Source organism: Barbus barbus (genome assembly GCF_936440315.1).
Source record: "Barbus barbus genome assembly, chromosome: 38".
NCBI lineage: Eukaryota > Metazoa > Chordata > Actinopteri > Cypriniformes > Cyprinidae > Barbus > Barbus barbus.
This window is the reverse complement of record NC_136716.1, coordinates 10,378,249-10,509,915: the sequence shown is the minus strand read 5'-3', so window position 1 is coordinate 10,509,915 and position 131,667 is coordinate 10,378,249. Positions and strand designations below refer to the sequence as shown.

Sequence of the window (131,667 nt, the reverse complement as noted above, 5' to 3'; positions counted from 1 at the left end):
GCCCTCCTGAGTTCCCGCTGGTTCCGTCCAGCCCAGCTCGTCAAGAGCGTCCCCAAGTGGCTGCGCTTCAAGAGCGTCCCCAAGTTTCCGCGCTGCAAGAACGCCCCCAGGTGTCCGTGCTTCCTGAGCGCCCTCCCGTGCCGGCTCCTCGCACGTGCCCTCCCGTGCCGGCTCCACGCACGTTCCCGCTGGTTCTGTCCAGCCCCGCGCTGCAAGAGCGCCCGACAGAGTCCGCGCTGCAAGAGCGCCCGACAGAGTCCGCGCTGCAAGAGCGCCCGACAGAGTCCGCGCTGCAAGAGCGCCCGACAGAGTCCGCTCCTCTGTGGCTCCCAGGGGGGAGCTTCCCCAAGAAAATTTTGGGGGGGGGTAAGAGGGTCACAGCCTGTGTGGCCGGGCCAAGGGCCAAGGCCACACGACCCGAAAAAAATAGGCCGTGGCTTCCCGAGTCCCCTGACCCGCCCTGGCCTCCCGAGTCCCCTGACCCGCCCTGGCCTCCCGAGTCCCCTGACCCGCCCTGGCCTCCCGAGTCTCCAGATCCGCCATGGCCTCCCGAGTCCCCTGACCCGCCATGGCCTCCCGAGTCCCCTGACCCGCCATGGCCCCTGGAACGGGCACCGCCCTGGAGGCCTCCAGAGCGCCCACCCCCCCTCCCCATTGGATGGTGTTAGGCGTGAGGACACGCCTTCCGGAGGGGGGCGTAATGTCAGTCCTTGTCTTGTGTTTCCCCTCCTCCTGTGCCCATATTTGGCCTTCCTGTTCCTGTCCTCGTTTGTCTTCATTAGTTTAATTAGTCCCTAGCCCTGTGTTTTGATTAGTCCACACCTGTTCCTTATTTCCCTGTGTTTATAAGCCCTGTGTTTCCTAGCCCCTGTGTCCGGTCTAATCGTCAGTGATGTTCGTCTCTCCCCATGCTCCTCGTTTCCTTGTGTGTGCAATAAACGGCTTATTGGTACTCCTACGTCTACTCGCTCCTTGTGTCCCGAGAGGGAACGTGACACTTCCGTACTTCTCTACTCTTGTGAAAAAAGAACACACTAGCATACCTAAAAAAAGAGTACTTACAATATGCTTGTAATTATACTTACTTGTACAATGTAAATACTTAATTACTTTTGAACCACATAAGTGGGACTTACATCGTTATCTATTTTCTTGGAAATATGGTTAAAGCGTACTGCAAAACGTATAGACAAGCATTTATGGTAAACTAAAATATACTTTATTGTAATTTCTGTTGACACATGTAGAATAAGTGATATATTTAAATGTTTGTAAGTACACATTTGTAATAATATTAGCAATACTATTAGAATATTTAAATATATTAACTTTAAATATAACAAATGTCAAATAACTTTCTACAGTTCAAATTTTTATCAAATACAATACATGTGTTTTAGTATATTAGTCAAAAGCATGACAAAAGATTATTAAAACAGATTTAAAATGTACTTTGAAGTAAAACTTTTAATTTGACATTGAAAGAAACATTGTCATGAAAGTGTACTCTCTTTAAGTATACTTAAGTGGTCTTTTATTGAATTTATATTATGTGCAGTACAGTTGTTTTTAAAGTACATTACACGTGCACATTCAGTAAAATTTTGCACACTTCTTTTTTCACAAGGTTAGCTTTAGATCAGCACGTGCTTTGAAAGCATCAGCCATGGTTCCACACCATAACAGATGCATTTCAAAAGAAATTCATGCATGAATTGCATTCCTTCAAAGCAGTCCTCACAAAACATATTTGTCATTTGCCTGTGGCAAGGTGGAGGTTTTGAACACATTTCCTGTGAGATCATATGAAATTTGTCCAAAAGCTTGACATTGGTAAAATCAACAGGACTGAAAAATGCAAACAGCTGAAAGTTTGTAAATGCATTAATGTTACTCATTCTTGCTTCATGATCAGTGATTGTAACATTTCTAGTGTATATCAAATGGGGTAAAGAACTTAGGGTTTAGGTTTTGAGAAGTTAGTGTCAAGTTAAAGCACATACAGACCTTAAAGGGATAGTTCACCCAAAAATGAAAATTCTGTCATGTGGGAAACAGAGCAGTTCTGGGGCACCATTGACTTCCATAGTATTTTTTTCCTACTATGGAAGTCAATGGTGCCCCAAAACAGCCTGGTTACAAACTTTCTTCAAAATATCTTCCTTTGTGTTCGGCAGAACAAAGAAATTCATACAGGTTTGGAACTACTTGAGGGTGATTAAATGATGACAGAATTTTCATTTTTGGGTGAACTATCCCTTTAAAACTCTAAACTCTGGAGCAGAGCCATTTGATCAGTTTGCGTCCTTATTGTGTGTCCCATGCTTTAGAAACGATGACTCCCAAAGCATAGTTCTCACGGTATGATAATAACCTGAAAACTAAGTTAATGCTGCATGTTAAACTATGATTACACTGAAGCAGATGGACATTGCTTTAATCTATTAATTAAGAATAAACCTCACTCAGTGATTATTTCCTTTCTCTAGCTCTATAAAACATAATTTTATTCATAATATTATTCATGTACTGAGTCTTGTAAACAAACCAATTTGTCAGGAGGAGTCTGTGTTGATGTCATCCCTCATTCATCAACTCTTTTGAGCTCAGTGCCACAGTCAGAATCAATCATGTACTGGTGCTTGATGAAGCAGCACATTTTGGCCGTGCCAGTGCCGCAGGCACTGAGGTGGCGCTGTCTCCAAACCAAACCCTCCCTATAATAGGGTGCTTTGTGACTCCTTATATACAACCCAGGACGTTATACTCAGAGCTGTTTGCGTCCTTAGTTTCAAAATTATGCGATTCTGTGGCACCAATATTTATGCCTAAATGAATTTGTGTAATCTGAGTAATACATATAAATAAAACTGCAATACAAATAATAGTCATTGTGCAAATGCATTATTAAAGTTATTGTATAGTTTATTAAGTTTTGGCCAACTCTGCATCAAACTGTGTTGTATGTACAAGTACAAGTACAAGTCAGAGTTCAAAGTTATATTTATGAGGATATAAATGCTTTTAACAAGTCAGAATCTCTTAATTAAAATAAATCTGTCATGAACGCACCTTTAGGTACTGTATAAACTGCCCAACACAGCCAAATAACCAATAACATGAGTTTGGGGGCAGAATTTGTCTTACCAATGGGAGTGTTCAGGAAATCTCTTTGAAAACAGTCTTTTTTCCCTTTAAAATGATTCAAATCTTGAATTAAACTTATGAAAAATGACACTCTTCATTTCGGGATGTGCCTGATGGGTGAAATAGTGTGTTCACAAATTAGTATGTTGTTTATAATTTATTCATATTATCAGTAAATTACAGCAGCAATGTGCCATTTTTATTAGTAAAATCCTGCACAGCGTAAGAAACATTTACAGAACAATTAATAAAATGCATGCATACCTAATCTTCATTCTGATGACTGCATATCTCAGAAGGTCTGGTATAGTGAGTGCTAGCCACTGGGCTAAAATATGTTGCCCTGGAAAAAAAATACCCTGACCTTTTACGTGGACTTGACACCTCGGAACACACAGGACAAGCGTGACCAGGCAAATCATCCAGATGTCAAAACATGGTATGTGTCACATGTGATATGGGTCTGCATTTCAACACCATCCATGTGCTATATGCAGGAGGTAGAAGAGAGTTTGCCTTGTGCCCCAGTTCACAATAAACAAGCTTTTATTTTGTTTTGGTCAAGCCCAGCTATCTCATGCTATCCCCTGGCTAGGTCACAGTGCCCTTGGTTTGTTTGAGAAAACAAAAGGACATTGTAGAGCATTCTTTGTGGAGTATGTTTTGAGACAGGTTTCAGTTATCACATTTTTTGTTCAGTTTACAAGCACAACAAAGTTTGGGGTAGGTGTGGAAAGTTTTGAACCCTGTATGCCCTGCCATCATCAGGTGATTTTCTTTGGCATGGCTTTGTGTTGCCCTGTGTGTAAAATACTATGGCGATGAAGAGATTTTTTCCCTTAAAGTAAGGATTTTGGAAGCCTCTGTGGAGCATGCCTCTAAGAAGACAAGAATTCAGGAAAGACTTTCACCGCTGAACTTTTCAATTTCCGTCTAATCTCCAAAAGATTACAGTGGCCGGCCGTTTTCAAGATCTTCAAATATTTGTGTTTGTGAAGGAATTATGTTTTCTATTAAGGTCATGCTGTTATTGTTATGAACTCTGGTTGCATGCTGGAGTAACCTCAGTGTTAAAGTAGAAAATAATATTACATTTAAACACAAGATTCCAGCAGGGATAGTATAAAAAAGCATTTCCAGAACATTTCATTCTGTCGGATTCTCAAAGTCCAATTTCATGCAGGTTTCACTAGATCTTTCAAAAGCAAGTAATGCAGGTTAAGTTTTGGGGATTTGTTCTTCTCATTGCTCTCTGATTGTGTCACCATAGTTTGGTTGCACAGTATTTAAGATATAAGATCAACCCTGAGGGAGTCTTGACTGCAAATACAGATATATACCGATTTTAATTGAATCTCAAACACATACAATCAAAGAGCGCATAAGGTCAAGAAGTGAAGTGTGTAAGTCTTAGATGAATAGTTTTAATATCTAAGTCTCAAATTATATTACAAAAATGTATAAAAATGCACACACAAGGGTATTAAGGTATATTATTTTGTTTTGTTTTCCAGTTAAATGTAAAATCATTTGAGGAACAATGTGAAACTCAATTAAGAACAATTGATTTTTCTTGCCACATTTGCTTTTTTCTTCATTTTAAGCATAAGTGTAACAAAATATAGTAAGGTTTATGCTTAAAATAAAAATGATATTTATTTATTTGCCAGTGGTGTGAGGAAAATACATTTACTTCAAAGGTATATTGTCTGAAAACAACTTTCAATATGGTAGGTATTAAAAGTTGACAAAACACCATATATATGCTAATATAGTGTTTTGTCTGTAACAGTGGTCAGAGCATAAAGGGAGAAAAACTAGGGAGATAAACACTGGCCATAATAATCCCTGGATGTGTCCTACTTTCATGTGTTATATTTAATCTCTTATATAAAATACAATTATAAAATGCAAGAAATAGATACTGACAGTGAACGTTTTAGCTAAATACAGCAACATTTGCCTGACAGGTCAGAGTTATGTTGATTTAATTGATATAAACTTTTCTGAACCCTGGATCATCACTGATTAAATAAAGAACATTGGCAGGCTGATTTATATTCTTTACTCTACAGTAACCTTTCATGATTACAAATCATGTGGTGACAGCCAAATTATTGTCAATTCCACTTAATACTGACAAATTTTTCACTGCATTTGCTAAACCAATTTTTGAATTAAATGTATTATTTTTAAAGCTCATTAGCATTAAAAACTTCTTTAAAGGTATATTCTATTTGTTTATTTGTTTTTACATTTTCTTTTCTTTGAGAAAGAGAATTCCAGCTAATGTGCTGTATGTGTGAAAATGTAGAAATGTGAAAATCAGCAGCTCTGTATTCAAGCAGACATGTCTGTTCATGCCTGTCATCTCTGTAAAATTCAAGCACATTAATAGTTATGGCATATGCCACTGTGGTCAGCACCTCCCTTTTTTCACTGTAATCATCATTACATAACTACAAAATGTATTAAAGTTTATTAATTTATGTTTTTTTGTATCTGATTTATGGCTAAATATACCTATTTTTTTAGAGCACGCGCTAACCATAAAAATTCAGAAATGTTTGTTTAAAATTACCACTTGTTTCACACATCATCTTCTATTTGAGTTAAAATCTTAACTTTTGCAATGTTAATTATTAGATAACTGAGCTAATTGTTTTCAAACACAAAGCAAATTTAGCTTTTGGATGTGTGTCACATCTCAGCCTCCATTAATGGGTAAACACAGTGCCCTCCTCCTTTCTTTGAAAATGTTTCAACACTTGTACCACCTGAGTTCCACCAAATCTAGGACATGTCAGCTCCCAAAATCTAATCGTTTTGGTTGGTATGTATAGTCCTGCATTCATTGAAAATATTTCTGTTTAAATGATATATTGTAGTATATCACGAACTGACATTTAGTTTAGTTGCCGGCATGTCAAGACTAAGAGGTATGAGCTTAGGAACTAAAAATAGATATGATCTACAGGGAGCAACGGTTTCCAGCTCTCCTTACGCAAACACTTACCCAGCAGGCCAACACGTATGCATGGGATTTCAAGTGCTGCGTAAAACTGGACTCAGTGCCCTCAACTGGGCTTGTAAGCCTGATCTTGACCCTTGAAGTCATCCAGGGGAGTGGAAAATTCTGGAGTGCTTCCAAAAAGTTGTATGTTACCTAATGTTGATGATGTTCAGTGCAACACTTCAGACTAGAATATGCAAGATTACTCAAGATTCAACAAATTTACTGTACTTGACGTGCTTATTTTGTGCTAAATGTACCCATTTCCTCTCATTAATGGATTTTACTAACCATGGAGCAATATCACATGGAGGGGAAAAAAAGATCAAATGGGCGAAATAATTTTGTTTCATTGCTTTTGCTTACAAAATGTTTGTGTTGCCTTGAGAAACTTGTTTGCTTGCAAAACTTTTGCTTTCTCTCGCAAAAGCTTTCCATTTGCCAAAGAAATTGTCTTCACTCTCAAAAGCATTGATAGCTCATGATCTAATTTTTTTATCCATCTCATATCATTTCCATCACCAGTTTTGCATTCATTCAAAAGTTTTATTTTTTGCTCAAAATTTTTGTTCGGAAAGGTTTAGGGGAGCACAAAACATTTGAGAGTGAACGCAGAAGCGAGGAAATCTCATTTATTCAATCTCATTTCATATCATTCTCAGTCACCATGTAACATTAGCATCTCTGTAATGTACTCGCTAAAAGTAGCCAAATGTCTAGACCATTGTGCACTGCTGTTGTGCATCCCCCCCTTCCCTCCACAAAAAAAGCTGTCGCTAATGATCATTTTTATGCATTCAGTGAAGAAAAAAAGACTTGTTTACTTCAAAATGATTTGTGGTAGACAGCATGATGAAAAGCTGGAATCTTAATCAGCCACTTGTTTGCCAGTGTGTCTTGTTTAATCAGAGAGTCACAATGCTGTTGGTTTTGCAGGCATACTTCTGAAAGCGTGTTACATTAAGTATAAGAGAGACTATGAAAGAGGTTGACAATTTAGTTGATTTGACTCCAGACACCTATTAGCATATGTTAATGTACCTTAGCATACATTATTTGAATTGTTATTGTACATAAACCAAACATGCTTAGTAATAAAGAGGCTTAACTACATATATATGCTAATGGTGTCTCACTATCACTGTCACTAAACCGTCTGACTGATCTGTAGCGCTCTGCAAAATTGACTAGAATGATAGGACTAGTGGATAAAATGTTAAGGGCGAATTATTATTAATCAAAATGTGATCCATACTAAGCCATATAGTTATTGCACCGTCAATCATCTGATTAGTGCCTTTTGTGTAAAAGCCATTACAAACAATATGGCGGCTGCAGTGCATTTTTTGAAACAACTTGTGACTTTATGCAATTGTGATCCCTACAGTAAAGTTAATTTATTTAGTACTTGCTTTTATCCAAAGCAACTTACAACAGACGTATTATGAGGATAATCCTGCTCAAGGGTTCATGTCGCAGTAGTTATGGGAATTGAACCAGTAACTTTCTGGTTATTAGCCCTGTGTTTTAACCACCACACCACAATACCCTGTTAAAATAATAATCTATACCCCTATTTGTGTACATTATTAGATAACTATTATTGTTCCATCTTTTGACAAAGGTTTAATGATTTTGCATTAGGAGATTCAGCTGCTCTGGTTTAATGGCTGGAGACTGGTTTGCTCTGATGCTTCTAATGGAAGAAGCCTGTAATGCAGCACAGCGCCAGGCCTTTTTCAACATAGACTGCTTCTCTCTAATGTTCTTTTCCTTGTAACACACGATTTGAATTACTGCATCACCTTCATTGGCTACTCTGAACACAATACTATGATTGTGGAATAGTGCTTTGCTGCTTGTTTGCAATTTGGTTCAGTCCAGTTTTAGAATCGTAACCCTTTAGGATTGTGACTTCACATCATTTTGAAGTACAACCTGATTATAAAGCTCTGCATTTTTTTTGGATTCCAAGAATGATAATAGAATTGACAATACTTATCAGAGTGCATATACAGTACATCTTGATATCACAGACTTCGTTTATAAATTTGCGAGAGGTGATGTATGTGGAAGATTTTGCGCAATTCCAATTTAAAGCATTTTCAATGCATTTTTTTTATTTCAAAATGATATTTTCTGGATTACAATTTAAGTGAAATGTTGAAACAGTGTCTTATTATTTGTTTTATCCCTCTTTTGCATTAATGACAGCAGCCCCCAAGCTGTACTTCACATGTTTGTGTAAAGCCTGATGATTATTTTTCTCCAGCATGGCTTAAGAATGATCCATCTGACTGTCTGTACGAAGAGTCACATAATCAATATCACAAATTCACTTATTTGATAAGTTTTGGTATATCATTTTTAATTTGCAGGATGAGGACAAGCCTAAAAATTTAACAGGAGTCAGTAAACAAATTAGTAAGCAAATTGAGGTACTGAACACTAACAGCATTGTTAACACTAATTGGATTGTTAAAAGCTCTATATAATGTGACGAGCGTCCCGAGGATCTATCAACGTTGCCCTGGAAACATACAAGGAACACCTGCTCTCGCCCATTACGACGGAAGCGATCACACCTGTCCCTAATTGGGCCGCGGCTAGATAAGCCGCGTGAGCCTCACAGTCAGGGAGTCTCATCTCCAACCCACAAGAGAACTAACACGCTGTACTCTCCGTTTCCTCCACAGACACGAGCATTTGATCGACCCAGCCTGCACAGACGACAGAGCCGGTCCATCACGCCACGGACACGCACCGGAGAGCACGCCACTCACCTCCACACTTCCTTGCACTACCCGAGCCCCTGTTTGTGAATAAATCCACCCTCCGGGGTATTCTTTTGAGCTCTCGTTGTCGCGTGTTCCTTCCACCCCGCCACACTGGTGGAGAATGCGGGCATATTAGTGGAAGTTTACACCGACAAGCGATCTCCAACGAACTCACGTCACTTTTTTTTCCGTTCTGTGTTTCCCCAGGCGGCCCCTCCCACGGGAATGGAGGAGCTTCTCTGACAACTCACCGAGGTCAGCCTGCGCCAACAGCAAATTCTGGAACATCTCGCCACTCGGCAGAGCCAGGCTGACCAGGAGATCGCGGGGCTTCACATGACCGTCCGCCAGCACGTTCCATTACCTGACCCGCGGAAACAGGCCGCTCAACTCCTCCCCAAGATGACAGCGCACGATGACGTCGAGGCATTCCTCCAGCTGTTTGAAAAGACGGCCGTCACGGAAGGCTGGGATCCAGATGATTGGGCGAGCGCGCTGGCACCTCTCCTCACCGGCGAAGCCCAGCAGGCTTTCGTCAGTCTCCCCGCCGACGTTGGATGCCGGTATGAGGATGTGAAACGGGAAATCCTCGCCCGCGTGGGCCTTTCGCCGATTTGCGCTGCCCAGCAGTTTTATGACTGGGTATACCAACCTCGAGTTTCAGCCCGTACCCAAGCGGCCGACCTCACGCGCCTCGCCCAACATTGGCTCATGGACGGAGCCCCGACAGCCGCCCAGGTAACGGAACGCGTAGTGGTCGATCGCCTCCTACGCGCCCTGCCGTGGGGATGTGGAATCCGACCACCACCCTGGAGTTAGTTGAAGCGATCGAGCTGGCGGAGGCGGACCAATGCCACGATGCCGGGGAGCGAGGGCCGCCTTTTACCCGGAGGGTGGTCCAGGAGCAACGTGCGCTGGAGGGCACCGCGTGACCATTGAGCAGGGCGGCGACCCCTGAGCGGCGAGTCGAGTCCATGCCCACCACGCCACCTTCTCCAATATCTCAACCCTGGCTGGCAGGCTGTGTCGTACACCAAGCGCCCCCTCCCCGAGGCGCCCCAGAAACGGAGGTGACGATCAATGGCCGGCCCCACCGAGCGCTGCTCGATACAGGCATCACCGTCAGCCTCGTCCACGCGAGAGTGCTCTCTCCCCGCAGCGAGACGAAAACCCGGTTGCCTATCGCCTGTGTCCATGGCGATACCCGTGAGGTGCCCACGTGGCGGGTGACGATCTCCCCGGTTCCTGGCCCGTCGAAGTGGGCATCGTGCGGAAACTGCCAGTAGACGTGCTGCTGGGAACGGACTGGCCAGGATTCGACGCACTGCTAGCCGCCACCACACAGCCTGCCAGCAACGACTGTTAGTGGTGCCCCGTGCCAAGACGGAGGCGATTTTGCAGTTGGCCCACGCCCATTCCACAGCGGGGCACCTCGGTATACAGAATACCACGCAACGAATCCGTGACCGCTTTCATTGGCCTGGCCTGGAGGCCGAAGTCCGGCGGTTCTGCCAAGCCTGTCCGACCTGCCAGAGAACGGCCCCGAGACCGCCTCTCCCCTCATCCCTCTACCCATAATAGAGGTGCCCTTCGAGCGCATCGGGATGGATCTGGTGGGGCCGTTGCCAAAGTCGGCCCGGGGACATGAACACATCCTCGTAGTCATTGACTATGCCACCCGGTACCCTGAAGCAGTCCCGCTGAGGAAAGCCACCGCCAAGAACATTGCCCGCGAGCTCTTCCTCCTGTTTAGCTGGGTTGGCCTACCAGCAGAGATCTTGACCGACCAGGGAACACCCTTCATGCCCTGCCTAATGGCTGACCTCTGCCGCCTGCTCCGGGTGAAGCAACTGCGGACCACCGTATACCACCCCCAGACGGATGGCCTGGTAGAGCGGTTTAATCAGACCCTGAAACAAATGTTACGGCGCGTGGCAACCGAAGATAAACGGGACTGGGACCAAATGCTCCCATACGTCCTGTTTGGTATATGGGAGGTACTGCAGGCTTTCACCGGCTTCACTCCGTTTGAGCTCCTCTTCGGACGGCAACCCCGCGGCCTGCTGGACGTAGCCAAGGAAGCTTGGGAACAACAACAGCCCAGCCCACACCGGTCCCTCGTCGAGCACGTCGCGGAGATGCGGCAGCGGATCGACCAAGTTATGCCATTAGTGCGGGAGCACATGACCAAGGCTCAACAGGCCCAACAACACCACTACGATCGAGCAGCTCAGCCCCGAGAGTTCCAGACGGGAGACCGGGTAATGGTGTTAGTCCCCACCTCCGCCTGCAAGTTTTTAGCCACCTGGCAAGGACCCTATACAGTGGTAGAGCGCGTGGGTCCCATCACCTACCGGGTCCGACAGCCCAGACGTCGCAACACCGAACAGCTCTACCACGTCAATCTGCTAAAGAAGTGGGTGGGGACCAGAGAGCAAGCGGTCGACCTGGCCACCGTAGACTCCGTCCCCGTCGACGTGAACCCGGATCTCTCGGCCACCCAGAAGACTGAGCTCCAGCACCTGGTCGGTCAGTTCTCGGATGTGTTCTCCCCGGTGCCCGGACGCACCCATATCCTCCAACACGACATCAGGACGCCCCCAGGGGTAGTGGTAAAACAGCGGCCCTACCAGATCCCTGAGGCTCGTCGGCGTGCTATCGAGGAAGAGGTCCAGCACATGCTGAAGTTGGGGGTAATTGAGCCATCACACAGCCCGTGGTCGTGCCCCATCGTCCTAGTTCCGAAGCCGGACGGCACCCTCCGCTTCTGCAACAACTTCAGACGTCTCAATGAAGTGTCGGAGTTCGACGGGTACCCAATGCCCCAAGTGGATGAGCTGCTAGACCGCCTCGGAAGGGCCCGCTACATCACCACCTTAGATCTAACCAAAGGATATTGGCAGGTGCCCCTCACTGATGCTGCCAAGGCAAAGACGGCCTTCTCGACCCCAAGCGGACACTGGCAATACCGGACCCTTCCCTTCGGCCTGCACGGGGCACAGGCTACCTTCCAGAGGCTTATGGATATCCTCCTCCGCCCTCACCAGCAATATGCAGCAGCCTACCTGGACGACGTGGTGATCCACTCGGAGCGTTGGGAGGACCACCTAGACCGTCTGCGGAGGGTGCTGATGGAGCTGCGGCGGGCCGGGCTCACCGCCAACCCTGCCAAATGTCACCTGGCGTTGTATGAAGCAAAGTACCTGGGGTACCAAGTTGGACGGGGGCTCATCCGTCCCCAAGACAAGAAGGTCGAAGCCGTCCGTGCCGCCCCGAGACCCCGCACGAAAACCCAGGTACGAGCATTCTTGGGGTTGGCAGGATATTATCGGTGTTTTATCCCCAACTTCTCCTCTCTAGCCGCCCCTTTGACAGACCTAACCAGGAAGGCGCAGCCTGAACAGGTCCCATGGGGACCAGAAGAGGAGAAGGCGTTCCGGTGGATCCAGCGGGCCCTCACGGAGAAACCGGTACTGCGGGCCCCCGACTTTGGTTGCCCCTTCCTGCTACAGACAGACGCGTCCGAGACGTCCTGTCCCAAGTCCAGGAAGGTGAGGAACACCCCGTCTTGTACATTAGCAGGAAGCTGACGCCGGCCGAGCGAAACTATGCCACGGTGGAGAAGGAGGGCCTGGCCATAAGGTGGGCGGTCCTGGAGTTGCAATACTACCTCTTGGGCCGTAAGTTCGTCCTCTACACCGATCACACGCTCCTGCAGTGGATGGCGAGGGCTAAAGATACCAACGCCAGGGTGACGCGGTGGTTCCTCGCACTCCAGGACTTCTGCTTTGAAGTCCGCCACCGGGCCGGGGCCCAGAACGCGAACGCCGACGGTCTCTCATGGATCTGGTTGGCTTATGCAGGTCTGTCAGGGGTCACTCCCCACCCACCCCCAATCTCCCCCTTACTGTTACCCTGTTACCTTGTCTTTCCACCAGGCCCAGGACAACGCTTAAGGGGGGGGGGGGGGGGGGGGGGGGGTGTGACGAGCGTCCCGAGGATCTATCAGCGTTGCCCTGGAAACATACAAAGGACACCTGCGCTCGCCCATTATGACGGAAGCGATCGCACCTGTCCCTAATTGGGCCGCGGCCAGATAAGCCGCGTGAGCCTCACAGTCAGGGAGTCTCATCTCCAACCCACAAGAGAACTAACACGCTGTACTCTCCGTTTCCTCCACAGACACGAGCATTTGATCGACCCAGCCTGCACAGACGACAGAGCCGGTCCATCACGCCACGGACACGCACCGGAGAGCACGCCACTCACCTCCACACTTCCTTGCACTACCCGAGCCCCTGTTTGTGAATAAATCCAACCTCCGGGGTATTCTTTTGAGTTCTCCTTGTCGCGTGTTCCTTCCACCCCGCCACAATAAATAAAGGTGACTTGAGTTGACTTAATAGCAAAACGGAACGGACTAAACATTCGGCTAAACATACTGGATGTACTGACCAAATTTTCCCACAAAAACACATCACTAACTTATAAAAACATCTGGTAAATGATTGTCAAGTGTAGGCTAAAATAAATGTTTATTTCCAGCTGTAGCTATGGGAATAAATATTTGTCAGCAATCTTAACAGCACTCATTCTGTTATTAGAAATACACTCTTTGTTCATTTAAACATTTATGCTTGTTGGTCGTCTGCACAGACACATTTTTATTTCTTAACAGGTATTTATTCTCATTCAGGAATGACTCTAAAATGTCATAAACATGTAGATACACTCCAAATCAAAACATTAATTTTCATTAATTAGTACATAACAGAGGCCTGGTGTCATCGCATGGTGCACTCTGATATTGAAGTCATGTTATTAATGAGAAGCAGTTGAAGTAAAACATGACATATTCATAATAAAACACGTCCACTCATCATAGAAACATTAAGTTTTATTTCTAACAGGAACACAGAGTATAGTACAAGATTCTTTCAAACAAACATCTTTCTTTGCAGTAGAAAAATATGGAGGCATACACTGTGGCTTGTGTAGGCCCCTTTTTACATTCGACCTACATGATCCCTCTCCGCAATTACAGCAGCTCATGGTTCATCACAGTCCATAATCACCTTCGTTCAAGGCCTCAACCTGTTTTTCTATTGTAGCAGAAGAGGGAAAAACAATCATGCAAAAAACAACAATCTCATTCAATATTATCACTCTCCTTTGCCACTCTTCCTGACTTACTATGACCTTCATAGCTACATCCAAATCCCTCATCTTCTATCCTCCAAATAACACTGGAGAGTTTACACACACCATGGGTCATAAATCACAATGCAGCACACACAGTCACGCACAATACCATAGCAGCAAATGTTGTAGGAAAACATTGTTGTAGGAAAGTGCAGCTTTAAAAAAGTAGAACAGACGTAGGAAGAATCGGAAGTGCAACAGCAGGAATTTAGCACTTAATGGGCATTATTTTCTCTCATGGACTCCCTTATAATGCGTAATGCTTAGTGCATTCACTAGAAAGTGACAGATAAACTGATACTATCAAATGAGATGCACAAACTTCAATATGAAGCAATCTCATATTGTACCAGATTATTCCATAATCTGAAAATTACACACATTTTATGCACTGCTGTTAAATGGACAATTAAGTCAAAATGTAAAATTCTGAGTCTTTTAATCACCCTCATGTGATACCTGAACAACTTTTTTCTTCAGTGGAACACTGAATAACATCATTTGAAGAACTGTTTTGTCCATACAATGGAAGTCAGTGGGTCCATAACAACATTTACTTTCATTATATAGCCAAAAAAAAAAAAAACACTGATACATTTTATTCAGAATCTTCTATTGTGTTAAAATAAAGGAAATGCACACATGTTTGGAGGTTGAATAAATGACAGAACTTTCATTTTTGGTTGAACTGTCCCTTTTAAGGTGACAAATTATTAACGTCCAGTCACATTTCAAAAGCAGGATTCCCAAAATTCAGTGACTTTAGATAAAGTAACAAAATTATTACCCTTCAAGGTAACAAAATAGTATGTTGCAGTATCTATTTCAGAGCAAATGCTAGTTGTTCACTTCATACAAGGACATTTGGAAAGATATCCAAAACAATGTCATTGTATAAAAGTTAATCACAGAATAACACAAAGGAAGGCATCTATGTTATGAAAATGATTGGTTTACCCCATGTCAGATCTACAAAATTGTGTACGTAGTGTGCTAGAAAATTACATAAACCAACATTTTTCATTCTGAGTAACTGCCATATTGTTAACATGGTTAGTCTCAAAGTTGCATAGAGCCCAAACTTCTCATTTTAAACTAAACGTGTATCTCAGAATCTTACACCAACACTGAATTAAACTGGACAGTATGAAAGATGGCCACACATGGCCAAAAGGGTTTTCTTTTGAGGATATCATTGCTAATTTCTACTCTTCAGACTTTTCAAAAGTCAATTCTGAAATTATTTGCATTTGTCCTTGTTCCAACATTTACTTCAAGTTCATCGGGGGTGTTGAACTGTCACCAGTAGGGGGTGTTGTTTTCAATATGACCCCAACTCTGCCATTCGGGGAAGAATCCACTAGACGTTCTCGGGCTCCCAAATTGATCAAATTCCATCTCTGGCCGTTTGCCTTGATTCTTGAAATCTGTTGCCGTCTGTTGGGTTACACTGGTCTGGCTGGGGTCGTTCTCTGCATGTACCAGCTTGTAATTTTTCCCGTCGTTATTGTCCCAGTATGTGGTATCATGTGTTTTGTAGGATATGCAGAACTCCACCAGCTCATGTGGGGGCACAAAACTTGGAAGGTCGATGGAAAATGAGAAAGTGTCAACGTCCTCGCAACCATAAACATTATTCATGTAAGTACAAGGAATATCATCGTAGCTTTTCCAGGAATCAAATGTTATTCGCACATGGACCATTTTATCAAAGCTTACGTTGCTCACTTTGACTGTGCCAGTGAGCGATCTCTCTTGAATTATACAGTTTTCCAAGCATACCAGGCTCTTCTTTAGACGGTTTCGGAAGTCCAAATAGTCTGCAGCAGGCTGAGGGAAATCCAAAATCAAATTCTTTTCCTTCTCCACTTTCAGGCCCACAATGGCGTCCTCTAAGTCTGATAATTCGAACTGCAGGTCTAACATGGGGTCTTCCTCGAATTCCTTGAATACATGGACTGCTGTCAGAGACATGCCTTTGGAGTCAGCAAAAACTACTTTCTTTTTGTTTTTGGTCTCGGGACTCTTCCATCCTATGTTATCAGTGTCCACATCTGTCTTGGTGCTGATGCAGGATCTCAGAGGTTTGTACTGGTTGACTAGGCTCCTGGACTTGCAGTCCTCATATGAACTGAGGAAACTGCGAAGAGGCGGCGAATGTGCCAGACAAATTCTCATTGCCATATCCACAGGCATAATTGGACTTGGCATTGGCCTGGAGTTCAGTATCTGCAAAACCCTGTCATGAAGACAATAATGAAGAACACTACAGTGACCAATTAAGCAGGAGATATGACAGATTTTCCTCAGAATTTAGAGATTAAAGTGGTTAACAAAACCATAGCTGCAGCTAGTTTGAGCTATTTTACAATCCAACTATAGTGCAACAGCTTTTCAAATTAGAATAATGATCAGTTTTTATAAGTAATATTCATACTTCTATATTATATTTGTTATTACATATAATATTTGTATCATACTTTAATACATTACAAAATTAAGGACTGGGATAAATCCAAAAGCAACACATTATAAAATATAAATTCCAGTCTTTTTAGCACTAATATTCACCTTATTAGACAATACTTTACATTTTAACTGTTACTAGTCATTTTTTTTTTTTTTGTACTACTTTTAAGATTTTACCTAGAAAGAAGGCAGTCTGTATGTAATGACTGGCTAGTCATTAAATACATACAGTATGACAAGTAAAACTTTTATTGTAACTAGTGAGATAAGCAATATTACTATTAACAGCATAGCAGTGTCTCAAAAAAAGAAACTATTATCTAATACCAAAATAATAGTAAAGCTATAACAGAGACTAGTAACTAGAGAATGCCAGTACTTCAATGAATAGTTACCAGTAAAACTGGAACATGTACTACAGCTAAATCTAAACCACAGATCCCTGTAGTATTCATTGGCAAAAAATAGCAAACACAGTGGTCAACCAATGGTCGCAGTTGGTCTAATTACCAGCTATTAAAAATTCAGTACTAGTAACAAAACAGATAAGGTTAGGCTAATAGACGTTAAAACAGCTTGACATTTCCAATGTTCAAATAATACTTTAAACAAGCCAATATTGTTTTAAATTAAATCTAAGTCATTATTAATATTCAAAGGTCATCTTTACACTTTTTCAGCACGCAGTGACAAACCCACTCGATACATTGTGACGCACTCTGTATTCTTACCTGGTGCAATTCATTGAAACCCGTGCTTTGTTTCCAAAACGGCAGACACAGTTTGCTCTGTTATAGTTTGAACAAGTACAGTTTTTCCTACTTGCTTTTAAACTTCATTTAACAACGTGTCAACCATCATAACTAAAAACCCACTGACGAACCGTCGTTTGCAGTGACACGCCCCCTTCGCGGTCCAGCTGTACTGCAAAAGCCGACAGCGCTCAGCCGGAACATCAACCCTCTGCGCGCATTGGTTCACAGTGACTCATTCTGACAGCCAATGGGAGAGCAGGAGAGCGAGGCGCTCGTGCAATCAGCGCGCAGGAAAGAATCAGTCGGGGCCCGCGTGCACTGCAGTGAACCGCGAAAGAGAGGCGGGGGAAGAGCGTCATCCAAAATTAGATAGCCTGTAGACCTCTGACGAAGCTGTGACGAGTAATTTCTGGTTAAAAGTAATTTATTTTCTGTATTTTTTTCCTTTATTAATAATACTGAGGCTTTTTGATCGTGTCACTGTATCTATTCACATATAATGAGGTTGTTAGTTTGTTTCACATGTGGGCTAAGGTTACTTTTGGCACAAAAACAAAACTGGTTCTTGAGTTGTGGCACACTGGACATTTCGTGTGCTAACATCATAAAAATAGGCTTAGTTCATGGAGAAGCAGGTTTGAAACCGGCTTCTGCCATGCCCCATTTTCCCTTGCTCAGCTTTCATTCAGGTCCTATAAACACTACGCCTAACTATACAGGTAGAAATCTTCACAAATGGGACCCTGGACCAAATCAGTCATCAGGGTCCATTTAAAAAAACAATTGAGATTCATACATCATCTGAAAGCTGAATAAATAAGCTTTCCATTGATGTATGGCTTGGGATAGGGCAATATTTGGCCGAGATACTATTTATACTATTTCTATACCTGTGCTACTTATGACTGGTTTTGTGGCCCAGGGTCACAAATAGAAAAAAAAATATCAGGCCAGGAAAATGGAGAAAAAAGTTCTGGATTTTTATTTATTTATTTATTTATTTTATAGCCTAGTGAATTCAACATTTTCTAATGAATTTTGCAAGAAATTACTTTTTGTCATTTTAATCACTTTTTCGAATTATATATATATATATATATATATATATATATATATATATATATATATATATATATAATAATAATAAAAAACTTTTTCATCATGAATATCTGGAAAGCATGGAAGATCATTGGTCAAAATGAGTGGGAACCTTGTTCATAAGTGCAAGATCACATGTACCAATTGCAAGCTGTCATTTGTGGGTGTTAAACATTTATGAAGCTGTCATGCTCTATTGGTGTTAGACGGTCAAAATGCTGTTGCAATGACAGCAGCCTATTGAGGTATGTGACCTACATTAGCAAGATCCATATTGCAACATTTTACAAAATGTATAATGTATTTATGATAATTTCATGATAATTCCTGCTAACTTCTAAAGTCACTCTACAACTTGAAAATAAACACATATAATATGTTTTTTAAAGACAATTCATACATCTATAGGATATATTTATTCCATAGTGAATATTTTTTGTTATAGATAAATGTATATGCTTTGAATAAGTTCAGGAGCCAGAAAAGACAAAGCATAGTTGTATAAAAAGTTTTAAAATACATTGTCTAATAAAAAATCTCTAATAAAATGACATTAGAAACAGCACCCATTTAAGCAATAAATATATTACGACAAATTTGTGAAAGTACTTCAAATTTGGGTGCGCTGTCAGCATATTCAAAATAATATATTTTTACCTTTTTATAAGGTCTTCTATTCCTTTTGAGATGCCTGAGTTCGTTTTGCTGAGGTCTAATCTAAACACTTTAGTCTGTATCTCAAGAGTGGAAACTTCAAGCAACTATTGGTCCATTAACCACACTTGCAAAACAGGAAGCGTATAGACAGCCTGCACAATCAATGTAGCTACAGCTGGCCATCAGCATAATGATACAAAATACACTAATCAAATCACATTCTGTTTTCACTAATGACGATGGTCCATGATGATGATCAGTGAGAATTAATTTACGTCTATAATATAGAATCAAGCAAAGTGCTTGGTTTTCTTTTAACCAGGTGTTTTGCTAATTTTAAGTGGTTAGTGCAATTACAGATTGTTAAATGATGCAGTTTAGTATAAGCGGGACAATATATTTACAACATTTGGTGTTTTATTCAACATTTTGAGTATTGGATTGATTTATATGATTATTGTTTTCACAGTGAGTGCTGTTGATTATAGATGATTTCCTGAGGTCGGTTAAACAATACAGGGTGTGTTTGCTTGATATCAGCAGTCATGCAAACGTGTATTAAGGGAACAAGAGCGCTGAACAAGATAGAACTTGCAAGGATTTCTTCATTTGTCTGTGTGATTTTATCCATCTTAAAAAAGTTTGCTTGCATTAATTGGACTGTGCACAAATATGATTGTTGTTGAGTATGAGACACAACTGTGTTACAGTCTTAGGTTTTTACGTGCCACTTCCTCAGTGACCTGAAGTTGACCTGACTTTGACCCGCTGAAATGTGGGCAGTTTTGGCAATATTTACAGAGCTATTGCAAGAATATCAGTATTTAGAGAACCATCCAGTGAAATCTGATGAGAATGTGCTGCAGTACATGAGCCCAAAAATATTTGGTATTTTATGTGCTTATAAATGTTGGTTTCATATGATCTCGCTGATGTCAGTTCAGATAGAACACGCCCTCTTATTCGTGGACAGAAGATACTTTGGTATCTTTGAAACCATGAAACTTCTTAAACGGCAGTAAATGAATAATAATAACAATAATACAAATCTTTTTTTGTGTGTGTGTATTTAAAATGGTCCACATTACCTCATGATGCTCTGCTTGCTTTGTTTTAAGGTTTAAATATAGAACTAAAAAGCCTGTTACTACCATCTGCAGCTGGATGGCTGTATTACCAGTCACTGAGTCAATTCAACAAGAGCACAAGATGATGCTCAAGGTTTGTTGGCTTAAACATTCAAAGCAATATTTATTTGTTAAATGTGTGTATATGTAATATAAATATATGAAATATTCAAATAATAACATTTTATGTTTTGATGTTCTCTCTAATAAAAGAGAAATCTGAAAGAATGAGATGCAGTTTGTAATTTTTATTATAACAATTACATTCAAAAATGCTCCATATATTCTAAAAGGGCACACATTCATAACATTTTGAACAGTACTATATGGCCATAAAGATGTTAACATGCTTTATGCTCTTTGACTATAATGTAGAATTTGTCTAATAAACTACACAGACATCATACAGTCATCGGTTTGTTACAAAAACGTTGACAATTACAATTAAATTATGGCAGGCTGTGACCAAATACGAAATTTTAATTTTATTTTAGTATAAACACTGAAATTTTTTGCAAATATACAGTATGATATTTTACATCATTCCCATTTACATTTGACTAAATATACACAGCCAGCTGAAGATAACAAAGTTGAAGTTGAAGATAACAAAACAAGAGTTTCACACTAGATTGTTTGCCTGGCAGAAACCAGCTTCGACACAGTGAGTAAACCTGAGTCAGAACTGTCCTCTCATTGAAGTGGTCCTGTCCTCACTCGATGTTTATTTGTGCAGATCACTCAACAGAAATAAGGACAATAATTTTCTCCCACAGAAAACTAATTCTTTCAGCTATTAGTGATATATTTCTTGTCAGTGCTACTTCCATGCAAAATCTTATGAACAGAAATCTTCACCACTAGCGTAGTACAACAGACCTCAGTTTAAACAATTCAGACGGCACTTGTATTTTGCTTTGTATTACTTCAGTCGAACAGGATGAAACAGAAACTGGCAGACAGCAGACTTGGAAAGAGGCAGAGAGGTCTATGTTTTCATTACACCATATAAGTGAGTGTTTGAATTTAAGGAAGGAGGGAGGATCAAGATCGGACCCAGCTGGCAGGCACCCACTGCGGCTCCCTCTCAAGTCGCTCCAGAATATTCCTCAGCTCTACACAGGCACTGGCAGAGTCCTCCTTTACCAGGACCCTGTCCACTAGGTGGCCATATTGCTGGTCCATCTGCTCGGCTGACTGCCTCATGTCCTGCAGGTCTTCATCCTTTTCACAAGAGGATAGAGAAAGAGAAATAGAAGAGAGAGTTTTGTTCATTGTGTACAATATAAGAGTTAAATGAAAGAGATTTACTAGCTGCATTTGGTGATATAAATCCCGTCTCGTCTCACCGTGATGTGTCCGTTGTCACCCCTTCCTGGTGATGTGGGAGAGCTACGTTGCCGACATATCTCAGGGATGCGTGGCTTTACAAAAATCACATAGGCCTTAAACTCTGCTGTACAGAGAATTTTCAGGGCCTGGGATAAAAAAAAAAGATATAAATCATTGCATTTGTTTCAAGGTCTCTGCTGATGGCAAATGTTGTAGATACAAATCAAGATTAGGAAGAGCAGAAACATTACCACTGTGCAAGGGATCACCATTTACACATATTTGTTTATTAGCAAACACTTTTTGATTTAGAAATGAATACAGTAATATACCTGTATGACTTTTTACCATGTAAAACAAAGGGAGCTATTATCAAAATATCAAAGCTATTCTTTTTAATCCAAAGAAAATGATCACAATTTCAGTGCAATTACTCATTTATTTAAATGAATTGTGTATTACTTCACATCACATATGACCAGAGCTCAGAATCAGAAATACAGAGAAAAGCCAATACTGAAAATAAATACAATGACAGAATGTTATATTTACCTCAGGTTGAACATCTACCAGACATACTTTATTTCTCGCCAGGACACTCCTGATTGACTCCAGACTCGTCCCATATTGGTTATTCTTATATTCACCATATTCAATAAACCTGGGTATACACAATATATGTTGTGTGCCAATTCAAACAACAGTAAAATTAAATCTGTTAGCACAATTAAAGGAAGAGGGGAGCGCGGGGCACAAAGTAACTTGGGGGTTAGTTGTAACACGTTTTTTAAATATTTCCACACATGCTAGCATAACCAAATTTACAGTATTTACTAGTTACCATATCAACATTACATAGAGAAAAAAAGTGCGCCAAAATTAAAAAGTCTTTTGAAGATATCGCTGAACATTTATTTTACCATAGTAAAACTATATTTCTGGCTGAAGTAAATTTTTCATCTCAGTTTCTATTACTAATTTAAAATGAATCTGTTATTTATCAGTTTAGATGAGTTTTTTAATGCTTCGATAACCAGCAGAAGACACTAACTGGTTTTAAATGAAAAGTTGTGCAGATGGGGTAAATTGTAACACTGCGTTACAATCTGCCTTGCCGTGCTATTCTATGACATTAGAGATGTAATTCACACTATTTACTTTAATACATTTTAATGGGAAACGACGAGAAACAGGTGAATAAAGACTGACAATCATTGTTTAATGTTCAGAACTTCAAGACATGGAAAGCATTTTGGCTCGTTTATATGGGCCGTCCCATATATGGTTGCAATATGTTCATTGTCAAACTCTAAAATCAGATTACTTTTAATTATTAAAAAACGCCATTATTTTATTTCAAATAAATAATTGTTTCATTTTATTTTAGTTTGTCTAGTATATATTTTTTAATAAGATCAGATAACATTTTAGTCTGTCATATGGTCATATTACAACGTGCCCCTCAGCTGTTACAATGTACCCCACCTACGGGGCATGTTGTCACATTTCACTTCACACTTGAGGGTAAATAAAGAAAAACGTATACACTGTGTTTATGAAACAAAGCGACATATTTGTACTAGACAAGTGTGAAATTACTGTGGATAAAAAATTATACTCTGAACACGAAGTGGATTTACACAATTTGAGAAAGTCAAAAAGTGTTACTTTGTGCCCCGCTCTGCCCTAGTTCACCCGAAAATGAAAACTGTCATCATTTACCAAACCTGTATAACTACTTCTTCCTCAGAACACATAAGAAGAAAATTGCCATGCAGTTACAACAGATGGTAGCCAAAAAACGTTTTTGGGTGAACTATGCCTATAACAAAATGCCACACAGATGTTTTACAACACTGACAAAAAGCACACCCAAAATAGATATTAAAAACGTTTCATATAACATACTTATTCGACTGAATGTCAGCCTCAAAGGCCTGCTTGGAGATGAAGTGGTATTCTACACCTTCCTTCTCATGGCTCTTTCTGGGTCTTGTTGTATCTGTTAGAAAATGATGACACAAATTATACTAGCATTTCAGTTAATGTCACATGTGATTTTACAACACACAATATGTAGTTATTAAAATAAATAAAATGTAAAATTAGAAGCTTTAACATCAGGTCATCAACTTGATACAGCTTCTTGTATCAACCAGGACCTCCACAGTCTCTAATGTTGGGCTAATGGAAAATGTAAACTCACGTGGCACAGCGACACCATAGCGATGAGGATTCTCAACAATCACCTTCTGCTTCAGCTCATTGATCCGAGCACCAAGAGATCCTGCAGAAAAAAATGAAATGAGATTCTGAAGGCCGATAAAAGATTGACTCATTTAGAATGTCCTGACATCCCTTGTATCTTACCTATCAGCACCACAAGCCTTGGTTTGTCGTGGGGTCTCATCTGATATAGTGTCACCTCTTCATATATGAAGAACTCATTCTCTTCAGACTCTGCTGGACAAGACTCTTTGGTTGAACCCTGGTGATCCTTGCGGCTCAGTCTGAAGCTTCTCCTTAGACCAGCTGTGAGAGCAGAATGATTTGACAGTAGATCAACATAGGTAAAACACATCTAAAAATATAGAGAAAATCAGAAAGAGACATGACAGAATTACGTGAACACAAAGATCAGACAAAAAGACAAGGATGGAAAGAGGTATGTCCTCCAGACTAAAAATACCATGTGCCTCACACTGCTGCTGATTTTATGTAACAGCTGCATCTCAGGGGAAAATAGCAACACACTGTTCATCTGCTTTGTAAAATTTAATATGCAGTGAATAAGTTATTCTATTCTATTCACCTTACAAGTATGAAAGAAATATGGTACCTGAGTAAAACTCCCAGGAAAAGGCCTGGCCACAGGATGGTGCCACCGCCTTACACTTTGGAGAAACTACAACTAATGTTAGACCATCACACATCCAGCAAAGTTCTATAGAGACTATCACGAGCTATCAGCCATGCCAAAGCCTCTGTGAGCCACTAGCCAAAAGCAACAGTTCCTTGGCTATAGCAGTGCACATGTTGTTCATACTTAAAGGAGACATTCACCAAAAATAATAGTTTAAAGCCCACAAAAGTTCCTTCCCTGTAAAAGCCCAATTCCATTGCATAAGAAAAAAATGCTTTGCAAATTATAATTAGGAGATTAAAAACAAAGATACAAAGTCATACTTGAGATAAAAACATTACTATGAGATAAATCAAAAGATAAAAAAATCATGACAAAAATTTGTAATAATTACAACAATTTTACACATTATCACATAATTCCAAACATGTTATATGATATACTTGTCATATTGTTGATTTATATGCCATAATTTTAAATTGTCATTATTATGACATTTTATCTCATAATTTTGACTTTTTATATCATAATCCTAGCTTTTTATTTTTTCTTATGTGGTGGAAATGCACTTCCATACTTTTCTCCCATGGAACACTAAAAGAGAAATGCTGGCAGTTTTTTCCATGAAATGAAAAAAAAAAAGTGAATGAAGCTGTTTAGATAAAACAAAATGCAAATATGGTGCCAATGTGTCAGGTTTATGTCAATATAACATGGTAAATCACTGAAATGTGAATATGCAGATGTGCGGACTGAGTTTAATTTAATCTCATTACTTAAGTATTACTTTAGATAACAGCGTCTGCTAAATGACTAAATGTAAATGTCTATTCCTCACACAAAACAACTGTATGACTTCAGAATACTGGCTACCATATAATATTATTCAGTGTTCCTCTTTTTGTGGTCAGCAGAAGAAAGAAAGTCATACAGGCTCAACTCAACAACATGAGGTTGATTAAATTACAGAATTTTCATTTTTGGGTGAACTGTCCCTTTAAGCAGTAAGCACCAAAAACAGTAAGTGCATCAATCTGGCAATCTTCCTCGTAGCAAAAAGCACACACTAAAAACCACTAAAACTCAAAGAGGGAGTTGTCCGAAGCCGGCAGCAGAGTAGTGGGCTCAAGATGTGACCAATGGCTGGGGACTTAGGATGTGCCAAGCGTATGAGCTCTGTGGTGAAGTGTACCGAAGAACTCGCAACAAAACCAGACGATGTATAAAGCGCACCACACCACACAAAAAAAAGCATCATCCAAAGCCAAAGCCACGTGGAGTGCATTCAGTGTGTAAGGTGCCAGCTCTCACCTACGTGCTGTCCACTGACACTGCCCTCACTGTCACAGTCCTCTGGAGGGTGGGTGGGTCAGGAGAGCACAAGAGATGAAAGGGTACAGGCAGGAGAGGAGAATCAGTGGGGACTTTACAAGGACATTTCATAGGTCAGAGTTATTGGAGAGGCCAAGAGAAACACAACCGCAAAATAAAGCAGCAAGCACTGAGCGGAGGGATTTCAGCATCTGTACTGGGTACTCAGAGTCTTGTAGTTTCAAAAATTAAGGCGTTCCTTTCATGGACTAGCCATGAATATAATTAGTAACAAATACCTGAAATACCCATTTTACAGCTGTATTAATTAATTTGAAAAGAATCTACAAATATTTTGATTTCATTAGTTTACATTTTAGTTTACGGCGTCCTTGTCACAATACAAATAAGTACTAGGTAATATTAATTAACAACACATATTTACTATAGGGTTAGGGTTTATAGTTATCTGCTTGTACAGCCCCATTTCCTTAAAAGTTGGGACATTTTGTAAAATGCAATAAAAACTAGAATCTGTGTTTTGTTCAGTCTCTTTAACCTTAATTTAACTGACAAAAGTACAAAGAAAAATCTGTTTCCACTCACCAACAAATGTTGATTTTAATGGCTGCAACACACTCGTTTACATAATCTGTTTAATTGTTTCTGAACTGCTGTAATTTTGCAAATATTGGAATATTTGTATCTTGTTTGGTGTAAGGCTTTTCTGTGGTCATCATTGTTTTATTCTCCTCTACATGAAATGCTACACAATTTCAATAGAATACAGATCTGGACTGCAGACAGGCCAGTCAAGCACATCCACTCAGTATCCACAAAACCAAGCTGGTGTTGCACGTGCAGAATGAGGGCTGGCGTTGTCTTGCATCCTCAGACTGTATAAAGTGACAATGGTTTATCGTAGTACTTATAAGCTCATGCGGCTATATTTAATGCTTTCTATGCACATTGAGCAGAGATTTCCAGCGTTCCCTAGATGGTTTGAGATTCCCTTAATCTTTTCACAATATTACATATAAAATATTATAAATGTAAAATATTAATACCTAACTTCTTTGCAGTCTTGCGTTGATAAATGTTATTTTTTCAATGCTTTTACAATTCTCTCATTAAAGTGATAGTTCACCTCAAAATGAAAATTGTCATCATTCACTCACCCTGTTGTTCCAAACCTGTATGAATTTTATATTATATTATATTTGAAAGAATGTTAGTAAGCAAACAGTTGCTGGTAGCCATTGACTTGGCTAATGGCTACAATCAACTGTTTGCTTACCAACATTTTTCAGTTTGTGTTCAACAGAAGAAAGAAACTCATACAGGTTTGGAGCAACTCGAATTTAAGTAAGTAAGTAATTTTATTTGTATAGCACTTTTCATACATAAAATGCAACTCAAAGTGCTTCACAAGCATAAAACAAATATTAAAAAACAACGTAAGTAAATATGGCAGAATTCTTATTTTTTGGGGAACTGAGAATTTTTTTGGTACAAACTGGCAAGCCATGATCCATGTTTGCTTGCAAAGACTGACTTTTGGTGAATGATTTTTATACCCAATTATGCTACCCTTACCTATTACCTGTTCATCTGTTTAACTATAATCTTTTCACTTTTATTTTGTCTATGTCCAAATATTTTTGGAATGTGTTACAGCCACTGAAATCAAAATGTATTTATATTATCAAAATACAATTAAGTTGGTCAGTGAAAACATTCTTAGTTCTTATATTCATAGTTTTGTCAGTTAAATAAAGGTTAAAAATAATTAATAAATCACAATTAATAAATCACAACTTTTTTGGAAATGGGGTTGTAATTATGCATAATTCACCATTACTACTATACTAACTGTGTGTGTGTAACAAGGACACTATAATATAAAGCGTTACCTTTTAATTTTTTCATATGTAGTGACTTTTTTTTCAAAATCACCTACCTTTTTCACAAGTTTGGTCACCTGAGGTAAGCAGAGTGAGGAAACAAACACAATTGCTGAAACATGAATAAGTATGAAAAGCAAATGAATAAGGTATCTTGCAAGTATTGTCATTTGTGATAGGTCTAGGTAAAATATACATGGGCAATCTTAATTTATCCTTTACACATAGGCCTATCAGTTCTTAAAACTATTTCAGTGTATTTATACAGCACTTTCTTCAGACTGGGAGAGTTGCGAATATAGAATTTAATGCAATGCAATAACTGTGTATTGGCAAGAAACGTCTGAGCCTTATGCAAAAGCAGGTTCTTTTTGTGAATCAGAAACATACAGCGAGACCACGCAGCCCAATTCCAGAAACAAATAACTTCTTTCAAAAAGAGTGGCCTGTATAAGTTCCAGCATTGACAAGAAAGAATATATAATTAAAACAAAAAAAAAGAATCTGCCTTGATACGCTGATTATACCCATATCCAACATTTGAAAGCATCTGAACGTAAACAACATTTGTCCTGCCAAATAGCACAGCATCGTCTGGGTAACCTTTAACAGGATTGGACAAAAAGAGGAATATCTGACTATAAACCGATGAATATGTCTGAATACCAGAGTTTCCTTCATTCCGCTTTGGTACGATTCCATATTTTCTATAAGGGTTAGTCACACACCTAAATACGATGTGAGATGTTCAGCTGTCTGCTAAATAATTTCTGCATTTACACAGTGTTTGGTTAAATATTCACACAAAACTCATGTATTTAGTTAGTAGGTAACATGTTAACACTTTAGAATACTGATCCTTTGTTAATGAATAACTACACAGGAACAAGTCACTAATGCACTATTAACACTGTAGTAACTACTATTACCAAACAAGAAACTCTGATTATTGATTTAGTAAGTAATAGCGCTCAGTTGAAACTGGTAGTTCACTATTAGCTAATCAAAAACTACTATTTTTTAATATATCCTGGAGAACTACTAAGAACTACTGTATACAGGCTCATAATTAATGTGAATTATGCATAATGTATAATTAATTCTAAAATGAAGATGATGATACTAGTAATACTAGTAATGACTCAAGTGTTACTACATCCGTCAGAAGAAATAATTAGATCCAAATAATTAGTAAATCCTTCTGAAGAATTTGGTAATACTTGAGTCATTACAAGTGGGTTACCATGACCTTTACTTTAGAATTAATTATTCATTATGTATTATTCATATTAATTATGAACCTGTATACAGTAGTTCTTAGGGAGGTATGAAAAAATAATAGTTACTGATTAGCTAATCGTCAACTACCACATTCAACTAAGCACTATTACTTACTAATTCATTAATCAGAGTTTCTTGTTAGTTACTAGTAGTTACTAGAGTGCTAATATTGCGTTACTCATGTGTCCTTGTTTAGTTATTCATTAATGATGGAAGAAGTGTTACCGGTAACATACTTCTGTTAGCTATGCAGTAACTTTTGAGAACTTACATGGTGTTGCTCTAGGTGATTTAGGGCTCTGGTGTGTTCCCATTTTCATCCTATACAACAGTCGTCTACAGATTTAGGGCAAAAAGTCAAAATATAATTACAAAAAAATAAATCAAACACTTTGTTTTAGAAGACCTATAGTGGTGGAGTGTCACATGGAGATGGGGCTGAGTATTCTCAAATATTTATTAAAAATGAAATGATTAATTTACCTACTAACATTCATAACTCTAATGAACTCATTTAAAAGGATGTTTATTTCCAATATGTGATAGCCCATTAAACACCGCAAAAGGAGGCTGATTTGATTAAAAAAAAAATACCAATCAGAATGGATATTAAAATAATGCATACAGCATAATTTTGGTCAAGGATTTAATTCCTGTTCTATTAACAGACAATTAATATCAGACCTTTAAAGCCGGTTTTATTTACATTTTAATACATCATCAATCCTGCTTGTAATTCACATAAAAGAAGGAAAGAAATTTAATATTAATGTATCCAAACAAATCCAAATTGCTGAAGAATCAGCCTCTACTTAAAATCTGCTCTTGAACTACCATTGCATATTACAGACATTTGGTCTATAAGGCAATAATAAAGGTAAATGAAAGGTAGACATGATTTTTGTTGTGTACCTTTCCTGGAACTGTCTTGAGGGAATGAGGCCGGCACGCAGGTTGCTGTCTCTCACTCTTTTGGCCTGCCACCATGTTGGGTCGTCTTGGCTCACCACCTGCAGGATGTCCCCACGTGTGAAAGGCAGTCCTGCCTCCTGACAAGGTGTGGCCTTGTCTTCAAATGGTGTGTAATCAAACAGGGCTCTTAAATAGACCTTAAAGAGAGAAAAAAAAAAAAAACAGAGCGTATAACATTGCATGCATATTTTGAAGCAGCTGCCATCTGTTCTGTCCTATGTCATTCAAATAAAGCGATTACATTCACCTTACTCTCCTTGAATCTATCCTCCTCCTTAATGGCAGGGATTATCTTCAGAGTGATCGAGCCCTGAGACTGAGACTGCAGCCCGACAAATAATAAAGAATCAAAGACATTAAATCAGTTAAGTGCCTTTTCAGATAATGAATCTTATGGGAATGACTCAGCTTTTGTAAATCAGCAGAGGAATAGTGAACACACCAGAATCTGGCTGATCTCCTCAGGACGTTTGTGTATAATGAGATTTCCATTGACCTCCCTTAACTCATCTCCAACATGTACCAGACCTGAAGGGGAATTCAGTGAACAGTCATTGTGGTGCATTTAAAATACAGTGGGGTACAAAAAAATAAAAAAAAATTAATTCTAAGGATATAAGAATAATTAATTCTATAGTGAAAGTACTTCTATTTCATGATAAATTATCTTCATAATATTATAATATATACACTATATATTATCTTCATAATTCATAACAAATGAGCAAATATATTTAAAACTATTTCTTAAAAAAAAAAATACTATTCTATACTATTATATTTTATTTACTGAAATTGGCTCTCTAAATTCATCTACAAAATTATTCAACACCCAAAAGTTAAGTTTTATAGAGAATACTTTATTCTGAAACCTCTCTACTGGAATTTGGCCCATTCCACACTTGAAAAAGCTTCCAGATCACTGATCATTTTTGGTTGTCACGCTGTCACTGCTTTCTTCAAATTCATTGAAATATTTCTAGTAAATTCAGTAAATTGAGGGTTTTTCTCAGTTTCTCTGATCAAACATTTTATTCCACTTCAACACTCTCTGATACAAGGTTTTCTGGTACACTTTTTAAACTTTGCACTTTTTTTAGGAACTGCATAACACTGCATACAAACACTCATTATACAACAGGACAACCTAGCTTGCAAGGTACATGTCATATTTCAACAGAATTTCCATGGCAACCATGAAATCTGCTCTGTATATTTCCAGTATAATCTGTAATCCCAAAGCAAAGCATAATCTCAAGGATTTTAGTAAATATTTTGCTCGTGATAAGAAAAATACGCTGCTCAGAATGCTATTAATTTGAAAAAAAAAAAGATTCTGCTGTGATTACAGTCTCCCCTCTACTTTTCAAAATGTCGTTTTGGATACCTAATAGCAGAGATTGTCAGTAAATTCTTTGCGTAACATTTAAATAAATGGTTATTCAATTCCCTCTCTTTATCTCTCCATTAAGAATTGAGTCGTCTGCCATGGGTTTTACAGTCAGTTTTTGACTCGCATGGTCCCTGATTGCATCATCACAGATTATGTTGCATCAAATCTGCTGAGAGATATTTAGCTGTTGTCCAGCCACAGTGAAAAAAAAAAGTTATGCTGACAAGGGGAAGGACCAGGCTGTCACTCACCACTACGGTCTGCAGCTCCTCCCCTCATTATCCTAGCAACCACTACCGCCCCAGTTACTTCATCCCTGCGGATGGTCGCACCCTGAAGAGACATAATTGATTGCAGAAATTAAATATAAACCCATATTTTGTATGTCTTAATGATAATGGACAGTACATTAAGAATATTAGTCCATTTTGTTGACAAAACAGCTCAATGCTGAAACTCACAAGAGGCTCCTTGTTCTTCACCAAACGCACAATCTTTACCGATTCCTCCTCCAGTTCATCGTCTAGATCATCCGGTAGAGGGGGAAGCACAGGCTCAAAGTTCTTCTGTGCCACTGTGTCATGTACTGTTAGCACTGCCTGATGGAGAGAAAAATCCCAATAAAAGTTGACAAGATGACCCAATGGTGCTGTGGAAGAAAGGATATGCTTGTGTATGCACGAGAAAGAGAATTAGCATGTAGGTGTAGATCGCTTGACAGAGAATGGTACAAAACAGAGAAGAGGAAACTGATGCCCGGGGCAAATGAGCGAGTCTAATTAGAAGGCTGTAAAATGTAATCCGATTCTATTTTGTCATGCCGCTCACTATAAAATAGAAATTAATTAAGCTTAATTACATCAAGCTTCATTTAAATACTGATTTAACAGGAATTATTGTGTCAGCATTATATCTGTTAGAGAATTTACATACCCATGCTGTGGTTTTTAATTTGATTATTATAATATAATAAGGCAAGTGTTTATATGCATCGTTATTTCTGAAAATATTGTTAATTGTACTTTAGGGCAGTATAAGATCAATGGAGTATTTTTCTGAAAATTCACCACAAAGACATGAATAAGGAAAATCAACAGTCAGGAAAATCTCTACAAAGACATGGGCACAAGTGTGAGTTTTGCACCTTCACATGTGGAGCAGTAAGAAGTGTTAATAGCTCTCTCTCGTCTTCTTCTAGTGGTCCATTCTGTAGCTCCTCTGCGACCTGTCAGTGCAAACCACAAGAACGATATCATCAAAAATGCAAAAACATGGCAATGTTTACTACTACAGTGAAAAAAACCCCACACTTAATCACCGTTTTTATTTTTCATTAAAAACATCTAGCCTTAAAGATGTGTTGCTGTTTTACATACACTAACGTTCAAATGTTTTGATTCAGATTGTTTTCAACATGTTTCTTGAGCACTAAATAACCATATAATGAGTTCTGAAGGAACATGTGACACCAAAGAATGGATAAAGGCTGCTGAAAATTCATCTTTGTCATTACAGGAATAAATTACATTTTAAAATATATTACAATAAAAACTGTTAATATACTATATATTATATATATAGTATATAATATATATTATAAATATAAATAAAATAATATAAAATAATATTTCACAATATTACTGTAGTTTTGTTTCATGACCTGCTTCATAAAGTAAATGCAGTCTTGGTTTGCAAAAGAGAAACATTTCAGAAACCTTAAAAATATCACTAACATTTTGAACAACTTTTGAAAGGTTGTATATATATTAGATATATATTAGTATATTTATTAGGTTCTTTATACAAGTCATATGTAAGATATATGTGACCCTGGAACACAAAACTAGTCATAAGGGTAATTTTTTTCAAATTAAGATTTATCATCAAGAATAAATAAACTTGCCCTTGATATATGGTTTGTTAGGATAGGAAAATATTTGGCTGAGAAACAACTATTTGAAAATCTGGAATCTGAGGGTGCAAAAAAAAAATGCTGAGAAAAATCACCTTTGAAGTTGTCCAAATGATTTTCTTAGCAATGCATATTACTAATCAAAAATCAAGCTTTGGTATATTTACAGTAGGAAATTTACAAAATATCTTCATGGAACATGATCTTTACTTCATGGAACATGATTTTTGGCATAAAAGAAAACCAATAATTTTGACCCATGCAATATATTGTTGGCTATTGTTACAAATATACCCATGCTACTTATGAGTTATGACTGGTTTTGTGGTCCAGGGTCACATATAATGAATATTTGATTGTTTGCAGTCGAAGTAGAGATGCCACTTACGTCTTCGGCCAGACAGGATGCGCTGTGGAGCACTGGGGTCGGGCTCTGGAGCTGGAACTGCCTGAGTCGCTCATGAATCTGCATGAAAGGTCACAACATATGGATAATCATTCACAAAAACAATACTAGGATGTTAGACATTATCTCCAGCTTTACACACTTTCATAAGATAGCTGAGGCTCCTCTCACTGAAGACCTCCCTGAGGAAAACAATGTCCTCTTTGTGATTAGCATCTGGATGCAGCTGGGAGGTGAGGAGGGCAAGCATCTCATGCAAACCTGCAAGATAAAAAAAAAAAAAAAACTTTAAAATTGTACAGTTATTCCTTTTCTGTATACTTTTTCGAAACATAAATAATATAATAATGTTACATTGACCAATACACCAGGACTTACTGATGTCTATTAGTGTATCTTAATTTACCAATAGTATTGAAAAAGGCTTTAGTCATATTTAAAATATTCTGTCAGCCATTTCATAGTACAATGTTTCATAATAGGTGATTAAACAAATAGTATTCAATTGATCATGTGTTCTCAACATTTTCCAATGTAGGCCTAAAACATGAAAAACTTTTAATAGGCAAATGACTGGAATCACATGTGAATGTACATGATTTTAAACATTTTTAAAACTATTTCTTTATATGTACTTTATTTAATGAGGAAGAAATGACTATTATTTATTATGATGATCAAATGAGCTCATTTTTCAATCAGAGCTACTGTATGACGTACCTGTGGTAGGCGAGAGAACAGGCATTGCTGCTCATGAGACAGACAGAGACGAAGGAAAAATGGTTCTCCTCTTCTCTCAGGTCACTCAAAATGCGTGCTCATCTGAAAAGCCTGTTAGAAATAAAATGGCACAAGCCAACTTTAGGAAACCCTTAACATTACAACTGTTCTCTTCTATGGATTGCGTGGTAAATATCTGTTCAAAAAGGATGTGGCACATCAAATCAATGAGGCGGATCCTGTACGACACAATTAGAGGGTAATAATATTTTATGCTCATTTGATCATTTGAGGCTTTAAAAGCAAATGATATTTGCAAGGTGAGGTTTGCTGTGTTATGAAGTAACAAACCCCATCATGGAATTTAGCTTTTTTCTTTAAAGATGAGACACAAATAGACTGTACCCAGTCAACAAAATAAGCAGAAAGAAAGAGAAGAGAAAGGGAGAATGAAAAATATGACAATAGTCATTAGGCATGGCATTAAATTAAATTACACTCCAAGTCATCTCAGTTTAATCAGGATAGAATGTAGTTGTGAGTCAGTTGAAGGAAAGTATCTCTATTTAGAGGGGGATATAGATTCTGGTGGTCTGCACAGTTCACAGTAAATGAGTGAAGTAAGTAGAAATATGATCACTTCACTCGAAAATGAGTCCCTCAGGAAATATTCCCCATGGCAACAACAATCAATAATTTATCACTGTGTTTCATCCAGAGAGACATCTCATGAAACAGTATACTCTGCACTAAAGAAAGAAGTTCCTTTTTTATCTAGTCTGAAAATTATGGTTTTCAGTTTGATTGCAAACATAGTGTATGGTTAAACCATTTAGCCTTTCTGCAACTCAATACAAAATAGCCCTAAACATTCAATGCAATGCTTGAAAACGAGTTTCTTGAAAAGGCAGTGCACTTTAACATAGATTCCATTGGTGAACCTTTTTACGTCCCAATTATAACCTTTGCATGTTCCTGTGATCCCATTGGAGAAACGTTTAAGTTGTGTGACAGTGTGGATGTTTTATGGGATTACGTAGTGGTGTATGTCCATTTAAACTTAAACTTTAAAGCTATGTTGTGTAATAGCTGTATAGTTTCAATTAACCAGTCTACTTAAACTACCAAAATCTGTTCTGTATCATAAATGTATTGATAGCCATGATTATAATACAGGTGGTACAACAGAAAACCCCATGATGATTCAGAGTTCATCCTAAGTGGTCTGTTCAACATTGCCAGTACTCATAGACATAGGGGTAACACACATGAGACTAAAATAGTGCAATAAACATTAACTATAATAATAATGAAAAAACACCATGAGGTACAGTACATTATAAACTACAAAAAATGAGAAGAAATAAATATTTTAACAAAATATCTGGGAATTTCCTTTTACATTTTATTTTATTTTTTTACCATAAATGATACGTTAATTTGTAGTTATTACATTTGACAGTATTTTATAGTAAAATGACAAATTAATGCAATGTTAAACCATTTACATTTTTTCACTATATGGTTGGGTATCATACATTTAACCATTTAACTGTGGGTTTTTTCTGTAACATTTTTGTCATTTTTTTCTATAAAAATGACAGAGGTTATTTTCCAAACTTAAGGAAAGAGCCACTTAAGAATTTTGTACTTCCGTATTTCATGATTGAATAAATTGTACATTGGTAAACACAGGACACAACTGAAAACATTGCAGAAAAATGTGGTTTGATTGACTATATTTGTGATTTTAGAAAAACAAATAAAACAAATAAATCTCAAGCCCCCTGTCATACAAACAGAGGCCTATGGTTTTAGAAATCACATCCTTGTGCTGATGAAAGATTTAATCTGTGACACAGAGAGATATTTTGAATCTGTATATTTAACACACGGAGCTTAAACCCCCAGTAAAAGTGATGAAATATTGATGGGTGTCATGTTCAGAAATGTTGTTACGGCTTGTACCAGACAAGCTGTAACCTTACTACAGACTTTTGGTTTTCTAAAAGCCCTTCTAATCCATGCTGATTCTCTCAAAGGCCCAAAAGTATCTCTCTATTTCTCTTTCCCTTTCGCTCTGATTATGACGTGCGTGATGGAAAGATTATGCTGCTCTGTGTTTCTCTCCATCTTCCTCATATGCTGCAGCTGCATTGAGAAGATTCTCACCAGACATATGCTGAGATCAGGGTCATCTTGCTAAGTACTTTGCAGCTCAGCTGCCCAACCATTTGAAAATATCATTGGTAAAAATGTCATATAGAAAATGCCACAAAATAAACAAAACATGAATGGTACAAATGCCAAATTGCAAATGGTTACTTTTGGTTTTCAGTCTGAAGACCTCGGGCCTGTTCTGTCCGACCTTTTATCAGTCCTCTCTTTCTCCAGAAGAACAGGGGTTCTTTTGCCCAGTTCTCACCCTTACAGAATGATTCATGTAAAGCTGAAAACGTGCCCTGCTGGGGGACAAGGTCATTCAGACACCCTTCTGCCACCATCTGTCCCTTTCACTATCACGCATTGCTAAAGGCCACCATTAGTGCTGACAGCTCTATTTCTCTTTTGGTGTGCATTATATACATAAATGCTTGTAGACACAAGCAAACACATCAAACTAAATCTCTTTGGAGATTTATATATATATTTAAATATATATATATATAAATATCAACTGCAGGATTTATTGAGCCTTATGGGATAGAGCCTAATTAATTCAGATTCAGTAGATTATCAGAAAACAGTCTGTCCATCAAATCAAAACACATCATAATATTGCATATGAAAAACATGTTACAAGCAGGTTCATTAGTTGACAGGTTGCATATGATCTTGTATGCCTGTACAGACACACACACACACACACACACACACACACACACGTTGTAGACTTTTCATTGACTTCTACTGGTTTTATACAGAGCACATTATAATATCTATCCCCTACATCTTATATGAACCATTTTACATTTTTATATTGTCACTAAGACCTTTAATATGTTTATTGAGCATTTTTCTTCTTAAAACCCACAATGTAGATAAACCTGATCACACACACACACACAAACACAGTCATGACAAAACACAAATCACAGGTGCAAGGGAATACCTTCAAAACCATCTCAAATCAGAAGCAAACAGGAACAAAACAGGAAACACACAAAATACAACATTTAAATCACTATTTTTCAGTTCACCTGATTCAGTAATGCTCTTTGAATGCATTTACTGTGACAAAATAAAGGGATTCTGAGAGCTATTACGGTAGCCTATAATACCCAGCATCCCTCTACCTCATTCCAGCGGACGTGCTTCCCAGAGTCTCTCCGAAACTGTCCGTCAGGGAATGTGGCCAGTGAAAAATGCATCACTGGATGCTGAGATCCTTTTAAGTGCTGAATCCTCCCCCCTGCTGTTCACTCTGTCTGCAGAGCGGATTATACACCCAGCATGCAAAAGGGAGAACGCCCCCGTATGTCTTACCTTTCACCGCCCGTGCGTGCGTGAGAGCGTTTCCGCTTTCATGGAAAGACCCTCAGCATCTCTGTAGCGACTCCTGCTACACTGGCTCAGTGTATCTCGGTTCTTCCTTACCTCCCCACCCTCGTTCTCTCTCACATACAATCTTCAGCCCGCCCTTCTTCAATCTATCGCTCTATCACCATTCCCCACTGGTCCTCTTCCTCTCTCTCTCCTCTCATGATGCTCACTGTGATACGGCAAGAGCTGATCGGCAGCGCCGCTGAATCTGAACAGTGCTTGTACTTATGTGAGTCTTTTGCTTCCATCGAAAACCTGGTGTTTGTAACTTTTCATAAAATGTTTTTTTTTTTTGTTTTTTTTTTTTGTAGTAGATACATTTGGGTAGAAGACTAGGATAGCAACAAAAATGGACACTGGCGTGTTCTTTCTGACAAGCGAGTCAAGAGGATCATTTGAGATCGCAGGCTGTTATTATACACATGGGAATCTGGGTCATCATTTTCTTTCCCTCTTTGTGTTGTATTTTATTAGATCATATCAGCAATTTAATTAAGTTGATCTTACAAAAAAGTATCATGGTTAAAAATACTGAGCAGCACAGCTGTTTTCAACATTGATAATAATGAAAAAATGTTTGTTGAGCACTAAATCAGCAAATTAGAATGATTTCTGAAGGATCATGATACACTTTAAACTGGAGTAATGCTTTGCCAAATGCCATTTTAAATGACATACTGTTTTTAATGCAGCCTGATATACTTCTTTCATATATACATCTTGCTAACTTTTAAATGATTCAGTGTAAGGCACAGTTAACATTTTTTAAGATTACATTTTGATGAAATTAAAAATCCTCACAGATCGCACCCAAAAACATTTTGCAAGACATTATTATACTTTATTATTATCAAACGAGACCAAGCAGCATTGCAGTAATTCATACACATGATAGAAAAAAATTCACAAAAACATTCAAAGAGTGAATATGTCAATTAAAATAAATCATTGCAACAATTTACAGTCGTCTGAAGTATCTCAGTGCAAATCTTCATCTATAAAAATATATTAAAAAGAACAATCAACAAAACTATTCACAGTTTACGCATGTTTGTTGTCCAAAACTTTGTTGTAACTCCCTGCAAATAGAGACCTAAATCACATGCGAGTAGATGGATGCTATACTGCAGCCATAATTTACCAGCCATACATCTTAGCTGTTGAAGGGATTGAGAGCCGATCCTGTAAGATGCTCTCAAATTGTCTTCAGATTGTAGATTCTCCCTGGCTGTGTGTTCGTGGTGCATCCTGACAAGACACAAGAAATGTGTATCAGGTCTCTCTCCTCAATTTTAGACAATTTTGGACACTTCACCTCAAATTTAGAAGAGGTAGCACAAAGGTAGCAGAGGAACATTTCAATTTGACTTGAATCACTACAATATATCATCTATCTACCAAGCCGTTAGTTGCCATTAGTGCCTTTCGTTTCTGCTGATGTGGGGAAATCATGTCTCGGGTATGGAGGGAATGATAAGTGAGCAGGAACTAAGCAAAAAGAGAATGAATCTGCATTTGCAAAAATCAATCTCCTCGCAGATCTCGAAGGAGCAAATCAAGCTAGATCTGTGTCACAGCCATATTTTAAGCATCTGAGGGCCTGACCTTTCATTAGTCTATTTCAAATTAAGTATTTTGATCTAATTTTGAGACACTCAATTACAGTTCATGCCTCACTTGCTAAACAGTGGAGTATATTGACTTTTAAATAGCACAGAATGTTATGAGAATGCTTTGATAGCTGTTAAAAAATAGAATCCAAAAGTATCATATTCATAGAACATAACCATAGCAAATGACAGTAATAAAAGCATTCACGTTTGTAGTAATTAAGAAATTCATAAATTATAATATTTGCGAAATGTATATGGTATAAATATTTTTATACCATAAAATATTAAAATATATATTTTAAATTATATATGCACATATGATTTTAATATAACACTCAGATAATACAATAGACCTTTATATAATTAGTTGTATTTTATATGTTTAGTTATATATTTTATATATGCTCACAGAGGCTGCATTTATTTGATCAAAAATGCAGTAAAAATGTGAAATAATATTAAAGTGTAAAAAAAAAATAAGTAATTTATTCATGTGATGGCAAAGCAGAATTTTCAGTAGCCATTAATTCACTCTTCAGTGCCATTAATATGATGATTTGGTTATTATCAATTATTATTGGTTTTGGCAATTGGTATTACCACAGCCTTGGTGAGCATAAGAGACTTTAATCAAAAACATAAAAATATCCAAATATTCACCCTTAGTGTAAATTAAATTTAAATAATTTCAGATGATCAGATATGTCCTTTTTGTCTATAATCATGCTCTTTTCAGCAAAGATCGGTTTCATTTATGTCTACATAATAGATGCCTCTCTCAATCACTTTCAAGGAGACTTTCAAGGTCTTCACTTCTTTTATTTGCCTTCTTTATCAGAGAGGGAAATTCTGTTTCCCCAGAGGCCTTGACATGCCTTCACGAGCTGTTAAATGAGCCCCTCCTTTATGGCACACTGTTATAGCTTTCATTGTATTACAGCATTCATCTTTCTGCTTTCAGCAAAATAAGGAGAGAAGGGATGTCAACAGGGCTGGCTGTGTGCTTACATCGGTGAGCCAGAACTATATTACTATTAGGACACATCCTTTCCTCGTACATCAAAATGAAACCAATTCATGGTATTTACCCAAACCCATACACAGTCCCTCACTGAATGCATTCAATCTTTATCTCTTTTTCTCACCATATATAAGGGATTGTCGAACATATCATGCATATCCACCTCGCCCTGTAGCTGTGAAGTATCAGCCTGTGTAAAAAGGAACAAGAAATTAAGACACAACCTAGTGACTGACACGCTCAGAACTGACTGGCATTACGGGGGAAGTCGTGGCCTAATGGTTAGAGAGTCGGACTTGTAATCCGAAGGTTGCGGGTTCGAGTCTCCGGCCGGCAGGAATTGTAGGTGGGGGGAGTGAATGTCCAGCGCTCTCTCCACCCTCAATACCACGACTGAGGTGCCCTTGAGCAAGGCACCGAACCCCCAACTGCTCCCTGGGCGCTGCAGCATAAAATGGCTGCCCACTGCTCCGGGTGTATATTCACGGTGTGTGTGTGTGTGTGTGTTCACTGCTGTGTGTGTGCACGTTGGATGGGTTAAATGCAGAGCACGAATTCCGAGTATGGGTCACCATACTTGGCTGAATGTCACTAAAAAAAAAAAAAAAAAAAGGTTCAACTAAAACACAGATCTATCTCTATAACATGCTGTGAGGTATGAAGGTCACCTGTGGGTTAGTGCTGTTTCTTATTGATGTCTCTCTAACTCAGAATAACTCCTTGTGTGTGGGTGTGTTTTGGGGCGTTTTTTTTTTTTTTTTTTTGCCACAGTGCTTGCATGGCAGCACTATGTTGATATTGCTCAAACATTCTGTTAGGATTTGTTTGAAACCCCAGGACTTTGCCCCATTTACAGGCCTGAAACCAAATCTTACCTAAAAGTTTAACACTATTTATTTTAGAGGTGTAGTCGCTGCGGGATGGTCTACACCCTGACCTTTGTCAGGTTTTATGGCCTTGACATGCGGGCCACTCCAGGCTCTTCCGTCCTCTCGCCCTAGATGGGATACACACTGGGCAGGGACTTGAAAGTCTGGCAGTGTGGGTATCTCATTCCCCTAGCATTTTTGGACGCAGCTCAATTTCCTGAAGAGTGACGTCTCTGGGTTACGTATGTAACCCTAGTTCCTCGAGGGAACGAGACGCTGCGTCTCGAGGCCATACTTCCAGCATCCCTGCTAGCGCTTGCTTCATTCGTAGAAGCTGACGCCGGTTTCACCGCACGTGCTTTTATGCCAGCTGGTCATTACGTCACCCCGTCCGTGACGTCTCGCCCATCCGTTGGATAGGTTGCACACGATATTCAGTGCCGCTCACGCTGGAGGCGTTCCTTTGAGGAACTAGGGTTACATACGTAACCTAGAGACGTTTTTTCAGTATGCCACCATTTAACACAAAAAAGGCAATTTTATATTTAATTTTCACCTGCTGTACCCTAAAACATAATGAACTGCTAATTCAAACAGAGGTAAGTATCATTTTTGTGCACAGCTACACCCTAATGTATATTTGCTGCCTTGTGAGCGCTTTGGCTGGGGTGGTTGGGTAAACTTAATTTAAATGAATGAAGAAGCTAATGGTTCATAATTGCTTGCTCTCCTCCTTTATCTGAATGGTTGCTGGATTCTCAAAGGTCTGACCCAATAACACAACCAAACAAAGCAAGATAATTTCCAGGACAATAAAGCATGCATCATGTGGTTACTGTCACTTTGGCTAACCTTGCCAGGCTCAGTGTTGACTGGTGTGGCATCTGCTTTGACAGGGGTTGCACCATCAACTGGCTGGGTCACAAAGCTCAACTCAGCAGCATACATCGGGTTTTCAACACTCTCCTGAAACTAAGAGAAAGTAAGAGAGAGAGAGAGAGAAAAAAAAGCTTTTAAATGATTCAGTTCACAATTTCAGTCAATATTTAACGGGCAGTTCACCCAAAAGTCTGGGTGAAAAAGGAATAGTTCACCAAAAATATCCAGTCTAGAACTAAAAATGTAAAAATGTTTGACATAAATACAGACAACATGCAGTAAACCCATTCTGCCAGTAGAGGTCATACTTTGGCAGGCCCATTCATGACTGCAGTGACTACAACAGTAGGTGCAGCAGGAGGTCGCTGTGTATCCTCACTGTATGCTGGGTTCTCAAAACTGCTTCCTTTTCCCTCCACTTCTACTGATGTGCTGGATTCCTGATATTGACCAAAAGACAAAAGATGTTAACATGGCAAACAAACCACTAATTGACATGAACCTTTTGCCGTCCTTTTGCCCATTTTCTTATTATTAGTGTTTTGACAGTTGTGCTGCTAAATATTGTTGTGGAAATTGATTCTTTTTTAGTATCCCTTGATGAATAGAAATTTAAAAATGACAGATTTTTTTTCTTTGGAACGTTATAAATGTTTTTACTGTCACTTGATAAATTGAATGCATCCTTCTTGAATAAAATGATCAATTTATATATACCAAAAACTCTAACTGACCCAGGTAGTGTGTATTTATAATAAACTATACATGGTATATTTTGGATATATGTTTTAAAATACATGGTGAGAACAAACCTCTTTGGGAAAGTTGCTGTTGTCTTTCTCCGATTCAGATGGGTTGTTAAAACGTTCAGAGTTACCACCCCTAATTATATGAAGTAAAATCAAACCAAAGGTTTATTTTGTTATATACTGCAACTGTATACAATATCTGCACAATATCTACAATCATTATATTCTCTTTTTTTTTTTTTTTTTAATATTCACTAATATTTATTATACACTTTTTTTCATTCTCACCAGAAGCTGGGCCTACTGAAGTTAGATACACTAATAGGCAGATTAATGTTATGCAGAGTGTTCATAATTTTCTCCTTCTTTTTTGCAGAATATATCAGGCAAACCAGAAAAAGGGCCACGACAGCTGTAACTCCAAGAGCAATAGCAACTATGAATGGACAGAAAGAGAGACAGGATTTTGTTTGTTTGCCTTAGACAACAGCTTGAAAAGTTGCTGCATGATATCTTATTTGCTGATATCATGTACTGCTATAAATTTTACCTGAGGTTGTGACTACACCATAAACACTGGTCTCGCAGAAATCTCCTTTCCATTCAGGGGGGCAACTATAAGGGGGGAATAAACAGTTAGCATTACCACATCCACAAGTTTATCCATCCCTACTTTTTAAACACTTGTTTTTCTTATGAAACATGCATGTCAATATCAGATCACAAGCTTACATGCAGAGCGCCTTATTGTCATCAAAATAACAGGTTCCACCGTTCCTGCACTGGCATGGAGGGGGCATGGTGGGTTCAGGCTCAAACCCTATTAAATCAAACATCACAAAAACAATTGGATTTAGAGCGGAACAATAAAATGTGCCACACAGTCTTAGTGTAAGTACTTATATCTTTTATTATTACTGGAACCCGGAGACTGACGTCAACAGTGTTGGTTGTAATAGCTAAAATGAATTGGTTTATGGTCATATCGTTAAGATGACTATAAAGACAGATAAGGAGTCTAAAAGGCACCTGTGTCACATTCAGTACTGCTGCCAGGAAAGAAGCTGGTGCCCTCTGGGCAGGCGCAGGTGTAGCCTCCCGGCCTCAGCAGACACAGGTGACTGCATGTGCCCTTACAAGGGTTCTTCACTGTGGGGCAGAGACAGTTCAACCCACTATACATCTATAAAATCACTTTAAATGGCTACCAACAAAATCCTAACTACTATCATGACATTTTTTATATCAGCACAATAGTAAAAGTTAGCTTACATTTAAACACAGACTGGATTTTATAGGCCATCATGCAAATCTTGCTTTTATTGTGGTTACTCACAGGCTATAGAGTTGTATTTCTGCTGCTGGTAAACATTGATCTGGGTAAGCCAAGGTCCTGCTATTAGGAGTCTGGTTTTGGTGCCTTTGCCAAACTTGTCCTGTCTGAACACTTCACCCTTCTCCTGCGTGCTCCAGTACACATGGTCCTCAAATACATTCACACTGAAAGGGTTTCTTGCATCTGACAGTGAAGAAATGTAGTAAAAGATATGAATGTCCCTTTTATTTTAAAAGAATTTTCTAACATTATTTTTAAGACAGCTAATTGCATGTTAATTACAATTAAAATGTGTTCTAATTTAAATTGATGTTAAATGCAAATAGTTTAATTTTGAGTGTTTTTTTCACCTGCTCAAGTAGAACTTAAATACATGATTACATGTATTTTCAAAATGACTTCTATTGTCTTTAAATCATGTGGTTAAAGTCTAGTGCTGAATGAATTTAAAATATATTTATTTTTAAAAGTAATTTTGAATAACACTACAGTTAAAATTATAAACAAGCACTTTACATGTGCTTTCGTATATTAGTCAACACATCAAGATAAGTGCTTTTCTTTAAAGCATGACAAGATTATAAAAACAATTTAAAGAAGTAAAACTTTAAATTGAGTCAACTCAAACTTTTACCTATGAAAACTGATATTTGTCTGCTCTGTCCATCTGGTAGTATGGACTCAATGCGACTCTCCTTTGCATCTGACCAATATATCCGGTCGCTGTTTGTGAAGTCGACGGACAGGCCAGTAGGCCAACCCAAAGCACTGTCCACCAGAACCCTTCTCTCTTGACCATCCAACCAGGAGCCTTCGATACGTGGCGTGTTGCCATTGTCTATCCAGTAGAGCATGCTGCATAACAACATGACAAAACAAAATTCAAACATTTGCATTTAAATGTAGGCGAGCTTGAAGGAGAAATAGAGCTTTCTCATTTTTTTTGGTGCTTTTTTCTTATTTTCTTTATTTTTTGTAAACTTTTCCTTATATGCTCCAGAAATAAAATAACAGAATGTGGATTTGGAATGACACGAGGATACGGAAATGATACCAAAAAATTGGTGTGAACTATCCCTTTAAATACACCACAGCCAAATAGGATGTAAGTCTCACCCCAAACGAGGGTTTACAGCCACAGAATTGGGTTCTTGCAGGTCAGTCTTAATCAGATGCTTCCTGTAACGTCCGTCCAACAATGCCACCTCCAGACGTTTGAGCTGCGCATCAGCCCAGTACAAATTCCTGTAGAGTAAATTAAAATCTCATGAGCTCTTACAGGCTGATCCATTATTAGCTTTTGCCAAAGCCATTATTATTATATATATGTTTTTTAAATAATTCAGCTTCAGTGCAGAGTTTGAATATTTAGTTTAGTTTTTTACCTGCCAACCCAGTCCACTGCAATCCCGTAAGGCTTGGTGATGTACTTGATGTCCAGTTTGACAGCAACAGCAATGTTATTATTGTGATCATCCACAGCTGGCAGATAAGCTCTTTTAATAGCACCAGGCAATGCTCCATTTCCTTCTACTGTAAAATACACCATACCTGAAACACACAAGAGAGGTGACAAATCACATCAAACACAATTAATGCAATACTGTAACTCAAATTTCATTTTGATCAAATTGAATGTTATATACATTTATTTAGTAAATATACGTTTCTAATTCATAATTTATTATTTGTGTCTTTGGAGGAACAGCCAGGTGTTGGGCGTATATTACAGAGTATGGAAGGCCATTTCTGCCACAATGGAAAAAAAAAAAGTTTAGGTAATTCAGGACAAAAAAAGTTTAAATTATGACAGAGTCAAAATTATGAAACATTTACATTTACATGTATTCATTTAGCAGACGCTTTTATCCAAAGCAAATTACAAATGAGGACAATGGAAGCAATCAAAATCTACAAAAGAGCAATGATATGCAAGTGCTATAACAAGTTTCAGTTAGCTTAATGCAGTTCACGTAGCAAGGTTTTTATTTATTATAAAAGAAAACAGACAGAATAGAAAAAAGAATAGAGCAAGCTAGTGTTAGAGGCCTTAATATGTAACGTATTACATAAGTCAAACAATTTATATAATTATGATATATAATGTCATAATTAAGAGATAAGAAAGTCAAATATTTCATCATAATTATAACTATTTGTCTCATAATTATAATTTTTTTCTTATTTGGAAATGGGCTTCCATAATACAGAGTACAGGAGTAATGACATTTTTGAGGGGCTGAGGCAATAGAATTGAGTACATACTAAGTCCAGTGTTGTTGTGGTCCCAATCATAGTCCAGCGCCACAATGCGCTCCTCTTCCTGCAAAAAGTCATGATACTCCTCGGTCTGGAGGTTGTAGCGTCGGATGCGAATGTTCTCTGGCAGCAGGAGCAGTGGTCCAGGACCTAAGAAAGAAGAGCTTTAAGATGCTACACATTCTCAGAAATTCTTGTTTGTGGTTCCTTACAATTTCTATCCTACCTTCAGCCTCACACTGATTGCCTGTGCCCACTTTCCTGTAGCCCAGGGCACAATCACAGTCATAGCTTCCTTTAGTGTTCTTGCAGGCCTGTGGGCACGTGCCATACTCTAAACACTCATCTATATCTGCGGGGTGCAAGAGACAGGCATGAAAAACAGCAAGGTATAAGGCAGATGTACCGGCATACACAGGTGAAACTTTCTGTTTAAAGATTACAGATTCTGATTTTGAAAGAAATTAGACTAGCAGCTAAAACTTTCTCCACTCTGAAGAGAAAGAGAAAGGTACTTAATATGTCTGTTTGTGTCTACCATTGCAGCGGAAGGTGCTATCTGGATCCACAGCATAGCCGGGTTTACAAGAGCAGATGAAGCCAGTGCCGTTCAGGTTTGTACACTCGTGCTGACATAATTTCTCATCACAGTTGCGGTCATGGCCAAAATCTGAAAAGAGTCACTCATCAACTACCTCACAGGCACAATCTAAGGCAGTTCTCACAAAATTAAACTATAACTTAGTACAAGGATTACTAGATATGCTGATCATATTTTGTAATATTTGTTGACTTACTGCAGCCCAGCTCATCTGTAAGGTCTCCACAGTTGTCGTTGTGGTCACACACGTAAGGCAAAGCCACACAGTGGCCATTAGTGCATTTAAACTCATTGGGCGTACAGGGGGCAAGAGTGGGTTTCTGACCTGATTTAAAAACAATTCATACGGTCGTCATTAACCATGACAACAGTAGGTTATATTACACTAGATACATAATACAGTATGCAACCACACTGCAAATGAATCAGTATTGCTTTCTCAATCAGTATTTTTGTTGTTTTCTCAGTAAAAATAGATTTCCTTAACATAAAAACATAAACTACAACTACTCAACACGATAAAAATTTAATTTTGACTTACCTTATTGCCACATTGACTTTTATTATCTCACAAATTTTTATTGAGGTTGAAAAGTTTGGGGTCAGTAAGATATTTGTTTTTGAAAAAAATAAAAATTAAAAAGTGCCAGTAAAAGACATTTATAATGTTACAAAAAACTATTTCAAATAAATTATTTTCTTTTGAACTTTAGATTTTACCAAAGAATTCTGAACAAAAATACACTTAAAAAATTGTACTTTACTTTTTAAGTGCTAAGCAGCCAACAATATTCAGCATCAAGGGAAATCCTTCAATACTGTTCATCCCAGAATGCAACTCGTGTTTAGCCAAAGGGTTGCATTTTATATAAAAATATAAGATTTTTTAAAATAGTTTTCTTCAAATATGATACTTTTCAATATTTTCTAATGTTTTTATATAACATATAAAAAAAACTTTTAACTGCAGCCTTGGTGAGCATAAAAAAAAATCTTACCAACCCTAAGCTTTTGAAGTATTGTATCATGGTAAATTTAGAGAGTTTGATTTTAGTTGTTGTGAAAATACATGTGTGAATCTCTTACAGTTGTCCCCCTTTTCGTCACTGCCATCCCCACAGTCATCTTTTTGGTTGCACGTGAGACCACTATAAATGCAGTAGCCATTGTCACAGCGGAATTTGGCTGGCATTTCACATGTAATGTTCCCTGATCACAGAACAATTTTGACACGGTTAACAATTTCCTGCTAAAAAGACCAGCTTAAGCCAACATGAATTTCCAGGTTTAGGTTTAGACTTAATAACACACCTTAAAGAGACATGTATGATAATTGTACTGGTTAAAATTATCTATAAAAATAATAATTTCATTTTCTTATAATGTCTTACAGCAGAGGCTGAGTTGCTCATCTGAGCGGTCTCCACAGTCGTTGAAGCCATCACATACCCACTGCTGGCTCACACACAGCTTGTTGTCACACTGGAATTGGTTTGACGGACACCAGCGTCCTCCAGGATAACGAGTTGCTGTTGGGAAAACAAAAGGTACAGAATAATATCAAGATTTTCAGTATATGCAATAAGAAGATTTTAAACATCCATATATTTCAAGCGCAGCACACTCACGGCAGGTGGACTCATCAGAGTAGTCCAGGCAGTCAGCAAATCCGTCACATTTAAGACCTTCTGGGATGCAGTGTCCAGATGTACACTGGAATGTTCCAGGACGACAGGTCCGCAGCTCTGCACACAAAATAAATTACTGGTCAATCCAATAATAATCTAAAAAAAGGGAATCCATGTATGGTATTTTAGCATTTTTAATGCTCAATCTGTATACCTGTAGCATTTAGTAAACAGTAGCATACAGTATTTGTTGCCATAATGTCATGTATTTCTGAGTGAAACCGTATATTCCAATAAGTAAATAAATAATTAAAAAATGTGACTTGATGTCTATTTACATGTGCATGCATTTATGGACACTTTAAGAACAAAAGAAGAGATAGAAAACAAGTTGTCAATGATTCAACAATATTCAGACCTGTGCTGGTGGGAAGTTGAAAAGAAGGAAAGATTTAAAAGAGTGAATGGGTTTCATTTATGTTGACTTCAACTTACCACAGTCTCGCTCATCAGAATTGTCCCCACAATCATTGTCATGGTCACAAACCCAAGATCCTGGAATGCACTGCTGGTTGTCACAGCGATACTCGCTCTCAGAGCAAGGTCTTGGTTCTATGAGCACATACATGAAAACTCTGAGTTCCATACAGTACATGCCTAAGAGGTAATGGATGGCTCAACGCATAACTCACCACAGCTTCTCTCATCAGATCCATCCCCGCAGTCATTGTTCCCATCACAGCGCCAGCGAATGGGCACACAGCGGTGATTATCACAGCGGAAATCTCCCAGAGGGTCACAGGTCAGCTCATCTGCATGCAGCAAAATGAGGAGGTTGATTTTCATTTATTTCATAAATGTTCAAAGTAAATTAAATTATAATCCCTTTTATATAATCCATCAAAAGGGATATATGTTTATTGTTGAATCACGACAAAGGAGGCTCTAATATTAGCTGGCTTGTTACATTTTAAATCTAATATTTAAGATCTTATGCAAACAAAACGTTTACAAAACAAAAATTGTATTTTATTTTTTAAATAGATGAGTTTAGTGAAGATAGTAAAAAGCTGCCAAAGAGTGTCCTGCATGAAGACAACTCATTGAATACTGTTTAAAATCATCCCAAGATGCATCTCATGTTGGTTAGTGTGCAGCGCTGGAATCTAGACAAAGAATAGTGACTCTGAAGAAGCTAAAATATGGACGTTTGTATTAATATAGAATGAGCAGGTGCATCCAAACTTGTGTGCTGATTGGCATTATAGCCCATATTTGCTTTTATGCTGGCCTTGTTCTGGTACTGGAGAACTGTTTTGGTTGAAGCTTTTTTGTTTCTGTTGTGCGTCAACCTGTGAATATTTAAAATCATTATATGGGACTTACGGCAACTCTGCTCATCACTGTTGTCTAGACAGTCATTGGTGCCATCACACACAGCCCACAGAGGTATACAACGATAGTTTGTTTTGCAGGAGAACTCAGTGTCTGCATCACACTTATGATCAGGACCCACTACGAACAAAGACAAATATCAAAGGTCAGTTAACTGCAAGCTGTTAATGAATGGCCCATTTTCCCAAAGGGACATGACACTCACTGCACTCATCATACGGCTCATCTGATTGGTCTCCGCAGTCGTTCTGTGCATCACACACATAGCTTGGTGGTATGCAGAGTCCGTTTTTGCATTGAAACTGTCCAGGTTTGCAGGTTTTCTTAGCACAGCTGTCAGCTTCCTCATCGCTGCCATCTGCACAGTCCTGCACGCCATCGCAGTGCCAGGATATTGGGATACAGTGCTTATTTTTACACTGGAACTGGTTCTCAGAGCAACGATGGTCACCTGGGTACAAATGCCATGTAACCATTAATGTTAATAATTAGCAGCAGGACACAAACTATGCAGTTCAGTTACCGGATTCAATACTCAAACACAACCAAAAACTTTTCTGTTGATACAAACTGAAATAAACTTTTTCAAATGTTCTTGTTACTGTCATTATAACAATGCATAAAAGTGTTGCATACTGCAGAGTGCAGCATCTTCATCAGATCCATCTGGACAATCATTATGGCCATCACACAGGAAAAACGGGTAGGTGCAGTTCCCATCCTGACACTGGAAGCGTCCAATTGGGCAGTAACGTGGAGAACATGTCTGAGGCTCATCGGAGCCATCCCCACAGTCTGACTGACCATCACACTTCCACCATATGGGAATGCACCTGGAGACAAAAGACAATCAGAGAAGAAAAGTAATAGAGGAAAAGCTCAAGATCATTCAATTATCATTAGAGAATGGATTCACTTACTTCTCATTGTCTCCACAACGGAACTGAGTGCTGGAGCAGTCAGCCACACACTGTATCTTAAAGCCAACTGCCAGACCAATGAAGTGATCTGGACACTCACATCTGGCTGTCGTCCCACCCGGGCCAATCAGACACAGGTGACTACAGGTCAGGTGATGGTCATTGCAGGGATTGTCACCTAGGAAAATGTTAATAAAACAATCAAACAAGGATCATATAAGTTAACAAGTACAAGTTAATGGTGAAGTGAAAGATATATAGTCTTACTGCGTGGCTGTCTGTAAGGGTGGTAAATGTGGATGTCATTAGGGCGCTGTGTGTTGTTTCCCATTACAACACGGTTAGCACCGGTGTATTTGTGGGCTCTCTCTACGGTGTGGGTGTTCCAGTCGGTCCAGTACAGCAAATCTTCAAACAGGGTCAGAGCGAAAGCATGGGGCATGGAGCCTGTTATAGCCCTATGTCTGTTTTGTCCATCCATATCAGCATAACTGTTGGGAAATAGACATTAGAAGTATAGATTCTATACATGATGAACCGGTACCATATATATATAGCTGTGCTTATATAGAATATAAACCAGATATTTGAGGTTTAAACAACTACATTCTCTTAAACGTGCATTCTGTTACACTAAAACAGTAGGCTACTATTTGTACTGTAATTATGAGTTTGCTCCTTCACCATTGATGACTGCTGTGAGAAATGCTGAGAGACATGGTTCCCATGCTAATTCATAATATTCATAATACTGTGTGTTACATAAAGCAAGCCTGTCTGTTACTGTCTGAAGATCAGATTTGGTTTGGATACAGTACAGGATCCAACTTACTCAAGGAAATTGAGGTGAGCATCAGCAAAAAAGATCTTGTTGTTGGTGTAGTCGATGGTCAGGGCATGAGGCCACACTAGCTTGGAAGTGATGATAGCCAATGTGTTGGTTCCGTCCATTCCGGCCCTGCCAATGAAAGCCGTCCGTCCCCAGTCTGTCCAGTATAGCCATCTGACCGGAAATGGGAAAGGGAAAGTTTGCACACATGGTTCAACTGAACAAATAAAATAAATATGTGTTATCTTTAGCTCACCCGTATTTAGGGTTAACAGCAACAGCCCGCGGATTAGTGAAGCAGTATGTAGAGTTGGCATCAATGCAACCTTTCAGGAGTTTTTTCCGGTAACGTCCATCAAGTTCAGAGACATGAATGGCTTCCATAATCACATCTGCCCAGTATAGCTTTCTGCAAGGAAAAACCCACCCATAGATTAACCCTGCCCATTTGTTTTTACAACATCCTTTATGTAAATGAATGAATCAAGTCCCTCATTAACCTACCGGCCCACCCAGTCCACAGCCAGGCCTTCTGCTCCGTCCAGGTCACTCTTCAATATGACCTCCCTTGCTGTCCCGTCTAAATACATCCTCTCAATGCGCTGTGTGCCAGTATCCACCCAGTATAAACGCTTCTCAGTAGAATCAAAGTCCAGAGCAACAACGTTTGATAGGCCCTGCAGCACCACCGACGAGGATGATCCATCAGTGGTCAGGTTACGGATGTAGTAACGGTTGCTGTAGAGGAGGTACGGTGCGATCCCACTGTTCTGCCGGCAGGTGCGTCCATCAGGCTCCCGTATGTATCCCGGTGCACACTTGCAATAGAAGGTACCCACAGCATTCTCACACACCTGACTGCACACTCCCGGTTTCTCTTTGCATTCGTCTATATCCTCACAGGCCTTGCCATCTGGCATGAGTGTGTAGCCATCCCTGCAGGAGCAGTAGTAACCCGTCTGGGTATCTACGCAGTTCTGAGCACACTTGTGAATGGCTGGGTTACTGCACTCATTTATGCCTGTGGAGGGACAGAAAGCCAGATCATTACCTAATTTGTCCTGTTCATTAGTTCCATTGTAATTATAATTGTGCTATTTACAAATGAATTGTAATTTTTTATTAATTTATTTGTACAAGTGTCTGCTGTAATGACCGTATGACCTGAATTGGAATGCATGCAGGTAGAACTGTATGCGGGCAGGGATACAGTTCTATAATTCATAAATTCGTTACTCTTTTTAGCACAATTTTTATATAATCTTTCTATTTTCTCTTTCTACTTCATATTTCAATTTCAAATAAATGCTGTTCTTGAGACTCAATAAATGACTGCTAAAAAATCAGCTTTGCCATCACAGGAATAAATTACAATTTAAAAAATATATAAAAAAATAACAGGCTATTTTAAATCATAATGATTTCACAATATTGCCTGATTTACTGTATTTTACTTCAAATGAATGCATTACATACAGAGCCATATTGGCTTTACAGGCTCACCATTGTAATTTCAACCACATTTTAATAAAATGTTGCTTTACCCTTGTGATTGTTGGATAACCAGTTGAGTAAAAACACATAATAAATAGAATTCATTATTAATTTTGAAGTCCTTATTCTTGCCTTGCCAAATATTGTATTTTTTGGGCACATCCCTTAAGTGAGCCTTTTCCTAAATACGAGTGGTGTCTTACCACAGCCCTTCTCATCACTGTTGTCAGAGCAGTCCCTTTGATGGTCGCAGACCTTGTGGATGTCAATGCACTCCCCAGAATTGCACATGAATTCTCCAGGTGCACAGGTGGGTTCTGGACTCCTGCACAAGCCCTCGAGTTCATCAGTGCCATCTTGACAGTCTGTATAACCATCACATACATATGTTGATGGAATACACACTCCATTCTGGCAGGTGAACTCTTGACTGGAGCAAGTGCGGTACACACAGCCGATCTCATCACTGCCGTCCCCACAGTCATTCACACGGTCACAGCTGAGGAGGAGATTCAGATGCACAATATATATTTTAGATTTATATTTTGAGAAGGATTTGATTTGATACATTGTTTGGGTGAGATACGGCTGGAGGGGAAGAACTCACTGGAAGGGCACCAGAATGCAGCGACCATTAACGCAAGCAAACTCGTTCATGTGGCAGGTACGGTTGGGGCAGTTGTGCAGCTCATCTGCGGCATCTATGCAGTCTTTCTCACCATCGCACACATAACTCCATGGAATACAGCGAGGAGAGCCTGGGTACCAAGTGGGGCATGTGAAATCGCTGGGATTACAAGTCCTTGATCCTGAAATACAAAATAATAGTCAGACTAGGACTATTATGCACTGATATGCTGGTTTCTACCATCTTGAAAATGGATGATAGGCCTCACCGCACTGCAGTTCCTGGGCCTCATCACTGTTGTCTCCACAGTCGTTGTTGCCATCACATACCCACATTGCCAAAATGCAGTGTCCATTCGCACAGCTAAACTGCTGAGGGTTACAAGTACGAGCCTGATCCTCTGTGGAAAGAGACAAAGAAAGTATTAGATAGTGATTCTAGGATCTACTTCACAGACAGATGAGGGATTTGACATGTACCGCAGGTGGGTGGCTCATCTGTGCCGTCCAAGCAGTCTGAGATATGATCACACACCCATACCTGGGGAATACACTTCCCGTTATCACAGCGGAACTCATCTGCCGAACAAGTCCGGCCAGCTGTTAACAACAGGAGATGACTTTAAGGATATGCATGAGCATGCTTTTTTTTCATATTATTCACTTAGAAATGAAATGTCTATCATGAAGGACATCTGCAGGCAACAGCTAAAAGCTGAGAGCTTGAAACTCACCACAGAATAGTGGATTTTCATCACTGTTGTCCCCACAGTTGTTAAAGCCATCACATAGGCTACTTGAAGAAATGCAGATGTTGGTGGTGTCACATTTTACTAAGCCGGGTGCACAGGTTCTGTCCGCTAATAAATCAAATAAATATGTTTTTTCTCTGTTACAAGAAATTATACATTTCACTTTTATTATTAAAGCAGAGAATATTGTTCAGAGCTTGTTTTAGATAAAAAGGTAACTCCATGCACCTATAAAAGAAGTGTTTTCATTAATTAAAATAGAGCTGAAATAAAATAATTATTAGGTAAAGCTTAACCTTAAAAAAAACTTTAGAAATGTTGCATTGGCAACTAACTAAAATAAAATGTGTCTCGGTTGAAGTACTAAAATTAAAATTGAAACGATAATTAAAAATAATAAGACTTACTGTTATAGTTTTTAAATTATACTAAAATACTGCACTCACGGCAGTTGACTTCATCCGTGGTGCTGTTGTCTCGGCAGTCATTGATTCCATCACACACAAAAGCTGCACTGATGCAGCGTCCGTTAGCACAGGTGAACTCTGTTGTAGGGTTACAGGTTGGGAAGGGACAGCCATGCTCATCGCTGTTATCTCCACAGTCATTTGTGTAGTCACACACATAGTACAGAGGCACACAGCCTCCGTTATCACAGGTGAATTCCATGGGTGAGCAAGTGTGGAAAGCTGTAGAAGGCACATTAATGTTTGCATTTTTTAAAATTTAGGTATAAAAAAATTGTACAAAACTAAATTAAACAATTTTTTGCAAACTATTTAAATTAAACAACTGGTAAGGTTACTTACCACACACTCTCTCGAGCTCATCTGAGCCATCTATGCAGTCCCTGTAGCCATCACATTTCCAGCGCTGGGACAAACAGCTTCCATCCAGACAGGTGAACTGATCTGCATGGCACCGCTGCCCATTGTCAGGGATGCAGTCTTTCCCATTGTTGGCCAGATACCAGTTACCAGTGCTGGGACACTGACACTCTGGACCAGTTGGACCTGAGATAAACAGACGAAAGACATGAAAGATGTAATCTTCCCAAAAGAGAAAAAAAAATGCATACAGTGAGGTCCAAAAGTCTAAGAGCAAGTCATTTTTTTTAACAAAGTATATATTTATATCATACATTTTATGATCAGCATCGAAATATGACTGAAGAGCTTAATTTAAAAATATCAAAATTTCTTAATATTTTCTCTTTTGCTTTAATTACAGTAACACTCAAGCTGCATTAACTCCATGTGTAAAACCAGATGATCATGTTCTCCAGCTAGCATGACTTGAGAATGGTCAAAAGCACTTTAGTGGAAAAAGATCTGACTGTATGTACAAATAGTCAAAAGATCAATTACTTAATTGATACACATAATGCATCTTATAATCTTGTACTGCAGTTATATCTGATCAAATGTACATTATTATTATTCTTTAGCTTGGGTTGAACAAATAATTTTTGCTTAGATGGAACAGCAGCTACGCTAATTCTGTTTCTGCCACGGGATGTCCCGTGGCAGAACATTACAAAGGTTGAACATTACAGAAGCTTCAGTCTGGATCCAACCCTTAAATGATCTGAGATGACCGAACACCTGAGAAAAGATAATGCCAACCCCTCAGAGGACCTCAGAGGATGCCAACGCTCAGACAACATACAGAATTACCAAATTTTGCCATAAGTTAAATATATTAATGTTCTGCAATATATAAATATATTATGAAAACTTAATATCCTGTAGAGCTGCTTTGCAACGATTTGTATCGTAAAAAGCGCTATACAAATAAACTTGAACTTGAACTTGATTAGTGATACAGTGCAAAATCTGTTATATTATTTATTTGTTTAAAAATTTTAAATCTCAGACTTTTGGCGCCCACAGCATGTACATTCAACTTGTTCTTTAAAGCCAAATAAGTGCCTTTAGACCAACCTGGGACACAAACATGACTGCAGCCTCCGTTGAACAGCTGGCAGGGACTCGAGCAGCTCTCCTGCCTGCTGGCAGAGAAGACGTGGATGTCATTGGGTCTGTATTGGAGATCGGTGGCCATTATAGTCAGACCAGAACCGTCATTCTTGTTGGCGCGGTATACGATCCGTGTGTTCCAGTCAGTCCAGTAGATATCCTGCTGGAACACTGTCACAGAAAAGGGGTACTGTGTCTGACTAAGAATGAGCTCCCTGTTCTCTCCAGTCAAAGAGGCACGCTCAATCTTATCCCTGTGACAAAGAGAGTGAACCATTATTTTTACTGCAAACAACAAATATTCAACAAACAATACTGATGTAAAAATGAGGTCAGTATAAACTCACAGTGTTGCATCAGCCCAATACAGCAGTCGTTCCTCATAATCCAAAGACAGAGCATTAGGCTGAGACAGGCTTGTGTTTACAATTGGGATCCGAAAGTTTCCACCAAGTGTGGCTCGTTCAATTTTAGCAGGGGATCCCCAGTCAGTCCAGTACAAGTATCTGAGCAAGCAAAACCAGTTTTCAGAGAGTAATTCTTGTAACTATATTAACCTAATGTTAACAATTTGAACCCAGGCATTTTTAAAGCCCTGGAAGCGTCACACTTGTAATATTGAAAGGGGGTTAACACTGCATTGCGATACCAACAAGTATACAATTATAGTGTGGAGTGATGCAGTGTTTGAATATAACGGCCAGCTGTTTAGCAACAAACAACTAATCACAAACTGAACATCACAGAAACTACCATATTGTTTTTCATCTCAGTGTTTGAGGGAAAAAAAAAACAAAATGTCAAAAAGTGACAGAAAATGCACCAAGGTGAAAAAGAGTTATTCTTGCTGTTATGTGTCCGAAAAGTTAAATCAGGACAAACTGGATGGTTCAGTCAGAAAAACAAATCCCTATCACTAACTTTGCAATTGGATAATGACACAAAGCCATATTGTGGTTTCAGTTATGGGGTTTAGTTGAGAATTTTAAGTGTGAACAGTTCTTACCCATAGCAGGGATCCACCACAATGGCTCTGGGGCGGTCACCATGCGCAATGAAGGACCGGTTTTGGCCATCTATTCCCATAGACTGCACACTCCGATTGTAATAATCTGTGAAATAAAGACGCTTGTGGATCCAGTCATAGGCCAGACCTTCAGGATCATCCAGATCTAACAGATGAAAAGAAAGCAGAGAACACTTTAACATTGTTATTGGGTGGTTTCTGCTTACTAATTCTGATAATTTTAAAGAGTTAAACTCTACCACTGGCTATGGTGATTGGTGGGCTTATGATGCTGGTTGTTAGAATGTATCCTATTTTACTCCTGCCTAAACCCATATACTGGGTATAGAACACTCTCTTGTCCTGGAAGTCAAACTCTGTAGCTAAAACGCCGTAGCCCAGGCTAAAGGTGGGAAATGGGGTGCTGTGGTCTTCTGGGTCCAGCCTCATGCTGTTCAAGGTGTAATCGGTGGTGAAGATCAGGTACTCATCCAGGCCAAAGCCACATGAGACTCCATTGCTGAGAAGAGAACCATGGGCACAGGCACATTTGGGCTGTTGCTGCTCGGGCATTGCAAAACAAAACTGTTGACAGCGCCCGTTGTCCTCTAGGCATGGGTTAAAACCCACCAGGTTGGCAGAAGTTGGCTGAACATGGGAGTCAAACACTCCAATGTCTGTCAAACCATCTATGCCATCTCGGATCACCTCTGGCGTGTTTGTATTCCCAGGACTCTTACTGGCCTGAAACAGTTTGCCCAGTTTGCGATCCACCCACAGCATGTACTCGCCAAAGATGGCAACACTGTATGGCGCGGGGTAGCGACTACCGTAGCGTACAATCTGCCGCTGAGAACCATCGGACGCCATGCGAGAAATCATATCCAGTGTGTCATCAACCCAGTACAAGAAGTCATTGGTGTAATCGACTGTTAACCCTCGGGGGGATGACAGGCTCTCAGAGGCAAGAACTGTCCGATTGGTACCATCCAAAAGAGCACTCTCAATCTTGGGTGACTGGCCAGCATCAGTCCAGAAGAGGAGACGCAATTTAGGGCTGACGGTAAGATCTAGGGGACAATCCACTGAACTCTTCAGCAGGATAAGTTGAACGCTTGTGTTCAGACGTAACACCTCAAGGTATGTTTGAGAGGTATATGCATTAGTGAAGTACAAGTTTCCTGACATAAAAAAGAAAAGAATCAGCCTGATACATAAACACATACAACCCACTTTCACAGTATACATGGTGTCACTTTCACATTAATTTACCTGCGATCCAATCTACTGCCAAGCCCTGAATCCTTCCAGTGCCTAACTGACGGATGACAGTAGAATAGCGTGAGCCATCTGTCTTTGTCCTGTAAATGCCTCTGTAGGATGAGTAGGTGCTGTTATCAATCCAGTACAGGAATCCAGAGGCGATGTGCATGTCCAGCTTGCTGAGAACTGAATAAGTATCTACAGAATAAAAGCAGATTATGTTTTTAGTACAAAATGCTACATAACATGATAACATTTATTATTATTATTTACATTTATTAATTAAAAAAATATGTTAAATTGAATTAATTTACTACCTCTAACAGAGATCAAACTGTTTAGCATACTGTAATCATACTTACTTGCTCCCACAGGAACCATGGCCTCAGAGTGGTCAGAGCTGTTGATGTGGAATCCTCTAATAAATTTGGAAGAGGACACTATAGCATAAGAGTCATACTGTTCACAGTGAGACCCATCCTGAGATGGGATAAAACCTGTGGTGCAGGCGCATGTCTTTTGCCCATCAGGTTTTGGCAGACACAGGTGGGGACAGCCTCCATTGTTTGTACTGCAAGCATTGGTAGTACCAGCAGAGTCTGGATTTAAAGAATTGATGGTAAACAGAACAGTGAGTTCATAGATGACATCTCGCCACTCCTGTAAAATTATCCTTTATTTAAAGTAAAGAGCAAACTGTAATGCTTCACTCACTGTCTCTGGTATGTACTTTCAGTGCCCGCACCCCTGCCATGCCATTCCTCATCACCACCATGTCTGCGCCTGTGTTCTTATCCACTCTCTCAATGACCTCATAGTCAAGGTCAGTGTAGTAAAGGTAGTTTTGGTACACAGTGATGCCCCAGGGATGAGACAGGCCGCTCACGATGGTCACCCTGCTCACACCATCCATTGTTCCACATTCAATCTGCCGATCACAGAGAAGTTAAAAGCCAGGAAAGTAGAATAAGTGCATAATAACTTATTTCCACACGTGGATTTACGAACAAGTGTATGTTTCTCACCATCCCAGTTTGAGGGACACCCCAGTAGATTTTCATGGCCTCTATGTCTGCAGCAATGAACTCAACACTACCCAGGTTGCCAGTGTAGAGGTTTCTGAGGTTTCCACCATCCATGTCTGCACTTGCCACCTTTGGTGGAACTCCACTATCTGAACCTCTGTCTGTCCAGAACAGTGTCCTGCAGGATGAGTGGATGATGACAGTACATTAATAACTAATACTTAATAATTACAAATGTATACTAGTCACAAAAAGTGTTTACCCTCTGGCTGGATCAAGAGCTATTCCTATTGGCTCTCCAGCTCCCTCTGGTTTTCCGGTGTTTGTGATGATTGTCTTCCTGTAATGTTGAGATCCATCAACCCTAATGACCTTTTGTGGGAAAACAAACAAAAATAAAATAAAATGATATAACAATAAATAAACAACAATAAATAAATAATTTGAAATAACTTAGTTCAATTAATTGATATTTCATATATGATAAAGTGTGTTAACGTGCGAAGAAATGTTGTTCACCTCAATGGCCATAACAGTGGGATTAGTGTAGTACATGACTCGTGTTATCCAATCAAAAGCAAGACCGGAGGGGGAACCAATGATAGCGGCTGGTGCAAACTGAGTTCGATTGGACCCATCTGTCTTACTTCTATAAATTGAGCCCTGGGGAAAAAAAAAAAAAAAACTATATTTTCATGATAAACAGTACTATTTGATTCAGTTTTATTGTTTTTCTTTATTTTTATTTTTATAAAGATTTATTTTTGAAATTTTCATTTTCACAATCTTTCAGTATTATTTTGCTTTGCTAATTTGAATTAAAATCAGAATAAGCTTTATTGGTCAAGTGTGCCCAGACACACAAGGCATTTGTTTACTTTCCAGGAGATCTGGGTACATGCATACATACATATATAACACAAGAAAATAGAAAGAACGTGAAATAAAATGAAGAAAAATAAGTTCAAAACAATAAAGTAATATACATCAAGACTGCAAAATATTGTGTAATAGTTAAAGATATCTATTTATGAGCAATGTCATAGGTTAATTCTAAAACAATGTTCTAAGAAATTGTCTGATTAACTTACAGTGCCTTGCACCCAATAGACAAACTGCTCTTGATCATCAAAATCAATATCTCGGCCTTTTGTGATGCCTGAAATTGGTGCCATGGCATTGTTGGATGTGTCATTGGGGTTGAGAGGAATTCCCATAATTACTGTATCTCTGACGACCATCAAGAATGGTGTGTCATCTAGGAAAAATAATTATTACAGCATCATTAAGTCAAGTGAAAGGCCATTAGACCTCAAGAACTCAATTGGCACATATTAATTTTGCCAAGACTCTGACCTTTAGTACAAGTACGACCATCGCTGGCAAGGGTCCAGCCAGACTGGCAGTCACACCTGTAGTATCGTGGTCTAAAGGTTGATAGCAGACACAGCTGACTGCATGGATGGTTCTCACATGGGTTAAGTCCTGTATGGGATCCAGCATTTATGTTAGTCAACCAATAAAAAAAAGGCCCTCCATTCATTAATAACCTGCGTGAAAGCCTAACCTAAAGGTTGTTTGACGGGGTGATCCATGGCGATGCCCATGCACTGGTACACACTGGTCAGAAGTGTGGTGATGTTTCCTCCATGAAATTTGTTAGTCCTCATGATTTGGCTTGTGTAGCGGTCACTCCAGTATATGTTGTCTTCGAAGATGGTTATGCCATGAGGTTGCTGAAGAACCTGCAGACACAGAGACGGTAGGAAGTTATGAGTAAAAAATGCAACATTAGATAAACCATACTGTGCCTTATATTTTATGTAAAATCTAGATGGACTTTAAATGGTTACCATGTCACTTGCAAAGACTTGATGCCTGTTTTTGCCATCGTAGTCACAGTAGTCAATATATTTCAGGTAGGCGTCAACAAAGTATAGTCTTCTAGTTGTGTAATCCAGTGTAAGTCCATTGGGCCAGTATACCTTGCTAGTCACAATTGCTCTTCTTGCAGATCCGTCCATACTAGCCTGCTCTATTCGAGGGTTCTGACCCCAGTCTGACCAGAACATTACATTCGTGCTAAGAAGAAAACAGAAGGAATTCTACTTTTATGATACAAGACTTTAAAAACCCTATGTGATCTTAAAACAATTCACCCACATGCATTTTTATTTACCCGTGTATTATTCCAAACCCAAAAGACTTGTCTTAATCTTCTTAACACAATAAATAAATAAATAAAACCTGGAAGATTTCAATCCCTACATTGAAAACTTCATGAAGAGATTGTAAAAGTAATCCATATGAATCGAGTGGTTTCATAAAGTCTTCAGAAGAGACGTGATCACTTTATATAATGAACAGATTTAATGGTTGCACTTTATTTTACAGTACGTGTACATACATGTACTTACAGTGTACTTACCTAAGAAAGTACTGGTAATATAAGGTAACTACATGGGGTAGGGTTAGGTTTAGGGGTAGGTTCAGGGTTAGTACCTAGTTATTGTAATTACTATAATAAGAACATAGTATGTACATGAGGAACAGGACTGTAAAATAAAGTGCTACCGATTTAATTTAGGCTTGTAGACATATACAGTAAACATCCACATGCATAGATTGCATAAAATATGATCAACGGAAGCTCAGATGTGCTTGCTTGACACACAAGAACCAATGACTAATGAGGTTTGTTCTTGTGCATCAGTCGGTTGAGTTTGATTGAGCTTCTGTTTACCATATTATATGCCATTTCTTTTGAACAATAATAAATTCACAAAAGTCTTATGGATCTGAAATGACATGAGGGTAAATAATGACAGTAATGGGTGATGGGTGCACTAATCCTTTTAACAGCAAAATTACTGCTGCATTCTCTCAAAATAGAAAACAATCAGTAAGTATGTCAATATGCATACTAGTTGCGGGGGTCTAGAGCTAGTCCGCGAGGGCTGGTAACGTTCTTGGTTATCAAAACCTTCCGGAAACGGCCATCCAGAGTAGATACTTCAATGTTTTCCATGACGTAGTCAGTCCAGTAAATGTTTCTACCCACCCAATCCACTGCTATGCTTTCAGGTACCATCAGGCCTGAAGAGAACACCTAACATACCAGCATCATCAAATGAATTAATCCCAAATTGTAGTTGTTGAACATATCAGTAATATATGCATGACATGAAACGCATAAGCCATATTAAGACAACTAGACCTTTATATCTTTTTATTAGTTACCTGTTTTTTGTCTGTGCCATTCTGGAAAGAACTATAGATCATTTTCGAAGATGAATCACCCCAGTAGACTCGTTTATTGACATTATCAAAGTCTACAGTGACAATGCTTGTGCCACTGACAACAGGAAAAATAAGGGGTGGCCTGAAGTAAATGCGGTTAGCGCTTATCTGGCTGCGTCTGGCCACCAGAAGTAAAGCATCACCTGGAGCTGGAGCAGATTACACATTTCCTCAGATTTCAGGTTTTACTATCCTTGTGTCCTTATAATACTTATTACATATATTATAAGGATTTGGTGTTAGTTGGAACAGTGTGAACTAGCATTAAAACCATTGGCCATTTGACTAGAAATGCAATTCAGCAACATGTTATACTTTACAAAATCTTGGGCAGTCATGTTTGATGTGTGAGTGATGAAGATGATGCTTACAGGTTACTCTGCATGTACGTCCATTAGGCTCCAGCTGGTAACCATCTTGGCAGTAGCATCGGAAGGAACCACGCTCATTGTAGCAGGTTTGACTGCAGAATCCAGGGATCAGACACTCGTTTATGTCGTCGCAGGTCTTTGAGTCATTCAGCAGCTGGAATCCTGGTTCACAGGTACACTGAGCTCCAAATGGACCCTGAATACAACCATGACTGCAGCCTCCGTTATTTACCTGACAGTCATCTTCATCTGATAAGGCAAACAGTGAGAAAAAAAGAGACAAAAAAAAACAATTTGAATAGTTCATCAACAATATTAATACATAAATCTGTTTTCAACAGCAGTACTTACTGCAGACGGGAGACTCGTCAGCTCCATTGGGGCAGTCTCTCTGGCCATCACACACCTGAGCCTCTGTGATGCACACCTGGTCTGTGGGACACAACCACTGACCTGATGGGCAGCTGAATGGTGGTGTGGGACAGTTGGTTTCATCACTCATATCCCTGCAATCGTTATCCCCATCACAAACCCAGCTTTGATGCACACAGTTTCCATTATCACACTGGAACTGGTAAGAACTGCAGGTTCGGGGCGGGCAGCCATTGTGCTCATCAGAGCCGTCCTCACAGTCTGGATGGCCATCACATTCCCACGCTTTCGGAATGCAGAATCCATCAACCTGGCACTGGAACTCATTGTCATGGCACAGACCTGGCCCACGTGTGGCTGCACATGAAATACCAGTCATAAAGTCATCACTAGCATTATTTTATTAACATTAATTGCTAATTAATAATACAAAAATAGATTACAAACTAGATACACAGTTAATAGCTTCTATTCATATAAAAAATATGATATTTATGGCTATTGATTAAAATATATCAATTAAAAGAAATATGTAAAGACTGATTCACTTCCTGAAACATCACAGTTAAGTCACAGTTAACTGCAAAAAACTGAATTAAAAGCTGAAAAGAGAAAAAGAGCTGAAAGAGTACTTCTAAACACATATAACTTACGACAGCCGCTCTCATCTGAGCGGTCCCTGCAGTCATAAACCCCATCACAGCGGTAGCTCAGACTCACACACTGATCTCCACTGGCACATGCAAACTCATATGTTGCACAGGAGTACTCTACCCAAAACACAGAACATCATCCATGGTAAATAAAGTCATCATGAAACAGATGTGTAGCTACAGATCTTTTCTTTCATGTTGTGATGTACATTCAAGTGTAAAAATCTATTGACAGAAAAAATGTAGGGCCATGACTTGGTTCTATGCATTGATTGTTGATTGAATTTTGAGATGTGGGCATTTTTCTTAAGTGTGAACGTTTAAGTGGATTATATAATTAAGCGGAGTTTAAGTGGATTATATAATTAGAGAAGTCCTGCATACATCAACAGACAGAATTCGGTCCAATCACCAGAAGGTCCAATCAGACATTTTCAATAAATCAGATATTTTGATTATAAGGTGAAAACCTTTTTCTTTTAATGAAACATATGCACACATGAATTAGTCACAATAAAATCTACAACATGCATTTATAAAAAAGATTTTTCATTTCATGCCAACTAAGTGGATCTTTTGAGCATACCAATACCTCAAATTCAAATTAAATCACTGCCTTACCACAGTTCTTCTCGTCAGATCCATCTAAACAGTCCTGGTCTCCATCACAGACATATGAGTTATATATACAACGGTGATCTGGACACAGGAAGAAGCCAGGCTGGCAGGTGGTGACAGTGGAATCTGGAAGAGGACAGAGAAGAATGAGAGTGGTTAAAATTAACTGTGTACATGGGCAGTTCTAGGGGTGAGCTTCTGGGATTTTTTTTTTCTGGGTCTTTGCCAATAAGCATTGCTGCATATTCACTGAACCTTGTTCATGTATTTTCTGAATTTCCTCCAAAATCTTCAGTACTCACTGCACTGTCTCTCATCAGAACCATCGCCACAGTCATTGAAGGCATCGCACACCCATGTTTTTGGGATGCAGTTTCCGTTAGCGCAAGCGAATTGGCTGGACGAGCAGGTAGTTGGAACACGTGTGGGGCAGTTATCCTCATCGGTCCCATCACCACAGTCATCATGCCCATCACAACGCCATCTAGCAGGGATGCAGTGCTTGTTTCCGCAGGTGAAGGCATATGGTGAGCAGGTTGTTCCTGATTAAAAAGTTGAAAGGAGATGTTCATAGAAATGTTTAGGTCTTTAGATGGTGCTCAAACACACTCACATGTAAATACACACCTGGATCTGTGCAGTTGGCTTCATCTGTCTTGTCGGCACAGTCATTCACACCATCACAGCGGAAAGAATTCGGCACACAGCGGCCCCCGTCGCAGGGAAAGGCATAGTCTCCACAGTTATCATCTGGTGGGGGTTCAGTATCATCCTTGACACAGTCCCTCTGGTTCTCCTGCAGTTTCATTCCATAGGGACATCCACACACACGGTTGGACGCAGGCGTAGGGAAACAGAAGTGACTGCAGCGGCCATTTGAAATCAGATTGCATCTGCTTTTGAACACTGTACACAGCAACGAGATAACAGTAGCTGATTACCCCTTACTGCGACAAATAATAACTTACATCTAACAAGTACAAGGGTCAATTTTATGTCCTGTCTATTAACTTATTCAAAAATACAATACAAATTAATTCATTCAGTGAAATTAATAAACCTCTTCTATGAAAAGCATGTGTTCAATATCTGAATTAAAAGTCATTTTAATATTTTCTTGGAGTGTATAAAGTCAAAATGACGAAGTGATGCAACTGTCCTTGCATCATCAAGTAACCCCCCCCCCCCTACTTAATTAAAAGAATACAATTTTTGGATAAAAAGACAGCGGCTTTTCTGTTTCACTCACAGTTCTGGAGATCAGCTGAGTAGGCCTTAACGTTCATTATGCCTGAGATGCCCTTTCGTAGGATTATATTTTCCCCACCATCTCTCTTCCTCATTCGGAAAACAGAATTTGTCCTCCAGTCTGACACATACAGATAATCTAACAAATAAAGTGGAGGTAGATCAGTCAGTGAAAAAAATTTAAAATATGTATTAAATTGATTTAATTGAACATAATCCTAAAATCAGCATCATAATGGTCATGTGAAGAATGAAGAAATACAGAAGTGCCAACCTGTGTGTACTGTAAGCGAGAAAGGATGAGTGATTTGTCCAGTACTGGAGAAGGCCTGTCTATCTAGCCCATCAATGCTCACATGCTCAATCCGGTCTAGCTGTGCATCAACCCAATAAAGCCTATCCATCCTAATGAGCACAAAAATAAGCTTTTTGTTTTTTTTAAGTTCAAACTGATCCTTGTGTCAGAATCAACGCACAATGAAAAGTGAATAAACTCATCTCATTTATAAACAGAACTCTTTGAGAAATCAAAGTGTATAGGTACAGGAAACTATTGATTGTAAAAGGATCTACTTACAGGTAGTCCAAGGCAAGTCCATTAGGCCAGCCGAGTGTTGAGTTGATCAGTGGAACAGCATTGCTTCCATCGGTGTATGCTCTGGTAATCACAGCTGGACGGTACCAATCAGACCAGAAGAGGTATCTAGGAGAACAAAATAGAGCTGTCCAGTAAGTTCCATAAAAATCCATCTAATAAAATCACACATAAATGCTCAAATCTACAGAACAGCCATTATTTGGGTCTTATATTTAATTATGTTCCTCTGTATTTACAGGAATTGCTATAGATGTTTTATTTAGCATAAAACTTTATTCTGAATGTTGTACTCAAGCCAACGATGTCTCATACCCTGCACTGGGGTGCACGGCAATACCCCGGGGGTATTTTAAATTCTGAACAATGTCCCGTCTTGATCCATCTGTTACTTTAAAAGCGGAAACGGTGCGATAAGTGCTGGAAGTCCAGAAGAGGATGTGAGATGTCCAATCATATGCCATTGACTCCACAGAGCCCACTCTGTAACCTGTCAGGATCTCATGATCTGAGATATAACAATAGAAGCATGTTTAGTGAAAAAAAAACGTTCTGTATTTTACAGAACTGTATTTTGTAAGCAAATAAACTCTACTTCTCTGACACTGAAAAGTAATGAGTGAAACTAATTTGTGTTACACAATGCTAACACAGGACACAACTAAACCAATGCTCCTCAAACTGTGTTAGGCAGAAGTATCTGGAGTATATAGAATGCCCAAAATGGTTCTTGATAGGGTGGAGAGAGCGCTGTACATTCACTCCCCCCACCTACAGTCCCCGGCTGGCAGGGATTGTAGGTGGGGGGAGTGAATGTACAGCGTTCTCTCCACCCTCAGTACCACGACTGAGGTGCCCTTGAGCAAGGCACCGAACCCCCAACTGCTCCCCGGGCGCTGCAGCATGGCTGCCCACTGCTCCGGGTGTGTGTTCACGGTGTGTGTGTGTGTGTGTGTGTGCATTTGTTCACTACTCACTGCTGTGTGTGTGCACTTGGATGGGTTAAATGCAGAGCACCAATTTCGAGTATGGGTCACCATACTTGACAATACGTCACGACTTTACTTTACTTTACAACTATAAAGTGGTGTGAAAAAGTGTTGGCCCCGTCCTGTTTTTTTTATTTTATTGCATGTTTGTCACACTTTAATGTTTCAGATCATCAAACAAATTGAAATATTAATCAAAGATAACACAACTAAACACAACATGCAGTTTTTAAATGAAGGTTTTTTTTATGAAGGGAAAACAAAATCCAAACCCACATGAAAAAGTGCTTGCCCTCCCCGTTAAAACATACCTGTGGTTTATCACACCTGAGTTCAGTTTCTCTAGCCACACCCAGACCTGATTACTGCCACACCTGTTCGCAATCAAGAAATCACTTAAATATGACCTGCCTGACAAAGTGAAGTAGACCAAAAGATCCTCAAAAGCTACACATCTTGTTGAGATCCAAAGAAATTCAGGAACAAATGAGAAAGAAAGTAATTGAGATATCAGTCTGGAAAAGGTTATAAAGCCATTTCTAAAGCTTTGGGACTCCAGCGAACCACAGTGAGAGCCATTATCCACAAATGGTGAAAACATGGAACAGCGGTGAACCTTCCCACGAGTGGCCGGCCGACCAAAATTACCCCAAGAGCGCAGCGACGACTCATCCAAGAGGTCACAAAAGACCCCACAACAACATCTAAAGAACTGCAGGCCTCACTTGCCTCAGTTAAGGTCGGTGTTCATGACTGGGCAAAAATGAAAGAAAACTGCTGCTGAGCAAAAAGCACATAAAGGCTCGTCTCAGGTTTGCTAGAAAACATCTTGATGATCCCCAAGACTTTTGGGAAAATACTCTGTGGACAGATGAGACAAAAGTTGAACTTTTTGGAAGGTGTGTGTCCCATTACATCTGGCGTAAAAGTAACACAGCATTTCAGAAAAAGAACATCATACCAACAGTAAAATATGGTGGTGGTAGTGTGATGGTCTGGGGCTGTTTTGCTTTTGGAAGACTTGCTGTGATAAATGGAACCATGAATTCAGCTGTCAACCAAAAAATCCTGAAGGACAATGTCCGGCCATCTATTCGTGACCTCAAGCTGAAGTGAACTTGGGTCCTACAGCAGGACAATGATCCAAAACACACCAGCAAATCCACCTCTGAATGGCTGAAGAAAAACAAAATGAAGACTTTGGAGTGGCCTAGTCAAAGTCCTGACCTGAATCCTATTGAGATGCTGTGGCATGACCTTAAAAAGGTGGTTCATGCTCAAAAACCCTCCAATGTGGCTGAATTACAACAATTCTGCCAAGATGAGTGGGCCAAAATTCCTCCACAGCGCTGTAACAGACTCATTGCAAGTTATCACAAACACTTGATTGCATTTGTTGCTGCTAAGGGTGGCCCAACCAGTTATTAGGTTTAGGGGGCAAGCACTTTTTCACACAGGGCCATGTGGGTTTGGATTTTGTTTTCCCTTCATAATCAAAAAACTTCATTCTAAAACTGCATGTTGTGTTTACTTGTGTTATCTTTGATTAATATTTAAATTTGTTTGATGATCTGAAACATTAAAGTGTGACAAACATGCAAAAAAATAAAAAAATCAGGATGGGGGCCAACACTTTTTCACACCACTATATATATATATATATATATATATATATATATATATATATATACTAAATTTGATAAAAATGTTAATGAAAACAACATAATATATTATTTTAATTTATTTTGTAAATGCTTGTAATTTCAATTTTTATTTTAAACATGTTAAATTAATCTAAAAAATAATATTACATTTATGCAATTAATTTCTCCATGTTTAATAGTATTTTTAATCTCTGATTAAATTTAACATTGTTGTTTGGATTCAATCAAAGATGGTACTTGGCCATTTTAGTGTTTAACTGTTAAAAAACAAACAAACAAACAAGGTGTTGTGTTTTTCACTTACTAGTTCCATTGATGAGTGATTTGTAAAGGAGTTGTCGCATTCGGTCATTGTAAAACACAGTCTCCACTGATGCATCGTACTCCACTCCAGAACCAGAGAAGGATTGGGCCATGCCAGCGAGTGGCAGGGTGACATCTTCCTGGGACGAAACGTTAAGAGGAATACCCCTGACTGCTTGTGCACTTGCCACCAGTAAATAATCTCTAACCTCTGAAAGAGAAAATGTGTTTGTTTCAGAGGATCTGGTACAGTAAAAACTGAAAATAAAAATGTTCAATATTAAAATACACTTTCCTATCCCAGTATATGACCATCTAATTCAACAACAGTGAGTTTCATGATTTGGCAGACAGGCTCTCTCACTCACTAAAGCAAGTGTGGTGATCATCATGAAGGTCGTATCCTAGTCGACACTTGCAGCGGTAACCCAGCCCGTCGTTGTCAGTACGGTGACTCAGAAGGCAGATTTGCTGACACCCACCATTGTGTTTACCACATGGGTTTATCACTGCAGTCAGAAAAAGGCCAGGTATTATACAGGTCCTTCTCAAAAAATTAGCATATTGTGATAAAGTTCATTATTTTCTGTAATGTACTGATAAACATTAGACTTTCATATATTTTAGATTCATTACAACACAACTGAAGTAGTTCAAGCCTTTTATTGTTTTAATATTGATGATTTTGGCATACAGCTCATGAAAACCCAAAATTCCTATCTCAAAAAATTAGCATATTTCATCAGACCAATAAAAGAAAAGTGTTTTTAATACAAAAAAAATTCAACCTTCAAATAATTATGTTCAGTTATGCACTCAATACTTGGTCGGGAATCCTTTTGCAGAAATGACTGCTTCAATGCGGCGTGGCATGGAGGCAATCAGCCTGTGGCACTGCTGAGGTGTTATGGAGGCCCAGGATGCTTCGATAGCGGCCTTAAGCTCATCCAGAGTGTTGGGTCTTGCGTCTCTCAACTTTCTCTTCACAATATCCCACAGATTCTCTATGGGGTTCAGGTCAGGAGAGTTGGCAGGCCAATTGAGCACAGTAATACCATGGTCAGTAAACCATTTACCAGTGGTTTTGGCACTGTGAGCAGGTGCCAGATCGTGCTGAAATATGAAATCTTCATCTCCATAAAGCTTTTCAGCAGATGGAAGCATGAAGTGCTCCAAAATCTCCTGATAGCTAGCTGCATTGACCCTGCCCTTGATAAAACACAGTGGACCAACACCAGCATCACTGACTGTGGGTACTTGACACTGGACTTCAGGCATTTTGGAATTTCCCTCTCCCCAGTCTTCCTCCAGACTCTGGCACCTTGATTTCCGAATGACATGCAAAATTTGCTTTCATCCGAAAAAAGTACTTTGGACCACTGAGCAACAGTCCAGTGCTGCTTCTCTGTAGCCCAGGTCAGGCGCTTCTGCCGCTGTTTCTGGTTCAAAAGTGGCTTGACCTGGGGAATGCGGCACCTGTAGCCCATTTCCTGCACACGCCTGTACACGGTGGCTCTGGATGTTTCTACTCCAGACTCAGTCCACTGCTTCCGCAGGTCCCCCAAGGTCTGGAATCGGTCCTTCTCCACAATCTTCCTCAGGGTCCGGTCACCTCTTCTCGTTGTGCTGCGTTTTCTGCCACACTTTTTCCTTCCCACAGACTTCCCACTGAGGTGCCTTGATACAGCACTCTGGGAACAGCCTATTCGTTCAGAAATTTCTTTCTGTGTCTTACCCTCTTGCTTGAGGGTGTCAATGATGGCCTTCTGGACAGCAGTCAGGTCGGCAGTCTTACCCATGATTGCGGTTTTGAGTAATGAACCAGGCTGGGAGTTTTTAAAAGCCTCAGGAATCTTTTGCAGGTGTTTAGAGTTAATTAGTTGATTCAGATGATTAGGTTAATAGCTCGTTTAGAGAACCTTTTCATGATATGCTACTTTTTTGAGATAGGAATTTTGGGTTTTCATGAGCTGTATGCCAAAATCATCAATATTAAAACAATAAAAGGCTTGAACTACTTCAGTTGTGTTGTAATGAATCTAAAATATATGAAAGTCTAATGTTTATCAGTACATTACAGAAAATAATGAACTTTATCACAATATGCAAATTTTTTGAGAAGGACCTGTATATTTAATTTTGCAATGTGTCTTCCTTGTTTATAATTTGTGAGTATTTTACATTTTGCATTATCAACAATAAACTTTGTCTCACCAAAGGGCTGAAGAGCTGGATGGGAAACCACAATTTGTCCAGGTCTGTTAGTAGAGCGGTACAGAAAAGTTGGGTCACTGCCATTGAAGCGGTTGGTCCGAATCACACCCATCTTCACCCAGTCTGTGAAAAAGGCATGGTTCTCGAATACCGAAATGCCGAATGGGTGGGGGACCTGATGACCGCCATTCAACACTGTTTTCCTAGTGGCATATTTGATAACACAAATATAAATTTAAATTCAGTATTCAATAAAAAAATAAAAAATAAACACTATATCAGTGATTCTCAACCTTTTTGACTCCAAGGCCCCTAACTGTCCAAAGGCCCCATGACTGTTCCAGTTTTTCTTGATAGACTGGATAAGAATTAAGGATAAGGATTTAAAATATATATATTTCTACCTGATAAAATATTTTAGAGCTTAACATAACTATAAATATGTTATATAAAATATAATATCAATATGTCCATGGAGATGGAGTTATAAAATGTCATTAATTTACATGACTTTTAAATGTTTAGAACTACCACCTTTAAAATTGGGATTGATCCTAAATGAGAACATATGAAAATGTCCAAAATGTTTCATCAAACGATTTATAGGCCTTCTAGTGGGCTCCAGGCCCCTGGTTGAGAACCACTGATTTACATGTTTTGGAAAGGTTTTAATTGGTGATTTGTGGAGTACAATACCTCTCCAAGCCACTATATGTAACAGTCTCAACCAGGTTAAAATGGCTATCTGTCCAATAAACCCTCTTGGTGACCAGATCCAAGGTGATTCCAGTAGGGGAACCCAGTCTGGTCTTAACCAGCTCAAACCGATTACTGCCATCCATGAATGCCCGTTCTAGTTTAACATCATCTGTGTTATAGCCAGAGTCTGTGAAGAACATGTATCTGTAGGAGACAGGTTAGACCACAAGTAGATGAGTTCAATATTCCTTTACAACACAATAAATCTCATCCACAAACATACTGTACTCACCCCACTGTTGGGTCCAGAGCAAGCCCGTGAGGGGTCACCAAGTTTTCTGCGATCAGTGTGACACGGTTTCCTCCATCATAATCACATGCTTCAATTCTCTCCACACGTTCCTCAACAAGGTACAACTTAAAGTTGATCCAGTCTACAGCCAGATTCTGGGCATTGTGCACTGCTTCAGACAGCACCTCCTTCTTTTCACTACCATCAAAATTTATGGAGTAAACCTGAAAAATACATATAAATGTTTTTTTTGTTAAATATAACTGTTTTCATATGTACAATGCAATTTCACACTATAAACCATTAAACACCTTCTGAGAATTGGTGTCTGTCCAGAAGACCCTTTGAGTGTGCCAGTTGTAACCGACACCCACAGCATAACCTTTACCATCTGATTGGACCAGAAGCCTTACAAACCGCCCATGAATATCTGCCATCTTGATATCACGGCCATCTGTGAAGATCAGCTGTGGTAAACCCCCTGTAACGACAAAAAGGACAAGGGACATTACAATGTACTATCAATATTAGCTAAAACTATTCTATTTTTATCTGCATCATAGTACTATAGTGGTTATCATCTGGTGAAGCAGGCAGGCAGCATTGAAAAAAAAAAATTACGGAATGCAACAAACAACATAGTGTGCATTTTGCATAACAAAATACAATATTATTTTATGAAATTGTACTTTTCTGTACTTTGTCTTTATTACTTATTAGCCAATAGCAACTCTACTAAATTGCCCCTAGAAGTGCCTTCAATGTAGGCAGATGATGATTAACTGATGCTTTTAATGAGATTCATAGTAGTGTTGGAAAGGATGCTGTGATCCTGCACTAAAATAGATTCAAATTAAATTTATATGGACAAATACCACTAATGATGTATACTATTTGACACATTTAGCACATAAAAAAAGCATTTTCATTTCTAGATTCCACTCACCTGAAATATTGGCCTTGCAGACATGACCTTGCTCCAGGAAGTATCCATCTGCACAGCTGCAATGATGTGTGCCTGGGCGATCCTCACAGAAATGATCACAGATACCCCAAATTTTACAGTCATCGTAGTCTGAGGATAAAACACATACATGGGTCAATAACACGACTCATTACAGTTGTTCTGATGTAACCAAAAATACACTTATGCAAATGTCTAGATTGCACAAAAAAGAAGAAAAAAAGAAAAACTCTCATTAAATGGCTGGAATTCCTGAAAATTATTGTCTTAGTTTGGCATAATTATAATTTTTTTTAATAACAGTTCTCTAATCAAATAAGCAGTAAATCAGTTCTGTCTGAAAATATGATAAACATTTTAACATTTGTCCAGCAAATCACAAAAAAATGAAAACTGGAACACCTTAAAAATTACTTGAAAAACAATAATGATTAGGTGTACTCAAATGCATGAGGCATAAGATAATACTTTATTGAGTTTTATTTTATTTATAACATTGCAATCTTTTTTGTTGTTGTTATTTTTTTTTGTTGCTATATTTCAGTGCTTAATGGTGTGCGTGTGCCGTGGGATTTTTTACTTATCAAAACTGTGCCGCGGCAGAAAAAAAACACTGCTATAAACAACTCTTTTCACGATTAGTTCATCATGGCGGCTGTTATAAAACCAGAGAACAGTGGGCATTTAAATTGAGTTCTTAGTAGCAGACAAGCCCCTTCCAAATATACATTCAAATCAGAGGGCTATTATTCAGGGTGGAAAACTAACATTTATATCTAAATTATGATCATTTTTGATGAACAAATCCTAAGAATTATATTTGGATATAAGACCATACCTCAGGAAACGTTATAAAATAATTTTAAAATGCATGACCTTTAAAGAACTCACAAACTCACAGTGATTATTCTTTCTAGCATGATGTGACATTATCCAGATGTAGATAGAAATCTGATTTGTAATCAGATAATAAAGGGGTCTCGTGGCACTTACCCACACAAGTGCGACTGTCATTGGCCACAGTGAAGCCATCGGGGCAGTAGCACGCTCCACCCTGAGGGCTGGGATGACAGCGGTACTCACAGCTCAGAGCAGAACACTGGTGCAAATCTACAAGAGAGACAGTTTTTGTTGGTGGGCACTTGAGTTAACTCAACAATACACTACTTTAAATTGTCCTGTAATACTGACGGTTTCGTTGCGGTTATGCATTTTCATAATAGATGTACTGGCATCTAGTAAGTACTTTGTTATAGGCTGTTAGACTTGTTAGGGAACTTGCAAATGTTAACTTGTTAATGTTTGACTGATAACACATCATAATTACATTAAAATTTATGAGTACTCTAACATGCTGATCAACACAAAAGTGTTAACATTTAATTTAATTTACCACAGGTCAGATGTGCTGTACTATTGGTCTCATCGGTTCCACCAGGGCAGTCAGGATGTTCATCACACACTTTGTTTATGGGAACACACATTGAAGAGCCTGGACAGGGCCATTCGCCAGGGTAACAGTCTCGGATACCTGGGTCTGAAAGTATGAGCATTTAAGGTTAACTAATTTACCATATGCCTTACTGATTGAATCTGTTGCATATTGACAGGAGAGAGCTGAATCTCACCACATCCATTCTCATCACTAAAGTCCCCACAGTCATTGACGCCATCACACACCCACTGCTGAGGCATACAGCGTCCATTACTGCAGGTGAACTCTGACCCACTACAGGTCCGATACTCTGGAAGAAGACAAAATAGCAGTGCTTTATATGGCAGAAACAACTTTTAATCCCTAAAAGAGTATCTTTGTAACCCATGTGGCTTTGGTAGAATAGTCGAGATGTATTGTGGAACCCACCACAGTTTTGCTCATCACTGTTATCTCCACAGTCATCCCAGTGATCACAGACAAAGGGCATTGGGATGCAGTATCCACTGGCACATTCAAACTGATGCGACTGACAATGCCTTGCTGTTTGAGGAATGAAAGACAAAGAATATGAAAGGAAATTACCATGATGTACATGATCAAATGTTGAACATTCTTCTGAACATGCTTTACTGACATCTGATTGATCACTACACTATACACTCACTGCAATTGGATTCATCTGATCCATCTCGACAGTCTAGTATCCCATCGCAGTGCTGAGTGTTGTTGTAGCAAGCGCCGTTGACACATGTCTTATCTGTGCAGGCTGGGTAATCTGGATTCAACAAGAGGAAATTAGATGCATTTTATTGGAATTTCAAAACCTGATGATGGAGACAAAATCTGACAATTCCTTGGTAACTGATTTATCTTGAGATTTTTATGTGTATTGGACAATTTAAAACAGTCATACGCTTTTTGTCTCGTAAAGATAACATTACTAAGGACCTTTGTGGCATTCATTACAGGCCTGTTTGCAATTAATTTTCGTTTAAATTCTGGTTCAGAGAATATCATTAACATGTTAGATGTGTTATATCTGTTAACAAATAATATAATATTTTTTTCTAATGATATTTAGAATTAGATTTTTTTATTACTATATATTGACCAATAGCAACCTGTACTGGTAGTACTGCAACCATATTTATTTCAGTGTTTTATAGGCCTAGTCTGTACTTTTTCAATGACAGAGGTGCTAAAATAAACTTGCACAATTGTTACGAAACAGTAACAGATATTTAGATTTTTATTTAATTAAGGTTAAAATAGTAGAAGTGAATTATATACAAAATGAAATAAAAGAAATTAATAATTAAATATTATTTAAATATTATTGCCAAAATTATAAAAAAAGAAAAAAAGAAACATTAATTTTCTTAATTTCAGACATTTAAAAAAAAAAAAAAAAATGCATACTGATAAATAGGAGCCTGTTTTGTATGGAAGAAAGAGACATTCTTACTGCAGTTGTTCTCATCAGAGTTATCCACACAGTCTGATACATGGTCACATCTGTATTGTTTAGGAATGCACTGCCCTTCTCGACAAGTGAACTGGTCTGGGCTACATGTCAGCCCACCTTAGAAAACAAACAATAGGGTCATAGACCACCTCTGATAATACTCACATTTTTATTACTGAATAACTGTATTCTTTCTGTCAATTAAGGCACATAAATCATACCACAGGCTCTTTGCTCATCAGAGCCATCGGTGCAGTCCGGTTCTCCATCACATACAAATGCTAAAGAAATACACTCCCCTCCTGTCAGGCATTTGAACTGTTGAGAGCTACAAGTGGGTAAAGCTGAAAATATAATACAGAGATGAGAAAATGTATGACCCTTGTTAAGGGTCAATCCAACAAGCCATTGTTCACCTAGAGATACTTACGACAGTTCTGCTCATCAGAGTCATCTGTGCAGTCCTTTGTTCCATCACACCTCCAGGCTTGATTTATGCATTGACCATTACTGCACTGGAACTGACCACTGGTGCACTGACCTGCTCAGAAAATTATGAGTTTTGTCTGACCAACCTTGGGTAATCTAATTTGACAAAACATCACTATGCTGCAACTGGAAATGTGACAGATACGTTAATGTTATGTGTGCATGTTGATAGTGGGCATCGCCAGTTCATTAGAAGGTTGGTTCAATCTAGAAAAATGTCAGAACCTGAAGGTTGATGTAAAAGTAAACCTTATCATTAAGTCACAGTCATCTGTGAGGACTTAGGTTTATTAGGTAATTTAGGAGAAAAAAATCTTGGTTTTGCAAGGAATAATTTAGCAATGAGTAACTCTGTTTATGGGTTTAGGAGCTACTGTGTAGAATACCTGAACTCTACCTCATGTGATACCTCATAAAATTTGCAATATTAAACTCACTTTTGCAGAGTAGCAAACTAAAGTTGCAAATTTTTAATTGCCTTGTTGTTTCGTGCCAGCAAGTAACTTTGATTTATAAATTACATCATTGGTTAGTTGGTCCATCCATCTTTTTTCTCCCACATCAATCTACACTCCATACACCATAATGGTAAAGCAAATAACAGGTTTTTAACATATTTTCAAATTTATTAAAAATAAAAAACTTAAATGATTCTATTGCATAAGTATTCATTTCCTTATCTGGGACAGTTGAAATTTAGCTCAGGAGCATTCATATTGCATGTAGATGTTATAACACTTCGAGTGAAGTTAACCTGTGGCAAATTCAATTGAATGGTATGATTTGGAAAGGCACACATCTTAATAAAAGGTCTAACAGCTGATAATGCATATCAGAGCAAAAACCAAGCCCTGAGGTCAAAAGAACTGCCTGAAATGCTCAGAAACAGATTTACGTCAAGCCACATATCTGGGGAAGAGTTCGGAGAAAAAAAAAATCTGCTGCAATGAAGGTTCACAGAAGCATGTAGTTTCTGTTACCCTTAATGGAAGAAGTTTGAAACAACCAAGACTCTTCCTAGAGCTGGCCTCCTGGCCAAACTGAGCAATTGATGGAGAAGGGCTTTGGTTAGAGTGGTGACCAAGAACCTGATGGTCACTCTAGTTGAGCTTCATGATCACATGTGGTTACCTACATTTCACTGCTGGTTATACTCTGTATAATTGTGTATGTGACAAATAAAACTCTTGAATCTTGAATCTTGAATCTGGAGATAGGAGAAATTCACATAAGGACAAACATAGCTTCAACACTCCACCGATCTGGGCTTTATGTTGGTGTGGCCAAACTCAATCCTCTCCTCAGTGAAGACATGTGAGAACACACTTGAAATTAGCAAAAAAGCACCTAAAGGACCCTCAGACTGTGAGAAACAAGATTCTCTGGTCTGACGAACCTCAATTCCAAGCATCATGTTTGAAGGAAACCAGCTCTGCTCATCACCTGCAGAGTACCATCCCACAAGTAAAGTGTGCTGGTAGCAGCCTCATGCGGCAGGGACTGAGGGACTCATTAGAGAAGAAGAAAAGCTCAATGCACAAAAATATTGATATAGCCTTAATGAAAACCCAGTCCAGAGCATTCAGAAGGTTCAACTTCCAACAGGACAATGACCCTAAGCACACAGCAAGAGTGGCACTGTAAAAAGAAAAAGTTGAGCCAACCTAAAATTTTAAGGCAACCAGCTTCAGCAGATTTTTGAGTTCTCTCAACTTATTTTTGTAGGAGATTATCAACTTTTTGTTGTATAAACTTAAACAACAAGTTGAGAAAACTCAAAAGCTTAAACACTTTAAGTGTTTAAAAGAAGCTGGTTGCCTTAAAATTTTAACTTGGCTCAACTTTTTTTTTTTTTTACAGTGTAGACAACTCTGTGAACGTCCTTGAGTAGCCCAGCCACAGCCTGGGACTGAACCCAATCAAATATTTCTGGAGAAACCTGAAAATGTGCATCTGACCCTATTCAACCTGACAGAGCTTGAGAGGTGAAGAGGTGAGGAGACAAATGGCAGATAATTGCCAAATGATGATGATCAAACAAAAAAGACTTGATACTGTAAAGGTGCTTCAGCTAAATATTTAGATGAATACTTATGCAATGTACTTATTTCAGTTATTTTAATTTATTTATTAATACATTTACAAAGTTGTGACTATATATATATATATATATATATATATATATATATATATATATATATATATATGGTAACACTCTACAATAAGGTGTCATTTGTTAACATTAGTTAATGTATTAACTAACATGATCAAACAATGATAGTAATATAATTGCTCTTTTGAGTAACTTCAATGTAGTTAGCTACTTTTTGTTTGCGAAGTAGTTTTCCTGAAAGAAATTGTTTCAATTTTACAAAAAATATATAGTATTTACATCAGTTTCACTAATTTCATTGCTCAAAATGTTCACACTGGGATGAATTGGAAGCAGTTGAGAGTAGGCCTGCTGTAGTATTGTAACATTCATACACTCTCAAAAAAAAAATTTAAATAAAGGTTAGAAAAAGTTCAAAAGGTACACTTTTGTACCGTTTAGATTCTAATATGTACAATTTAAGATACCAGTATGGACCCTTTAGGTACAAAGGTATACCTTTCAAAAAGATACAGCCCCAGTGACAGCTTTTGTACCTTTCTTTCTAAGAGTGTATTGTTTGTTTAATAATCATCAACACCATACATTACAAAAAACCTGAATCTAAATACAATCATATTTGCAAGTGCCAATACTGTACAGCAAAATATTACATTAAAAATGCAAAATTAAAATAATTGATTTTCAGTATTACATTAAAACATACCTTGCACGATGCAGGGTCCATGGGTTAAAAATAACATTGCTAAAACGTAAAGACCTGATCTGTCCATTATTGCTTTATTTGGTCAAAACTTTTGCAAAGTTGAAGATAGCAGGCCACAGAATGAGAACGACTCTATTCTTCTAATTCTATAACTGTCTCAGTATCCATCCATGATGAGTTTGTTTCCGGACCAAACATCTCTTTGATGAGCTTCTCTCTTAATATAAGCAGGGACTGGACGAAGGAGACAAAGTTACAGCCTTTTATGACCTCGACTCTGTATGACTTTAATCTAATATTAACTTTTTTCCAGTTAAACTTGTCAGCATCAGCAAAACCTTCATTGTAATTTTTGTATAACAAGAGGACCAGCCTTTTATTTGCTCTTTATTGGTAAGATTTTGCAACTCCTGCAGAAACATAGCCAATAGAGTGTACTGACTGACATAAACGAGATGTTTCAGAATTAGTGAAAGCATTTTATGTTCAGTGTCAGATGCTAAAAAGAAAGAAAGAAAGAAAGAAAGAAAGAAAGAAAGAAAGAAAGAAAGAAAGTGCACATTTACTCATAACATTTTCATGAATGTTTAAAAAATGTAATATGTGTCTATATAATAATCCTTTTGGTTTGTGTTAGATTTTGTTTCACTACTGTTACTGTAATATGGCTAGGCCTATAGTGTATTTAAAATATGTGTATTTAAAGTTATTTTGTTATTTTGGACCACTTTTTCAGCACTCAGGGATGTAAATCACATTTTCCCACCACTGTGTTATGAATACATTGCAGAGATGTTTTTACATGATATTTGCTTTTTGACTATACAATTTGTATGTTATCTTGGGCAAAACAAAACAACAAAATATGGCCAAAGATAATACTGACTCAAGTTATATCTGTACGAATTTCATTACATAGTTGAATGTCATTGATTAATCTTTGGAATATAAATGGTTTTGTGGTTCTCAAGTTAATGATGTAACATTGGTGATTGTGGCAGTGCTCATTTCACAACCATTTACTGGAAAAGCACATATAAATAAAAAATAATGACAGGGATAAAAATCTGTGATAAATCGTGTTATAGGTTTAAGTTACATAATTTAGGATGTGAATTGTCAGAAAATAGAATGCAATTTACATTCATAATATTTTCTTATATCCACAGTCTGATACATATAATATTTTCATGATATTTTTTTTAATTGTGTTCCAAATGTATCTGAGACATATTTACAAAGTAGGAGAGGGTAATATAATATAATATAAGATAGCATATCAAGCAATGTTCCCTCTCATTTTTTTTCTTGAATAAAATGTTTCACTATTGTGGAACTTTTAAATTTAATGTGCTATTTATATTTGATTTGACCCTTGATGTAACTAAATGATGCACATTTCAGGTTACCTGAGAATTTTTTTTACAATATATATAATACAAGGCTGTTCAAAAGTTTGGGATCAGTAAAGTTTTTTAAAGAAGTTTCTTATGCTCATCATGGCTGTATCTATTTGATTAAAAACTTCTGAATATAATTTCACAAAATAACACTGTGAAATATTATTGCAATTTAAAATAAAAAAAATCTATTTGAATATACTTTAAAATATAATTTATTCCTGTGAAGCAAAGTTGAATTTTCAGTATCATTTCTACCATTTTCAGTGTCACATGATCCTTCAGAAATCATTCTAATATGCTGATTTATAATCAATGTTGGAAATAGTTGAGCTGCCTAATATTTTTTTGGGACCTGTGATATTTCTTCAAGATTCTTTGCGTTAAAAAGAAAGTTAAAAAGAACAGTGTTTATTCAAAATAGAGTTTGTGTGTTACAATATACACTAGCCTACTATTCAAAAGTTTGGGGTCAGTAATTTATTTATTTTTTTAAGCAAGGATGTGCTAAATTGATAAAAAGTGATAGATAAGACTTATATTGTTAGAAACAGGGACGTGCACAGACATTTTTAGAGGCAGGGGCTCAAGTGGATAAAAAGGGCACTTCTCATATTTATTTAGATGTTTTTCTAAATTAAACGTTAAATATATTAGGGGAGTGCGATATTGACAAAAAATATATCAATATTTTCTGGGATTTTATTGATAATGATAATTAGACGAAGTTTTACTGACTGTGTTATTGTGCTGGTATCTTTAGGACTACCGTGGACAGCTGACTCCTAAAAATTTTTATATTCTTCATATTCTGTGAGGTAATCAGTTCACAGCAGTGATAGAAATTAATCTTTTCCAATAAGTTTAAATTGATTTTTACCTTTTATGGGCATTTTTACCTTTATAAAGCCATTTTTTCTAAAAGTGTGCATCATCTTTTCAGTCAAATTCTTAAACTGAATCATCAGTCAATTAGAATAATAAGTCATTTGGGCTGTTACCAAGCAAATGAAATCAGTATTGACAAAATTAATCTTTGCAATGCAGATAAAACACAGAAGCTGCATTAGAAGTGGCATATAGATGCATTTACACACTGTTTAATGCAGGACATGAATGCATTTAACTTCAAGTTCAAGTTCAAGTTGGGCTTTATTGTCATTCCGCTACATCTGGGGACATACAATGGAACGAAATGTCGTGCCTCGCAGGACCACGGTGCTACATAAATACAGACATACAACAATGAAGTAAAAAACACTATAAACCTATACACAACTAACCTACTGGCAGATTTTAACTATAAGTATACTATAAGTATTTACCCTATACAAACTAAAAAATAAAAGATAAAAAATACAAACTATACGAATGCTTCACAAATACTGTACATGTTCAAAGAGAAACATTTTGAGTCAAGCAGCTGGTTTGGGGAACAGTGCAGGATGATTTGTAGTGCATGAGCATGTAAACATACATATATTGCTGAGTCTTTTGTGGGATTGTGTACACGCAGCAATGTGTGTAAAGTGTTTAGTGCACATAGAGGTGTGTTACTACAGGTGGTTTGTACAGGCCCACTCACCTGTGTGTAGCACACTTCAAATTGCACAAAAAAAGTTCTGTACAGTTTTTTCTTTGGTGTGGTAAGGTTGGGGGGGGGGGGGGTGTTTGGGGTGGGGGGTGGTCCATGTTTCAGGAGGTAGGGGTTTGCATGGGGTTTCAGAGGGGGTGGGGGGTGGTCCATGTTTTCAGGAGATAGGGGTTTGCATGGGCTTTCAGAGGGGGCGGGGTGGTTTGAGTTCAGGGGTCTCACAGCCTGGGGGAAAAAGCTGTTGAGCAGTCTGGCGGAGCGGGCACTGATGCTCTGGTACCGTCTTCCTGATGGTATGAGCTGGAAGAGACTGTGGGAGGGATGGGTGGAGTCCTTCACGATGCTGTTGGTTTTGCTGGAACATCGTGTAAGGAAAATGTCCAGGATGGAGGGGAGAGGGGCACCGATGATCTTTGCAGCTGTGTTCACTGTCCGCTGGAGGGTCTTGCAGTCAGCAGCACTGCAGTTCCCGTACCAGACAGTGATGCGGTCAGCACACTCTCAATGGTGCCCCTGTAGAATGTGGTGAGGATGGGTGGAGGGTGTAATAACTTTAGAACTATTGTTCTAATTTTAGCTTTTAGGGAATCATTCTTAAGATTAGATATTTATATGATTAATTGATATTAATCAAAATGTCCAACTTATACCTTATTAACCATACCTCATTAACGACTTGTCCAGAAAGCATTAAACCAGTATGCCTTAACAATTCAGATTAATTCTGTGGCCACAGTAATACTGAATTGATTAGGTAATGTTGACATTAGGTAAAATTAGCATAGGTAAATTTTGAGCGTAGGTAACGCGATCTTTGACAGATAGTTTCAGATTTGAAAATCCCAGCAACAGACAAGAGATTTCTTAATAGAATCAAAGTTTATTTCACTACTCTACCACAATACTAAGCTAAATAACACAAAACAGAATATGTAAACACACACACACATTGCAGGCAATGAATTGTTTTGATCTGAAAAGAGTTTTAGGTTCTAATGCTCGTTTTCAAGAATGCTCTAACTTCAACCTGAGGGAGTCACAAGCAGGGAACTTCACTATCTTTAAGAGTAAAGATGAATACAACCAGTTTCCAGCAGAATTAGGAAGGATTGTTTGATTTACTTGCTTTCAGCTGAGTTTCCGTTCCTTTGCTGTTCCGAGGGAATCCCGGTTTGGATTGGCTGCTGATGTGTCGTTGTCACCGGGGAACCCCTCTCGCAATTGGTTGGTTTCTCTGTGAAGTGATGACGCTCTCAGGAAGTTCGCTTCAGTTTTCGGCTTCAGGTGTTAAAGTTTCTTTAGAAGTTTAACTGAGTCTTGATAGTTGTTCAATGCTCGGCCATGATGCTAATGGCAAGAAGCGCTTAACAGCGCGATCAGAGCAGGAACTGAAGTTTCAAACAGCGCGTGAGCAAGCAGAGAGAGCCGGACACAAAGTTGGGTGTCTGTCTTTAACGGGCTGATTTGGGATCCACCCACGGGCGACTGACCCAATCTGATTCCTCCTGTGGAGCGGAGCCCCGCCCTGCACGGCTCCTTTAACGTGCATACATTATCTGTTCAGTTATTTTATCACATGAAGAAACTATTGACAGAAGATTTCTATTTGTGTTGTAATCATGCATTATGATGGGAAAAGTCAACTTTCATCCACACCAGATTATTGCTGATGAAATGAGCTTTCATTCACAATCAAACATCAAGTATTTTGCATACCCAAAGTACATATATCAATTGTATCTATTACACGTTTAAGCCATAGATGAAACAATCCTTAATTCTAAATAATCACACCAAGCATGTGAAACTAAACAATAGTGATCGGGAAAATTAGACATCAAAAGATTACAACAATACCATAGATTCCAATAACACAGCAAGCTTATAAATGACATGAAAACAACCTTAATATATTTTGTAAATATATTGTATATATTGTTTTTAAGCATAGTGCTTCAATAGCAGAGACTAGTATAATTTGTCCCTTTTAAAATGTTCTAATTCAAAGGTTTGAGTCTATTTGTCTGTTAATACGCAGAAAAGGCACGTTTAGTTTGGAATGTGGAGAGGGCAGAGGAGAGTTGTTCGAGGTCATGAAGATATCACGTTTAGGGAGACCTGGAGATTTTCTTAGCTCGGACGTCGGTTGTAAAAACCATCTCTCCTAGGTGATAACATCATTGAATTACTGCGTTAATGGTCAGGAAATCAGGGAGACTTGCTCTTTTCAGCCGGCGGAGAAAGTGTAGGCGCTGTTGTGCCTTTTTGGAGAGTGACATGGTGTTGGTGGTCCAGGTGAGATCCTCTGTGATGTGCACCCCCAGGAATTTAGTGCTGCTGACTCTCTCCACAATCGAGCTGTCGATGGTCAGTGGGGGGTGGTCAACGGAGTTTCTTCTGAAGTCCATCACAACCTCCTTTGTCTTCTCCACATTGAGGGACAGATTCTTGCAGTTCTTGCAAAATTGTAACCTGCAGTTACAGTTTTGATATTTTAAACATAAACATTGAATACTGATATTTGAAATTATTATTATTTTTAAATGAAAAGATAATTTAAATTTGAAATTAAAGCTGCCTGCAGATGGCAGCAAGTCATTGTTAATAAGTGAGTTATTGCGATTGAACCGACTCATTTAAACGCTTGATTCATTCAGGAACAAAACAGGGTCATGTTGCTCAGAGACGCAAATTGGAATTATATTTGTTGGAGAAATAGAGCAAAAGCAGTCAATATTGTGTCTAAACGTAAGTCTCTTAATATACATTTTATTGAACTGCTGTATAAATGCTGTATAATCATGCTGCTTTTTGGTGGAAAAGACGCCAGTCTTTGCTTGATGCTGATTAACTACAGTCAGGTCCATAAATATTGGGACATTGACACAATTCTAACATTTTTGGCTCTATACACCACCACAATGGATTTCAAATGAAACGAACAAGATGTGCTTTAACTGCAGACTGTCAGCTTTAATTTGAGGGTATTTACATCCAAATCAGGTAAACGGTGTAGGAATTACAACAGTTTGCATATGTGCCTCCCACTTGTTAAGGGACCAAAAGTAATGGGACAATTGGCTTCTCAGCTGTACCATGGCCAGGTGTGTGTTATTCCCTCATTATCCCAATTACAATGAGCAGATAAAAGTTCCAGAGTTCATTTCAAGTGTGCTATTTGCATTTGGAATCTGTTGCTGTCAACTGTCAAGATGAGATCCAAAGAGCTGTCACTATCAGTGAAGCAAGCCATCATTATGCTCGAAAAACAAAACAAACCCATCATAGAGATAACAAAAACATTAGGCGTGGCCAAAACAACTGTTTGGAACATTCTTAAAAAGAAGGAACGCACCGGTGAGCTCAGCAACACCAAAAGACCACGGAAGACCACGGAAAATAACTGTGGTGGATGACCGAAGAATTCTTTCCCTGGTGAAGAAAACACCCTTCACAACTGTTGGCCAGATCAAGAACACTCTCCAGGAGGTAGGTGTATGTGTGTCAAAGTCAACAATCAAGAGAAGACTTCACCAGAGTGAATACAGAGGGTTCACCACAAGATGTAAACCATTGGTGAGCCTCAAAAACAGGAAGGCCAGATTAGAGTTTGCCAAACGACATCTAAAAAAGCCTTCACAGTTCTGGAACAACATCCTATGGACAGATGAGACCAAGATCAACTTGTACCAGAGTGATGGGAAGAGAAGAGTATGGAGAAGGAAAGGAACTGCTCATGATCCTAAGCATACCACCTCATCAGTGAAGCATGATGGTGGTAGTGTCATAGCATGGGCATATATGGCTGCCAGTGGAACTGGTTCTCTTGTATTTATTGATGATGTGACTGCTGACAAAAGCAGCAGGATGAATTCTGAAGTGTTTCGGGCAATATTATCTGCTCATATTCAGCCAAATGCTTCAGAACTCACTGGACGGCGCTTCACAGTGCAGATGGACAATGACCCAAAGCATACTGCAAAAGCAACCAAAGAGTTTTTGAAGGGAAAGAAGTGGACTGTTATGCAATGGCCAAGTCAATCACCTGACCTGAATCCGATTGAGCATGCCTTTCACTTGCTGAAGACAAAACTGAAGGGAAAATGCCCCAAGAACAAGCAGGAACTGAAGACGGTTGTAGTAGAGGCCTGGAAGAGCATCACCAGGGATGAAACCCAGCGTCTGGTGATGTCTATGCGTTTCAGACTTCAGGCTGTAATTGACTGCAAAGTATTAAAAAGTGAAAGTTTGATTTATGATTATTATTCTATCCCATTACTTTTGGTCCCTTAACAAGTGGGAAGCACATATGCAAACTGTTGTAATTCCTACACCGTTCACCTGATTTGGATCTAAATACCCTCAAATTAAAGCTGACAGTCTGCAGTTAAAGCACATCTTGTTCGTTTCATTTGAAATCCATTGTGGTGGTGTATAGAGCCAAAAATGTTAGAATTGTGTCGATGTCCCAATATTTATGGACCTGACTGTATATGAAATTATTTAAATATATACATTTCTGCCCCCATATCTTTAATTTTGTGATCATTCTAAATGCATTTTAATAAACTGAATCACGCAGTGAAAGAACGCTCACTGGTCATACTAGCTTAGACTTCCTTTTGCCTTAGCTAAACTTTAGCTAACTTACATGATAGCTCTCATGAGTCATGGATGTTAGCTAGACAAATGAACTATATGTGGCCCTGGACCACAAAACCAGTCTTAAGTCACTGGAGTATATTTGTAGCAATAGCCAAAAATATATTGCATGGGTCAAAGTTATTGATTTTTCTTTTATGCCAAAAATCATTAAGACATAAAGTAAAGATCATGTTCCATGAAGATATTTGGTAAATTTCCTACTGTATATATATATATATATATATATATATATATATATATATATATAATTTTGATCAGTAATATGCATTGCTAAGAACTTCATTTTGACAACTTTACAGGTGATTTTCTCAATATTTGGATTTTTTTTGCCCCCTCAGATTCCATTTTTCAAATAGTTGTATCTCGGGGCTCAGCCAAATATTGTCCTATCCTAAAAAAACATACATCAATGGAAAGCTTATTTAATCAGCTTTCAGATGATGAATAAATCCCAATTTTCTTTAAAAAAAATGGACCCTTATGACTGGTTTTGTGGTCCAGGGTCACATATTTATATTTTGGATAATTAGCTGTAAATCCGAGGCACAGGTAGTTTAGTATTTTGTTCATCACCACTCACCTCAAAACCAAGTGTTGCATGTTTAGTTAGACTAATAATCTGCTGTTAATTAGTAATGTGTTTGTTACATCAATAAGAGATAAAGAGCGCTGGTCACTTTAAGAGTTTGGAACGAGCAATGACGTTGACCCTAGAATGTTTTCAAGCAGTTCAGTGTTCAGTGATACAGTTCAGTGATGTTAGAACAATAAAAAGTTAAATAAGTTCCAGTACGAGTCCTCTTTACAGACGTAACACCAAGACAAACACAACTGGAAAGGGAGGGAGTCTCTCTGCCTGTCTGTGATGTGCATGTGCCGATCCTGAAGAAAGGCATTGGAACTTGACAGTCTCAACATTTCCCGACCGATTTTTGTTGTTGTTGTGTTTTACAGGGAAAGCTGTGCGTAAAAAGAAACACACACACACACACACACATATACATAGGCCTATATTCATTTTTTTTTTTTTTTAAGTGCTCTCGAAAGTGCTCAATCCCCCTTTAATGTCTGTGTGCACGTGCTTGATTGGTCCAAATAACCAATTTATCATGAAATACTTTAATTACTTTAGATCACCCACACACAAGATACTCATAGTTGCACTGTGTTGCTGGTACAATCATTAAATATAGTTGTACAAAACACATGGTGCCGGTTTCATTATGGTTCTACACATTCATACATGTTAAAAGACTACAGAAAAGCACAGGCACTGGAATCATTTAAAAAAAAATCTGAAAATGATTGATGAAATAATCAATTCACAACATTGTTTTTTCAAATAACTTTAGATAAGAAAAATTTAGATAGGAAAAAGAGAAAGAGAGGGGAAAAATCTATGGTACAGTAAAATGTCAACTGGAGTGTTCCTATGTTTTCATCAACCCTGTCTTGTGCATTTGGCCATAGGTTCTCATCCACACAATGGATGTTTTTATTAGCTAAATATCTTAGAAAAAATCTTCTGGCATGGCAAATCCAGACCTGGCATTGGTCTCCTGTGATGCATTGCACACATCATCCATGGCCTGGAGAAGAGTGACTTGTTTGTGAGGGTACCTATCATAGACGATTCACCTCCATGTGTAGAAAAATTCCTCAGTCGGGTTCAGGGAAGGGGAGTATAGGGGTAAATGCAAGGTGATAAACTGTGGATGGGCCTGAAACCATGATTGCATGCAGTGTCGCTGTTAGGAATTCTGGGCCCTTTGCACTGATTTTGCTATGAGGCCCCCTCAAAATCACATTCAGAGAGGGTCAGTCAGGCTTCCCAGAGAACATTTTTCTGGGCCCCTCGGAACAACTCAGATGTAATGTGCGATTTGCATTTTGAAATAGTAATAGTTTGATGTTGTGTCATTTTGAACCAGTGATTTTAGTTCAGTGAACAAATGATCTTATAGGTTTATGTGCATTGTATCCAAGCTTTTGAAAAAAGTTTTAAGGGTTTTGAAAAATGTGCATTTTGATCATCGGTTGTGAATTATTTGTCTAGAGTTTTGAAAAATGACATGAAGGTTCTGATATTAATAATGATTAAATGCAGTATATAACTAGTAAAGTGCATAATATAGTATTTTTTACAAGTGTTTAGTGCAGTGCACTAGAATCGAATGGCAAAAAATAAATAAATAAATAATTAAAAAGATAACAGGAAGGAAAATTATAAAAGGCATAGCCTAACAAAAGTTGTTTAAGCTTTTAATGTCCCTAGTATTTCTTATTTTTGCTTGTCCTAAGCTTTCCACAAAGGTATAATACATGGCATTTGAAAAACAAAGCATTTAGATGCATTCATCACGTATACAAATTATGTGTCTGTTTCATAAGAATAGCTCATTTGTTTAAAATGTCATACACTAACAAAAGATACAAATATGTCTGAAAACATTATTTAAAAAATCATATGCTTTATTAACTCCATGCTATTTAAATACAAAAATACTATTTTTTTATTAGTTCTTCAAATAATTTGTAATAAAATACATCAATTGGCATAGTTACAGTTAGAACAGTTAATCATTATTTCTCTTCCTGAATCAATTATTTGTATTACTGCTTGAATATCTCAAAAGAAACACTGATTTGTTTTTATTTATTTTGTACACCTAAGTTCCAGCCCAAGCATTAACAACAGTAAAACCAAATAAAACATGTCAAAAATACAAACATTCAAATGTCTGACTTAAACAACCACTGCATTAAAAGCATGGATGTGTTTTAAAAATGCTTTGTTGGAGCTGAAAAAATTATATTAAAAAAATCAATGATTTTAAGGTTGTAAGATGGTAAAGAAAATAATGACTTAGAATAGGAATCAGTGTAACAGCTAAGGCCTCTGCAACACAGCTTCCATTCAACAGTTGAGGGATGACATTCTGTCTAACTAGTTTTAAAGCAAAGGCTTAGATCAAGATCGAAGCCCATAAACTGAATTTCATTAGCTGCTAATACCACAGAATATAAATACGAAGGAAATCTGAATTCTGATCCTATAGTTGATGAGAGATGTATATAAAATCAAGAACTGTTTTCCATTAAAGCTTTCACATTTTGGTCAACAAAGAAATAAAAAATGCAATTCAATCCACATGAAGATGAAGAAATGCAGTGATTTGTCCTGGTTAAATTATGTTAATATCTGCGCATTCTGTCATCATCTTGCCGAAAGTATGGGTTGTGGACACCACCATTTTCCTCTCCTCTCCCACCATAGCCGGAGTATGCTGGGGGAATTTGAGTCTTATAGCTCAGGTCCTCATCGTAATCAGTGTAGCGCTACAAAAACACAAAAAATATTTTTTAAATACTTACAGATGCTTTATGATTTTGACACTTTTTTTGATAATGCTCAACCAGGGTCATCACTGAAATTCATGTGTCCTGTAATAAGCCCAGTGAGTAGCATTGTAGTTGTGGTCTTACCGCTTTGCTCTCTGGGCGATCTCTGGTCACCAGTGCCTGATTACTCCCACTATTGGTCATCTCCAGATTGTTAGACTTCCAGTTAGCATCAGGGTTGGCCCGAGGAATCCTGGGAACTCCAGCAGGTTTATGTAATTCCTTATTGCCATAGCTTGAGCTAAAGTCTACCTGGGACGAGGAGCTTTCCTTTTGATTCCTACAATCATAAATGGACACATACAAAAATTTGTGTTTTATATCCATAGAATGTTTGTATAAATGGGCTTAGGAAATGTGACCCTGGACCACAAAACCAGTCTTAAGTCACATGGGTATATTTGTAGCAAAAGCCAACAATACATTGTATGGGCCAAAATTACAGATTTGTCTTTTATGCCAAAATTATTAGGATATTAAGTAAATATTTTGCTATATATATTTAAAATATATTTTGCTAATTTCCTACCGTAAATATATCAAAACTTATTTTTGGATTTTCAAACAGTTGTATCTCTGTGAAATATTGTCCTATCTTATAAATCTCAAAACTGACCCTAATGACTTGTTTTGTGTCCGGGGTCACAAATGTGTCGTGGATCCTCACCTGCAGCTTACAACTATCAGGGCCACAATAAAGATGATCAGCAATGCACCCAACACAGTGGACACCACGACCACAACCAAAAGATATGCTATAATGACAATTAGCATTAAACACATATGAATAAAATTTCCTCAAAAGTAGCATACCAGAGAAGATAAGCTTGATTCAGATGATGGAGGAAGGCTGACTTACGATCATTACAATTAAATCCAGCTAAGCCAAAAGGACACCTAAAATAATCAAAACATCTCTCAGTTATTACATTACATTACATTTATGTTTTTGCACTGTAAAATGTAAATATAGGAAGCTGTTTCATTACGGTGGTATTTCTGCCTGAAATGAAATGTTTTTCCTAACACATTTATTTTTCAAACAGAATCAAGAAAATCTTGAATGACACGCAAGTGCCTACTTTTCACATCTTTCTGAATTGTCAGATGCCCTCTCCCCATTCGGACAAACTGTAGAAAGATGGGAACACAATAGTTAAATGATGAGAACTGGTCTGAATGTTTTGCAGTTGTGCGTACATACATAGCAGTAAGGAAAGAAAGAAAAAATATATAAGATCACATAAGTTTCAAAATACTTACCAAGGCAGGCCTGAGATGTGGATGGTGACTTGATGTACTCTCTTCTGCAAGTGCACGTTGCAATACCAGCCTCCTTTTCTTCACAGGTTGTAGTGGTACTGTCACAGAATCCAGTTACACATGCATTTTGTGCTGTGATTTAAGGAAAAAAGGCCATATTTAAAAATGTATGCTTCTTTCTAATGCTTAAAATGTTCACATTTTTTAAAATAAATTTCAGTGAAAACAGACAAAAAGAAGTCTCAGGCATACCGCTGAATCCTGTGAATCCGATTATTGTGTCTTTTTCACTGTCAATCATATCCTTAACTGAATTTGATGTGGCACTGGATGAAAACTCATAGAAATTCTGCACTTCTGCAATTATACTTCCTCGACTATAAGGGTGGGCACAAGGAAATTATGATGAAAAACAGAAATGCAACAACTTATTTCATATAAAATAATTATTGTGGGGAAGCAAAAAAGTTTTTAACTTATATGCTTTTAGGGGTCAAATAAAAGCTTTTCTACTTTGACTCATAATGCTAAGTTAAATAAGTAAAATTTAAATAAAAGCTGTCCCAGAAGCTATTACATCCACAAGTTAATGTTTAAAGGAAAGGCTATTATAACAAGTGGTACTCACTGTAGACTCAAAACGGTGGAATTAATGTATCCATTGTTACCTTTACCCAGGATGTCTCTGAGCTGTATGGGTTAAGAATATAGAAATCAATACTGTTTGACATAATCTGTTACTTATTCTCAATCATTTATTTATATCACTCATCCTTTACTATGTAGGAAAAATGGAAAATCTTTACACTGACATGCTGCTATACAGTGTGTTGGTTAGGACTGAATGTCTACACAAATCAAAAAGGAAATTCAATCTCTTACCGCTTCCTCAATTGGACCTGCAGTTTCTTTAAACAACTTAGACCGTCTGTCATTCATTTGTTCATCAAAAACCTTATTCAAGGTTAAATTACCAGGGAAGACCTTTCCTGCAATTATTTTTTTTAAAGAGTGTAACATAAGTGAATGTGTTCACTGATATTCTCAAGTCACAGGCAAACATATAATGGCAGTTAGATTTGACTTGAAAAATGAAGCTTAACTTCTATACCAAAGGCAACTTAATTCCTGCTTTTAGCATATTATTGTCTCACACATCTGAACTTGTGTTCTGATGATTCAAAACTGAGCCAGTCTTACTTTGAATACAGCCAGTCATTTCTATGTAAACCAGCCCAGGCCGGCAGATGCAGGCAAACGATCCATTAAACCGTTCTTCACAGGTACTGACTCCAATACAAGGACTTGGATCACAGGGACCTTGAAATGAACAAACATGGTTACATTTTTAACCTGCAGTAAACAGTAGAAGAGCTTTGCCAGCAATGATTTAAAAATTATTTTCTGTAAATTACATAATATTTTCTAAAATGCCAATTATGTTGCCCTCACCCTCATGCCACTTTAACTTCATAGGACCTATTATGTTGTTTGTTTTTTAATTGCTCTCGTCTCTTTTTTCCATGCAATTACAAGGAGTGGAGACTGACATTTCCAAGCTTCAAAAAATACTCAAAGCACTATTGTCATATTTGACTTCTGTGCTATATTTCAAGTTTCAAGAAGCTAAATAAAACAGACCAAAATTTAAGTCTTTATTCACTGAAAATCTTAACATTTGTCCTATAGTTTACCCTCGGCAAGTTCATGGTGTAGCAATATCTGATTGGACAACATAATTGATAATTTCAATGCATCGGTTGATCCAGTTCACATTTTTGTTCTGAATGACTAGTTCACAGATCGTATGATTAAGCTCCAGAGTTTGACTTAATGTTTTAAATTACAGCATAGAAAGTCATATTTATGACATTTAATGTTTTTTGTTTTTTTTAAGCTTAAAAGCTTCAGTTCCCATCCACTGTAACTGCACTGTAATTTCTTCTTTTATATTCCACATAAAGTCATATAGGACTGGAAAAATGGTGAGTAAATGATGACATGACTATTGTTGACTTCCTCTTATGATTAAAATGTATTATGAAGCCTTTGGGCCTGCTGGTGTGATTTATGACAATGAAGGTGAAAGTACCTTGTGTCGTAATAGTTGTAGTGGCAGCAGTTGTGCTGGCAGGAGTATTGTCTGTAGAATCAGTTGTTGTGACCGTGTTAAACGTACCAGTACTCATTGTCTCAGGAGCTGTGGGGAAAGGTTTTATGTTAGAGGAGGTTGCATAAAGACCATATTAAACTCCATCAGGGTGATCAGTCCTATATCAGCCTGAATGGGTTTGTTTTGTGATAAAGACCTTCTGACTGTATTTACATTATCACACTTTTAACACAGCTACTCATCAAGTAAAAATGTGGACAAGATTATTTATATGTATATATTTGAGAAATATTTGCAAGTATGTTGTATATATATTCATATTTATTATTTATATATAAATATATATTACACATTTCTTAAATATATACATGTATGTGTGTGTCTATTTATATATACATAAAAATATACACAGTGCACACACACATATATTATGTAAACACAAACATTTATTTTGGATGAGATTGTGACAGTCGTACAAAACGCATAAAAGTAATGCTGTTTCAGTTACATGAATGTGCACCACAGCAAATAGTAAGAAATATCAGACTACTGAACGTCACAATTGACCAATCAGAATAGAGTGATCCTGAACGCCACATTACAAATTACATAATGTTTGTATGGCAGACCTTACAGACCAGCTTTGGATTCAGAGAAGAAGATCAGCTTTATGTTTCTTACTTATCAAACAGTAACAAGGACAGAAAAAAATGAAGAGAATTTCAATCATCAACACAGTACAGAAGAAAATAGAATTAAACATTTGAGTGAACTATGCTTTTGAGGATGGCTTCTTATGATTAAAATGTACTATGTAGCCTTTAGGCCTACTGGTGGGATTTAGGACTATTGTGGTGGGAGTACCTTGTGTCACAATGGTTGTGCTGGCAGGAGTATTGTCTGTTGTTGTGTCTGTGGTAGAAGTACCAGTACTTGTTTTCACAGTATCTGTGGGGAAAGGTTTTATGTTAGAAGTTGCAGAAAGACCATAATAAACTCCAACAGGGTGATCAGTCTTATATTACCCTGAAGAGGTTTGTTTTGGGATAATGACCTTCTGTATTTCATTTTTCATCTTCTGCTAAGAAAAAAATGTAATATATTCTACAAAACACTCTGCCTAAACAATCTACAATAATGTTAAAACTGAAGCGTTGATATCTACAGTGTGATACAATTATATTAATGAGTGGGCTATTAGGAAATATTAGACATTTGAATGGCATGACTGAGAGAGCCATGTTACAACTTTACATAATGGTTATATGACCGACCTTAAAGAGTGTTAACTGTGCTTTTAAGGACAACATCTTATGATTAAAAGTTACTACATAGACTTTAGGCCTGATGGTGGGCTTCCTGATTATAGAGATGAGAATACCTTCTGTGGTGACTGTGGTGGCACCAGTTATGCTTTCAATTGTGGAACTGCTTTGTGCATCTGCAGCTGTGGTGGGAGATTGTTATGTTAACGGAAGGCATCAGAAAGACCATATAATATGTTGAACAGTATGTTGAAATATGTTACCTGGAAACAGTGACACATTAATAACACTCTGCCTGCTTGTCTCTACTCTTCTATCAGCTGGGACAATTCCCACTGACAAATCCACACACACAAAATACCAAACACCATTTTTTTGTTTTTCTCTTAATCCCATATAGTCATGCATGATGAAACTACCCTCGTGTTTTTCGTAAAACCATTATATGATATTATGTGTGTTTGACAGACAGATTCAGCTGATTGTGTTCTCTGATCCACACATATCTACTCATATCAGTGGAAAATAATCTTTGAAAAGCCAATAAAAATGGGATGGACTTTGTCAGCAATAATATTTCAACAGTTACTCATGATGAAAATAGCAAAGTTCACATGCCAGTTTCCCATCAAGGAAGTGCCAGCTCAAGGTTAACCTCCCCAAATGAATCAATAATCGGCCTAGCCAAATGAGCAAACAGAAAAGCACCATATATTCACTACAAGAATATATGTAATATTGTTTTTCCATGCATAATTGTGTACAAAACAATAAATAAAACACAACAAATATTAGCATAAGCATATTATTATGAGGTCATTATATAACTGGTTGCTCAACCAGTTGCTTATCAACTTGAGCTCTTCAAAAGAACAATGTCTGTTATATATTTGTCTTATTTCAGGTTTATATCTGAGAAAACCTTTTTTACTTTTTCTTTTTTGAAGCTCCAATGATGTCAAAAAATGTTGGATTTTATATCCAAGGAGATCTTTTTTGAAAATCCATTGATGTTAATCATAGGGCAAGGAATGTAATGTTACATGTAAAATGTAATATATAACATTAAAACAAAACCACATGCCTTTTCATTATCCTAAATACTGCAAAGACAGTTTTTACCTAAAATACTACTAATAAAAAAGACTGTCCTAACCTCTATAAATACTCAAGCCTTTCCCACCAAGTGCTGCTTTTTAATAAATATAAAATTCTATTAAAATTAAGACAATTAAAAAACTGATCCTGTCTTTACAAACTTAAGGGTGAAGGCAAATACACCACCACCCCTCATTGATGACTTAGGTTAGAAAAGTTAGGAATGAAATTTTAAGGCACACTAATCGAAATCTCAAATAAATGTTTTTGGCTGCTCAACTGGCCAGCCTGCGACCCCCCTTCCCCCTAATAAAAAATTAAAAGAGGTCAAACAATCCATAACTAATTATTTTGGGACTTTAGTGGACCAAATAAATTATTCTTAAAGTTAATGACTGAAGCATTCTTCAAAATCAATTAACTAAACTTACAAATCTTCCAACACACACAAAATGATGAATAATTAAGTTATTATAAAGCCAAGTAATCAAGGGTTCTGTCAGAATTACAAAATATTAACATGACAAAATCATTTACAACAACATTTTAAACCATAAGAGTAGCTACGCCAATTTGTAATCAAGATTTAAGAATCCAATAACAGTCCATTAAAAAAAATATAATAAAAAATACAACGAACTTTTAACTTTTTTGTTCAGCTAAATATGACATCCCTTCCAAATTTCTCTGTTTCAACAGCTATTCCAGAAAAGCAATACACTCACCTGGTGCAGTCAGTAAGCAGAAGATCAGTAGGATCTTTAGTGGTATATTCATTTTCATGGCAGTGCAGGCTATTGTACGAAATTGGACACCGTAAAGAGAGAGAGAGAAAAAGCAGATAATCTGGTGACTGGTTGTCTAGCACTGCCCTGTGTTCAATGATCAGAAGGTGTAAGGTAGACCAGTTTAAACCCAGGTGAAGCACTAAAGATGAATAATGACGTAGGTTGATGTCGACGGCAAAGTCACGCCTCCTGGAAGGGTAATGCAGGTGAGCTACAAGGAAGTTAGTTGACCGAAGATGTTTAAATATTAATATTTAAATACGGTTTATTACACTTGAATATGCTGCACATGGGGTTTCAATATCCATAAACAATACATAATTGACTTATAAGAATGATTTGAAATAGTTCCTTATTGTGCTCAACTTATAATTTCCAAAGAGGTATGCAACACATATTTAAGTAGACAAAATATATAAATATCAGTTTAACTTTTATGTTTAGAGGTGAGTTAAGTTCTTCACTTAATTAACGGCCCATGTCATTATAGCAAGTCATGTAGGTTATCCTAATCAGAGTCAAACCTCTGGAGACAAACAGATTTTGTATTTCATTAAAAGAATCCCTGCCGAAAAAACTATAGACACCATCACAGAATTTGTAATGGTTTTACTGGTTATAATGGGACTTGTATTGGTTTTAATGGAAACTGTAATGGACCGAGTGGGTTTCTATTGACAACTGGTCGCCTTCTATTTGTGGCTTGTTAAAAACCATTAAATCTTAATGGAATGTCCCAAAACACACTACAGAAAAGCATTTTTTAATGGTTAAAAGTTGATTTTGAAAAGTTCAGGTTGTAATGGTATGGAAACCATTTGAATTTCTGTGATGATTTCTATTGTTTTTGTTGTTATTTTCCAGCAGGGATGTTATTAGATAAGGCATATGCAGGCTAATATTTTCAAACCCACTGATTAATTTTGGTACCTTTGACACTAAACCCTTGATAAGAAAATGAACAAAGGTTTCTCTTGTGTAATGGTCATTCAAAAAACGTGATTTTTGACCAAAGGACAATACCGTTAATATATGTTAGCCATTGTCCTTTGGTCAAAAATCACATCATTCTAACACCGTCTGTAGCTATTCTACATAATAGGGGAATACAATTTATTGTTAAACAGTTACTGTTAATGTAAACTGCAAACAGAAAAGAAAAAAAAAAGTTGTGGAATCTGAAACCAGTCAGAATTGGGGGAATAATACCTTGGATTAGCAATTTGTGATTACATATCCAAATTGTCCATAATACCGAAAAAGTGACACACACAAAGTAAATAAAAGCACTTCCTGCGAAAATCATCACCATATCACAATCAAATAACACCAAACAACAGTTTGTGACAAATGAATGTGTCAGACTGAATCATAGTCATAAAAGTTTAAAGTCACCTGGTGTTTTATTCATCTAGGGTGCCTTTACCCTCTTACCTTCTAACACGCTATAATCTATAATCACAGGTCCAGCTGTCCCTGAGAGAACATTTGAATGAAACTTCTTAATTCAGGCTGATTATCAGCAACAGGATTACCTGGATTGCATTTAACATGCTTTTATTTCTACTTTACAAGCTTATAGTCTGAAAGAGCTGTAAAAGAAAATGTAACAGACAACTGCATATTCATTATTTAACATTTATACTACTATGATTATGAGAGCTGAATCAGAGAGGAATTATAAAGTGAATCTCACTAAATCTTGCGGTTAACGAAACCCTTCGCTTAAGCACACAGTCTGCTATGTAATGAAAAGCTAAAATGTAATAAAACAGACTATTGTAAAGATCAATCATTATAACAGTCAAGCCTGGTTTACTGGAAATTTAAATTGTCCTGTTGCTAAGTCACTGACTCCCTTTACTTGAAGTTCAACTCATTCTTTATAGATGGCAAATAAAGAACAAGTATTTACATCCATTATGCATCTGGTATGTTTTGATTGATATACATGGACAACCTGGTTCAGACTGTTTTAAACAAATGGTCAAATTAGGTTTAATCAGGAAACTAGTTATCTTTCTGTTTCCCAGCAACATGAAACCTCCCTGTATGGGCTCATAAAACAAAGCCCTTTGTACTATAATTTATAGGATTGTTTTTTTCCCACTAGAGGCTACAGAAAAGGTGTCTTAATGAAAATATGAATTTAAAAAAGTATTTTTTTCACGCCCATTTTATACTAATGCTGTAAGAACAAATCAATTTAGATTCCAGAAAAGATCTAACTCAAGCGGACTCAAACTGTGAAACTAAAAATGTCAAGTCAATTCACACTCCTGCCAATATTTATGGTCCCCAGTAAAGCCTTGCCCAGGAACTGATGTTTACTCATGTAAAATATTCATCACATTTGAAAACATCCCATAACAGAACGCGTTCTTTTTTTCTCCATGTTAGATAAAAAAAAATTGTAAATGACTTGTTTTGATCTGATAGACCTACCATTTTGTTGCAACAATAGAATTTGTACTTTGTACTATAAAAGATTTGACAACTTTGCTGCCACCTGGTGGTACATAACAGATAACGATTTAGTAAATAACCCTATAGGTGTCCATTTTAAGATTTTTGCAACTTGATTTCCTTTCCTAAATTCAGTACAATGAATTGAGTACACGTTAAGTATTTAAATAAAATTGAAGTACAAACTTTTAAAAGTTAGTTCTAAAATAATATAGTAAATGGCAAAGCAGCTACATTTTACACTTAAATGTTGTGCACTTTAATAAATTTAACTCAAACCATTTGTTTAAATATTTTGCACAAAAAAGTGTGCTCTTCATAGCACTTTCTGCCACAATTGTTCCAAATTTGTCATCAGCTTATTATCCTAATTTCTAACCTTTGAGATATCATTTCATTTGGCCATGACTGGTTTACAAGAAAAAGTTACATTATACACAATGCATTAATGCTCTTTTTAAAATCCCATTTTCTTTTTTTACATGCCGTCTTCTCTATCTTCCTGTGGCATACCCATCGATAAATCTATTCAAAAACACATTCCAGGGAAATCGCATTGATTTTGTCCCACGTACTATCACAACCTCAACGTCATTACTGAGAATTGAATAAACAGAGCATGGGGGGTGGAGGGTTTTACAAAAAAAAAAAAAAAATCTTATTTCCTGCTGAATTAGCTGGCCTAATGTTACCTCAAACCTTATCTGGACAAATGTTAAAATAGGTTTGTTTGTCTTTTTTATAACAAAAGGTTTTTATTGGCTTACCTAATCATTTATAAAGTCATCTGACACGTACAGCCCTATGACAAAACTCAGACTGAAGTCGGGACAATATATGCTACAAACATTTGGTGCAATCGAGATCAGAGGAAAGCCATAAAAAAACAACTTCATATCATGCATCAGAAACAAAACAAAAACATTTTTAGTGTTTTTGTACATTGTAAACAAAGTCTCTCTAGAAATTATATCAAAACACATGGCAAGTAACAAAAACAAGGGGGAAATGAGACAAATCATGAAAGTCTAGGTATTACTCTACAATGAAACACTGCTTGGCATTACCGCTTAACTGAAAAAAAAAAAAAAAACATTTTTACATTTGAATACATTTGTATTCCAACAAATCGGCTTTATCTGTAAACACGGGTGGCATTATACGATTATACAATAAGCTGACACATACTACAATATTTCCACTACATAAAACATGTCCCTGGTTTTCTCATTTTTACAATGATATGAGGTATATTAAGGTAAATCCTATTCTTCACGCCACTTTTTTTTTTTTTTCATTCTATAAAAGCATGGAACGAGTTTGGAGTGCAGCATTCACTTTGTTCTTGACACCATCACAGCAATGGCATTTCTCTGGGACAGGTTTCCGTAAAAGGTAAGGGAAAAAAACAGGGCAAGATCACAGAAAGGCCTCACAACAGCCACAATGTTGCTGCATGGGCCAAAAAACAGGAAGACAAAGCAGCCTACCACTTTTTCCAAGGGTATTGAAAATTGCATTGGAAGAAAACACCTCGTCTCAACATGAAGTCTTTGCCTAATTCACTGCTCATTCAATAACAAAAGCACCACAGGTTTAGGTCCTTCTCTCTGCAACAATGTAAAAGGGAAGCTTGCAATTTTGTCAGGCATTAAATTCAAAACCACACAATAAGAGGTAGAATTCAAACTTGTTGCTGCTCAGCCCAAGTCAGATAATCATGATACCTGAACACCTTCAGAGCAAAAATGCTTCAGAGAAGCCCACAACTATATATATAAAAAAGTGGCATTCATGTCCAATAACAGTGTTTTTAATAAAAGGAACAAAATATCACCTATACCCCCAATGAATATTCAAAAATGCCCTTTGTTATGGCAGATTTGCCGTTCCCTCCCCCACTTTTAAAAATCGCAGCTTTCTTCATCAAAAATAATAGTTTTGCGTGTCCTGAATCTGGATTCTTGCTTTCAGTGGTTTATAAAAGTGCTTATTTGATTCCTTGAGAGATCAAAGTGGTCAGCTGAAAAAAAGTAGGTTTTTTAAGTTTAAAGAAGGGGACAAGAATTACTGCTCACCCTGAGACAATAGTTATGTAGTTCCATGTAGCTACAAATAAATATCTACATACACTTGAATGTTTCTATCTGCCTACTTGACTACCAGTATGTTTTTGTGTGTTCTAAACATGGCCCTTAGGGATGAAAGTGTTATCTTTCAAACTGATATCAGAAGTACCATAAACTTTACAAACGCACAAGAAGTGGAAAAAGTCTCCAGTGTCAAATCCACTGAACACGTAGATTCCCGATTGGATTTGTCTTTTTCTACAAGGAATTTCAAAAACAAGAATCTTCACTGTCATTTCAAAAGTACACCTGTAAAAAAGGGTGCTAGTACACCTTATTTAAAAAAAAAAAAAAAAAATGTTACTGCTTTTTCCTGAGTAATACTTTAGATCATTGTAACAGACAATACATTTTTTGCCATTGAATACTGGGCCACTCCCTGACATCTGTTATTACTGTAAATCATCTTTCATTTTTAACTTAATCTTACAATTGGACTATGATTGCTAAGACATACAAGATTTCTGAAAAAGTCCTTTGCTGGCCTCTAATTTCACCGGAAATTTCATTTAAATCTAGTTTTACCTCACCACTACGCTAATGAAATAAAATGACTAAAACACATTAAAAGAAGAATGTAAAAAATTGCATTTGAGGTCTTGAAGACCTTCCCTGGTAACATCTTCTATTGACATTTAATGGCAGTGTATTAATTAAAGTTAATCAGCGAGGAGAGGGAAGCATTGGAGACTGTCCTCATCCCACACAACAGGATCCGGTGTTCTCCCTTAACCTTTACCTGTAACTTTGGCTTGTGGGGGTTTTGGATCCTGAGCTAGCTGGCTCGTTGACATCTGCTAACAGACTAGTATACCCTGAGAATTCAGACACGGGAGTTCGCTGTATCCTGTGGTCAACCTCCGCGACACCCACTCGTGGGTCGCCACCATAACCGAGTGGGGTTCGGCGACCAGACTTGAATTGAGACCCGAAGGCTTGGGCGAAGTTCTCTATCTGGTAAGCGGAACGCATGTCCACTTCCTTAGATGGCTCCAGGGCAGTGAGGTCAGGGTAGACAGAGCCATTAGACGAGCCGCCACCAGTGCCGTTCCTGTTGTTGCTGCTGTTGACCGAAGAGCCACTGTTCTTGGACTGCTGGTCTTTCTGGCCACCGTTGGTCAGCTCCTGAGTTGCAAGAGGGTATGAGGGTGAGTGCCGCTTCTCCAGCTGGTCAGTGAGCTCTTGAGACGGGGTAAGCTGCTGGTGAGGGACAGGCTCCAGACTGTTGAGATGAAAGGCCTGTTGAGACGATGGTGAGGCGTGGGAAGGTGACGGAGAACCTGCCAGCATTCCGAAATGGGACTTGCTTAGGGATGTCGAGGAGGAAGGTGCAAGAGGAGAGGAAACAGGCTGCCCGAATGCACACTCCAGTGGCGAGGTGGTGTAGATGATTTTGTCTGGGAAGAGTGTGCTAGCAGGGCTGCTGCTAGATGACAACAGGCTTGGGTAGGGTCCGGATGGGCCCAAAATAAAGTTGCTGCTATGGCTGGTTCTCTCCAGAGTCTGGAGCAAGAACTTTGAGTACTCGTTCATCACCCCATTCTTGTCTCCTGAGCCGGGAGATCCCTCATCCTGACCCAGTTCAGAGGTGGCAGAGGCTGGATGCAATTCCACGTGGTGTGAATCTTGCAGATCGAATGTCACATCATGGTGAGAGCCATCAGATTTGTGGCTGTAGTGGTCCAGCAGGCTTTGCAGCACCTCATCTGGGATCCCTGATTTGTCATGCTTGTCAACGCTTACCAAAGGCGAGGTGTCAAGCAAGGCCAATGTAGGTTCTCCAATGCCACCCTGGATTACTGTCGGCTGCGGAAGGTGGACAGAGCTGAAGTCTGCTGCGCTGTTAGCAGCATGCAGGTACCGTCTCTTTTTCAAAAACTGCATGGCATCATCATAATTGCTGCTGGTACCTCCTTGTTTGGGTCCACTGGAGGTTTGGAGGAGGCCGAGACCATCCATATTTCCGGCTCCAGACATGTCCATAGAGCCTGGCTTCTGCGTCAGCAGCTTCTGCTCATGGTTGGCCTGCTCCATAGAAACCGCACCCTTGTCATTTCCCTTGCGGCCACCTTTCTTAAATACAAGCTTCGGTGTGTGTCCGTGCTGGTTGTCCATGCTCGTCTCATCCAGAGCCCCTGAAGAAGATGCCCCCGATCCACTGGGGATGTTCAAGGCATAGTCTTGTGGGCAGAGTCCTTGTACCATCTGCACTCCTCCTCCCGCAGCTGCTCCTTTCTTTCTACGTCGCTCTCCTCCATCATTGCTACTTTTGGATTTGCCCCTCTTGCGTGATGGGGCACTAGTGTTTCCCTGAGTGAGTAGGTAGCTGCCTTGACCCATGTCCTCATCATCTCCGAGGTCCAGCATCCCTGGGTCCAGACCTTTCTTTATGGCTTCTCCACAGGTTCTCTTGTGCTTCAGTAATCGATCCGTCCGTGAAAAATACTACAGGGGAAATAAATAGTGTTAGTGGTGCTCATTATTTTGTCCAGATCAGTGAACTTGTTAAAGAATATATTGGGTGGTTCTCAATATTCAAATGGATGCTTCTTCATTTCCTTGCTCTTCCGTCCTCCAGGCATTGACTCAGACATAGACCAAAGTTAGCCATCTTGGAGTCTCAATTGTGCACATTATTTTTAATGTAAGAGTGGGAACAGCCATTTTAACTTGCATGCGTCAACCATTTCCAGTCATTTTAGATACACAAAAACATTCTAATATGCCTCTTAATAATGCAAGGTGGTAGTGGTTATATTTTAATTTACTGTCATAATCAAACACCGTCCACAGCACTTATTATTATTATTCAAAGCTATGTATCTCTAGCAGCTAATGGAAAAAAAAAAGGAAAAAAAAGCTGATTTCTATGTTTTTCCCATTTCTTTATTGTGGACACATTTGTCACTGACCCAAATATTGTACATTTCAATCAAAATCAGTTTTGATTACTACTACTTTCATACTAGATAAAAATGGGACTCACCTGTAGACAGGTGTCACATTTATATGGCTTTTCTCCACTGTGTGTCCTTTTGTGTCTCTCCATGTGGTACTTCTGTATAAAGCGCATGTTGCACTGGTCACAGCTGAATGGTTTCTCCCCTGATAAAAAAGAAAATAAAAATCTCAGCACCATCTTAATATTTACCTCTGACAAGTATAGGACAAAAGTAAACACTCACCGCTGTGGATTTTCTCATGCCGTTGCAGCAGATACTTCTGTATGAAGCTCATATTACACTGACTGCACCTGAAAGGCCTCTCACCTGTACAATAAAAAGCAAATCCATTTAACTTTTTACCAGAAACACCCTATAAATACTGTTTGAGCCTGAATGCCTCAGCTCAAGTGGAGTTAACGGTAAAAGTTGCTCACCCGTGTGAATGAGCACATGTCTCCGCAGATGATATGAACTGCGGAAGGCTGCATTGCAGTGCTCGCAAATATGCGGTTTAGAGTTGGGAGAGAGGGGCCCAGCATCACCATCCAGCATGAGTGACTAAAACAGCAAGTAGACAAAAATACAATAAAACACCTGCATGCATTACCTAACAAAATGAATAACTCACTTTTTTGAGCCCATACATACACACACATGCTTGCGTGTGTGTATTTGAAAGGTCGGTGTATTTGAGATGTCTCAGGTTAATGTTGAAATAACAGTTGATAAACGAACACTTCTGTAGACAATTACATTTCTGCTATTGGCATACACTGTCATACAAAAGAGTCTAAAAAGAATGTGCATGATCCATTTGTGACGGTTACATCACAATGTTTGCATTTCAAAATTCTACAAACTATGAAAATTTTATGTGACAGTGAATGATAAAATGGTAGCCTATACATACCTTTGCGGAATCTCCTTGTTTCCTTCTGGCTTTTCCATCTGGTCCTTCTCCATTTGCTCTCCTCCCTCTTCTAGGCCCAGATTCTTTTGAGTCTTTCCCCAGTCTTCCAGAGAACTGCTAATGAAGCACAAAAAAAATGGCATGAAATAAAAACACTAAGACAGTATAGTAAAGCATGTAGAACACAGTGTATCTATAACATCTAATTTATCATCTAGACTTACGTTGCTAAGGCTTAGGTCATGCAAAAGCATATTCTGGTGGTTGCCAAGCGACATGTCCAGCATATCAGTGCTTTTTCCTCCTGCTGTTCCAGTTCCTGTTGCATACATTGGAAGGCGGTAATCCAACTCGCTGAGCTTCTCCTGTTTGATACCCATACTGTGGAGAAAGCCACCACCGTGGTCAGGAGAGTCACGCTCCTTCTTCAGGATCATCTCTTGGGGTAGATCCGACATGGAGGCTTGTGAGGTCAGGCGCGTGAAGCTGGTCACTGGAGGTAAATGGCTGAACATGATCATGCCGGGGGGGAAGTTGGGGTCCATGCCTCCGTTCCGTAAAAATTCATTGCCTAGCTTGTCTTGAATAATACTCATGCTTGGGTCTTCAACAGGCCAAAGTTCAATGATGAAATATGCTATGAAGACATGAAAACATGAGATGGATTACGAATTGATCTAGTACATCGATGTCATATACCATTGAGGAACAAATAATTAGTAATTTATAGAAAAAATATATTCTGTTCTGTTAGTCTAAGTGTATTAGAGTAATAATGTGCAGTGTTTCATTTTCTTAATTATTCCGGATCCATAAACATAAACGATTTCATTAACAAGATCGCTATACAGCTAATGATTCAGGGAATTGTGCACATTGTGTGTATGATATGCCATCATGTGATCAAGCTTAAACTAACTAGGCCAATTATAATTACAATGCAGCTTTCATGACAAAGAGAATTGGTCCACTACTGCTGCATTGGTTTTCCAAGATGCAATATGTTAATTCCACCAGATGTAATCAGATTCTCTAAAATCAAGGTCATAATTGCTTTGCTAGGTACAGGCAATGAAAGACCTCTCCAAAGTCAGAATGATTCTAGTGATTTACCTTATTACTGAAGCAGCTGACATATGAATCAATATAGTATCATCACTATATTATTTCAAAATCATGAAACAGACAACGCGTTCTCTTTTTCTTTATTGTTATTCAATTGTCACGAATATTTATAACATACAAGGTCTAAGTGGGGAAATATGTTTTTTTTTTCTCTATTAGGCCTAGTCCTTTTAAAATATTAACAGATTGGGATTGAGTGTTGAGATCATTTCAGCCAAATTCGGATCAACGACACCATAAGTAATAAACAACAACAACGTTTTAGTTTTGATTAATGTGTTAAAAGAAATAAATATATGCAACTCTTCTGAAGACCCGGATCAGTCCTTTTTGATGATCCGGTAGCTAACCTTAGCATCATTAGATTAAAGATAAAAAAGGACGACTTTGAAACAGGTTTTGCAAACACACTGGAAATTGCTTCAATAAGTACTTAAAACACCCTTTATGTAGTTTATTATCTTTTTAGAAAATTAAAAACGGCTCAAGCTCTGAGTCCGTGGGTGCCCCAGCATTGTTCTCTATTGTGATCAGCTAACGTTAATGCTTAATCTTATTGATACAACCCCATTTTAAATACAATAATACGATTTTATTATTATATCACGTTGAAGTACACGGGTAGTTTAATTTCATGTAATTGCTATGTTTACTTAAGTTTGCAGAGCTGAACTGTGTAAAATGTAACCAAATGTAATCAAATCCGGCTAATCTAGTCGTTCATCACAATAACCAAACACATCTCCGTCTAAATGACTCCATTAGCAGCTAACGGCTAACTAAAGCGAAAGATTAAGACATGAGAACTTAAATAAGATTTTAAACAAACTCGTGTGTGTACATATGGATACCTCTCGACACCAATACGCTATATAAGAAAGATAAAAACTAAAATACACAAGCAAAATTAAGTGTTTTATTGAACTACGTGACGAACGGGGTTAGCATGCAGATGAAAGAGCTACTGCTAACAGCACATCTCCACACCGCGCGCGACGCGCTATAATGCTCCTATTACAACAAACCAAGCCCGATACACTGAGAATCATGCGCTTCCAATGTAGTTTCTTTGATAAGAACTGAAGAGCTGTAATTTTGTCGCCTTTCTCGTGCTTGCCCTGTACACGAGTGTGCTATATCGTGACCATTCATCACCATCACTAATTATAGCCCACACACAGTAACACAATCCGCCGTGAATACGCGGCGATAAGTGCGATGTAAAGAGCACACTGAGACTGGTATATGTGTACGTCTGCAAAGGTACATTTATTTTTTTTGCAAAAAGCGCCTTAATCGCCTCAGTCTCAAGCAGCAGAAACAATGATGCTCGGCGCTGAAACGCATCTCTCGCTTGAGCGGCTGTGATTTCATTAGGAGCTCTCAGCCGTGCGCAATCCCTCATCTTTACAACCTCAGGCACAAATAAATAGTACAAACGCAATCCCACTTACTTGTACATGACCGCGGCCGACTCGTAGCATTCAAATGAATCCCGGCGCTCGATTCGTTGAGTTACTTTAACCCCGAAACGTTGTTCTCTTGCAGCTGTTGGCCTCTTCCATGTTGCGTCGACGCTGGGAATTATGGGTTGAGCGGACGGGTCGTGAGAGGAGACAGACGGGGACAGGCAGGAGTACTCAAGCAGGGGGCCACTATGCAAATGAAGATTGTGCATCTGAACATCTGCGACTTTGTCCTGCGTATAAATGAGTTCTTCACACAATTGCTGGGACGTTTTTTTTATTGTCATGTTTAATCCTCTAATCAGGCTATATATACTTTATAACATATCTATCTATCTTAAATAAACTGATTTTACTGAGCACTCTACAAGAAATGAATTGAAATAAATGTACATTCGGACTCACGGATAATTGTATATGTGTGTGTGTATCAGATGTCAAAATAAGGTGTAGTATAAATCCTAAAACTATTTTATCCAATTTACATTCACATAAAGCTTTTGTAGAGGCTACTGTGTTTTGCAATAAAGAGCATTACAGTTACTGTATTAAATGTTCTTTAAACTTACAGATTTTCACATTTTTGTTTTGCCTATTTTTGTAACATGTTGCCATTATTTAACTTGGAAATCTGATTGTTGTTAACTTTTCTATAAGTAGGTTTTCCTTAAAATAATTTTTCTTTTAATCATTTGATTTTGGTAAACATCAGCCACTGTTCCTTTTTTAGGCAGTCTTCTTCTGTCTATGCCCTCAGCAGATGGCACTGTAATGCTAGTATTTTAGAAGACAAACGCACTCAAGAGAAACGACCCCTTTCTCCTCACAACTACTACTGCTGCTCAATGGTTTGAACACAAGCACGTTTGCTCGCTCGCTCTCTCTCTCTCACGCTCTCTCTCTCTCTCACCCTCCCTCTCTCTCTCTCTCTCTCTCTCTCTCTCACCCTCTCTGTCCTCTCTCTCGCTCGCTCTCTCTCTCTCACGCTCTCTCTCTCTCTCACCCTCCCTCTCTCTCTCTCTCTCTCTCACCCTCTCTGTCCTCTCTCTCGCTCGCTCTCTCTCTCTCACACCCTCTCTGTCTCTCTCTCTGTCTCTCTCTCATAGTAGAGGTAGAGAAGCGCGCGTCAGTTCAGATTCGGTGCCGCAGTTTATAAACACTACACATCTCCAAGCTGAGAAGTTGCGAGAAAGACTAATTGCTCTGTTTTTACTAAATTGCTTTTTTGCGCATCCATTCATTTGATCAATTTGAGGATAACAGAAATAATCTTAACTGAGAGGCTGCAAGCGAAGTTGTCGATTTATGGAGCGACACGGCGAACGTGTGGAAACAGACCCGCGCGAAACTTAAGACACCCTTCTTGTCTGCGATCGCATCATGTCTACGATCAGGCGAAAATTCGGCGAAGACTATCATGTGGTGAACACCAACCGGGCTGTGTCCTTTTCTGCCCCGGCCAAAAGAAAGCGCCAGAGGTTCGTGGAGAAAAACGGGCGCTGCAATGTCCAGCACGGTAACCTTGGCGGCGAGACCAGTAGGTATATCTCTGACCTCTTCACCACACTCGTGGACCTCAAGTGGCGCTGGAACCTGCTCATTTTCCTTTTAACGTACACAGTCGCGTGGCTTATCATGGCATCTATGTGGTGGATCATCGCGTACATCCGCGGGGACCTCGGCCACGGCCACGACGAATCGTACAAGCCGTGCGTCGCCAACGTTTACAACTTTCCCTCCGCTTTCCTGTTCTTCATCGAGACTGAGGCGACTATAGGTTACGGGTACCGATACATAACGGAGAAGTGCCCGGAGGGCATCATACTTTTCCTGTTCCAGTCGTTGCTGGGCTCGATCGTGGACGCGTTTCTTATCGGCTGTATGTTCATTAAGATGTCTCAGCCCAAGAAACGCGCAGAGACCCTCATGTTCAGCCAGGACGCGGTCATCTCACAACGGGACGGGAAACTCTGCCTCATGTTTAGGGTCGGAAATCTCAGGAATAGCCACATGGTGTCGGCGCAGATCAGGTGCAAGCTCATCAAGGTAGTGCTTTCTGTAGACAATACTATTAATGTCAATAGATCCCATGTGGATGGTTGTGTGTTTTTTGCGCACAGGTTTTAAGAGCACAACAAAGGCGCATCTCTCAACAATGCTATCCTACATAAAATTATGTTGTTGGTTCCGATCGTAGTTAGGAGCAGTGTTGGATGTTTTGATGCTTCGCGTGACGCATTGGGAGGGGAGCTTGCATTGATTTTAAAAAGAGCTCGCCATACTGTAAAATTGGCCAATGCCTGTTTGCACCTCTAATGTAATGCAATCCGATCTCAGCAGTCTCTGATTTGCATAGAGATCTTGTTTGCACTCAGAACAAAGAGCAATGACGTGCATAAATGAATTGGACACATTCCCAATTCTGATTATAAGGATTCCCGTGGGAAGCCTTGCGTAAGAGTGCTTCTTGGACACAAAGTACATTTCTTTTGGCTCGGTGTAAACTGTCACTAAACTATTGAAGCCTGAGTTTAAGTTTGAGTAAATATGAACTTAGTGTTATACCAGCAGCTCAGTTCAGCTCAAAAATTCAGACAGTAGGAGAGTAACACTTTGTAAGGTCCAAGGTCACATTGCGTGACCATTGAAAGGGCAAAGATGTTGTTTAATGAAAGTTGTTTAAAATTCCATGCCATCTTAAGTAATTCAGTGTGTTATTTCATGAGTTACCATACCACCTACCCAGCTCATCTTTCAGCTGTAATTGGTAGAACAAATAACCAAAAATAAAACAACCAAAATAATTATAAAATACTTGACAGAAAATACAAAAACATGAACTGGAACACAGCAAAATAAAACATCTGAATGATTATTTTTTATTTGTTTTCAGTAACAAATATCTAGGCTTCATTTAAAAAAAAAAAGTTGAGAAAATGGATGAGATTACTATATTACTATGTTTTATTTATTTACCTTTTTGACAAATAGATTTTTTGTTGTTGTTTTTTAGTTAGGTTTATGCAAGTCATAAGTCTTTTTTAACACACCTTTGCCATAACTGGAAACCAAAAAAAAATACTGATTCAATATATATATTTTTTTACACTGGACAATCTTCAAATGGCAGAATTCACCAGTGCATCTCCAGTGAGAATGATGTAAGAGTGAGAGAACATGGGGAAAGGGCAAAGAAAATGCACTCCAGGATTTACGATAAGCAATACGCAAAACATGGGGCTGAACAGAGCGGAAAGGAGTAGAAACACAGAAGGGTGGGGTGTTGGGGTGGGAGGCTGTGTTCTGAGAAAAGAAAAGCATGATTGACACATGGCTTTCTCCACACCATGGTAGGCGCAATGCAGTGAGCAGGGGATGACGGATGGTTGACTTCATAAGCACCTTCCTCACTTCCATTTTGCCCTTTACTCGTTACTGTCCTATTCAGAGTGCTAGAAAAAAACAGCAACCCATCTATCGCTCTCAGAGCAGCCTGCAGCGTAAGCAATCTGTCCTGCTTCTGAAATTTACAGTCTCTTTTGCTTTCCCTTACTGTTTACTATGGCTAATGCCTGAGAAGTGTTTATACTATACAGTGTATTTACTGCCCGGCTTTCTTGAGAGCATCACAAAAAGATAATGATCAATATTTTGGAAATTAAAATGTTGTCAATCATTGAAATTTGCAACTGAAAGTTCTCCCACAGGTCAAAAAAGTTAATTTGACGTCCATGCAATGCACACACAAACAAACAAACAAAACATCTCCTGCACACATCTGTCTAAACTGGCAACTGCATGCTGTGTTCCATAAGCTTTGACGTGTTTCTTTCTACAGATATTTGAAAGAAAATCATGTGGATTTTGCATGCAAAGACAATGGTCTCCCTTGAGTTTTGTGGTTAGAATGGCAGGGCTTTCTATAGCATCTCACTCAGGCTAGGGATTTGACAAAAATGATTAAATCTCATCAGGGACTTCATGCTGGGTATGAGCTGCGAGGAACGAAGATAATTTTTGTCTCATAGCTCCCTACCCCTGAACTCCAGGGAACTGTCTTACCTCCCCTTGCAGCCTCGCCTTGAAAAAAGACGTTCAAAATTGATCTTATCATAGCCTTTCATTCCCCCTCCCCCCTGTTTCTGCAAAGTTTGACAAGCATATTTGTTTAGCTGTAGTCTTGGTTTTTGGGCATTTCCATAATATTCTTCTATAATTAAAACCACTTTTTATTTATAATATCTGTCATAATTATAAGTGTTTACATCTAAATGTGTAAAGTATTCACAAAAACATTTATCAAAATATTTTATATTTTAATTTAAAAAATAGCTGAATATTACAATTAAATTTGCAAGCAAATGCAGAGCAAAAAAAAAGACACCTCAAAAGTTACATTGATAACATTCTGATATGTGATGTGCTTTGGGTTCACACGCATATGTGGGAAGTGCAATCCACACTTAGTCTCTCCACTACCTTTATCACACCAGCAGATGACACATCGTGTGTTCCCTTTTGAAGGTTTTGCACTTGTGTGTTATCATTTCCTTAAAATAAGAACATTTGTGTATTTGTGTGTGTGTGCTTGTGTGACTGTGGCACTGCATCTATACTTGTGAAAACTCTCACTCTTTTCCTGGGAACACCACTGTGATTGGTGCTCTCAGTCTGTTCACCATCTGTGGCCTTCGGCACAGGCAGCCATCCCCGCTGACATCACTGCCAATCTCTAATGTTAATATGGAAACACAAGGCTATGTGTAAAGGTAGATTAACAAACTGTGGTTGTTGACTGAGGATGCGCTTTAAATGATTTGATTTGCATGCAGACATCTGTAAATATTAGATATAAAACCAGTGGAATATGTCATGTAATTTTGACCCCTGTTCTGTCTGTGGGTGGGTAGTTGACACACTACAGGACACAGCTGTCACTGTCATATTATACTTGAATGAAAACTCTTTTAAATAGCAGTGCAATTTCATATTTGATTTTATAACCTCATATTAATTGAGTGTCTACGTGGAATATCTGTAGTTCTAAAAATGATTGTTGCACCACTGCAAAGGTAAACAGCAAAAAATATGACTAAAAAGATTAAAAATTACAACAACCTCTGACCAGAAATGGTGACTAGTCATAGGATCTAAAATATACACTTACATATTAAAAAAATCTTAATTGATATAATGTTTTAAATTACAAATTTTAAAGTAATATATATATTTTTTTCATAATGTTATTGAAAAATATTTAAACAACCTTTAAACAAATTTATTCATAATAGACATTTGCTGGTCTTTTTTAGCTGATTTGGTTGGGCAGTCATGGTCTCTCTAAAACTGTCCAATATACCAGCTTAACCAGCTTGAGAGAGCAGTTAATTCCTGCAAAATTTTCAAAACATTTTTAACAAGGTAAAGAGCGATTCAGGTACCTGGATTGTAGATGTTACAATCCCAGTAAAGTATGCTAGATCACAGTAGTTTGCTACATCCTGCACAACACTCACACTCATCCTTTAAGGTCTGGGCAACTGTATCATGCAAACTGGGTTCAGTACTGATTTTGTGGCATGTTTGTGCTGTTACCTGATTTGCATAATTCCTTCAGTGAATCCAATACCACAACAGCACAGGCAGCATGTGCAAATAAACATTACTATCAGCACAATACATTTTTTGTTCACCCCTGAGCACCACAGGCTGAGATCTTTATCTAAAAAAATCCTCTGAAGTGTATGGCGAGATTAAATGTAGCATTACAAACTCCAGTTTATGAAAGAGAAATTGTGAATGTGCCTTAACCGCTTATCTCACCCTATGTTTGTTTTAGTCTCGTCAGACCCCTGAGGGAGAATTTCTACCGTTGGATCAGCGGGAATTGGATGTGGGATTTGGAACGGGTGCTGACCAACTTTTTCTTGTCTCCCCCCTCACAATATGTCATGAGATCAATTCCAATAGCCCTTTTTTCGACCTGTCTCAGCGCTCCCTCATGAATGAGCAGTTTGAGATTGTTGTCATCCTAGAAGGCATTGTAGAAACTACAGGTTAGTGTCAGACATTACTACAATGTGTTAATTCTCTCTCTCTCACACACACACACACACATCAAACATTTTTTTTTTTGCATTTGTTAGCGAGTTAACTACATCTTAACAATTAGAGTAATGTGAATAATTTGTAATTGCAATGCTGAGTATTACATGCACAACAGCACACTGGTAACACTGGTTCTGTCTAGCAATTTGTGTTTAGCAATTATAATGTATTATATTCATATATTCTGTTTCTGTCTTTTCATTCTAAAATGAATCTATGGCTTCCCTTTCAGGCATGACGTGCCAGGCACGAACTTCTTACACAGAGGACGAGGTTCTGTGGGGTCACCGCTTCCTCCCTGTCATGTCACTGGAGGACGGATTCTTCAGGGTGGATTACTCTCAGTTTCACAACAATTTTGAGGTGCCCACTCCTCCATACAGTGTGAAGGAGCAGGATGAAAAATCCTCCCTGTCCTCCCCCGGTCCTGTTCTCTCACCCACATTGCTTGATGGTCATAGTCGCAGAGAGTGCATCTTCTCTTTCGATGGGGTTCCTCACACCGGAGAACCTGGTTCCAAATTACCCATCAAACTCCAGCGTATGAGCTCTAAGAATGGAAAAGAGGTCCTTAAAACTGGAAGCATGACAACAGAAAAGGCCTCCAGCATGGGTGACCTGCCCCTCAGGCTGCAGCGACTCGGATCCCTGGTGGGTCAAGGGGAGGCGGAAAATCAGCTCCAGCTCAAACCTCTTAAGCTGGGTTCAGAGGCCCACACCCGGTCGGCAGGAGAACTGGAGCATCACAGACCGGTCCCAATACCTGCTCCGGTCCCAAGGCCAAGCCTTAATCCGTTGCCTGCATCCAGTGGCCGACCTGAGGACAACCTCCCCCCAAAATTACGCAGAATGAATGCAGACCACTGAATGAGTCTTTATTTCTCACACAGAGATGAACATTGAGGCTTAGGAGGTAGATATAATTCTCAATATAATTTAATATTGAATAATATTTATTTAAAAATTACTATAATGTGATTCTTCTTTTCTATGCTTATGGAAGAGCCACGTCCCTTCAATTAAACTTCCTGCTTTGCCCTCAGTAATATGAGTATTGTAGATTTTCCAAATTCAGTTTGAATTCAAATAAGCTTCAGCTACTTTTAAATGATTAAGCACCTTTTTAGTATGAACACAAATATCACATGCATTTATTTATACAGTATAAGTTATTTATTAAGTATTTATTTAGAGGAACTTTACTGATGTACAGGCTTTAAATGTGTAAGGCTTTTTGTCACATTACTGTCAGCAATATATATATATATATATATATATATATATATATATATATACTTTAAAATTCATGTTTATTGCAACCAATGTTAGAACTGTTTTCATCCATTGATACCGAAAGTACTGAAATAACTTTATTTCTTTGTCAAAACATTTTTCTTCATTTGAGAACATTTTCAAATGTTTCTCATATTGTTTCGTTGGAAGACACTGTGCAAAGATGAAAATTACTGTGCTTTTGAATCAACATTTCTGACTATTTTAATAATTTCATTATTAATTTCTATGAAACAGTAAAAAAAACTTGGAAAGCATTATTTTGGTGTTTCTGACTGACATCTACAAGTATGTCAGTTATATTGCCCAGAAAAGCTAACCAAGGCATGAAACATTTAGCGTGTAACTGAACCTTTCAATCAGGGTATTTGCATTAGGTCCCATCTGTGTTTAGGGCCAGAGTCCTGTGCATCTTCTAAAGCTTGAGCATTAGGAAATCCATCTTATTTACACGATTAAATTTCCTTATTTGAAAAAAAAAATGCCTTTGTAATTCAACATCTATTTCATAAACTGAATACCATGAGTTTGGGTGTAAATTCTCCATTCACTTGTTCAGGGTCATGAAGCAAATGACCAGAGAAAGTACTTTTCCATCATGATGGAGCTGACCCTCACTCCGATGGAAAGGTTATTTTCCTCTGTTTGATCGGGTGCCAAGAGACACTGCAGTCATGACTGAGACAAAATATCGATCACTGGGCGCCATCACATCAGCCTGGACAAATGTTACATCTGAATAATATCTTCTCTAGAGATGAAGCAGCATAGAAGCATGTAAATTGTCTCAGAAACAGGCCAAATGGGAATCATGACCAGAGAAGTCTGATATCCTGAGTCAGTACAGCAGTTTCAACACAGTGGTCAGTATTGATGGTGAGAGTCTTTACGAACAGAGCCTATGCATACAAATCAAGGTACTTTCATAATACAAACCCGATTCCAAAAAAGTTGGGACACTGTACAAATTGTGAATAAAAACATAGTGCAATGATGTGGAAGTTTCAAATTTCAATATTTTATTCAGAATACAACATAGATGACATATCAAATGTTTAAACTGAGAAAATGTATCATTTTAAGGGAAAAATAAGTTTTTTAAATTTCATGGCATCAACACATCTCAAAAAAGTTGGGACAAGGCCATGTTTACCACTGTGTGGCATCCCCTCTTCTTTTTATAACAGTCTGTAAACGTCTGGGGACTGAGGAGACAAGTTGCTCAAGTTTAGGAATAGGAATGTTGTCCCATTCTTGTCTAATACAGGCTTCTAGTTGCTCAACTGACTTAGGTCTTCTTTGTCGCATCTTCCTCTTTATGATGCGCCAAATGTTTTCTATGGGTGAAAGATCTGGACTGCAGGCTGGCCATTTCAGTACCCGGATCCTCCTTCTACGCAGCCATGATGATGTAATTGATGCAGTATGTGGTCTGGCATTGTCATGTTGGAAAATGCAAGGTCTTCCCTGAAAGACACAACGTCTGGATGGGAGCATATGTTGTTCTAGAACTTGGATATACCTTTCAGCATTGATGGTGCCTTTCCAGATGTGTAAGCTGCCCATGCCACACGCACTCATGCAACCCCATACCATCAGAGATGCAGGCTTCTGAACTGAGCGCTGATAACAACTTGGGTTGTCCTTGTCCTCTTTAGTCCGGATGACATGGCGTCCCAATTTTCCAAAAAGAACTACAAATTTTGATTCGTCTGACCACAGAACAGGTTTCCACTTTGCCACAGTCCATTTTAAACAAGCCTTGGCCCAGAGAAAACGCCTGCGCATCTGGATCATGTTTAGATATGGCTTCTTTTTTGACCTATAGAGTTTTAGCCGGAAACGGCGAATGGCACGGTGGATTGTGTTCACCAACAATGTTTTCTGGAAGTATTCCTGAGCCCATGTTGTGATTTCCATTACAGTAGCATTCCTGTATGTGATGCAGTGCCGTCTAAGGGCCCGAAGATCACGGGCATCCAGTATGGTTTTCCGGCCTTGACCCTTACGGACAGAGATTGTTCCAGATTCTCTGAATCTTTGGATGATATTATGCACTGTAGATGATGATAACTTCAAACTCTTTGCAATTTTTCTCTGAGAAACTCCTTTCTGATATTGCTCCACTATTTGTCGCCGCAGCATTGGGGGAATTGGTGATCCTCTTGCCATCTTGACTTCTGAGAGACACTGCCACTCTGAGAGGCTCTTTTTATACCCAATCATGTTGCCAATTGACCTAATAAGTTGCAAATTGGTCCTCCAGCTGTTCCTTATATGTACATTTAATTTTCCGGCCTCTTATTGCTACCTGTCCCAACTTTTTTGGAATGTGTAGCTCTCATGAAATCCAAAATGAGCCAATATTTGGCATGACATTTCAAAATCTCTCACTTTCAACATTTGATATGTTATCTATATTCTATTGTGAATAAAATATAAGTTTATGAGATTTGTAAATTATTGCATTCCTTTTTTATTCGTAATTTGTACAGTGTCCCAACTTTTTTGGAATCGGGTTTGTATGTACCACATATACAAGGAAGAACTAGACTGTAATAATAAAGAGCACGTATTAAAGGAATAGTTTACCCAAATGTAAAAACTCTGTCATCATCAGTGCCGATAGCCTCGTGTGCAAGTGTGCCAAGTTCGAGTCCCGGTTCACATTTTTGTTCATACATTGAAGGTCAATGGCTACAATGTTATTTGGTTCCCAATGTTCTTCAAAATATGTTCTTTTCTAAATAAAAAGCAGGTCATACATATATTTTTGGTTATTCCTTTAAGTAAGTTGGTGTGCAATATAAATAAATTCCCCCATATACTACATCCACCATTTGCCTTTGACATTTAGCCAGAGCTGGGTAGATTACTTACAAATTGTAATCCGTTACTGATTCCAGATTACGTGACAAAAATTGTAGTCAGTAACGTAATCTGTTAAATTACACATTTTAGGTAATATAATCAGATTACTTTTAGATTACTTTTGATTTAACTCGTTTATCACATTGATTTAAATAGCATTATCTTGTACCATAATGATGTAAAAAATGCAAAGAGTAAGAAAACTTGTTCCATTAATTGTAATTTACAACATGAAGTGCATTAAACATTATATTACAGTTTCCCAAACTAGGGTTCGTAAAGGAACTGCAGGGGGGTTGTGAGTTTAATGAAAAGCTGAAAATTAATTCATAAAAAATAAAATTTAAATAAATCATTTTAAAACAAACTCCCCTTTTTTTATTTAAATTTTTTTTTGAACTCCCTTTTGAGGAAAGTCTCTTCGCTTGGCGGCCATATTTGCAACGCCTCCAGTCAGCTCATACAAGACAGTCTTAATGAACAGGGGAATCCTGAAATCTCAAACACTGCTCGCTGAACTCACATTGTCAAATCAGCAACAAAAATCTGATATTAATTGCCCCATGAATGTTGTTTCTTATGCTCAAATAGCGTTTAAAAAGCTTATTTTTCAGGCTAGACCAGGCAATGCGCATGCATAATCATAACCTGCTTATACTGTGCATGTGCATTGGCTGGTCTAGTCAGGTTTCTATTGGAAATGTGACTCTTTCATTTCGAAGGTGGGACTATTCCTACATATTGCGTGTTGCAGTTTCTCCCATTCATAAGTATAGGAGTGAACAGTCTTTGTGTTTCTATAGTCTTTGTTTTAAATAAAACACTTACTAAAAAAGATTAAATATTTTTATTTACCTGCATGCCATGTGATCATTAATCAACATCAAAGAAACTGTGAACATGCAAATGTGATACTTAATTATTGAAATGTTTACTTTTAAATCTCAGGGGTACTTAAAGCAAATATATTTGGTGAATAAGGTTTTGGAATGCCTGCATTACATGTATCTAAGAAATAACGTGAATGTGCATTTTAATTAGTTATAATTAATAATACATGGTTAAAAAACCTACAGAGTAATAATTCAAATAAAAATGAATGTGTTCATCAGTAGTTGATGCAATGTTGAAACCCTTCTTAAACCTAAAATGATTTTTGTAAATCCAGTGGTCAAAGGCTGTCACCACCCGACTAATGACTGATCTCTGTGTGAATGTTCACAAGACTGGACTATTTATACAATAAGTATATATTCGGTAGGCTATTTTAGAAAGGAAAATTTAAAAGATGAAAAAGAGAAATTAGGGGGAATCAATGATTTATGAATAATTTATTGCTATTGTGTGAATAATATGTAATCATGTAATCCATAAAAAAGTAACTGTAGTCTTTTAAAATGTAATTTACTCTGATTACAAGTACTTAATTTTTGGAATCTGATTACGTAATCCAGATTACATGTAATCAATTACTACCCAGCTCTGCATTTAGCTTATGTTTTTTGACCTGTTATGTACTAACAACAATACAGAAGAAAATTATTTGGTATAAAAAAAAGTACAATTTAACTTTGAAGCTGCTGAATTTTAAATGCCCAAAGAAACTGGACAAATGTTTACAGAATTTGTCTTGTTGTATTGTATTAGTTTAGCAAAATCATCTTTAGTCCATTGCAGATTTAGATATCCATATATGTGTATAACTCTGATGGCAACTTGCGCTCCGTTCCAATATGACAGATGGCTTACGCAGATGGCAGAACCTGGTCCTGAGCAGCCCTGTTCTCAATTTTAATGCAGGAACAATATTTTTCCATTGAAACATAATTTTCACAGTCATGCTCACCATGTGCTCTAGAACACAATTCCAGATGCTCATTAATACCTAACGAGCTCAGTAAATTCTGTCAAACCAAACCACACAAAAAAAAATCCTTAGCACCTCGCCATGTGAATAAGCAATGGTGAGGTGATACCATAGAAAGAAAAGGAAATCGTTAGTGGAGTATCCATGTTCACATGCAATTTCTTTAAATCCCTCTAGGCCTGACAGATGCTCAGTGGAATCTGTCATGAAACTCACTTTTTTCTTATTTCAATGCCAACTGCTTTAAGTACAGTCCTTTGTTCTTTTTCAGTATCTGTCAGTACTTTGTGTAAACTGTGTTTGAAATGTATTCTCTGATGGCCCTTCAAAGTGGTTGAAAAAAAAAAACACTGTGAAGTGTCTGCAACTCCATTTCACATCAAACTTCCTTTCGAAAAAGGCGGAGACACAACCCTGAGCGGTCGATGACATATTTACGCTGCAGGCTTGGCCTTTGGCATTCTAGAGAAAGTGCACGGTCAGCTATTGCCCTGAATCTTAATCAATAAAAACTGCTTTCCTCTGGGTTACAGCTTCAGTTCCAAGTATTTGCCCCTCTCTCAAGAAATACAGCAAGATGGAAAACTCTCCATAAGGTCAGGAGACAGCCAGAGTCCTATCCTTGTTAATATGTTGATTTAATAAAATACTTTAAGTTTCTCTGCATTTACAAACGGAAGCCACCGTGCATTTCCATGTGGAAGCCGTGAAGAAGTCATAAGATTCTGCTGAACTTCAGTGACAGGTGCCACACTGATGACAAAACCTAATTAAAGAGACAACGATTATTAAAATAAATGCTTGTTGTCACACACGTGCTTCATGAACTCATTTTGAGATGAGTTGTATACACAACCTTTAACATAATTGCACAGAAGAAAATATAGTTTTAGTAAAATACAAATATTTGAACAGTAAAGCAACTTAATAAAACAGCAAAAGTATTACATGTAACAAAAATATCAAACCATTGATTCAGCCAACAAATACTATAAACTGAATACATTTATAGCATTTAAAATTTGACAACTTGCCCCACTGACAGTTTTTTAATAAATAATAATAAAAAAAGTTGAGCCTCTTAGTTAAGAATGATTACATCACATAGCTGATTCTTGTCTTGAGTTTTTTTTAAGTATAGACATATATACAAAACCACTGCTAAAGACACATTCGTCATATTATGACACAATGTTTAATATTATTAGTGAAATGTGCTTGTTTAATGTGGTGAAGTTGATTCTCAAAAAGTCTGTGATTTTGAGTAAGGACTGTTTGCATTTGACTTTGAATTATTTTGTGCAGTTAAAAATATAAGCTAGACAGCTAGACAGCTCAAGTAGGATAGCACTTGTTATTATTAGCAAAGCTACTGCTCATCGAACAAAGCATCATTGTAGCCCATGCAGTTAACCTACCAGAAGCTCTACTCTTCAATGGTAATGACAGAAACTCAAACATAACAGAAATTCTTTCAAATGTCAAACATAACTGAAGATTAAACATTAACATATGTGTCCCTTCACTTAAAAACAGATAAAATCACAATTAATTTCAATATTTACTCTTCACATCCAGCCATATATACAAAGCATGCCAGGAACTAACAATTACCAGCAAAATAAAACTGCATTCTTGAGCTAATTCTCTTAATATGAATAGGTAGCCTTCTTTACTTAATTTTATCAGCTTAATCAGTTTCTCAATTCAAGCCTCAAAACCGCTTAATTTCCTACAAAAAGGAATAAAAACGTATTTCATGGTTTTAGCAATGAAATATTCTCAGTATTTCCTATAAAACACTGAACCTCAATTTCTTTAATAACATATGCACACTATTAAAAAAAAAAAAAAAAAAACATTACAAGACCCATGGTTCATTTTTTACAGTGTGACAACTAGCCCCGGTCTCTTCTGTTTCACTGAATGACTGAACCAATCACGAACAAATCTGATTGCTTGCTGACAATTATGGGTGTAGGCTGAGTTTGTGCGCCTGACAGGTTTGTTGAAGGATCCCTGTGGTGAAGCACTACAGTGAAGAGTTCCTGTGCCAAAATCATTAAAACCCACTTTATCAACCCTGTTATTATCGGAGTGTCTATTTACACTAAGTGTAAATAGCCGCCTTGTTGACAAAAGCTATTTACACTAATTCCGCCCACCAACATGTGATTGGATTAGTCAACATAAAAAAAAAAAAAAAGAAATGCTTATTTAGCATCGGTTTCAGTGGTGTAGATGGTAAGGTGCATGCTTTTTGAGGTAATTGCCACTATTTGCAATAAGTAGTATAAATAGCAGAAAATCTTGCTATTTTAACAGTGTAAATAGAATCTATATCTATTTGCACTTAGTGTAAATAGTATATCGTTAAAAAATATCCTACTGCTATTTTCACTTTGTGTAAATGGAATCCATTGCTATTTGCACTTAGTGTAAACAGTATCTATCGCTAAAAAATATGCTATTTGCACTTAGTGTAAATAGCATCTATAAAAATAGTCGCTGCCTGTTATTATTCATCTCTGCTGTAGCAGAATAATTAGCTTCCCTTAGCCAACACTTTACTAAAACACAAGTTATTTTCCGCATGTTTAATCAGGAACTAGTGTATTAAAATGTAATGGATCTGAAAGTTAATTTCTGACTAACACATCACTATTGTATTCATTCTCACTGCACATTTCTAATGCATCATATGTTGATATATAATTAAACTGTAATGCATTGTTTATGGGCAAAGCCTTGGCTGAACTGCTTGTGCTGTCTTGCTTATATTTTATTATTTATGGTATGACAAATAATATTTCTATCTATTAATTTTCCTGAGAACTGTGTCCACACTCCACAGAATACATGCACACTAAATAAACATGCTTTTGAAATGTAAAACATGCCATGCCTGGACCTTGACCTGCTAATGTGGAGAGCACACAACACAAAGCTTTAATCTTCGGCATTTAAGTGCAGGACTCTCTCCAGAGCATTTTTCAATGGAAGTGCATGAATATAGCCTTTTCTAAAAGAGTCCATTTTAAATCTCCAGAGTTAGTGCAGTTCATAAAAATCTCTATTTTCCATGCATCTTGATGTAACTTTTCAATTACAATTTACATAATAATAAATTAGACCCCACTACATACAGATCTCAATAATTTGTACATGAAACACTGCTACAAAATGAGGATAACCAGTGAGAAATAACCTTGTCCATTTAAATTAGCACCTCCTAAGATTATAAGACACAAATCAAATATTTTACATCAAAATTCAACATCAGTGAGTATTTGATCATTTAGAATTTCCTTCTCAAGGCTCACCCCCACTTTACTCTTAAATGCATGCTTTAACATGCCACTTTAATTGTACTAGATGTTCGTGAGGGGATTGCTTTGAACTTGATAAGGACAAAAATCAAAAGCAAGCATGTATAGTATACATACAGTATTTGACCTTTTTTAAATTCCTTTGTTACAGCAATGAATTTTGGGGTTGACCTCCCCAGGTCAAATCAAAGTGTTTAACTCTGTAATTCGGATTAGGAAATCTAATGTTTTTGAAGTGTTTTTTCCACATATAATCAGTTGTATTTTAAATGAATTAAGAACGATTCTTTCCACTTCATTCCATAGAGCACATTGAGTATCAAATATATATATTACAGAGGTGGTATAATTGTATTTACATTACATTACAATCACTGGAAGTGCATGCTAAAAAGACATTTATAAAAAACTCTAGTCTGTAGATACCCAAATAATCAGTTTATAATTTATTGACTGCTTAACCAGACTCAAAAGCCGTTATGTAAAAAGGGGTGATGTACACCTGAAATAATCTGATCAACAGACAATAAATTAAGCATGAAAACGCTTAAATCTATTTTTTTTTTTCATTTTGATTCAAAAACACCTTGCACACATGCTATAAGACCAGAATGGGTGTATGTTTATTTACTTATGTATGTCTTACAAACTGGTCAGTGGAACAGACTAAAAATTTAGTAAATATTTGCAAAAAAAGCGTATCTGACAAAAGTCAGCTTTCCTTTTTAAAAGTTGTAATAATGCTCACTGTAACTTGCTGGCATTGACTTTCTCTGATAGGCTACTGAATGCAGCAAATGTGTACTTTGCATGCACTAAAAAATAAATAAATAAATAGGATAGAGAAACCAAAAGAGTCTTACATACAATGTAGAACTGACACACTTCATGTAAATGGTATGTCAAAATGACAGTGGTTCCTTCAGCAGTGGGCGGAACTTACTGGCAAGCAGTAATCGTATTCACTAGCGCTCACCTACAAAGTAAAAATTGTATTTCAGAAAAATAGCTTGGGCAAATGCACACAATGGGCCTGAAACACTGGTAAATAAAGGAGTAAATTCTGAGTAATTTGCTCGTAAAACGGACCTTCTTGAAAACTCTCCTCCGGATTCACAAACGCTTCGTTAACTTCCGATTTGATAGTTAAACATACGTATGGTAATGAATTCCAATCATTCTTGTGCATGCTCATTCACAATAAGTATAATCACGCCTATGAATAACAGCTGCGCAAATTGCGTGTCCAGGTATAGTCAATATTATTACGTGCATGTTTATTTGGTAGTTCCTGTTTTCATTAGTTAATCTTTGTTCATGCATATCACCTGTCTTGTATTATTCATCTCGTTTCCCCATTAGTTTGTCTATCTTTATAAGCCTTCTGTTTCTGTTCAGTCGTTGTCTCGTATTAATGTTATTATAATGGTCTAAGTGTGTTGATGTTTATTAAAAGTATCTCTAATCCTTCGTCTTGCGCTTTTATTACAACCACGAACCGTAACAGAATACGAGACCACAACAGAAGAATGCATCCTTCAATGGATGAACGAGCCCAGTTCATCACCGTGGCTCAGGCGAGTCACGGCCTGTTCGCCTACGCGAGGGCATTCATGCCACTCGCCCTCACCAGCTCTCTAGACAGAGAAGTCCTCAAGACACTGTTCCGAATTGGGATAACCTACCACCAGCTAACGGAACTCCCAGACACCACCAACCTCGATTGGAAGGAGGGGATCATCTGGTGTCTGGAGAGTCTCCGATCCCGATCCGGAACCCTGCCGTCCAGCTCGTCAACCATTTCCCCGTTAAGCCCACCGTCCACAGCTCATTCAAGCCCGCCGCCATTCGCCACTCCCTCAAGACTGCAGTCCGTGGGGAAATCAACGCCGCCGTCTGCGGCTGCCTCAAGCCCGCCATCTGCGGGGAAATCAATGCCGCCGTCAGCGGCTCCCTCAAGCTTGCCGTCCGCGGGGAAATCAACGCCGCCGTCCGCGGCCCACTCATGCCCGCTGGCCTCTCTGCTGTCAAGCCCGCTGGCTCCAGCCCCAGACCTCCTGGATACGGCGCTACCCCTGGAGTTCTCAGCGCCCATCCTCACTCCAGGGCCCGGTCCTCCAGTGCCCTCTCCTCCAGGGCCCGTTCCTCCAGAGCGCCCACCAGACTTTATAGTTTTCCCCAAGAAAATTTTTCTGGGGGCCATATACCCGTGGCCAAGCCAGCTAGGGCCACAGTGGATCTGCCGTGACCTCCCGAGTCCCCTGACCCGCCGTGGCCTCCCGGGTCCCCTGACCCGCCATGGCTCCCCGGACTTCCTGAACCGCCATGGCCGTCGGAGTCTCTGATCCGCCCTGGAGGCCTTTCTTGTCTCCTCCCTGTTCCTGCCCTGCACTGGCCCCCAAGGCCATCCTTCGTCTTGCGCCTTTACTACAACCACAAATCGTAACAAATATATAGAACAAGAATCCAATAATGACATTGACAGATGATAGCCTACCTTTAAAAATTGCAGGACAAAATTTGGGTCCTAGTGGAGTTATAATGTTATTAATATTATCATCATTATCATACATGATCCAATATATAACAATATTAATTTATTATATATTATTTAATATACAGTAATTATTAATAATAATAGTGGGTATAGGGGTGGAAGCAGTGGGAGCAGCAGTGATAATAATAATAATAGTAAGAAATGGACTAGTTGGTAACATTATTGTAGATAACCTCATACCCCTCTAGGTCCCGCAGCCACTCCATCTCTGCCGGTGAGCGCAATCAACAGATCCATCGGCACAGCTCCTAACCCTGCCTATGATCTATATTGTCCCTCCTCCCCATGACCAATAAAACCCGACTCCCGTACCAGTAAATACGGTTTTGTAATTTATTATATCTTCTTCCCAAAGGGGAGCTGGGCCACCACAACAGGCACCTCCAGACCAGGCTCCCCTAATCTGGGTGTGACCCAAAGGATGACTGTTCATTATTAGTATTTGTATTAATTTATTCCAGGTGTTCATGTGTTTGCATCATAATACTTATACATCAGCACATAATACTTACATGACAGATACAAATACATACACCTATACACATATATACAAACACCCACATATACAATCATATACACATGCATGCATACACCCATACATATATATATATATATATATATATACTTATACGTATACACATATACACATATCAATACTACAACCACTACTTCCACCACTGATAATAATAATAATAATAACAACAATAATAATGATAATAATAATAGTATTAATAATGGTAATAATATGCTAAATTTATAAGTATCTAAAAAAAACGGATATCTTCATAGTCAGTTATCTTATAGCTATCACAAAGTTATAATATAATCGTATAGTCAATTACACAATTGTATACACATACACGTTATATTAATCTATCAGTAATGGTTGAACAGTATATTAAATAATATTCATGCTTTATTCTTCTATTGTAAAGGCAGTGCGTGTTTATACATCATGGGACTTAATCGTGAGACTTAATTGGGACATCAGCTCACCAGATAGGTTTAATCAGTATGATAAGAGCAGAGGTGTGAAAGTTGTATTAAATCTGAATAACTGGTTTTGTGTTTTTGATGTATGTTGTTCTTGAATTATATGTTCCCTTAACAGATGTAGCCACTGTGTAGTTAATATAGTATAGTAACCAGCAATATTAACTCCTCTATTGTTGTTCAGTTGCTGTACAAGTAGGATGATTGGTCGGTGTAGTATTTGTTCCGCCCCTCCTCCACTGATTGGACGGCTGGGTAAAAAGTGACAAGTGCTGTGTTTTACCCAAAGCTTGTAAAATATTATAATGGCAGTGCATCAAAATTCAGTGTCATCAGTTTGCCAAAAAGAACACAGAAACTTTTACACACCATTTACACGTGGTAGGGAGCAGGTGTACATTTCTTTCGTACCAACTAACATTTTGAAAATACGAACACTTTCATGAAACCGAAAATTTACAGCAGAACAGCTTTACGAACGATTTACACAAAGATTTGTTCTGCTCGTGTTTCATGAATGAGGCCCAATGTGAATAATATTTAAACAGGAAGCCTAGCAGCCTGTCAGACCTTAATTCTCTTTATCTTAATAGCAGTAGCTTTATTCATTATATCATATTATTTTATTAGTATTATTGTTATAACATTTTTACATTGAATGACCAATAATGTCTCAAGCACTACCACCAGCCCATAATTTTTTTAAAGTTTAATATGACAAATATGCATTCATTTTTGTTTTATTTAGTTTTATTCATTAAATTCTATTATATAAAAATGCTTGATTTACTGATGTTTCTTAAATGTTTTGTAGTTATGCTTTCAAATGATCACATACAGGATAAATGTATATTTGTAAAATGCTGTGTCATCTTGTGAAGAGAAGCTGATTTAATTTTTAATTATGATATCTAAATGAAAATAAAATCATCACAACTTTTTTTGTGTTCACTCAAAACATTTTTGTAAAATGATCATGTAAATGAATTCAACTAAAAAAAGCCACAAACTATTCCCTTTTTATAAAAAACCAAAACAATATTAATTGCATTGAAGCTGGTGAATAAAATCTAGGACTGGTGTTCTGTTATGTTTTAGAAAGACAGCTACTGAAAGGCAAACTGACCTTATAATGTCCTTTTCCTGTAAAAAAACAAAACAAAACAAAAAACATTGCAACGGGGAAAAGGATATAAATAGCCATTAGGGGTTTGACCAAGCTGTGTTGACACGACCACACTTGGATGGCTTTGCCAACACTCAGCCAGTAAAACAGCTTGGCCCAGGGCATCCCGCCGGCCTGAGGAATGGCAGGACAGCAGGCTGGACCTCTGGATCTTCACTGTCTTTCTAATGTCCCGCCAGCCAACCACCAAGCCATATCCAAGCTGGATATGATAGACAATCTGGCTACAGACAACAACAGCCATGTCACAAAGATTTCTGGGCCCACCAAATAACAATGGACTTGAATACATAAAATATGACATGAAAAACCTGTCTACCCTTCCGCTTTGTCTAGTTCTCTGATAATAGGTATAAATTACACAAGTCGTCATACAGATAAAAACTAATAACTGCCTTTTAATCTCGTACCTATGCCAGAAGCTCTTTGCATAATCACAGACTATTAGCAGTCTGTAACATTCTGCTCTGTTTTAGTTGTGTTTTTCCATGGCTTCTGTTGACCCAGTTTCCCTGATTAGTTAATTAGCCCCTCACCTGTTTCTGTTTTCGTATGATTATTACCTGCCTTTATAAGCCTGAGTTCTCCCCAGTTGAGTTTGTCTGCTATTGGTTATGTTACGTTTTTCGAGTTCAATATTATTAAAAAGCTTATTGTTTTGAGATATTCCTGCCTGCCTCGTCTTATCTGTCTGCCTGGGGAAACCGTAACAGAATAGCAGACCGAAACAGTTTTTTTTTTTTTTTTCAGCGGCGTTATTCTTTTTGCTCATTTGTTTTTTTTCCCCTCTCTCCCTCCTAGTATGGATCCCGCCTTCTTACTCCTTTGCCTGGAGCAGAAGGACCGTTCGCTGGTGGAACACACCATGGACTTCGTCAACCTGGCGCGCCTTACACACTTCAAAGACCGCTCGCTCTGTCTGTTCTACATCTCCAACCTGAGCGAGCAGTGTAAGGCGCGCCTACCAGCGAACGGTCCCAGGGAGAATTTCGCCGCTTGCGTGGAGTGGGTGCTGGAGTGTAATGGACTGTTTATCTTCGGTGACCCTGCTGAGGACAGCTCCAGCCCCACTCCCGATCCAGAGCCCAGCCAGCCCTCACCTTCTCGCTGCACGGAGAGTTCGCCAGAGCCCACCGCAGTCGCAGAGCCCGAGCCGGTCGCGTGGATAGAGCCGTCACCACGGAGAGTGACAGAGCCACTCATCGCCCCGGAAACCGAACTCGACGCGACTGACCAGGTGCGTGAGCCGGCAACATCGTGCGTCGTGGGAGTCTTAGTGGAGATCGAGGGAATGGATAAATCCCCAGCCCACACATCCACCACTGAGGGTAAGCAACCGCTGGCTTCTGGAAGCTATTTGGAGGAACTGTTGGGCCTATTCGAAGAAGATCTGATTGACTGGTTTGGGGAGGCATTACCCAGCCCGGTATCTCATGTGTCTCCGCTGGTTCCGTCCAGCCCTGAATCTGTGCCTCCGCTGGTTCCGTCCAGCCTGGAATCTCCTGTGTCTCCGCTGGTTCCGTCCAGCTCGAATCCTCCCGTGTTCCCTCCCAGCCTCCCTCTCCCGCCTCCTCGATACCAGTCAGCCAGCCCATCAGTCCCTCCTCAGCCACATCAGGAAGACCCCTCAGCTCACCCTCAGCATGCCATGCCCGGTGGATCGGTAGAGCTTCGGGTCTCCCTGCAATCTGCCACCTTGGGGTTGGAGGATCCCCAGTCTTCGCCTTCAGCCTGCGAGACCCGGACTCCACCTCGGCCCGCCGATCCATCGGCTCCACCTTGGCTCGTGGCTCCCTCATCTCCACCGTGGCCCCTCACTCCACCAGCTCCGCCGGGCTCCCTCCGGCTCCGCCTTGGTCAGTCGTCCCCCTGCCTACTCCACGGAATTCTACACCTCCAGCTCCGCTTCGTCCCTCCATTCCTCTGGCTCCGTCGGGTTCCTCCCTCCCTCTGGCTCCACCGTTGTCCTCTGTCGCTCCGGCTCCACCGCGTCACTCGGGATCCCCGCCTCCGCCTCACTCGCCTGAGCCGCCGGCTCCACCGTGGCCCTCCGGCCCATCAGTGTCACCCTGGCTCTGCGGCTGCTCTGCTCCATCCTGGGCTCCTTCTCCACCGGCGTCATCTCCGGCAGTCGGCCCCATGGTGTCGGTAGTCCCATTACCACCATGGCTCCTTCCCCCATCGACTCCGCCGTGGGCCGCCATCCTGGCTGGC

General features: G+C 38.5%; 6 protein-coding genes across 7 annotated transcripts; 1 reads left to right on the top strand and 5 right to left on the bottom strand.

Annotated features, from left to right (window-relative positions):
- Window positions 1-13,814: 13,814 nt before the first annotated feature.
- LOC306858088 (protein phosphatase 1 regulatory subunit 3C-B) lies at window positions 13,815-19,201 on the bottom strand. Of its 2 annotated transcripts, none has more exons than XM_079398483.1 (2): window positions 17,340-17,559; window positions 13,815-16,378 (listed from the first exon to the last, which is right to left on the bottom strand). In XM_079398483.1, exons 1-2 carry the CDS (start codon window positions 17,351-17,353, stop codon window positions 15,439-15,441), a joined length of 954 nt encoding a protein of 317 aa, XP_079254609.1. In that variant the 5' UTR covers window positions 17,354-17,559; the 3' UTR covers window positions 13,815-15,438. The 2 variants fall into 2 exon arrangements, with proteins under 2 accessions (XP_079254609.1, XP_079254610.1); XM_079398484.1 differs by lacking the exon at window positions 17,340-17,559 and adding an exon at window positions 19,119-19,201 and having other exon boundaries at window positions 13,821-16,378.
- Window positions 19,202-20,479: 1,278 nt separating this feature from the next.
- Window positions 20,480-34,364, bottom strand: LOC306858087 (MAGUK p55 subfamily member 3-like; the record flags this gene model as incomplete). The annotated part of the gene is made up of 18 exons (XM_079398482.1): window positions 20,480-21,469; window positions 21,595-21,723; window positions 22,130-22,238; window positions 23,486-23,579; window positions 23,784-23,864; window positions 23,948-24,109; window positions 25,752-25,793; window positions 27,712-27,732; window positions 29,208-29,272; window positions 29,849-30,045; window positions 30,156-30,230; window positions 30,351-30,436; window positions 31,553-31,634; window positions 31,763-31,900; window positions 32,446-32,526; window positions 33,602-33,679; window positions 33,762-33,880; window positions 34,340-34,364. The coding sequence occupies 18 exons, from the start codon at window positions 34,362-34,364 to the stop codon at window positions 21,290-21,292; spliced, it is 1,764 nt and encodes a 587-aa protein (XP_079254608.1). The 3' UTR covers window positions 20,480-21,289.
- Window positions 34,365-42,097: 7,733 nt separating this feature from the next.
- On the bottom strand, window positions 42,098-80,657 carry lrp2b (low density lipoprotein receptor-related protein 2b; the record flags this gene model as incomplete). Its single annotated transcript, XM_079398520.1, has 78 exons — window positions 42,098-42,151; window positions 42,238-42,357; window positions 42,573-42,704; window positions 43,077-43,146; window positions 43,302-43,449; window positions 43,564-43,628; window positions 43,746-43,833; window positions 44,043-44,162; window positions 44,350-44,532; window positions 44,984-45,204; window positions 45,466-45,594; window positions 45,735-45,900; window positions 46,615-46,758; window positions 46,835-46,960; window positions 47,147-47,278; window positions 47,406-47,534; window positions 48,296-48,418; window positions 48,601-48,738; window positions 48,838-48,954; window positions 49,333-49,449; window positions 49,530-49,649; window positions 50,224-50,352; window positions 50,438-50,683; window positions 50,869-51,065; window positions 51,153-51,330; window positions 51,420-51,643; window positions 51,985-52,155; window positions 52,238-52,390; window positions 52,486-53,002; window positions 53,679-53,974; window positions 54,083-54,284; window positions 54,372-54,503; window positions 54,583-54,702; window positions 54,837-54,962; window positions 55,301-55,543; window positions 55,664-55,867; window positions 56,798-57,087; window positions 57,181-57,339; window positions 57,840-58,005; window positions 58,100-59,020; window positions 59,112-59,300; window positions 59,465-59,701; window positions 59,817-60,030; window positions 60,128-60,305; window positions 60,390-60,499; window positions 60,647-60,790; window positions 61,219-61,385; window positions 61,484-61,612; window positions 61,695-61,872; window positions 61,981-62,209; window positions 63,052-63,236; window positions 63,368-63,576; window positions 63,799-64,047; window positions 64,150-64,527; window positions 64,824-64,940; window positions 65,445-65,567; window positions 65,744-65,983; window positions 66,069-66,347; window positions 66,691-66,828; window positions 66,964-67,094; window positions 67,267-67,392; window positions 67,600-67,792; window positions 70,242-70,451; window positions 70,609-70,749; window positions 72,455-72,657; window positions 73,151-73,357; window positions 73,446-73,669; window positions 73,757-73,926; window positions 74,392-74,520; window positions 75,403-75,519; window positions 75,803-75,946; window positions 76,038-76,154; window positions 76,274-76,387; window positions 76,512-76,622; window positions 77,313-77,429; window positions 77,534-77,656; window positions 77,743-77,853; window positions 80,621-80,657. The coding sequence occupies 78 exons, from the start codon at window positions 80,655-80,657 to the stop codon at window positions 42,098-42,100; spliced, it is 13,734 nt and encodes a 4,577-aa protein (XP_079254646.1).
- Window positions 80,658-90,904: 10,247 nt separating this feature from the next.
- Window positions 90,905-98,271, bottom strand: muc13b (mucin 13b, cell surface associated). The gene is made up of 14 exons (XM_079397636.1): window positions 98,146-98,271; window positions 96,439-96,504; window positions 95,922-96,005; window positions 95,037-95,144; window positions 94,145-94,264; window positions 93,827-93,933; window positions 93,573-93,634; window positions 93,197-93,321; window positions 92,945-93,076; window positions 92,764-92,812; window positions 92,541-92,578; window positions 92,349-92,436; window positions 91,766-91,961; window positions 90,905-91,618 (listed from the first exon to the last, which is right to left on the bottom strand). The coding sequence occupies exons 1-14, from the start codon at window positions 98,201-98,203 to the stop codon at window positions 91,475-91,477; spliced, it is 1,377 nt and encodes a 458-aa protein (XP_079253762.1). The 5' UTR covers window positions 98,204-98,271; the 3' UTR covers window positions 90,905-91,474.
- A 3,144-nt stretch (window positions 98,272-101,415) lies between these two features.
- LOC306857310 (zinc finger protein 281-like) lies at window positions 101,416-109,376 on the bottom strand. The gene is made up of 7 exons (XM_079397199.1): window positions 109,238-109,376; window positions 106,883-107,295; window positions 106,659-106,775; window positions 106,183-106,306; window positions 105,989-106,072; window positions 105,790-105,908; window positions 101,416-105,248 (listed from the first exon to the last, which is right to left on the bottom strand). The coding sequence occupies exons 2-7, from the start codon at window positions 107,252-107,254 to the stop codon at window positions 103,539-103,541; spliced, it is 2,526 nt and encodes an 841-aa protein (XP_079253325.1). The 5' UTR covers window positions 107,255-107,295; window positions 109,238-109,376; the 3' UTR covers window positions 101,416-103,538.
- A 1,253-nt stretch (window positions 109,377-110,629) lies between these two features.
- On the top strand, window positions 110,630-116,653 carry LOC306857921 (G protein-activated inward rectifier potassium channel 1-like; the record flags this gene model as incomplete). The annotated part of the gene is made up of 3 exons (XM_079398200.1): window positions 110,630-111,295; window positions 115,089-115,305; window positions 115,590-116,653. 3 exons carry the CDS (start codon window positions 110,630-110,632, stop codon window positions 116,222-116,224), a joined length of 1,518 nt encoding a protein of 505 aa, XP_079254326.1. The 3' UTR covers window positions 116,225-116,653.
- Between the last annotated feature and the right edge of the window lie 15,014 nt (window positions 116,654-131,667).

What these genes read in the sequence shown, in the direction of transcription:
- muc13b (XM_079397636.1), bottom strand. Translation starts at nt 98,203, where the DNA reads ATGAAAATGAATATACCACTAAAGATCCTACTGATCTTCTGCTTACTG. An exon ending in AATTCAGAAAGATGTGAAAA is followed by an intron (nt 92,579 to 92,763) that starts GTAGGCACTTGC and finishes TGATTATTTTAG; the next exon opens with GTGTCCTTTTGGCTTAGCTG. An exon ending in CTGATAGTTGTAAGCTGCAG is followed by an intron (nt 91,962 to 92,348) that starts GTGAGGATCCAC and finishes TTATGATTGTAG; the next exon opens with GAATCAAAAGGAAAGCTCCT.
- LOC306857310 (XM_079397199.1), bottom strand. Translation starts at nt 107,254, where the DNA reads ATGAGTATTATTCAAGACAAGCTAGGCAATGAATTTTTACGGAACGGA. An exon ending in ACATGTGCTCATTCACACGG is followed by an intron (nt 106,073 to 106,182) that starts GTGAGCAACTTT and finishes TTTATTGTACAG; the next exon opens with GTGAGAGGCCTTTCAGGTGC. An exon ending in GCATGAGAAAATCCACAGCG is followed by an intron (nt 105,909 to 105,988) that starts GTGAGTGTTTAC and finishes CTTTTTTATCAG; the next exon opens with GGGAGAAACCATTCAGCTGT.